Here is a 144179-nt window from a genome sequence, read left to right on the forward strand (position 1 = left end):
TGAGAGGCCGCTCGCAAGATTTGCAATGAGTCTCATGAGATGTCACGATCTGGATCTCGCCAACTCACTGGGCAAGACTCAGATCAGCATATTTAAATGAGCCATTAAGCTCATTTCAACATGTGTTTGTGGGATTCTCCCGTCATCCAGGATCAAATGGTTGCGCCTGGGAGACCTTGCCAGGGCGCTGTTTAGCACTGGTTTCTACAATCGTGGGCCAGTCGAAATGGCACCTGCGGGGGATTGGGGCAGGGGGAGGTCTCCCAGGCCATTAAAGACCCCGGGTGATCGGGGCAGGGCAGGGTAGAACCCTTGCACTCCCTCTGGCATTCTGGCACCTCGGTACTGACAGTCTGGAAGTGCCACCTGGGAAGCCTGGAAGTGCCAGCTTGGCATTGCCAGAATGGCTGGATAGCATTGCCAGGCTGGCTGGGGCACTGCCAGGGTGCCAAGTTGGCACTGCCGGGGATATGACCCTTCAGGTAGAGGGGAGATGTGGGGGTGTTCTTGGGTGCCTCCCTGAGGTGGGGGAGGGGGTGCAGAAAACAGGGGTGTGGGGATGTGGTAAGATCGGTCAGCCAGACAAAATGGCGCCCCAAACTGCCCCTGGCAGGAAATGGCCCCAAGTGCAGCCTCAGTGTATAGAAACCCAGAGGCCAAAAAAGGGGACAAATAGCAAGATGTTTCGCGGCGATGCAGCCACCGAGAAACACCTCGCTAAAAGCGTCCATAACTGGACATAGATTTTTTTCTGGTTAAATCACACCCAAATTTAATGTTTCAAGCTTGATATGACTCTTCTTCAGACTTACACTTTGTGTTTTTATTTCTGATCTCCGGCATTGACAGTATTTTGCTTTTATTTACCTGCTATTGCAGTGTCCCTTCTTTAAACACTCTTGTGGCGCCATGCTTAGAGATGTTCAATTCACTCTATTGTGGCTGGAAACTTCAGGTCAGCCTGCTGTCCTATCTAGAGTGACCTGACCCCAGAGATAGGTACAGGCTAACTGTATAGAGTCCTTGGACACTACAGGTGTTGCAGGATCAGGTCACAATGAACAACTCCCAGCCTGAGCCAAGTTTCCATTGAACCACTTCACACAACTGATACAGGCAAGGAAGACTACTCGGCCCATCTAAGACCTTCCAACCACAAACTACATGATACTTGTAATATTTTAATGACTCTATGAAGGCTCCCCATAACAGAAATCTAATCCAATATATGGCAGGTAGGTCTTGCTTTTGTATTTTTAAAATTCATTCACGGAATGTGGGCGTCGCAGGCTAGGTCAGCATTTATTGCCCTTCCCTAGTTGCCCTTGAATTGAGTGGCTTCCCACGTAATTTCGGAGGGCAGTTGAGAGTCAACCACATTGCTGTTGGTCTGGAGCCACATGTAGGCCAGACCAGGTAAGCAGGGAAGATTTCCTTCCCTAAAGGACATTACTGAACCAGATGGTTTTCTATGACAATGAACATTAATTTCAAGGTCATCATTAGGGGTCGGTGCAGACCTGATGGGCCGAAGGGATTATATTCTATGAAATTAGACTTTTAATTCCAGATTTTTATTGAATTCAAATTTCACCATCTGCCAGGGTGGGATTTGAACCCAAGTCACCAGAGCATTACTCCTGGTCGGTAAGTTATTTGTTCAGTGACAACACACCGCCGTTTCCCCAAATTTGTACGGGAAATATAAAAATAAGGCAGAACTTTAGACAGAAGGTGTGTGTAGAATTATGTGGATTTTAATATGTTGCATGTTGATCTCATGTGGTATGGATCATGCATAGTCTTCAGGTGAAGTAGAATTAGACAATAGGAGATAATTGGGTCAAATATAATTCAGTCCCCAATTAAAGACTTATTTCTTATTTCTGTGCCTATTTCATCTCGAGTTCTCACTAAAATTATCTGGCTGTTGGGATTCTCTTTTCCTGCCTTTTTCTCTTTTTCTGTACTTGATTTCCTGTTGTCATGCTTATGTCACACGTTTGGGGTCAACATTTTCCTCACTTAATTACCACATCCACATTTACAATGGGTTTTGACTATATAAATACGCCACTCTGATTGTAGACTCTGATCGTCACATTCACACAAATCACTGAAAATGTTTCTGATTTTGTATTCATTGTCATTTCCTTTTGAGTAATTGAATCTCTGATGTCCAAAATAAGAGTTAAACAAAGATTTTGTTAAAAATAAAAACTGTATATTTGATTATAATACGATTAAACTCACCAATACAATTGCTTTATGCTTCTTTAAAAGTTTTGATTTTTTATACTTCTTTATAGATATAATACACTCTGTGACATACTGTGAATATATAGGACATCTTTCTACAAACAACAATGATAACCTTATATACTAATAAGTAATTTTACAAAATATATGTGTGAATCATTCCTTCTTGGTCACCTCCTCCTCTGATGATTGTACTGACTCACACTGGAATATAGTTTTCCGAACATGGAGAGGCCACTGATAACTCCCCAGGATTAATGTGATTCAAGATAGTAAAAGGCTGTTTCTCTCCCCACCTCCTTGCCTGGGCTCTACAGGCACCCAGATGTGTGGAACGGGGTTTCTGCTTTCAGGTCAGCAGGTTCTAACATTTTTGTTTTTATTTAAAATAATTTGAAGGGGCAGCAAGGCGGCGCAGTGGTTAGCACTGCTGCTTCATGGCACCGAGGTCCCAGTTTCGATCCCGGCCCTGGGTCACTGTCCATGTACTGTTTGCACATTCTCCCCATGTTTGCGTGGGTTTCACCCCCACAACCCAAAGATATGCAGGGCAGGTGGATTGACCACACTAAATTGCTCCTTAATTGGAAAAGAAAGAATTGGGCACTGTAAATTTATAAATAAAAAAAAAAAAAATAATAATTTGAAGTAATTTGCAAAAAAAGGCAAACGGGATACGAGAATAATCTTTTCCACACAGTGAGTGGTCAAGGTCTGGAATGCACTACCTGAGAATGTGGTGGAAACAGGTTCCATCAAGGCTTTTAAAAGGGAATTAAACTGTTATTTGAAGAGGACGGATGTGCAGGGTTATGGGAGAAGGAACTAAGTGAACTGCTCAATCAGAGAGCTAGTCCAGACATGAAGGGCTGAATGGCCTGCTTCTGCTCTGTAGTAATTCTGTGATTCTATGAATCTCAGCTCAGTGTGTCCCGAGATCCAGGTAATGATGTAGGCTTAAGAACCAGCAGCCATTAGCCGCAGCCCCTCAATTACCACTCCAAACGACAACAGTAAACTCAGGATGGGCTGAATCTTGATCGATGACTTTCCTTGTTTGTGCAATTCAAGGCGGAGCTTGAGGTAAGTTTGTTTTTGTTCCTGGTGTTTTTTTTAAATGCACCCTAGAAAAGTAAAGTTCCTGGGAGTCATTAAAAGAATAATGTGCATGTCAATGGCGCTTCATCACCGTTCTTAAAAGGCTCGGGGATGATGAAAGACGATAAAGGGCAGCGATTGTTTTATAGGCCAAAGCTGCAGCCAATTTAGCAGATTTAAGATCCCAGTGATGAGATGTTTGAGTGATTATGCTACTTTATGCTGATGTTGATTGAGAAAGAGATGTTGGTCCCAACAACACAAAACAAAGTGCTTTTTCTTCTAAATAACATCGAAGAATCTCCCCCCTATCCCCTTTCTGGAAGCTAACTCAACAGGCAGTTTAAGGTCATCCTCTGGAGGACAATAAAAGGACACAGATCAGAGAATGGCACAATGGCACTTGCTGGGATAGTCTGGAGCGTAGACATTGTTTTCTGTGCCATATACAAAGTAGCTGTGCTCTTGTCCTTTCCACTGGAAGTACACTTTGGTCACGGGGATCAGTTCAATTGTTTGCCGCTGCAATAAATGAGAGATAGATTGATTAATGGTGTGCCCTGCATAAGGAAACGATGAATAATTCAAGCTCTCCCGAGTAAAACACAATACATACTAGGTCTTGTAGAATTACAGGCAATGAATTCCCTCATTCAGCTCTCTGCTTCACTCCCAAAGAAACATAGAAAGACTTCTTTTTGAATCTCCCCCCCCCCCCCCCCCCCCCCAATTAAGAGGCAATTTAGCATGGCCAATACACCTACATTTTTGGGTTGTGGGGATGAGACCCAAACGCAGGTGGACATTGGCAAGGCACTGCAGAGCGTGACTCGGTTACAGGGGTATCACTGAGGGTATTAGGTTGGATTTGTTTATCGTCACATGTAAAGAGGTCCAGTGAAAACTATTGATCCGCATACAGTTGACAGATCATTCCGTACATGAAAAGAAAATACACAGGGCAAATATAAAATACACAATGTAAATACATAGACACAGGAACTAGGTGAAGCATACAGGAGTGTAATACTATTCAGTAGAGAAGATGTGTGAAGAGATCCGATCAGTCCTTAAGAGGGGACGTTTAGGAGTCTGGTAACAGCGGTGAAGAAGCTGTTTTTGAATCTGTTAGTTCATGTTCTAAGACATTTATATCTCCTGCCTAATGGAGAGAATAAGCAGGGTGGGAGGGGTTGTTGTTTATGTTGCCCGCTTTCCCAAGGCAGCGGGGAGGTGTAGACAGAGGTATCAACATCACAGATACAAAGAAAATAGGAGCAGGAGGAGGTCTTTTGGCCCTTGGAGATGCTCCACCATTTATCACGGTCATGGCTGATCATCCAACTCAATAGCCTAATCCTGCTTTCTCCCATAGCCTTTGATCCCATTCACCCCAAGTGCTATATCTAGCAGCCTCTTGAATATATTCAATGTTTTAGCTTCAACTACTTCCTGTGGTAATGAATTCCCCAGGCTCACCACTCTTTGGGTGAAGAAATGTCTCCTCATCTCTTCCCAAAATGGTTTACTCTGAATCCTCAGGCTGTGACCCCTGGTTCTGGACACACCCACCATTAAGAAAATCTTCCCTGCATCTACCCTGTCTAGTCCTGTTAGAATTTTATAAGTCTCTTTGAAATACTCCCTCATTCTTCTGAACTCCAGCGAGAACAATCCTAACCTGGTCAATCTCTCCTCATATGACAGTCCTACCATCCCTGGAATCAGTCTGGTAAACCTTCGCTGCACTCCTTCGAGAGCAAGAACATCCTTCCTCAGAAAAGGAGACCAAAACATCACATAATATTCTAGGTATGGCCTCACCAAGGCCTGGTATAATTGCAGCAACACATCCCTGCTTCTGAACTCGAAACCTCGCGCAATGAAGGCCAACATACCATTAGCCTTCTTTACCACCTGCGGTACCTGCAGGCTTACCTTCAACAACAGGTGCATAAGGATACCCAGGTCCCGCTGCACACTCTCCTCTCCCAATTTACAACCAGTTAGTAATCTGCCTTCCTGTTTTTGTTTCCAAAGTGAATAACCTCACACTTATCCAAATTATACTGCATCTGCCATTTATTTGCCTGCTCGCCCAACCTGTCCAGATCATGCTGTAGGATCCCTGCATTCTCGGCACAGCTCACCCTCCCATCTAACTTATAATCATCTGCAATCTTTGAGATGTTACATTTTGTTCCCTCATCCAAATCATTAATATATAGTGTGAATAGCAGGGGTCCCAGCACCGATCCCTGTGGCACTCCACTAGTTACTGCCTGCCAATTTGAAAAGGACCCATTAATTCCTACTCTTTGTTTCCTCTCTGCCAACCAGTTTTCTATCCATCTCAATACATTTCCCCCAATCTCTTCCGTTTTGCACAATAATCTCTTATGCGGAACTTTGTCAAACATCTTCTGAAAGTCCCAGTATACCACATCGACTGGCTCCCCCTTGTCAACTGTACTGGTTACATCTCCAAAGAATTCCAACAGGTTTGTCAAGCATGATTTCCCCTTCATAAATATATGCTGACTAACTAATCCTGCCACTGATTTCTAAATGTTCCGCTATAATGTCCTTGATAATGGATTCAAGAATATTCCCCACTACCGATTAGGCTTACTGGTCTATAATTCCCTGTTTTCTCTCTACCTCCCTTTCTGAATATTGGAGTGACATGAACCACCCGCTAATTTGCAGGGACTGTTCAGAGTCTGTAGAATCCCAGAAGATGACCACCAATGCATCCACTATTTCCAGAGCCACCTCCTTAAGCACTCTGGGATGCAGATTATCAGGCCCTGGGGATTTATCCGCCTTCAATCCCATCAATTTCCCCAGCACCATTTCTCTACTAATATTGATCTCCCTCAGTTCTTCCCTCTCACTAAACCTTAACATTTCTGGTATCTGATTTATGTCCTCTTTTGTGAAGACAGAACCAATGTATGTATTCAATTGCTTAGCCATTTCTTTGTCCCTTATTATTCCCCTGTTTGTTTCTGTCTGTAGGGGCCTCTATTTGTCTTTACCAATCTCTTTCTCTTCACATATCTATAGAAACTCTTAGTGTCAGTCTTTATGGTCCCTGCAAGCTTTCTTTCGTACTGTATTTTCCCCTTCTTAATCAATCCCTTGGTCCTTCTTTGTCGAATTCTAAACTGCTCCCAATCCTCAGATCTATTATTTTTCTTGGCCAATCTGTATGCTTCTTCCTTGGACAGGATACTATTTCTAATTTCCTTTGTAAACCATGGATTGGCCCTCTTACCCATTTTGCTTTTGTGCCAGACAGGAATGAACAGTTGCTGCAATTCCCCCATGCTTTCCTTGAATATTTGCCATTGCCTATCCACTGTCATCCCTTTAAGTAACTCTTCCCCAATCTATCAAGACCAACTCAAGCCTCATATCTTCATAGTTTTCTTCATTAAGATTCAGCATCCTAGTCTCCGAATAAACTACTTCACTCTCCATCTTTTTTTTAAAATTTAGAGTACCCAATTCATTTTTTCCAATTAAAGGGCAATTTAGCATGGCCAAAAAAATTAATTGGGTACTCTAATTTATTTTTAAAAACTACACGGGGAGAATGTGCAAACTCCACACGGACAGTGATCCAGAGCCAGGATCGAACCTGGGACCTCGGTGCCGTGAGGCTGCAGTGCTAGCCACTGCACCACCTTGCTGCCCCATCACCCTCCATCTTGACTAAAAATTCTATCATGTTATGGTTGCTCATCCCCAAGGGGTCTCGCACAGCCAGATTGGCAATCATTCCCTTCTCATTACACAGTACCCAGTCTCAGATGGCCTGCTCTCTCGTTGGTTCCTCCACATATTGGTCAAGAAAACAATCCCGTATACACTCCAGGAATTCCTCCTCTACGGCATTGTGGCTAATTTGATTTGCCCAATCTATGTGAAGATTAAAATCACCCATGATCACTGATATTGCCTTATTACATGCAACTCTAATTTCATGTTTAATGCCATTCCCAACATCACCACTGCAGTTTGGGGGTCTATATATGACATTCACTAATGTTTTTTGCCCCTTGGTATTTCTCAACTCTACCCATACAGACTCCACATTATCAGAGCTAATATCCTTTCTCACTATTGTGTTAATTTCCTCTTTAACCAGCAGTGCCACGCTACCACCTTTTCTTTTATGCCTGTCCTCCTAAATATGGAATACCCTGGCACATTCAGTTCCCATCCCTGGTCTCCCCGCAGCCATGTCTCTGTAATTCCAATTATATCGTACCCATTTATATCTATCTGCGCAATTAATTTATCTATGCATCTAAATTCCGCCTCAGGTGTCATTCTGGTAAATTTAGAATTGGCTTGTGGTGCTTCAAGCTTTCAGTATTAGATCACAGACACATATGTTGGGTTGTATTGTCTCTGGTTTTCTGGCCCATTCTCACCTGTTGAAGAATACCCGCTGTTCTTCCAAACTTTTCCTGGTGTTCTTGAACCCCTTGTTGGGAAATCTGATCAATTAGAGGGTCTGGAAAACCAACTATCGTATAGACCTGAGGAAAGGAAACAACATAGGGATAAAGAAGTTATACTATTTGAACTAAGTCCGCCAATTCAAAGCTTTCCTTCCATGATGTTTGTGTTTGTTTTTAAGAGTGTGAATGCGCTCATCAATGCGAAGACAGTGAATACTGGGAGACAAAACATCTTTGATGATTTTATCACCCAGAGTTAACATCCAGAATTTCCAAGTCAGATATTTCCTTTCATTGGGAATGGCCAGTGTTGAATGGAATAAGACATGAGTGACGATAAATTGGAATCAGTAGTTGGGAGACATGCATGACAACTCAATATTTGAAGTTGATCATTTTTGGAATCACATCAGATTGTTAGCAATATTTGAAAAAGATTTACTTTGGTTGGACGATTGGCGGGTGTCAACCAATCAGAGCAGATTGCTTTGGAACACAGTGGTTAGTGCTGTTGCCTCACTACACCAAGTCCCAGGTTCAAATCCCGGTCCCGGGTCACTGTCCGTGTGCAGTTTGCACATTCTCCCTGTGCTTGTGTGGGTTTCACCCCCACAACCCAACAAGATGCGCTGGGTTGGTGTAAAGGCCACGTTAAATTGCCCCTTCATTGGAAAAAAATTTAATTGGGTTCTCTAAATTTAAAAAAAAAGGTTGTTTTGGAGCCAGTCAGAACCAATTAGTCACAGAATTGATAAGAAGAGAAGCATGCATTTATATAACGTCTTTCACAACCATGGGGTGTCCTAAAGTGTTTTGCAGCCAGTTAAGGCTTTGAAATGTGATCACTGTTGCAATGTAGAAAATGTAGCAACCAATTTGTGTACACAACGAGATAATGACCAGATATTCTGATTTAGTGATGTTGATTGAGGGCTAAATATTGATCTGGGTGCCAGGGAGAATTTCCCTGATCTTCTTCAAAATAGTACAATTGGGACGTTTACATCCACCAGAGAGAGACGACAGGGTCTCGATTGTTTAAAACATCTCATCCGATAGACAGCATCTCCAACAGTGTTGCACACCCTCAGTATTGTCTGGGAGTGTCAGTCTGATTATTCTGCTCAAGTCTTCAGGCTGGGACTCAAACCCATAGTCTTCTGACCCAGGGCACACTTGCTACCATCTGGACTCCAGCTGACAGAGAAAGTACCAACACACATCAACAATCACTCAAAATAATCCCCCTGTGAGGAAATCTTTGCTGCAATCTTCCATGATCATTTGGCTGATCATGTTATATTATGTCATGAAGATTTTGGTAGAACTATACATTACAGACCTAGGCTCAGGACCCAATTTGAGAGCTGGTTTCTTGGGTATTGCTAATACAGCTGGCAAGAGACCCTTGACCTCAACAGGGTGGCAATGTAACAGTGAGCAGGCTTTACAGAAACAGCTCTTCCTTACCAGATAGCTTTCATCAGCAAATACATTCTGCCCAGTCACTGCACTGAAGAGTGTCACAGGGAGTCCAATTTTCTGGTCAGCCACTTGTTCAAAGACATTATTGGTCCTAGTCAAACACAACAACAGACTCATTGATGGTTGACAACAGTGTGCAGGTGTATTTTGAGTGATACTAGTGTACATCACCAAACACATTTAATATTTGTGGTAACTTCCGGTGTACAAATTGACTGCTACATTTTCTACATTACAACAGAACCTGCATTTCAAAGTACTTCATTGGCTATGAAGATCCCCCTCAGACTAGCCCCATGCTGGAGATCATGGGCAAGATTCTCTGTTTGGGAGACTGTTCTCCCACTGGAGGAGAATTACAACTGGTTTACTTTCCCCCTGGGAGCGCAAATCAGGAAGCCCTCTCTCTCTCTCCCCTTCACACTCCCCCTTTCTCTTTTTTCCGGTGGTATGGTAGCACAATGGTTAGCACTGTTGCTTCACAGCACCAGGGTCCCAGATTCGATTCCCGGCTTGGGTCACTTTCTGTGCGGAGTCTGCACGTTCTCCCCCAGTTTCCTCACACAAGTCCCGAAAGACATGCTGTTAGGTGAATTGGACATTCTGAATTCTCCCTGTGTACCCGAACAGGCATCAGAGTGTGGCGACTTGGGGCTTTTCACAGTAACTTCATTGTAGCGTTAATGTAAGCCAACTTGTGACAATAAAGATTATTATTCCATTGACACTCCCCCCTCTCTCTCACTCTCTCCTATTAACGCTCCCCCTCTCTCTGAGTCACGCTCCCCCTCTCTCTGAGTCACGCTCCCCCTCTCTCTGAGTCACGCTCCCTGTCTCTCCAAGTCACGCTCCCCGTCTCTCCTTTAGTCACGCTCCCCGTCTCTCCTTTAGTCACGCACCCCCTCTCCTTTAGTCACGCTCCCGTCTCTCCTTTAGTCACGCACCCCCTCTCCTTTAGTCACGCTCCCCGTCTCTCCTTTAGTCACGCACCCCCTCTCCTTTAGTCACGCTCCCCCTCTCCGTTAGTCACACTCCTCCTCTCTGTTAGTCACGCCCCCCCTCACACTCTCTTTCTCTCTATGCCCCTCACACTCCCTGCATAGAATCATAGAATCCCTACAGTGCATAAGGAGGCCATTCGGCCCATCGAGTCTACACCGGCCTTTGGAAAGAACACCCTAATTAAACCCATGCCTCCACCCTATACCCGTAACACAGTAACCCCACCTAACCTTTTGGACACCAAGGGGCAATTTAACATATCCAATCCATCTAACCTACACATCCCTCTCTCTCTCCCCCCCTCATACACCCGCTCTCTCTCCCCCCTCACACTCCCGCTCTCGCTCTCTCTCCCTCCGGCACTCAGGGCACCTGCGCTCTCTGGGCCCCAAACTCATCACTGGTTGTGGTAAACCACTGTTGCACCTGTATTAGGTGATGTAAGGTAGGACCTGTACTACAGGTTCGCCGGTAGCCCCTGCCTGCTGGCTCCGCCCAATAGGAGGAGCGTGTCCTCTATTCAGCAGCCATTTCGCCAGCTGCTGTGGGAGGCCACACATCTTACTGTAATAAAGCCACAGTTGTATCCAATCTTAGTCTTTGTACAATTGATCGTGCATCAATTTATTGCAGTAAGCTTTTCTAAAAGATGGACCTCCGAATCAAACCACATCGCCTGCAGCTGGATCCGCAATCAAACGACGCCAAAAAGGACTTTAATCACTGGCTAGCTTGCTTCGAGGCCTATATCAACTCAGCGACCAATCCTCTGACAGAGGTTCAGAAACAGAGATCCTGTACTCAAGGTTGAGCTCCAACGTGTTTCCGCTGATCCAGGATGCCCCGAACTACGCAGATGCCATGGCGCTCCTCAAAGAAACCTACGCACAGAAAACGAACACACTCTTTACCAGGCACGTACTCGCCACTCGCTCTCAACTCCCTGGTGAGTCCATAGAAGACTTCTGGCGGGCCCTAATCCCATTCGTCCAGGACTGTGACTGTCAGGCCGTTACGGCCACCGAACGTTCCAACCTTCTTATGTATGATGCGTTTGTAACGGGGACTGGGTCGGACCTCATACGCCAAAGACTGTCAGAAGGGGCCATGCTCGACCGAGCGCAGACTAAAAAGCTAGCACTCTCCCTGACGGTCGCCTCACGTAATGCTCAGGCCTACCCCTCCGGCTGCTCGGCCAACCCTTGTGGATCCCACAGACGGCCGTCCCTGCCGGGGCTTCACCCAGCCAGTACGCCTGCGCCACACGCCAACCCACGCATCCCGGGGGTCCAGCAGAAGCACCCCCACCAACGCTGCCTGGCCTGCACTGCCATTTGCAAGGCTTGCGGCAAAAAGGGGCACTTCGCCGCAGTGTGCCAGGCCCGCGCAGTCACCGCTATCGCCCCCTGACCTACACACAATGGGCGCCGCCATCTTCCTCCCGGACCGTGCGCGGCCAGTGGGCGTCGCCATCTTCACCTCCCCAGACCACGCGTGGCCAGTGGGCGCCACCATCTTCACCTCCCGGGGCCACGCACCGCCATTTCCCCCCCCTCAGTCCACGTGCTGCCCATGGGCGCCACCATCTTGTCCAGCCCCCACACCGTTCGGCCCATGGGCGCCGTCATCTTGTCCAGCCCCCGCAACGTGCGGACCATGGGCGCCGCCATTTTGTCCCCCGCAGGATCTTCAGGCGCTGCCATCTTGTCTTCCCCACGGGGCATGGATGCCGAAATCATTCCACGACCTGGGCCCCCCACGCTCTCCGTCTTCTGACACCAGCGATGACCGACCGCAGCTCGCCTCAGTGACGAACGATCAGTCTTGTCCGCACAACCTGGCCACCGCTTCGACCAGTGTGAGAATCAACGGTCACGTGACCTCTTGCCTGCTGGACTCTGGGAGCACCGAAAGCTTCATCCACCCAGATACGGTAAGGCACTGCTCCCTCGTGGTCCACCCCGCCAATCAAAGAATCTCCTAGGCCTCCTAATCCCATTCCGTCGTGATCCGGGGGTTCTGCATGGTCACTCTCACGGTCCAGGGTGTAGAATTCAACGGCTTCCACCTCTACATCCTTCCTAATCTCTGCACTGCACTACTACTAGGCCTGGACTTCCAGTGTAATCTCCAGAGCCTTACCCTCAAATTCGGCGGGCCCCTACTACCCCTCACTGTGTGCGGCCTCGCGACCCTAAAGGTCGACCCACCCTCCCTCTTTGCCAATCTAACTCCGGATTGCAAACCCGTTGCCACCAGGAGCAGACGGTACAGCACCCAGGACAGGACCGTCATCAAGTCCGAGGTCCAGCAGTTGCTTCGGGAAGGCATCATCGAGGCCAGCAACAGCCCCTGGAGAGCCCAAGTGGTAGTCGTTAAAACTGGGGAGAAACACAGAATGGTAGTGGACTACAGCCAGACCATCAATCGGTACACGCAGCTCGATGCGTACCCCCTCCCACGCATATCTGCTATGGTCAATCAGATTGCGCAGTACCGGGTCTTCTCAACAATAGACCTCAAATCCGCCCACCACCAGCTCCCCACTCGTAAATCGGACCATCCATACATAGCTTTCGAGGCGGACGGTCGTCTCTATCACTTCCTCAGGGTTCCCTTCGGTGTCACTAACGGGGTATCAGTCTTCCAAAGGGAGATGGACTGAATGGTCGACCGGTACGGTTTGCGGTACCTTCCCGTACCTAGACAACATCACTATCTGCGGCCACGATCAGCAGGACCATGACGCCAACCTTGCCAAATTTCTCCACACCACCACTCTCCTCAACCTCACCTACAACAAGGAGAAGTGCGTGTTCAGCACAACCCGCTTAGCCATCCTCGGCTATGTGGTCCAGAGCAGAGTTCTGGAGCCTGATCCCGACCGCATGCGCCCTCACATGGAGCTTCCCCTCCCCCACTGCCACAAGGCCCTCAAACGCTGCCTGGGATTCTTCTCCTACTACGCCCAGTGGGTCCCAAACTATGCGGACAAGGCCCGCCCACTCATTCAGTCCATCCACTTTTCCCTTACGGCCGAGGCACAACAGGCCTTCGCCCGTATCAGAGCTGATATAGCCAAGGCTGGGATGCACGCAGTAGACAAGACACTGCCCTTCCAAGTAGAAAGCGACGCATTAGACGTCGCACTTGCCGCCACCCTCAATCAGGCAGGCAGACCCGTGGCATTCTTTTCCTGCACCCTTCATGCCTCAGAAATTCGGCACTCGTCCGTCGAAAATGAGGCCCAAGCTATCGTTGAAGCTGTGCGGCATTGGAGGCATTACCTGGCCGGCAGGAGATTCACTCTCCTCACTGACCAACGGTCGGTAGCCTTCATGTTTAACAACACGCAGCGGGGCAAGATCAAAAACGATAAAATTAAGCGGTGGAGAATCGAGCTCTTCACCTATAATTACGAGATTTTGTATCGCCCCGGCAAACTCAACCCCCAGAGCCCCCAGACGCCCTATCCCCAGGTACATGTGCCAGCGCGCAAGTAGACCGACTCCGGGCCCTACACGATAACCTTTGTTACCTGGGGGTCACACGATTGTACCATCTTGTCAAGGTTCGCAATCTGCCCGACTCCGTCGAGGAAGTACGGACAGTCACCAGGGACTGCCAGGTCTGTGCGGAGTGCAAGCCGCACTTCTACCAGCCGGACCGTATGCGCCTGGTGAAGGCCTCCCGCCCCTTTGAACGCCTCAGCGTGGATTTCAAAGGGCCCCTCCCCTCCACCGACCGAAACACGTATATTCTGTGTGGTCGATGAATACTCCAGATTCCCCTTCGCCATCCCATGCCCCGATGACGTCTGCCACCGTCATCAAAGCCCTAAACACAATCTTCGCTCTGTTCGGTTTCCCTGCCTACATCCATAGTGACAGAAGGATCCTCATTCATGAGTGATGAGCTGCGTCAGTTCCTGCTCAGCAGGGGTATCACCTCCAGCAGGACAACCAGCTCTAATCCCCAGGGAAACTGGCAGGTAGAGAGCGAGAACAGGACGGTATGGAGGGCCGTCCAACTGGTCCCACGGTCCAGGAACCTCCCAGCCTCTCGCTGGCAGGAGGTAATCCCTGATGCACTACACTCCATCCAGTCACTACTGTGCACCACTACGAATAACACCCCATGAACATCTTTTTGCCTTCCCCAGGAAATCCACATCTGGGGTGTCGCTCCCCACTTGGCTCGCAGCTCCAGGACCAGTCCTGTTTCATAGGCACGTCCGACTCCACAAGGTGGACCCGTTGGTTGATAGGGTGCACTTGCTCCATGCCAACCTCCAGTATGCCTATGTGGCATACCCCGACGACCGCCAAGATACTGTCTCCCTCAGGGACCTGGCACCAGCAGGTTCCACCCATACACACTTCTCAGGCCCGGCGCCACCCTATCCTCCCCCGGCGCTCCCAACATTAACCCCACCAGGACCATCCCTCCTTCCCCTGCCCACGCCAGAGGATGAAGAGGATTTTGGCACACTCCCGGAGTCATCCAACATCAGGCCAGCATCGACATCGCCAGCATCGACATCGCCGCCACCACTACATCGCTTCCAGTGGAACGTCAAGGCACCAGACCAGTTGAATCTCGAACTGGCACCGGACTTTCAAAGAACATTTTTTTTTCTTTTCCCTGATAAAACACTGTACATAAATTCACTACTGTATATAGTTCTCCACCACCCCCGCCGGACTCATTTTTAACAGGGGGTGAATGTGGTAAACCACTGTTACACCTGTATTAAGTGATGTAAGGTAGGACCTGAACTACAGGTTCGCCGGTAGCCCCTGCCTGCTGGTTCCGCCCAGTAGGAGGAACGGGTCCTCTATTCAGCAGCCATTTCGCCAGCTGCTGTGGGAGGCCACACATCTCCCGTACCAGCCTCCCCAGACAGGTGCCGGAATGTGGCGACTAGGGGCTTTTCACAGTAACTTCATTGAAGCCTACTCGTGACAATAAGTGATTTTCATTTCATTTCATTTAATCTTACTGCAATAAAGCCACAGTTGTATCCAACCTTAGTCTTTGTACAATTCATCGTGCATCACTGGTGGTGTTTGCTACTCCTCGAATCACAGATTGTTTCTCGCCTATATTTTCTGCTGTTAGGAGGTGATCGGAGGAGCAGCTCTCTCCTAATTATTCCATTCAAACTCGCCTTTTCAACCAGCATTTGAAAACTGCCTTTGGGGGCCGCATAGTGGGGTTTTAAGGTTGCATTCGGCCTTTAGGCCGCACATTGGACAAGTCTGCTTTAATACCTCCAGTTAAGGACAATACGTACGCAGTATACGATATAAACCTGGCACTTACCATTTTACTGTCAGTTGAATATAGAATAGCAACTGGCCACTGGTTTTGCAGATATGGCAAGTCCGAGTTCCTCGGCCTAGGCAAGGGCCGCACCTGAGTAGAACATAACACTGATGTTACCTGGAACAAACAATTCCTTCTACAAACACTTTGATAATCAGGATGTTATCTATTAGACAAGCTGCACTGCATCTATACATAGTACTTGATGTGCTTTGGGGCCAATAGGCCTTGTTTATTTCCTGGGGCTAGATTTAGGAAGAACCAGCAGTAAATGGCTGACGACAGTCGCACAAAATACAATTGTTAATGTTGAATGTTAACATGTCCCTGAGCGAGACTGGTGCACAGCAGGCAGATTCATGGTGCTACACACAGGAGATTATTTGGCCCATCATATAAGTATACTGGCTCTTACAAAGAGCTATCTAATTAGACCCACTCCCTGCTCTTTCCTCAGTGCCCTTCATATACATTGTTTTAAGAATACTGGAACCGGAGTAGACCATTCAGTCACTTGCTCCACTATTTAATCAGATCATAGTTGATTTGTATCTGAATTCCATTTATCCACCAATTTTCATAACCCTTCTGCTTTCTGGGGCAGGGAGTTTCAGATTTTCACTATCATTTGGCTGATGCTGTGTTTTCTGACCTTTAGCCTAGCTCCAATTTTAAGATTTTGTCCTAGCTGGCTGGTAAAGTTTGGCTGAGCTCTCAGTTACTGCTCGAGGGCGAGCCCAGAGCAGTGTGATTTGATGAGCTGCTCAACAGCGAGTGCCATCGCACACATGTCCAGTTTCCTCCCCAAATCCACAAAGCAGCATTTTCCATAGACCACAGTGGATTGAGATAATATGTGGGGTTGGGACCCTGCCCGAACCTTCTCTTTAAGCCGGAGATTCTGCAGCCAATAGGACCAGGCCCTTATGCCCACACTACAAACCACTATCACAAAATGACTCTGTGGTGAATGTATTCACCTAAGTATGAACTGTCTGGATAGTGCTGTGACCTATGACCTTGTACTGGAACCCCGGTGTGCTCCGCCTCTGGCTCCGCCCTCCTCAGGGCGATATATAGTCCGGCCACCTGTGGGTGGCACTCATTTGTACAGCAGACACAGCCAGGCGAGTTCCTGGATAATAAAGCCTTATATTCACTCGTTCTCACAGTCTCACAATTAATTGACGGTATAACAGACTCCTTTGTTCAGTTGGTCAGAAAGCAAAGGTTGAGCGGGAGTGGGATAGCTTGATCTTGGTTTCGGACAAGGCTCAGCACAACATTGAGGGCTGAAGGGCCTGTTCTGTGCTGTACTGTTCTATGTTCTAATAACGGAATTCTTTGTGGCACTGTTTGTATTTACCTTCTCATTCCTCTCCCTCCACACTGGATGCACCTCTTATTTCCGTGTACTATCCCTCGACTTCCACACGACAGGCATTTTAGCTGCATTCAAAATAAAACACTTGTGCTCGACAAGTCCATCAAAATAATTTATCTGACAGAGAGCCCTCCCAAGTTATCCAGAGAATGGATGTGGCTCCAATACACCCCTACTCAACAATCAACTCACTCTCTGTCGCAGTGGGGGGGGGGGGGGGGGGGGGGGGGGAGGAGGGCAGGGTGGAGAAGGGGTTTGGGGTGGGGAGATTGGTCATTATAACCGAACCTGCCCATCAGAAAACTGAAACCAATGAGTTGAAGTCGGTGAAGAGTAATACTGAACAGCCCACCCAACCCTGTTGGTGCCCTGCCTGGTGAATGTGGTTAAAATGACCCCAGGTTGATGCAAAAGCCCCATGGCACAATTTGAGAAACAGTGGTTAGCACTGCTGCTTCACTGCACAAGGAACCCGAGTTAGATGCCAGCCTTGGGTGAATGCGTAGAGTTTACATGTTCTCCCCGTGTCTGCGTGGGTTTCCTTCGGGTGCTCCGGTTTCCTCCCATAATCCAAAGATGTGCAGGTTAGGTGGATTGACCATGATCAATGTGTGGGGAGTGGAGGACAAATATGAGCAGTGCCAGAGGGGCCCGGCCAACCACACCCACATGTTCTGGGCTTGTCCCAAACTTGCTGGGTTCTGGGCAGCCTTTTCCGAGGCAATGCCCAAGGGGTTTCCTCCCACAGTCCAAAGACGTTTAGGTTAGGTGGATTGGACATGATAAATTGCCCTTAGTGACCAAAAAAGTTAGGAGGGGTTATTGGGTTATGGGGATAGGATGAAAGTGAGGGCTTAAGTGGGTCAGTGCAGACTTGATGGGCCGAATGGCCTCCTTCTGCACTGTATGTTCTATGTTATGTTATGTTGTAGGGGTGAGGGTGAAGCCATGCCTGATAGTGGCAATCTTCGGGGTATCGGAGCAGCCAGAGCTACACAAGGGGAAGGGGGCAACACCCTTGCTTCCCTAATCGCACGCTGGAGAATCCTGCTCGGCTGGCGATTGGCAGCACCACCCAAAGCTGCAGACTGGCCCGCTGACCTTTTGGAATTTCTCCACCTGGAGAAGATTAAGTACGCCATCCGAGGGTCAGAGGAAGTCTTCCTGGATACTTGGGGGCAGTTTATCGGTCTGTTCCGAAACCTGTTCGAGGCCAGCAACAAGGAGGGGGGGGGGGGGGGGGGGAAGACGAGAGGGAGACAGAAGGAAAGTGGGGAAACGACAAGGGGGGGGTGTCTATCCCCCCCTTTTTTTCTTAATTTGTTCTGGAAAATAAAAGAAAAACACAGCCAAAGCCGGGATATGGGGGAGGGGTGGGGGGGGGGGGGGGGGGGACCATAGACTGATCCAGAGGGCAGTGAAATATACATAGGATCAGTTAAATGAAGCACAAAATAAACCTCTCCGTATAATACAGGAAATTAGCGCAGGCAAGAAGAATGTGATGTATATATACACACACAACTGTTTATAAATATGAAAAATGGCAATAAAAAGATTTAAAAAAAAATAAATGTATGGGGTTACGGGGATGGGGCGGGGCAGTGGGCCTAGGTAGAGTGCTCTTTCGGAGGGTCGTTGCAAACTCGATGGGCCGAATGGCCTCCTTCTGCACTATAGGCATTCTACAGATATTTATCCTTCAGCCAAGATCACAAAAATTGATGATCACATTGCTGCTTCTGGGATCTTGCTGTGCATGAATGTGCTGCTGGGTTCCTGACAGACAACATTTCAAAAACTGGCTGTTAAGTGCTTTGAGATAATCCGAGGTCATGAGCTGCCTTATGAATTCAAGTGTGAGCTGCTTTTAAAGTCCAGCTTTATCCAATATTGAATCCCCCACTCATATTTATATATCCCCGTCAGGAACTTGGCTCTGCATACTGCGTGTACCCATGTCTGCCAAGCCCCCCTCTACACCAGCCAGTTAGTACTCTCATTTACTTTTCAAATCACTCTCCATTTGTCAAACACTTATGTTACAACAGAAATACTCTTAAGAAGTTGGCTCTTCGCGACAAGTGAAATTCTGCATTGATCAAAACAACTTGTTGTTTTCATTCCAAGAATGTATCTGTTAGCAGAGCCAGCTTCTAGTGCCCACCACATGAGTGCTGTTAAGGGTTAACAGCTGCAGGACTGAGGCACATGTAGCCAGACTGGCCAAGGACGGAAGATTTCATTCCCTAAAGGATATTAGCTCACAAGTTGGGTCGTTACGACAGTTCACATCTTCACAGTCTTACACTGACACCAGCTTTTGATCTCCAGAATTGTTAAAATGAATTTAAATTCCCAAACTGCGACAGCAAGATTAGAACTTCTGTGCTAACTGGATTATTAACTCAAAACTCTGGATTACCAGCCCAGTTGCATAACCACTACACTTCAAAATGGAGGACATGTCTTGGACTACACCAATAGCTTGGACAAGCCCATAACAGAGAAAGCTTGGTCTCCACACAAAGCCTGAAAGGACTTTCCCAATGTGGTGTTGAGATATTGTAATGAATGGTTATGTTTTATATTTGTTTCAGTTCATGTTATTTAAGAAAACCTGGTTCAAAATGAGTGCAGCCAGCATGTCTTAAAAGTGAGGTAATCTTTGATTTTGAGGGAGAGTGTTCTGCTAACCAAATCATGGGACATCTTGTGGGAGGAGACAGAAGAATGCCTTAGGCTTTGGGTACAGATGATGTAATTAAGGGGAGGAGCCAGGTCTATCTGTAGTTTCAGTTTGTCATAGGATTTTAGTCTGACAAGAAGTGTCTTTCGGTTTGCTCCTGAAAGGTTTTCTCCAAGGGCTCTGCATAGAGAAAACAAAGTAAACCTGACTGATGACTTTATTTATAAGTGGTATTTGAACTATATTGGTTTGCTTAATTGGAATATACAGTAGCAAGTGTAGGGAATACGTTAAAGATTTTTGCTTTTACTTAAGAACAGTTGTAACTGTTAACTGTAAAGCTGTTTTTTGTTGCTAATGTGTTTAATTATGTGCTTAAATTAAAGTTTGTTTTAACATAAAAGATACCCATGGTCAGTGTTATCACTCTTGCGGTGCAGTAACATTTCCTCACATTTTTACAAATTGAAAATAGTTGAGTTCTCATCCGGGATCCTGACAAAATGAAATGTGCCAGATTTAGTTAATCTGAACAAGGATGGCCTCACCCCATCTCTGAGCTACAAAGGTGGGGTGGGGGTTGTGGTGAGGATAGGGGTAATCTCCAAGTAATCCTAATTTTACATTGTCATCCATCAGCTCTTTGTTGATAGGATGACAGAATCAAGCTAATTTGTGATGGCCACTGCAGCCAAATAGTCTGCCAACAGCAAAACAGGTAAACTGCAATGTGCTGGCACCAGTAGAACTGTAGCCCAACCCCAGAATTAGAACCTTCAGATGTGATGGGGAGAAAAGGAATAAAAAAAATTGAAGATAGTCAGTGCTATCACACAGGCATGCTGCAGGATTAAACCATACAATCCATGACCCACCTTTCCTTTTCCACCGCAGTGTGAACACCGGTATTTCCCTCTGCCCTTGCACTTGTGGCAACGCTGAAACAAAACATAATTAATCAAATGAACCTAATCTCACAGAGAGAAAATCTCCACAAACCCAACATCAACTTTATTCTCATTCTTTGATTAGTCTGTTCCCCTATTCAGGGTTGATTAGAACTGCACAGTCTGGACTTCCGGTGGCGGCTATGAGGGAGTAGGTCGCACATTTGGTGGCTCCCATTTCGGTCGGACTTTTGGACCTTTTCCCCCGACTCTTTTTGCGCTTTTGAGCGCTGAACTGGAAAGCAATAGTACTCAGGCACAGGACCCATACAGAATTGTATGGACCTAAAAAGCCAGAGGGATCGTAAACAGTAGAAAAAGTGGTCGAGTAAGGGCACAGTGGAGGCTGTGAGAGAGACCAGCATGACTGGTGTTCAGAGCAAGGAGCCGACAGCCCAGCCCACAATGGAGCAGCTGCTGCAGACTATGCAGAAGGGCTTTTTGGCTTTGAAGCCTGACAACTTGGAGCCTCTACAGAAGTCGATTGATCGGTTGGGAAAAAGGCTGGATGATCAGGCTGAGAAGCTCCAGCAGTTGGAGAAGTCAGTGGAGGAGCAGGCTGATTTTCAAACGGTGGCGGATGTGGAGATTCGGAGATTGAGGGACCAGCAAAAAGTGCTTCTGGAAAGGCTGGAGGACCTGGACAACAGATCTCGCGGGCAGAACGTGAGAATCGTGGGCCTCCCGGAGGGGGCAGAGGGGCTAGACGCTGCCGCAGCTCCAGGGTCCTAGGTTCGATTCCCAGCTGGGTCACTGTCTGTGCGGAGTCTGCACGTCCTCCCCGTGTGCGTGGGTTTCCTCCGGGTGCTCCGGTTTCCTCCCACAGTCCAAAGATGTGCGGGTTAGGTGGATTGGCCATGCTAAATTGCCCGTAGTGTCCTAAAAAGTAAGGTTAAGGGGGAGTTGTTGGGTTACGGGTATAGGGTGGATACGTGGGTTTGAGTAGGGTGATCATGGCTCGGCACAACATCGAGGGCCGAAGGGCCTGTTCTGTGCTGTACTGTTCTATGTTCTATATGTGGAGGGTATGCTTCAGAAGTTGCTGGGGAACGAGGTGTTCCCGTGCCTGCCGGTAGTAGACAGGGCACACAGAGTGCAGGTGAGGCAGCCGCGACAAGGGGGTCCCCCACGAGCGATGGTGGTACACTTTCACAGGTACCTGGACAAGGAACTGGTGCTGCAATGGGCAAAGAGCATCAAAGCTGTATTTGGGACAATACCACCCTGCGTGTTTACCAAGATTTGAGCGCGGAGGTGGCCAGGAGGAGGGGAGGCTACAGGCAGGTGAAGGAGATACTGTGTAAAAACAAGGTGAAATTCAGGCTGCTTTTTCCGGCGTGACTGTGGGTTACGTATAAGGGTCAGCACCATTATTTCGAGGAACCCGAAGAGGCGATGGACTTCGTTAAGAAGCAAGGGCTGGCCCTGAGCTGAGGGCGTTTGGACTCATGTTAGAGCTTTTAAGTATATGGGGTGTCTCTCTCGTTTTGGGATGTTTCTTTTTTTTTTGTTTGTTGTCTTTGCGTGGTTTACCCAAGTGTTTCCTGTTTCGGCTCTTTGCTTAGTTGGAGTTTGGCTGGGGGGGAATTAATAAAGAAAACAGTTAAAAGGGTTGGGTTAAAATGGAAGCTTCAGGGGAACTTTGTGCAATCTTTTTCTGTGTCTGTATGGGAAGGACTGAAGAGTGTCTGTTATTTCTCATCTCTTTTTTTCTTGTTTAACTTGAATTGTGCTATTGTGGGGGTTGTTTATGACTTGTGTAGAGTGTTTGCTTAAGTAGGGCTGATCTGGGGAAATGGTGTGGATGGGTGGGGGAAGGGGTGACTGGGAACAATGGGTGGGAGATGGGCTGGCGCCGAGGCTGGTAGCCCAGGCTAGCTGAGTGCAGCTAGTCAACGGGAGCCGAGGTGGGGGTGTCCATATAGTTAGATTAGAGCAGGAGTTAGGTGATAGGATGGTGTTGCTGGGGGGGGGGGGGGGGGGGGGGAGGGGGGGGGGAGTGCCCCCGAACCAGGCTGATCACCTGGAATGTTAGAGGGTTAAACGGGCCAGTGAAGAGGGTGCATGTATTTGCACATCTGTGGGTTCTGAAGGCGGACATAGTCTTATTGCAGGAGACGCACCTGAAAGTGGCAGACCAAGTTAGGTTAAGGAAGGGCTGGGTCAGTCAGGTCTTTCATTCGCGGCTTGATTCTAAGACGAGGGGGGTTGCGATCCTGATTAATAAAAGGGTACAATTTGAGGCGGAAGGCACAGTCGTGGATGGGGGTGGCAGGTTGGTTATGGTGAGGGGTAAGCTCGAAGGGGTGAGAGTCGTCCTGGTCAGTGTGTATGCCCCTAATTGGGATCATGTGGATTTTATTAGGAGGATGTTAGGGAAGATCCCCAACCTGGACTCGCATAAGTTGATCATGGGCGAGGAGTTTAATACAGTCCTGGACTCGAGCCTGGACCGGTCATGTTCAAGAACGGGCAGGTTGCCAGTGATGGCAAAGGAACTGAGAGGGTTCATGGAGCAAATGGGAGGAGCAGATCCGTGGAGATTTAGCCGGCCGACGGCGAGGGAGCTCTCGTACTACTCCCACGTCCACAAGGTGTATTCCCGAATTGACTACTTTGAGGTGAGTAGGGACCTGCTGGCCGGAATGGTGGGGGCAGAATACTCGGAAATTGCCATGTCGGACGATGCTCTGCACTGGGTAGATCTGCAGTTTTGTACGGACAGCTTTCAGCGCCCACCATGGAGGCTGGAAGTTGGACTAGTCACGGACGAGGCGGTGTGTGAGAGGCTGAGGAAATGCATGCAGAATTACCTGCAGGTGAACGATACTGGAGAAGTCTCGGCAGCGGTGCTCTGGGAGGCACTGAAGGCAGTGGTGAGAGGGGAGCTGATTTCAATCCGGCATACAGGGACAGGACAGATAGGGCAGAGACGGACCGACTGATTAAGGAAATTCTACGGACGGACAGGACTTACGCGGAATCCCTGAGGCCAGAGTTACTCAGGAAACGACTGAGGCTGCAGGCCGAATTTGGGGTGCTGACTACAGGCAAGGCTGTAGAGCAGCTTAGAAAGGTAAAAGGCGCGATTTATGAGCATGGGGAGAAGACCAGTAGAATGCTTGCGCAGCAACTGAGAAAGAGGGAAGCGGCCAGGGAAATAGGGAGGGTAGTGGATGGGGAAGGTAATCTAGTGGGTGATCCAGCAGGGGTGAACAAGGTCTTTCGGGAGTTTTATAGGAAGCTGTACACTTTGGAACCCCCCGGGGGAGATGAGGTGATTCCTGGACGGTCTGACCTTCCCAAGAGTGGGGAGGGGGTTGGTGGACGGACCTGGTCAGGATCGAAGAGGTATTGGGGGGCCTGAAGGTCATACAGTCGGGTAAAGCCCCGGGGCCGGACGGATTTACGGTGAAGTTTTACAACAAATTTGCCGGGATAGTGTGGCCGGTGCTGGTCAGGGTCTTTAACAAGGCAAGAGACAGAGGGAGTTCACCCCCGACGATGTCGCAGGCCACCATCTCGCTCATTCTGAAATGGGATAAGGACCCGGAGGTGTGGGTCATACAGCCCGATCTCTTTGATCAACGTAGACGCCAAGTTACTGTCCAAGATTTTGGCGACCAGAATCGAGGACTGTGTGCCGGATGTAATTGTGGAGGACCAAACCGGGTTTGTAAAGGGGAGGCAGCTGGTGGCCAACATAAGAAGGCTGCTCAATGTGATTATGATGCCCCCGGAGAGTAGGGAGGTAGAGATAGTGGTAGCCATGAATGCTGAAAAGGCTTTTGACCGGGTCAAGTGGGATTATCTGTGGGACGTACTAGAATGGTTCGGGGCGGGGTTCATCGACTGGGTTAGGCTATTGTATCAGGCCCCGGAGGCAAGTGTAAGGACGAACAGGACGACATTGGACTACTTTAGACTGCACCGTGGGACAAGACAGGGCTGCCCTCTCTCCCCACTGCTGTTTGCGCTGGCCATAGAGCCACTGGCAATTGCACTGAGAGCTTCTAGGGGCTGGAAAGGGCTGGTCCGGGGGGGAGTGGAACATAGAGTCTTGTTATCTGCGGATGATCTGCTGTTTTATGTATCAGACCCAATAGTGGGGATGGACGGTATTATGGCAACCGAGGGAATTTGGCCGGTTCTCCGGATACAAACTGAACATGGCTAAGAGCGAGTTGTTTATAATTCAGGCGAGGGGGCAGGAGAGTAGGCTGAAGGGGTTGCCGTTCAGGCTAGTGGGGAAGAGTTTCCGATATTTGGGGCAAAGGAAAAGGCTGCAGCAGCTCCCCAGAAAAAGCGGGGGAAGGAGGACAAAATGGCGGCCGGCGGAGCACCTGAGGATTGGTGGAAGTGGGCGCAGGAGCAGCAAGCTGCTCTTCTGCGCTGTTTTGCGGAGCTGAAGGCTGAGTTGCTGGACTCCCTGAATGCGACTACCAACAAGCTGCTTGAGACCCAGACAGCCCAGGGGTCGGCCATCCAGGAGTTGTAGCGGCAGGTCGCTGAGCGGGAGGAGGAGACTGTGGTCTTCGTGGGGAAGATGGAGATGCACGAGGCACTTCACAAAAAATGGCAAGATCGCTTAGAGGAAGTGGACTTTTGCACGAGGCGAAAGAATTTGAGGATCCTGGGCCTGGAGGAGGGGCTGGAGGGGTCGGATCTTCCGTCCTATGTTGTCACGATGCTGAATTCGTTGATGGGGGCGGGTCCTTCCATTTGCCCCTGGAGCTTGAGGGAGCCCACAGAGTGCTGGCCAGGAGGCCCAAGACGAATGAACCCCCGCTGGCGGTGCTGGTGCGGTTCCATCGGTTCAGTGACTGGGAGTGTGTGCTGCGCTGGGCCAAGAAGGAGAGGAGCAGCAAGTGGGAGAATTCTGTAGTGCAAATCTACCAGGACTGGAGTGCGGAGGAGGCTAAGCGGCGGGCCGGGTTTAACCGGACGAAGGCGGTGCTGCATGTCAAGCAGGTCAAATTTGGAATGCTGCAGCCTGCGCGTCTGTGGGTAACATATAACTTTGAGTCCCCGGAGGAGGCGTGGGCCTTTGTACAGGCGGAGAAGCTGGACTCGAACTAGGGTCTGGGGGCTGAGGGGTCCTGTGTACTACGGTCGTTGCTGTTTTTGCTTTTGCTGTTTTTGTAATTTTGACATGTGTTTTTTATGCTGGTTTTTGCTCTGTTTCCGGGTGGTTCTGTTGGGTATGGTTTTGTGTTATGTGGGGAATGTTGGAGGTCTGCTTTTTCTCCTGTACGGGGCTGGGGGATGGGGTGGAGCTGGAGTTTGGGAGCTGCGTCAAAGGTGGGGTGGGGCAGTGTGAAAGCGCGGGCTTTCCTCTGGCTTCCCGCGCTGCGGGGCAGCAGGGGTGGAGCTGGCGGTGGGGGCGTGGCCTCTACTGGTTTTTTCCCGCGCTGAAGCGGTGCCAAGGAGGGGGGATGACCCCATGTCGGGAGGGGTCGGGTTTTGGCGGGAGTTGCCGGGGTCAGCAGAAGTCAGCTGACTCACGGAAGTACCATGGAGGGTGCGTCGCGGCTAGGAGGGGTGGCTGCTGGAATGGCCAGGAAGGAGCTGGTGTGGGCCGGGGGGTAGAGGAGAGGCGGTATCGTCATGGGGAACGGGTCGGGCGGGGTGTGCTGGCCTGGGGCGAGCAGTCGATGAGCTATGGCTAGTCGGCGGGGGAGGGGGACGGGGTGTCCTCTGATCCGGCTGATCACCTGGATCGTGAGGGGGCTGAATGGGCCGGTTAAGTGGGCTCGGGTATTTTCTCATTTGAAGGGGCTGAAGGCAGACGTGGCTATGCTCCAGGACACCCACTTGAAGGTGGCGGACCAGGTTCGTCTGAGGAAGGGGTGGGTGGGGCAGGTTTTCCACTCAGGATTAGATGCAAAGAACCGGGGGGTGGCGATTCTGGTGGGGAAGAGGGTGGCCTTCGAGGCATCTGAGGTGGTGGCGGACAAGGAGGGCAGATTTGTTATGGTGAAGGGTAGGTTGCAGGGAGAGAAGGTGGTGCTGGTAAACGTGTATGCCCCGAATTGGGATGACACTGGCTTACTGAGGCGCATGTTGGGCCGCATTCCGGACCTGGAGGCAGGGGGCCTGATCATGGGGGGAGACTTTAACACGGTGCTGGATCCCCCACTAGATCGGTCCAGTTCAAGGACGGGTAGGAGGCCGGTGGCGACCAAGGTGCTGAGGGGGTTTATGGACCAGATGGGAGGGGTGGATCCCTGGAGGTTTGGGAGGCCGAGGGCGCAAGAGTACTTCTTTTTCTCCCATGTCCATAGGGTTTACTCCCGAATAGATTTTTTCGTCCTGAGCAGGGGATTGATCCCGAGGGTGCAGGATGCCGAGTATTCGGCCATAGCAATTTCAGACCATGCTCCGCACTGGGTCGATTTGGAGATGGGGGAGGCGCGGGACCAACGCCCGCTGTGGCGTCTGGATGTGGGGTTGCTGGCTGATGAGGAGGTGTGTAGGAGGGTCCGGGGAAATATTGAGGGGTATCTTGAGACCAACGACGCGGGGGAGGTCCGGGTGGGGACGGTTTGGGAGGCTCTGAAGGCAGTGATCCGGGGGGAGCTGATTTCCATCCGGGCCCATAGGGAAAGGAGGGAGAGGAGGGAGAGGGAGAGACTGGTGGGGGAACTCCTGGATGTGGATAGGAGGTACGCGGAGGCCCCGGAGGAGGGATTGCTGGGGGAAATGGCGTAGCTTGCAGGCCAAGTTCGACTTGCTGACCACCAGAAAGGCGGAGACACAGTGGAGGAAGGCGCAAGGCGCGGTTTATGAGTATGGGGAGAACGCGAGCAGGATGCTGGCAGAAGTGAACGGGGTCTTTAGGGACTGGTACGAGGAGCTGTACCGGTTGGAGCCACCGGTGGGGGGGGGGGGGGGGGGGGGGGGGGGGGGGGGGGGGGGGGGGGGGAGGGTGGGGGGGGGGGGGGGGGGGGAATGGAGAGCTTGATGAACAGGCTACGTTTCCCAAAGGTGCAGGAGGGGCTGGGGGCACCTATAGAGTTGGAGGAGCTAGTCAGGGGGATTGGTCAAATGCAGTCAGGTAAGGCGCCGGGGCCGGATGGGTTCCCGGTGGAATTCTATAAAAAGTATGCGGACCTGGTGGGTCCCCTGTTGGTGCAAGCCTACAATGAGGCATGGGAGGGGGCAGCTTTGCCCCCGACGATGTCACAGGCGCTGATTTCTTTGATCCTGAAGCGGGATAAGGACCCCTTGCAGTGTGGATCAGACAGGCCAATCTCGCTCCTCAATGTGGATGCTAAGTTGCTGGCGAAGATCCTGCCACCAGGATAGAGGACTGTGTGCCAAGGGGTGATACACGAGGATCAGACAGGATTTGTCAAGGGACGGCAGCTCAACACGAATGTGCGGAGATTGTTAAAATGTTATTCTGATGCCGCGGTGGAGGGGGAGGCGGATATAGTGGTGGCGCTAGATGCAGAGAAGGCGTTTGATAGAGTTGAGTGGGGTACCTGTGGAGTGGCTGGAGCGGTTTGGATTTGGGAGGGTTCATCAAATGGGTGAGGTTGCTCTACGAGGCCCCGATGGCGAGTGTAGTTACTAATGGAAGGAGATCAGAGTACTTCAGGCTCTACCCTGGGACCAGTCAGGGGTGCCCCCTGTCCCCCTTGCTTTTTGTACTGCCGATTGAACCTCTGGCTTTGGCGTTGAGGGAGTCGGGGAGGTGGAGGGGTCTGGTGCGGGGTGGGGAGGAACATCGGGTATCGCTGTATGCGGACGACCTGCTGCTGTATGTGGCGGACCCAGAGGGGGGTATGCCGGGGGTGATGGAGCTGTTGGCTGAGTTTGGGAGCTTCTCGGGCTATAAGCTGAATCTGGGCAAGAGCGAGGTATTTGTAGTGCACCCGGGTGATCAGGAGGAGGGAATTGGGAGGCTCCCGTTTAAGAGGGCAGTGAAGAGTTTTAGGTACCTGGAGTTCAGGTGGCCAGGAGTTGGGGGACTCTCCCACAAGCTTAATTTTACCAGGCTTGTGGAACAGATGGAGGAGGAATTCAAAAGGTGGGACATGGTGCTGCTATCGCTGGCGGGTAGAGTGCAGTCCGTCAAAATGACGGTACTCCCGAGGTTCTTGTTCCTTTTTCAGTGTTTGCCCATCTTTATCCCTAGGGCCTTTTTTAGGAGGGTGACTAGCAGCATCATGAGCTTTGTTGGGCGCATGGGACCCCGAGGGTGAAGATGGTCTTCTTGGAGCGGGGTAGAGATGGGGGGGGGCTGGCATTACCCAATCTCTCGGGGTATTATTGGGCGGCCAATGTGTCGATGGTGCGCAAGTGAGTGGTTGAGGGGGAGGGGGCAGCATGGAAACGGTTGGAGATGGCGTCTTGTGGAGGCACAAGCCTGGGGGCCCTGGTAACGGCGCCGTTGCCGCTCCCTCCTACGAAGTATACCACGGGTCCAGTGGTGGTGGCTACCCTCAAGATTTGGGGGCAGTGGAGGCGACATAGGGGGGGATGTGGGGGGCTCGATGGAGGCTCCGCTAAGGGGGAACCATCGGTTCGTCCCGGGGAACATTGATGGGGGGTTCCAGGGTTGGCACAGAGCGGGCATCAGACAGCTGAGGGACCTGTTCATTGATGGGAGGTTTGCGAGCCTGGGGGAGTTGGAGGAGAAATTGTTCTCGGGGAACATGTTCAGGTACCTACAGGTAAAGTCATTTGCTAGGCGGCATGTGGAGGGATTCCCTTTGCTTCCCGCGATGGGGGTGAGTGACAGGGTGCTTTCGGGGGTCTTGGTCGGGGATGGGAAGATATCTGATATCTACAAGGTAATGCAGGAGGTGGAGGAGGCATCAGTAGAGGAGCTAAAGGCTAAGTGGGAGGGGGAACTGGGGGAACAGATCGAGGATGGGACATGGGCTGATGTCCTGGAGAGGGATAACTCTTCCTCCTCATGTGCGCGGCCTAGCCTCATCCAATTCAAGGTGCTGCACCGGGCCCACATGTCCGGGTCTAGGATGAGTTGGTTCTTTGGGGGCGAAGACAGGTGTGTCAGGTGTTCGGGGAGTCCAGCGAACCATGCCCATATGTTCTGGGCATGCCCGGCACTGGAGGAGTTCTGGAAGGGGGTGGCGAGGACGGTGTCGTGGGTGGTAGGATCCAGGGTCAAGCCAGGCTGGGGACTCGCGAGTTTTGGGGTTGCGGTGCAGCCGGGAGTGCAGGAGGCGAGAGAGGCCGGTGTTTTGGCCTTTGCGTCCCTAGTAGCCCGGCGGAGGATCTTGCTACAGTGGAAGGATGCGAGATGGAGACCTGGATCAATGACATGGCGGGATTTATTAAGCTGGAGAAGGTCAAATTGCCCTGAGAGGATCGGTACAAGGGTTCTTTAGGCGGGTGGCAACCTTTCCTCGACTTTCTGGCTCAGCGATAGGGTACTGGGTCAGCAGCAGCAGCAACCCGGGGGTGGAGGGGGGGGGGAAAGGTGGGGAGGCGTTGACTATGTTTATTAATTTAAATTTATTTTTAAGTTCTCTTGTTGTTTACCTCGGTTTGGGGGATGGCGGGGGGGGGGTGATACAGGCGTTGCTACAGTCTTGGGGTGCTATACTTAGTATGTTGTTTTATTGTTGCTTGTTATTGTTTGATGTTATATTTTCTGTAAAAAATTTCAATAAAAATTATTTTTTTAAAAAAAAGTATCGGTGTGGACCCCAATCTGCGGCAACCACCGATTTGCCCTGGGGAACATGGACGGGAGGCACGTCTCCCGCCAAAGAGGAGGCAGGACAGGGTAGTTTCTAGGGGAGAGGTGGGAGAGGGTAGAGTTTCAGACGTCTACAAGGAACTAATGGGAGCTGAGGATACACAGACCGAGGACCTGAAGCTTAAGTCGGAGGAGGAGCTCAGGGGGGAGCTGGAGGACGGTATTTGGGCAGAAGCCCTGAGCAGAGTAAACACAACCGCAACATGCGCCAGGCTCAGCCTAATCCAGTTTAAGGTCGTGCACTGGGCCCACATGACGGTGGCCCGGTTGAGCAGATTCCTCGGGCTGGAGGACAAGTGTGCTCGATGCGCCGGAGGGCCGGCTAACCATGTACACATGTTCTGGTCATGCCCTAAACTCAGGAGGTATTGACAGGGATTCGCAGATGTCATGTCCTGGGTATTGAAATGAAATGAAAATGAAAATCGCTTATTGTCACAAGTAGGCTTCAATTAAGTTACTGTGAAAAGCCCCTAGTCGCCACATTCCGGCGCCTGTTCGGGGAGGCTGTTACGGGAATCGAACCCTGCTGCTGGCCTGCCTTGGTCTGCTTTCAAAGCCAGCGATTTAGCCCAGTGCGCTAAACAGCCCCTGTTGAAAACTGGGGTGGGAACGAGCCCGGAGGTGGCAATCTTTGGGGTTTCGGAGGACCCGGGAGTCCAGGAAGAGAGGGAGGCCGATGTTCTGGCCTTTGCTTCCCTGGCAGCCAGGCGACGAATACTGTTCGCATGGAGGGACTCAAAGCCTTCGAGGGCTGAGGTATGGCTATCGGACATGGCGAGCTTTCTTGGCCTCGAGAAAGTCAAGTTCGCCTTGAGAGGTTCGCCACTAGGGTTCGCCCGAAGGTGGCAGCTATTTATTGACTTCTTCGCAGAGGAGCAAGCGTCAGCGGGGGGTGGGGGCTAGGGTAGAGTAGAGTAGAGTAGGGGGATATTGAGGCAGGTCCGTGCGTGAACACAGCCGTGGTTTGCACGATGTTTAATTTGTAATTTGTGTCTTGACTTTTTTGTTTTTGTACTGTAAAATGTCACTTTTTCTATATGCCTAAAATACCTCAATAAAATTGTTTGTTAAAAGAACTGCACAGTCTGGACCAGAACTGGACAGATTGGATCGTATGGACCTGAAGTGGTCAGACTGGACAGTTTGGGCCAGAGCTGGACAGACTGGACCAGAACAGGATAGTGTAAGGAACTTGTTACTTCCTTGTCTCTTTCGTGTTTCTCTTTTTAACCCCTGCAACATTGCTGTTTGCTTTACAACCTGCAGACTCTGATCAAACAGAAAACAGCCCTGGTCTAATGTACTGGCCAGATCACCCCTTGTTGCTCTGTGGCATAGCCGTGATGTCATTCTGATGGACTTGGCAAACAGCCAATGGGTGCCTCTGAGAATGTGGAAATCTTCTGTTCTCGTTTGTGATTGGAGGAGCTTGTCAGGGAGTTGCTGGAAGATTCTGGAAAATCCAGACCAGTTCCATTTTTGTTCTTAGTTTTGTGAAATCTTAGGAAGCAGCACACACTCAGCTTTGGGAAGTAACGTCTGCCTTAAGTGTATACAGCCAGGTCGGTAAAAGTGTAAAAACTCTGTTTGAAAGGCCTGAGATTTAAATGCCACCAGCTAGCTGTGAAACATAGAAAATAGGAATAGGAGGAGCCTATGAGAGGAGCTGTGGGCAAGTGGGCATTACTATCCTGATTAAGAACTGTGAAGCCGGTGCTACAAATCCTCTCTCCTCTGTTGGATTCTTTCTGAGGGTTCAGAACAAGGCCCACTCAAAACCCTCATGCTGAGAATAATAATACTAATAAGTATAATAATCTTTATTGGTGTCACAAGTAGGCTTACATTAACACTGCAATGAAGTTACTGTGAAAATCCCCGAGTCGCCACACTCCAGCGCCTGTTCGGGTACACAGAGGGAGAATTCTTTTGCGACTGTAGTTTTAATTCAGTGAGGCTGATAGTTCATCTGGTGGCTGCAGGCTAGAATAGCACAGACCTCAGAGGGGGAATTCTCAGTGTGAAGACCCTGATTGTTAAAAGTGAAAGTGACTTTTCAGAGAGAACCCTACAGCTTGCAGGTTCTGGTTGAAGACCAGATCACAATTAGAAGATTTGTTTGATAATTAGATTTTCCAATCCACCTGCCCTGCACATCTTTTGGGTTGTGGGGTGAGACCCACACAGACACAGGGAGACTGTGCAAACTTCAAACGGACGGTGGCCGAGGGCTAGGATTGAACTCGGGTCCGTGGTCCCGTGAGGCAGCAGTGTTGACCACCCTAAATCATACCTTTAATCCCGGTTATTTGAACCCTCTCTCTTTCCTCCCCCCTCCCCCTCCCCGTTCACCGTGTGTCTGTCCTGTGTGTGTATGTCTGGATAGAGGGTGGGACGGGATTTTGGGAATAGTTAGACTAGTAAATTGCTGCTCCATTATTTTGAGTAAAATGTTCATTTTTTACTCTTGTTATAAATAAAGGGCGCAATTTTCCGCACTCACGACGGTGCGGAGAATAGCATGGCTCGTAATATTTTACGGCCACGCTAGTCCGACGCCCTCCCTCTATTCTCCCCCCCACGCCCGACTCCCGATACGAATCGCTGCCGCCGTTTTTTTACGGCCAGCAGCGATTCTCAGCTGTCCGATGGGCCGAGTTCCCAGCCCTTTACGGCTGTTTTTACGAACGGCAGACACACCTGGTCTGGCCGTTCGTAAAAACGGCCGTAAAGTCCCAATTTTTAAAACCATGGCACCGATTGGCATGGCAGTACCACGGCCGTGCCAAGGGTGCCATGGGCCCGCGATCGGTGGGCACCGATCGCGGGCAGCAGGTCCGATGCCCGCGCACTCTTTGTCCCTCCGCCGCCCCGCTGTATCACTTCGCGGGGCGGCTGAGGGGCATCCCGGCCCGCACATGCGCGGGTTTCGCGCAAATGCGCGATGACGTCTTCCGCGCATGCGCGGGTTTGAGTCTTCCAATCCGCGCATGCGCGGCTGACGTCATATGACGCGTCAGCCGGCGCAAACTCTGGCAAGCAGGCTTAACGAAATTCGTTAAGCCCGCGATGCCGGAGTTTACGGCGGCGGCATGCTAGCCCCGACCGGGGACCAGAATCGGTTCCCGGTCGGGGAGAGGGGGGCTGGCGTCAAACCCACCCGGATTTGACGCCAGCCTTACGATTTCTCCCCCTCTGGGAGAATCGCGCCCCAAGTGTTTTAATGTTTTACTCATAGATCTGGCGCCTGTAGCTCATTGGAGCAGTCAAGGGTTAAGGATCTCAGGAAAATACACAAAGTGCTGGTTAATTCACTCATGTTGGATTGGTGGGGCTGGACTTGACTGCGCACTCCCCCAGGGTGTCAGAACAATAGTCTGGACCAGAACTGGATAGTGTGGACTGGAACTGGACAAATGGGACCAGGGCTGGGCAGACTGGGTAGCCTGGTCTAGGACTGGGCAGACTGGTGTCAAACGAGAGACTGAAAAGGTTTGGGATCAGTTGAATAATATAGTCTACCATAGTGTAAAGATAACTTTAATACAAAGTATGCTGTTTCTACAGTAAAGTCATTACAAAATAGTGAAGGAGAAATTTGAATAAGGTGGAAGAGAACCAAATACATCAGGATAGGATAGATTCAGACAGGCATAGTAAAACTGGGCTAGATTAGGTTAAAATGGGGCAAACAAGAGCACTTAGGTTATACCGGATAGGATAGAATAGGTGGGGAGGAGGACACCGAGTGTAAGAAAATAACTTTCTAATATAAATTATTTCTTTTATAATTGTGATTCACATTTATCACTGTAATCTTGGTGTTTGTTTCAACATCAGAGAGAAAACTGATAATCCCAGAAGGATTGCCTGGATTTACTGGCAATCTTTGGGCAAATCCGTAACAATTACCTTGACTGCTGCCGTGTGAGGAACCGGAACTTTCTTTATAGAATCCTGAAACATTGGTGGTATCTGAACAACAACATCCCAGGGAAGGGGAGGGTATCCACAGGCGACACTGTCAACAGGCTGACCTGCAAAGGAAACATTTTACAACTCTTAATCACACGTCAAAAACGAGCAAAAGTGTGAGGTTAATCATTCATAAAATGGCTCAGGGTCTCTTTATCTCCACCTGCCCCCTGTTGTCTGGGCCTACAGTGTCAGTCTGGGCTCATTGGTAGCAATGTTACCTCAGAATGGCGGATGTTCTTGCTTTAGAGGGAGTGCAGTGCAGATTGACTCTGGGATGGCGGGATGCATGTATGGGGAGAGATTGAGGCGGTTAGGATTAAATTTGTTGGACTACAGGAGAGTGAAGGGGAATCTATAAAATTCTAACAGGACTAAGCAGGGTAGATGTAAGAAGGATGTTCCTGATGTTGGGGGTGTCCAGAACCAGGGGGTCACAGCTTGAGGATACGGGTAGATCATTTATGACAGAGATCAGGAAACATTTCTCCACCCAGAGAGTTGTGAGCCTGTGGAATTCATTACCACAAGAAATATTGAGGCCAAAACAATGTATGTTTTCAAGAAGTAGTTAGATATAGCACTTGGGGCAAAGGGGATCAAAGGATATGTGTGGGGAAGGCGGGATTAGGCAACTGAATTGGATAATCAGCCATAATTATAATGAATAGCAGAGCAGGCTCGAAGGGTTGAATGGCATCCTCCTATTCCTATTTTCTATGTTTCAATGAATATGTTGAAGCTTGTGCGCATAATCTAAGCCAACAGCTTTCAGTACTGCCGGAGTGCAACATTGTCTTTTGGTGAGGCAATCTTAGGCAAAGCTTAGGCCTGACTGTGAGAGCATCCCTCCCCGTGTCCCAACTAGAATGCCTGCCTAAATCATCCCCCACCTTCTTCCCACCCTTCAGACAGGGGTAATCCTGTTCCCTCCCGTAGGCCAGACAATGCTTCCTGAGAATTGGAGGCAGGAGACTGGCATCCAGTTGAATAGGAAGAATATAGATTGCTCCCAACCTAAAATGTCACCAAACCAGCCTCCAAACCTATGGCGTGGCCACCATCACTGGACTCACTGAAAACTTCCCTGGAGCCAATGGGAGCGGCGCCATTGCCAGCGCCTGCAATCCCAACTCCCTGGGTGTGATCCTCCGGAAAGATTTTTAAATGTGGTACCGAGCAGGAATTGTTGGGAGCTTTCCAGCGCTCGGCCCCGCGAGGCTGGCAAGGCTATTCAACGATAATTGGCCCACTTAATGAGACCCCACGGGCTTCTTGCTGCAAATGAAGGCTCACCAACTGATTTGCGAGGAACAAGCTTGCCAGCACTCCGATAACAAGGTCGGAGCAGCATTTAAGCAGCACTTGCTTCGCCAACCCCAGTTAGCTCGCAATAATGGCTTGAAGAGGGATGGCCTGTTTCCCCGACGGTACCGGAACGTCAGCCACAGGGAAGCCAGTGCTGCCTGGGGCGAGGGGGCGGTGGCTGTGAGTGGCCGGAGTGTGATCAGGAGGACTGGCCTCCAGTGATGAAAAAAAGTCAACATCGGGCAGTACCGGTGAGTAGTCAGTGACCTTTCCGCCCCCACCGAGCACATTCACCAGCCCCCAAATATTCATTCTCTCTTTCCCCGCCCCCGCCCCAATCCACCATCACTGTTACGCCAGGTCCCACCCCATCCTTTTGTTAACGTCAACCCCCCCCCTCCCAGAGTCCCCCATCTACTTCCTCTTGCAAACACCTCACCCAGTAGTATTGATCCCCCCCCACCATTCACACCTCCCAGGCCCGTCAACACCTGCTGAACCAGGCTCCAATGACTGCGACCCCTCCCTCTACCACATCCCCATTCACTAACCAAGCTTTGTCTGCAAGCACGGTGATAATTTTCGTGAATAATCGCACCTTTAATGCACTAAACATCCCAAAGCACTTCACAAAGGGGGTAATCAGACAAACTTTGACACTAAGTACATAAGGATTCAGGAGAGGTAAGGTAGGTTTTAAGGTGCATCTTAAATGAGGGAAAAAAGGAAGAGAATTTTAGTGAGGGGCTTTCAGAGAGCAAGGCCTAGACAGCTGAAGGCATGGACATGAATGGTTGAGTGAAGGAAGTGAAGGACGTATTCGAGGCCAGATTTGGAAGAACCTTCAAATAGCACAATCTGTGTAGCTGCTTTTCATCAACTCCCTGAGGAACACAACACTGTCACCGAGGCCCAGCGTTAAAACCAAGAGAGGATCTAACCACCGCCCCTTGCCATTCAGTGGCCACAGTCAACATCCTGGGGGTTACCATTGATCAGAAACTGAACTGGACTAGTCACATTAGTACTGTGGCTACCAGGGCAGGCCAAAGGCTAGGAATCCTACAGTGAGTAACTCACCTCCTAACCATCCAAAGCCTGTCCACCATCTACAAGGCACAAGTCAGGAGTGTAATGGAATACTCTTCACTTGCCTGGATGAATGCAGCTCCAACAACACTCCAGAAGCTCAACACCATCCAGGACAAAGCAGCCCGCTTGATTGCTCCCCCTTCCACAAACATTCAAACCCTCCACCACTGACGAACAGTGGCAGCCTTGTGTACCATCTACAAGATGCACTGCAGTAACTCACCAAAGTTATCAGACAGCACCTTCCAAACCCACAATTAATACCACCTCGAAGGACAACAGCAGCAGATACCTGGGAACCCCACCACCTGGAGGTTCCCCTCCAAGTCACTCACCGGCCTGACTTGGAATTATACTGCAGCTTCTTCAGTCGCTGGGTCAAAATCCTGGAACTCCCTCCCTAACAGCACTGTGTACCTACACCACAAGGACTGCAGCAGTTCAAAACAGCAACTCACCACCACCTTCTGAAGGGCAGCTAGGGGTGGGCAATAAATGCTGGCCTCACCAGCGATGCCCACATCCCGTAAATGAATAAAGACCTGCAAAGGGTGTGGCACAAATTGGATTGTGGCTGATATGGTTTACACTGATTTCGGTTGAAATGCCTTTGGGAATATTGATCATAGAATTATAGAATCCCCACAGTATAGAAAGAGGCCATTTGGCTCATTGAGTCTGCCCCAACCCCTTGAAAGGCCATCCCACTAGGCCCAATCTCCTGCCCTGGAACCTTGCCCTAAGGGGCAATTTAGCACGTCCTTTAGACTGTGGGAGGAAACCGCAGCACCTGGAGGAAACCACGCAGACACGGGGAGGAAGTTTGATTCTGGTTTTTAATTTGCCAGGAACATATTTTGTAGGTTGTCACTGTGAAAAGTTTAAGTCAAAAGTTTTGTTAAATACTCTCACCACTAAACGGCTCGTGTGTCCATTCAGTTTGCCGGGATTCAATGAAAGTTTCAAGACGATACTGAAAAAGAAAAAGAAAATGTAGATATTTAAGGGGGATAATGTTACTGGATTAGTATCCAGAGGCCGAGGCCAATGTTCTGGCGAGATTGGTTCAAATCCTATCATGGCAGCTGGTGAAATTTCAAATTCAATGAATAAATCTGGAATATAAAGCTAGTCTCAGTAAAACTATCATCGATTCTTGTAAAAATCCATCTCATTCACCAAGGTACTTTAGGGAAGGAAATCTACCCTCCTTACCTAGTCTGGCCTACTTGTGGCTCCAGACACACAGCAATGTGGTTGGCTCTTAACTGCCCTCAATTGCAAGCCAGCAAGCCACTTAGCTCAAGGGAAAATAGGGATAGACAACAATTGTTGACCCTGCCAGCAATGCCACATCCAAGGAAGGGATAAAAAAAAAATTGAGAACACGTTGCGCGGGATTCTCCGCTACCCGACGCGGATATCGTAATCAGCGGTCAGCCCTTCTGATGCCCAAATCGGGGGAGGTGGCAGTTTGACAAAGATTTTCAAGTCTCCGCCCCTTCTGAAATGGCATCATAGATGTTTACAGCATGAAACCAGGCCCTTCGGCCTAACTTGTCATGTCACCCAGTTTTTAACCACTAAGCTAGTTACAAATGCCCGTATTTGGCCCATACCCCTCTATACCCATAACTATCTAAATGCTTTTTAAAAGATAAAATTGTACCCGCCTCTACTATTGCCTCTGGCAGCTCATTCCAGACACTCACCACCCTCTTGTGAGAAAATATTGCCCTTCTGGACCCTTTTGTATCTCTCCCGCCTCACCTTAAACCTTTGCCCTCTAGTTTTAGCTGCGCGGCGTTGGAACAGAGTTGCCGCGACAGTGGATAGCACTGTTGCCTCTCGGCGCCGATGTCCCAGGTTCGTTCCTGATTCTGGGTCACTGCCCATGTGGAGTTTGCACATTCTCCCAGTGTTTGCATGGGTTTCACCCCACAACCCAAAGATGTGCAGGGTAGGTGGATTGGCCACACTAAATTGCCCCGCAATTGGGGAATAAAATAATTGGGTACTCTAAATTTAAAAAAATAAATAAATAAAGAATTATCATCGAACTTGGAAGCTTTGAGAGCCTTGTTGGAAACAAAATGGCAGAGGCTGCTGCAGTATCAGAGTCTACCCCGCTAACTGCTGAGATGCTTATAGGCATCTTAGTGGTGGAGCTTCAGAAACTACGGCGGGAGGTCTCAGAGGACCATGAGAAAGCGAATAAGGATGCGATATCCTCGATTCGAGCGGCCTTGGCTAAGGTAGACGAGTTGGTGAAGGTGTAGGGCGAGAAACTGAAAGGGGTAGCTCTGCCTAGGCAGAGTCATTAAAACAGCTCCCTGGAGGTGGAGTTGGCTCATGTGATAGCCAATAACAAAATATTAAGGACCAAGGTGGACAACTTGGGAAATTGGTCTAGAAGACAGAACTTGAGGGTGGTTGGGGGCCGGAGGGTCTGGAGAGCCCAAGCCCAACAAAGTTCATGTTGCAGTTATTTTGGAAGATGGGTGGGGTAGCGGGACATGGTGACCCCTCCTGAGCTGGATCGAACCCACAGGTTGTTAAGGCAGAAGCCCCGTGCAGAGGAGCCACCATTGATGAGCGATCATTGTGCTCTTCCACACCTTCCAGGATAAAGAAAGAGTTTTGCGGTGGGCAAAGGATCATTGCGACTTTAGATGGGAAGTCATGCAGTGAGACTTTATCAAGGTGGAGTGGACCTGGCCAAGAGAACTGCAGCATTTAACAAGGCCAAGGCAAAGTTCACAAACTGTTGAGAAAGATTTGTATTCTTCATAATCATATTGGCTTAGCAATCACTTATTGACTTAATTGTAGTTTGAATGTCAACAGGTTGTTATCAGTGATTTAGCTGCCTTGTTCTTTTAGTTAAAGGCTTTAGATAAAGAGTTCAACTATGTATCGTAATAAGGTTCGATTTGGTGTGGTTTACCCCGTGCACCTCTGTGTTACTTACGAAAATAGAGACGATTTCTTTGAGACTCAAGAAGCTGAAGCCTTCGTGCAAAGAAATGGACTGGGGTTGAGATAATTGTGTTTTGTATTGGTTGGGTGATGCTTGTATGGAGGCGATGGGCGATTTATTTGATGGTGTGTTTATTGGGTGGGTTTGTAGCTTTGTGAAATTTTATTTTGGGGGTTGGAGGGAGGGGTGTTGTTTATTCTTCATGCTTCTCACTTTTTTCCCCCTCTCTCTTCTGGAACTAATAAAGTTGGTTGGTGTTTTGGTGTCATGTATATTACTGTGTGGGGGCCACCCTGCTAGATAAAATAATTAATGGAAGGGAACAAATGGGGATATCTGCAGCTCATACCTTTGGGAGGGTGGGTGGTTAAGTATGAACAAAGAACAAAGAAAATTACAGCACAGGAACAGGCCCTTCGGCCCTCCCAGCCTGCGCCGATCCAGATCCTTTATCTAAACCTGTCTCCTATTTTCCAAGGTCTACTTCCCTCTGTTGCCGCCCGTTCATGCCTCTTAAATGATGCTATTGTGCCCGCCTCTACCACCTCCGCTGGTAAAGCGTTCCAGACACCCACCACCCTCTGCGTAAAAAACTTTCCATGCACATCTCCCTTAAACTTTCCCCCTCTCACCTTGAAATCGTGACCCCTTGTAACTGACACCCCCACTCTTGGAAAAAGCTTGTTGCTATCCACCCTGTCCATACCTCTCATAATTTTGTATACCTCAATCAGGTCCCCCCTCAACCTCCGTCTTTCCAACGAAAACAGTCCTAATCTATTCAACCTTTCTTCATAGCTAGCACCCTCCATACCAGGCAACATCCTGGTGAACCTCCTCTGCACCCTCTCTAAAGCATCCACATCCTTCTGGTAATGTGGCGACAGGAACTGCACGCAGTATTCCAAATGTGGCCTAACCAAAGTCCTATACAACTGTAACATGACCTGCCTACTCTTGTACTCAATACCCCGTCCGATGAAGGCAAGCATGCTGTATGCCTTCTTGACCACTCGATGAACCTGCGTTGCCACCTTCAGGGTACAATGGACCTGAACTCCCAGATCTCTCTGTACATCAATTTTCCCCAGGACCCTTCCATTGACCATGGGCGCGATTTCCGCTGCCCACGACGGGTCGGAGAATAGCGGGAGGGCGTCCGCGACATTTTTCACGCCCTCCCGCTATTCTCCCCCCCCCCCCCCCCCCCACGGCCGCCCCACAACACGAATCGCTGCTCGCCATTTTTTACGGCAAACAGCGATTCTCCCCAGGCCGAGGGGCCGAGTTCCCAGGCCTTTACGGCCGTTTTTACGGCAGCAAACACACCTGCTTGCTGCCGTCGTAAAAACGGGCGCAACATGCCCGTTCTGGGCATCCAGGGCCCCGATTGGCACGGCCGTGCCAAGGGGGGCATGGGCCTGCGATCGGTGCCCACCGATTGCGGGCAGTGTTCCTCCCTCCGCCGCCCCGCAGGATCAGTCCGCGGGGAGGCCGAGGGAGATGACAACCCCGCGCATGCGCGGGTTGGAGCCGTCCAACCCGCGCATGCGCGGCTGACGTCATTGTGCGCATCAGCCGGCGTGACGCTTGGCGCGCGGACTTGGCGACAGTCGCTAAGGCCGCGATGCCATGTTTCACGGGGCCCCGCTGCTAGCCCTGCCCGGGGGGGGGGGGGGGAGAATCGGGTCCCGGGAGGGGGCGCGGAGGCTGCCGTGAAACACGGCCAGTTTCACGGCAGCCTTTACGATTCACCGCATTTGCAGAGAATCGCGCCCCCTATAGTCCGCTCTTGAATTTGATCTTCCAAAATGTATCACCTCGCATTTGCCTGGATTGAATTCCATCTGCCATTTATCCGCCCAACTCTCCAATCTATCTATATTTTGTTGTATTCTCTGACAGTCCTCCTCGCTATCTGCAACTCCACCAATTTTAGTATCATCTGCAAACTTGCTAATCAGACCACCTATACCATCCTCCAGGTCATGTATGTAGATCACAAACAACAGTGGTCCGAGCACGGATCCCTGTGGAACACCACTAGTCACCCTTCTCCATTTTGAGACACTCCCTTCCACCACTACTCTCTGTCTCCTGTTGCCCAGCCAGTTCTTTATCCATCTAGCTAGTACACCCTGAACCCCATACGACTTCACTTTTGCATCAACCTGCCATGGGAAGCCTTACTAAAGTCCATGTATATGACATCTACAGCCCTTCCCTCATCAATTAACTTCGTCACTTCCTCAAAGAATTCTATTAGGTTTGTAAGACATGTCCTTCCCTGCACAAAACCATGCTGCCTGATGTGACCATCAATTCACAAGACACATGGTTGGAAGTGAACAGTAGTTTTAATAATCTCACAACGGAGCCTGCCTACGACGAGATGAACTGGCAGGCAGGCTCAGACTGCCAAGCTTTATACAACCAGTTGGTGGGAGGAGCCATGGGCGGAGCCAAGGGTGTAGCCCAGTACAAACTCCCGTACACTCCCAGTACATCTCCCCCTAGGGGCAGAGCCGCGCAGCTGCTCGTGTGCTGAGCTTACACAGACATACTGTAGTACATCATATGTAATAACAGTGTGAATTATGCTACTGTGATTCACCACACTGCCTATCACTGATAAGTCTATTTTCTTCCAGATGTGAATAGATCCTATCCCTCAGTATCTTCTCCAACAGTTTGCCTACCACTGACGTCAAGCTCACAGGTCTGTAATTCCCTGGATTTTCCTTGCTACCCTTCTTAAACAAAGGGACAACATTAGCAATTCTCCAGTCCTCCGGGACCTCGCCCGTGCTCAAGAGTTTTGTTTGCATGTTGGCGGGGTGGGGAAGGTTTTGGGTGCCTGGTCTCTGCATGCAGGGCTGGTGTCTGTGGGAGGAGAGGAGGGTTAGTTTCCGGACAGTGCTGGTGTAATAAGTCCACGGAGGCAGAAGCCCCTTCACCAGAATCCCTTTTATTTACAAAAGCAACATCAGTACGACCAGGTGCATTCAGCTTGCTGTCTACACTGGGAGTGTGGAGGACCTGACACTCCCTGTTATATACAGAGAAAGGGGTTCCCTGATTGGGCTGCTAATCAGGGAACTTGTATACTAATTGACCAATCTCAAAGGACTGGCCTAAGTCATTTACACCCCCCCCCCCCCCCCCCCCCCCCCCCCCCAGTCTGAGGAGCCCCCGTGGTCCTCGTGACTCACGCGTCTCCTGCTTAGTTTCTGCTGCACCGGGTCCGGACCCTCCAATTCAGCCTCCGACAGGGGGGGGGGATAACGGCTGGAGCCTGTCTTTTCCAATGTGAGCACCTGAAGGGCGGTTCGCCCCCTTCCTCCGGCACCGGGGTACAGCTGCGGTATCATCCATGGTGTCCATATCAGAGTCCGATGTCCTCACCAGTGGTGCCAGAGGGGCGTGAATAGTCTGTCAGGGAGGGCTCTCCACGGCCCTCGGTATGCTGGTCTGAGTCCGAGGCCCCAAGGGGAGTGAATAGTCTGTCAGGGAGGGCTCTCCACGGCCCTCGGTATGCTGGTCTGAGTCCGAGGCCCCAAGGGGAGTGAATAGTCTGTGAGGGAGGGCTCTCCACGGCCCTCGGTATGCTGGTCTGAGTCCGAGGCCCCAAGGGGAGTGAATAGTCTGTGAGGGAGGGCTCTCCACGGCCCTCGGTATGCTGGTCTGAGTCCGAGGCCCCAAGGGGAGTGAATAGTCTGTGAGGGAGGGCTCTCCACGGCCCTCGGTATGCTGGTCTGAGTCTGAGGCCCGCAGGGGTGTGAACAGTCTGTGAGGGAGGGCTCTCCACGGCCCTCGGTATGCTGGTCTGAGTCCGAGGCCCCAAGGGGAGTGAATAGTCTGTGAGGGAGGACTCTCCACGGCCCTCGGTATGCTGGTCTGAGTCTGAGGCCCGCAGGGGTGTGAACAGTCTGTGAGGGAGGGCTCTCCACGGCCCTCGGTATGCTGGTCTGAGTCCGAGGCCCCAAGGGGAGTGAATAGTCTGTGAGGGAGGGCTCTCCACGGCCCTCGGTATGCTGGTCTGAGTCTGAGGCCCGCAGGAGCGTGAATAGTCTGTCGGGGAGGGCTCTCCACGGCCCTCGGTATGCTGGTCTGAGTCCGAGGCCCCAAGGGGAGTGAATAGTCTGTCGGGGAGGGCTCTCCACGGCCCTCGGTATGCTGGTCTGAGTCTGAGGCCCCAAGGGGAGTGAATAGTCTGTGAGGGAGGGCTCTCCACGGCCCTCGGTATGCTGGTCTGAGTCCGAGGCCCCAAGGGGAGTGAATAGTCTGTGAGGGAGGGCTCTCCACGGCCCTCGGTATGCTGGTCTGAGTCCGAGGCCCCAAGGGGAGTGAATAGTCTGTGAGGGAGGACTCTCCACGGCCCTCGGTATGCTGGTCTGAGTCCGAGGCCCGCACCTGGTCCAGGTGTTTCTTTATTACATGTTTTCCCCACACGTATCTCATACAACACAGGTCCTGTCCTGGCCTTGATCATTCCTGCCACTCATGTGGGGCCATTCGCATAATTTCTGACCCATACCTTTTCACCCGTGTTGAACTGCCTTTCTCGGCGAGTGTTGTCGTTGCCCCTGCATTGGGTCTCTTGGTGTTTTTCTATTCTTCCGCCCAAACTTGGGCATATAGTAGCTCCACCGGTGTTATTCCCGTTGTGGCGTGTGGGGTTGTCCTACAGTCAAATAGCCCGTGCGACCGTTTAGTGTTGACTGATGCTGCTGACTGTTATTTGAATCCAGGGTCTGGACGGCTCTCTCCGCCAACCCATTCGATGCCGGGTGGTATGGTGCCGTCCTTATGTGCCGAATGCCATTTGCCTTCATGAATTTTGTGAACTCCTGGCTGGTGAAAACGATCTATTGTCTGAAACGAACACCTCCGGGATACCATGTGTTGGAAACGAGGTGCAAAGTTTTGAGACAGTTGCTGTTGTATTTTCTGAGTTCATTTTGTAAATATCCAGCCATTTGGAATGGGCATCTACTATTACAAAAAACATTGAACCCATAAATGGGCCTGCAAGTTGTGACCATGGTCTACCAGGCCATTCCCATGGGTGCAGCGAGGCTGCCAATGGCACCTTCTGCCCTTGTTGGCATTCTTGGCTGCTATGTCAGTGCCCAGGCCTGGCCGCCAGATATACCTCCTGGCCAGCATCTTCATTTGAGACTCGAGGGTGCCCATGATGTAGTTCGGTTACTATGGCTCGACGGCCTTGACTTGGAACTATTACTCGTGCTCCCCATAGCAGTATCCCATCTCCCACAGCAATCTGCTCTCTTCTGTTCCAGTAGGGGTGGAATTCCGCCTGGACCGGTCTTTCCATCTCCCCCGTTAGCACGTGTTTTATTTTGCTAAAACTGGGCCCCTTTGTGTCCACAAACAAATGTTTTGTGGCCACCGGAAGGGTGTCATCACAGTTTCTTCTTTTCTGGGTACCAATGGCGGGGTGTCCGGTAATGGCAGCCTGCTTAGTGCGTTAGCGTTTGCCATCCGGGTTCCTGGCTGGTGCTCCAGTTGCTATTAGTTCGCTGCCAGTAGTGGGATCCAGCGTTGGATCCAGGCTGAAGCTATTGGTGGCACCGCTTTTGTCGTCTTTCAGCAAGTCCAGCAATGGCTTGTGGTCTGTGATTATCGTGAATTTCCGCCCATACAAGTACTGGTGAAATTTCTTCACCGCAAAGATTACAGCCGCCTTTTTCAATTTGGGCGTACTTTCGTTCTGCTGTTGCCAAGGTCCTGGAAGCAAACGCTATGGCCGTTCCTATCCATTTTGCCCTCTGTGCCAGAACTGTCCCAACGCCATATGGAAACGCGTCACAAGTGAGCACTAACTCTTTCCTGGAGTAATAGTGTGCCAAGACGTTTTCTGAGGAGAGCTGTTGTTTAATCTTATTGAAAGCTCTGTCTTGGCGGGCAGACCATTCCCCGGCTTGCCCATTTAAAAAAAAATTAGAGTTCATAATTCATTTTTTCCAATTAAGGGGCAATTTAGCATGGCAAATCCACCGACCCTCCACATCTTTGGGTTGTGGGGGTGAAACCCACGCAAACACGGGGAGAATGTGCAAACTCCACATGGACAGTGACCCAGAGCCAGGGTCGAACCTGGGACCTCTTCGCCGTGAGGCAGCAGGGCTAACCCACTGCGCCACCCTGCTGCCCTGGCTTGCCCCTTTTTCAGTAATTGGCGTAGGGGGTCAAGGGCGGAAGCCCTGTTCTGTATGAATTTTCCGTAGTTCGTCACCAGTCCTAAAAATGATCTACTCCCACCAGCCCCAGTATGCCCCAAACTAGGATAATGTGGAGTTTATGAGACGGGCGCTGGAGAAGATCCTGGACCTGGACTCGCACCTGTTGATCATGGGGATGGATTTTAACACGGTCATTGTGCCAAATGTGGACTGGTCTAACCCGAGGTCGGGGAGGGTGTCAACGGTGGTGAAGGAGCTGGAGAGGTATATGGAGCGGATGGGGGCGTGACCCGTGGAGGTTTTGGAGACTGATGTTGATGAGATTTTGTACTTTTCCCATGTGCACTGGCTGTATCCCCGGATTGATTTCTTTGTGGTGGACAAAGCGATTGTGGTTTCAGACCATGCACCGCACTGGGTGGATTTGTGAGTGGACCGGAAAGGGGACCAGCGCCCCCCGCAGGGGAGGCGGGATATGAGGTTGTTAGGAGGTGTGCAAGCGGGTGCGGGCTGCCATCTGGGGTATGTGGAACTCAACGATACGGGGCAGTCGCGGCCACAATGCTGTGGGAGGCACTCAAGGCAGTGGTTAGTTTATTTCGATTCGGGCACAGAGGGAAAGGGTGAAACAAGCAGAGATAGCAAAGGGAAGTTGCGGAGGGCCAGTGGGGCAATGTACGAGTACGGGGCGAATGTGAGCAGGATGCTGGCCCAATAACGTAGGAAACAGGAGGCGGCGAGTGAAATTGGTAGAGTGAAGGATGGGTCGGGAAAGGTGGTACTGGACCCCATGGGGGTAAATGGGGTGTTTGAGGAGTTTTATAGGAGGTTATATGAGTTAGAGCCCCCGGCAGGGGGAGAAGGAATGTGATGGTTCCTTAACAGTGCCCTCAAACTCGCCCCCTACACAAGGTCGCCTCCATCTGCCCCCACCTCCATCACCCATTTCCTGACCATTGCTGTTTTCCACCTAATAATAATTCATCAAACTTGGCAGCGCCAGCATTCCCCCTCAACCCCTCTCTTATAACACCCTCCTCACCCGCAGGGTCTTCCCCAACCATACAATCCTCAAAATTATCCCGTACACCATCCTAAAAAATGACTTGGAACAGAAATGGGGAGGTTCTGAAATACAAACAAGAACCTGGCCGGCACCATCATTTTAACCGTCTGCATGTGCCCCGCCAGTCAGCGGCAACACATCCCACCTCTTGAAATCCACCATCATTCCCTCCACCAGTCGTGCCAAGTTCACTTTATGTAGCTGTGCCCAACTCCATGCCACCTAGATTCCTAGATACCGAAAACTCGCCCCCACCACCCGAACTGCAACTCCCCTAACCTCCTCTTCTGCCCCCTAGCATTAATCGGGAACATCTTGCTCTTCCCCATGTTCAATTTGTATCCCGGAAACTCCCTCAAGATCTCCATGATCCTTGCGAAGCTGCCCACCGGGTCTGAAATATATAACAACAGATCGTTGGCATACAGCGAGACTCTGTGCTCAGCACCCCCGCTCAATCCCTTTCCAACTCCTCGCCGCCATCGGCAGCTGCTCTACAGCCAAGGCAAAAAGAAACGGGGAGAGTGGGCACCCTCGCCTCGTGTGCCCCCCCCCCCCCCCCCCCCCCCCCCCCCCCCAGTGTAGCCCGAAGTACTCTGAACTCGTCCTGTTTGTCCAGAACTCACCATCGGCGCCCTGTACAGCGGCCGAACACACTCCACAAACCCCTGGCCAAACCCGAACTGACCTGGCACCTCCAACAAATACGCCCACTCCACCCAATCAAAGGCCTTCTCTGCACCCATTGCCCCTCACTACTTCTAGCTCCTGCCCCTCCGAGGGCATCATAATAACATTAAGCAACCTGCGCACATTTGCCATCAACTCTCGCCCCTTCACAAATCCCGTCTGGCCCTCCCCTATCACCCCTGGCACACAACCCTCTATCCATGACACTAACGACTTCGCAACAACTTTGTATCAACATTAATAATAATAATTGCTTATTGTCACAAGTAGGCTTCAGTGAAGTTACTGTGAAAAGCCCCTAGCCGACACATTCCAGCGCCTGTTTGTGGAGGCTGGTATGGGAATTGAACCCACGCTGCTGGCATTGTTCTGCATTGCAAGCCAGCTATTTAGCCCACTATGCTAAACCAGCCCCATTAACCAAGATATCGGGCGGTGCGACCCACACTGCTTCAGATCCTTATCATCTTCAAAATCAGGGAATTAGACGTCAGCAACAATGTGAGGAGGAGCTCCCCCCTACCCCTCACTTCACTGTACATCCTCACTAGCACAGGCCCTAACTCCGCACCGAACTTCCTGAACAACTCCACTGGGAACCCGAACAGCCCTGAGGCCTACCCTGCCTGCATCGCACCAATGCCATCCATCACCTCCCTCAACCCGATCGGAGCCCCCAATCCCTGCACCCTCTGCTCCTCCACCCGAGGGAACTCCAACCCATCCAGGAACTGTCTCATCTTCTTCTTCCCAAGCGGAGGCTCTGACACGTACAGCCTTCTGCAGAAGGTCTCAAATAACCCGTTCACCCCCTCTGGGTCCAACACCACCTTGCCCTTCTCATCCCTCACCCTACCAATCTCCCTCACTGCCTGCTTCCTCACCTGGTGGGCCAGCACCTTACTCGCCTTTTCCCTGTACTCATACACCGCCTCCCTCTGGCCTTCTGCAGCTGCCCTACCGCCTTCCCCATGGACACTAACCTGAACTCCATCTGGAGTCTCTGCCTCTCCTTTAACAACCCCTCCTCTGGTGCCACCGAGTACTTCTGATCCACCCTCAGAATCTCATTCACCAGCCTCGCCCTCTGTTCTCGTTCCACCCTCTCCCTATGCACCTTGATCGATATAAATTCACCCCTAACTACTGCCTTAAGTGCCTCCCACTGCGTGGCAGCAACCATAATCCCTGAATACGTCCAGACGGTGACCCCCGCCAGCAGCACCTTATCCATCACAAAGAAATCGATCCGGGAGTACACCTGGTGCACATGTGAGAAGTACGAAAACTCCTTGCCCTCGGGCTCCCAAACCTCCACTGGTCCACCCCCCCCCCCCCCCCCCCCCCCCGCCCCCCACTCCCCTCAGACAACCCATGGAGCCCCTCTGCTCTCTAGCCACCGCCAACACCTTCGACAACTTAGGACTTAACCGCCCATCCACGGTTCCAGAGCCGCGTTAAAATCGCCTCCCCATTACCAGCCAATCCATGTCCAGGTCTGGGATCTACCCTAACAGCAGCCTCACAAAGTCCCAATTTTGGGCGTAAATATTTACAAGGATTACCAGCATCCCCTCCAGCTTCCCACTGACTACTACATATCTACCCCCCTGGATCGGCCACAATGTTCCCCACCTCAAATGTCACTTTTTTATTAACCAACACCGCCAGCCCCCACGTCTTCAGTCTAACTCCGGGTGGAATACATGCCCCACCCATCCCTTCCTCAGCCTCGTCTGGTCTCCCACCTTCAGGTGTGTCTCCTGTGAAAACACTACGTCCACCCAGGACACTCACTGTCACTGCTTCTCCGTCGTAACCTGCTCCAATCTACCCACCCAATATGCCCCACATTTACACAGAACCCCTCTCCAAAGTTCAATGTCCTCACACTCCCAGTCCATGGTCTCTCATAAAGTCCATCACCTCCTCCGGCGAGTCAAAATTAAATTCTTGCTTTCGGTGCGGGTTACAAAGCCAGAACTTCACCCATTTATCCATTTACACCCGGCCCACCCCTTGGCCAGCTCTGCACCCAGGTCCTTAAAATCCGCAGCTCAGTCCCCGCCCAGTTACATTTCTTGGTTCCCCCACATGCGGCCTCCTCCTCAGCACCTTGTGCACCCAATCCATCTTGAGGGGCAGGTCAGAGGCCCACTCCCCCATCGACTTGTCCAACATGCTCACCACAAGCTTAGCAGCCTCCACACCTTCCATGCATTTGGACATCCCCACGATCCTCAGATTCTGCCTCCTGGAGCGGTTCTCAACGTCCTCCAGCTTCTCAATCAGTCTTTTCTGGCTGCTCATCACCATCCCCATATCTGCCTCCAGCGAGGTCAGCTGATCCTCTTGTTCCACCACCGACTCTGCCACTTTCTGGTTCGCCAGACCCTGAGCCTCCTGCTTCTGCTCCACCCACTCGATCGCCGCCCTAAGCGGCTCCACCACCTTGGCCAAATCCCCCAAGGCCTCCTTCTGCTGCTGGAATTTGCCGTAAAGGAATTCCACCAGCTGCTCTGTCAACCACTGTGCTGGCAGTGTGCCCCCTGGCTCTCCGCCATCTTCACCTGTGCCGCACCACAAACAGATTCTTACTCCAGCTGCTCTCTCTTCCTCGTGGCACATTTGCCCGATGAGCAATACACTAGGGGCTTTTCACAGTAACTTCATTGCAGTGTTAATGTAAGCCTACTTACATTAACAATAAAGATTATTATTATTACCAGTCGCACCAGAGGAGTATCACATTCCCTGGGAACTCATGCATATTTTGCCCTCAAATCCACCTCGAGAGGGAGCCACCCAATGTGCGACCACTCGCTCCATAGCCGCCATCGGAAATCCCATATGCCGCCTTAACCACCTTATCCATCTGTCCTGCTGTCTAAAGTGATCTATGGACATGCACACGAAGGTCCCTCTGAACCTCTTCTTTGCAGAGTCCTGCCATTCATTGTATATTCCCTTGTCTTGTTAGCCCTCCCACGCCTTTCAGGGTTAAACTCCATTTGCCACTGTTTTGCCCATCAAACTAGCCCATCTATGTCGTACTGTAATCTAAGGCTTTTCTTCTCACTATTTACCACCTCACCAATTTTCTTGTCACCTGTGAACTTACTGATCATACCTCCTACAACACATAGCATTCCAAACATTTCTAACCCTTCAGACGTGTCCCTGGCTTCAAGGGGCCTCTTGAATATCAAAGGGCAGATGGAACTTGCCTCACACAAGCACTGATGGGTATCCATGAGGAGGAGGGGCAGAAGAGAGAGGCCAAGAAACAAATGGAAGATAGAGTGACTGGGTTGGGGTAGGGACGATGAAAGGATTGACTTTAAGATGGGTGACTTACCCTGTACATGTTGAATGGTGTGAGATCACGAAAGTCCATGTCGCGGGCAGGGCTGCTGCTGTAGCAGCAGTGAGCATCAGCAAACTGTGTTAATGCCTCTCTCGCCGCTTCTTCAGTGATGGATGGAATTCTAGAAGGAAGTAGATAAAACGTCAAGTCTGAATCCCGGGAAATGCTGTATTCCCAGCTTCATTCTTTTTGGATGGATGGTGGGGAACCTATCCCGATGGGTGGCACGATGGTCAGACTCGATGGGCAGCACAGCGGCTAGCACTGCTACCTCACAACGCCAGGGACCTGGTTTCGATTCTGACCTCAGGTGACTGTCGGTGTGGAGTTTGCACATTCTCCCCGTGTCTGTGTGGGTTTCCTCGGAGTGCTCTGGTTTTGTTCCACAGGCCAAAGATGTGCAGGTTAGGTGGGGTTACGGGGATAGGGCAGGGTAGTGGACCTAGGTAAGACGCCCTTTCGGAGAGTGGGTGCAGACTCGATAAGCCAAATGGCCTCCTTCTGCACCACAGGAATTCTATGATTCTCCAGCATCCTGGCCCAACATCTGCCCCTCAATTATAAACAGATGGCTATTATCTCACTGCCCATTTCCACCGCCCATGTAGTGTGAGCTGAGAACAAGAAAAAACCTATCTGCCTGGAGTGTCTTCTTGGTGCTGGATTTATTACTGTAATAGTGGGGCTTCTCTCAGTGTCAGCATGTGAGCTGGTGACAAGCAACACCCATCAGCCAGAGAGAGTTTACAGCAGAATAGCAACATAGGAGCAGGAAGAGGCCATTCAGCCTGTCGAGCCAGCTCTGCCATTCAATACGAGCATGGAATAGGCCACAGGAAGAATTTCCAATGATGAAAAGCAGCTTTAAATCATCGTAATCATTCAGCAATGACTCAGGCACTTTAACATTGATGATGTGTCTCCTACACCAAGAAAGGAATTATATTTGTGATCAAAGAGTAATTTTAAGACTGAGGTAGGTTGAAATTAGTGATATTTTGAAACCAGATGGAGGGAGTTCCCTCCAGTATGCTAATAGTATGACTGAGGCCTGATGGTCCAGGACCCCTGAGAAGACAGTGTACCTCCACTCTAGCTGGGGCTGTGCTCGCTCCTTCTTATCAGATGAGTAGACTGGTGGAGGTATGTAGTTTCCACCTGTAACCAAGAAAAAATATTCAATTCTTCAAGCACCCATCATTTACACTGAAATAAATATCCAGAATGAGGGATGTGTTGCCGGGGTTACCTCAAAGGGGTCTCGGGGTCTCTGTGGGAACAATTAACTTCCCCACAAACCTCGCAGAATACAAGCTCCCACGTTAAGGGAGTGGGGACCTCTAAACAATGTATAGTTGTATCGTATATACAGAGGGTGGCACGGTGGCACAGTGGTTAGCACTGCTGCCTCACAGCACCATGGACTCGGGTTCAATTCCACCCTTGGGTGATCTGTCTGTGTAAAGTTTTCACATTCTCCCTTTGTCTGCGTGTGTTTCCTCCGGGTGCTCCGGTTTCCTCCCACAGTCCAAAGATGTGCAGGTTAGGTAGACTGGCCATGCTAAATTGCCCCTTTGTGCCCAAAGATTAGCTGGGGTTACGGAATATTGGGCCTTGGTAGGGTGTTCTTTCGGATGGTTGGTACAGACTCAATGGGCTGAATGGCCTCCTTCTGCACTGTAGGGATTCTATGATATAAAGTCGACCAGTTTGGCATCGGCAAGGCAGACCCAATTGGGATCTACTGTGTGGTGTACATAATAGTTACTGTAAATAAACACAGTTTCTTGAACTACTCGGTGTAGACTCTTTCAACGCCTTATAAAAGCATCAAAAACTGAAGTTTACTAATGCTGATGAACGTTTGTATTATTTGAGGTGAATTCCTGCCTTCCCCCTCCACCCCTGAGTCCATGGCCCTGACCTGTGATCAGGCAATGGGTTCTGCCAGCCAATTCTTGACTCATGGAGGCCATTCTTCACATGTGAATTCAAGTGGTGAGCATTGGCAGGCTCTTCAGCCCTGAGGGACTTCGCACTGATCCTGTCCTCCCTTGGAATTTCCAGTGGGAATCTGCAGAAAGTGCTCAGGAGCAGGGACCCACCGTGGCACATGGGGCATCGCAGACAGTACACTGAGTGACTGAGACATCCCGGAAAGCTGTCTCTGGGATAAAATACCCCTACAGCTTTTCAAAATACTCCTTTTAATTCATGGAAAGTTCATCTTCTGAGAATCAGCAAGAGGATAAGCACACTCTGCTATCAACTCACTATAATTCATTCCAAACTTACCACCACCTGCGACAGTTCCCTCGTAGCCTCTCACATTGTCCAGCATTTCAATAGGAGGCGCTGTTGGGCCTTCCTCATCCTCCAAATCCTCTGGTCCATCTGCATGAGATCAGGACAGTTAGAAGTGTGTTGGTTACCGTTTAATTTCTGACTGATGTAAGGGTCCTCCTGTTTAAACTTGGTTTCCCTTGTGTATTCCCTTTTTTGTCTGTTATTCTTTGCTTTTATAATTTTTGCACCTGGGCAGCTGCTGGGATTTATGCCTTTCAGGTGGACTGCACTTTTAATTTTAAGACAAAACGGGACCCCCCCCCCCCCCCCCCCCCGCCGGCATGTGTGCTATTCCCCCTGTGAGATGTGATACTTGGTTTGGACGAGTGGTGACACATTTTGATGGACTTGGCTGGCAACCGACTATTTATTTTTAATTCTCAGGACTTAACAGATTCTCGACGTTGATTGGTGCTGACTGTTCCAGAATGTCTCTGACCTTGTGAGACTGGGTGTTTTTGCTTTCAGTTTTGATTTGAACTCAGAGCTGAATAGAACTCTCCTAGAAAAGGTAGAACTCTCTCTCTAATAACTCAGCTGGGGCTCACTCCAGGCAAACAGAGCAACCAGTTGGTGAATGTTTAAAGCCTGAAGACAGAGCTGGGAGGAAACTTTCCAGATTCCTCACCCTGTAAGGTTACCCGATCACTCTAAGCCCTCATGGAAGTTGCCCCTTTGATACTCTATTTATTTGAGACAGGCTCTTCGTCAGTCTGCTGAAACTGCCAACAAATAAGAAATTGAATAGACCTGTAGTGCATCTTCCATGTGAAGACCCAGGTTATCACAAGTTAAAGTGACTCCCGAGAGGGGAATCCCACAGCCTGAGAGTCCAGCCTAAATGTTCCAGCCAGAAGATCCAAACCAACTAGTGGTTTCAGAATTCCACGTCCTGGGAAGATAGCTGGCTGCAACAATCTCAATATCAGCAACAAGGATACTTATCTCTATTTTTTCAATTGTAATCCCTGTCATTTTTACCATTCCCTTTCCCTCTGTGTGCGTCTGTCTTGTGTGTGTTTGGGTAGAGGGAACGATAAAGGGGGGGGGGGGGGGTTAAGTAATAGATTAGCTGGCCAATATTCTATGATGATCATTGCATGACTGATTTCTGTTGAATTTACAAATAAACAGTTTAATTGTGTTTCACAAATCTGGTGCCTGTAAGTTTTGGAGCAGTCAAAGGTCAAAGATCTCAGAAACTACACAGGATTTATTGGTCAATTCATTTATGTTGGGACTCCGGGGACTGTGTGTGTGTGTGGGGGGGGGGGGGGGGGGTGTCATAAGGCCACAGTGAGCTGGTCCGATTGAGTACTTAATAGAGAGGCACTTCAAATGGAAATGTGTTATGGGCCATATCTCTAAATGGATAGAGATGTGGGAACTTCCTATTATCCACACAGCTTGGTATTCTGTGCCTTGAATGAATGAATGGTGTGGCATGACAGCACCGTGGTTAGCACTGCTGCCTCACAAAGCCAGGGACCTGGGTTCGATTCCAGCCTTGGGTGACTATCTGTGCGGAATCTGCATATTTTCCCCGTGTCTGCGTGGGATTCTTCCGGGTGCTCCAGTTTACTCCCAAAGTCCAAAGATGTGCAGGTTAGTTGGATTGGCCATTCTAAATTGTCCCTTAGTCCAAAGATGTGCAGGATAGGCAGGGTTAAGGGTATAGTGTGGGGGTGTCAGCCTAGGTAGGGTGCTCTTTCAGAGGGTCGGTGTAAACTTGATGGGCTGAATGGCCTCCTTTTGCACTGTCGTGATTCTATGGTTCTATGAAAGGATGTAAGGAGAGAAAGATTTGCATTTCATTAGGCCCCTTCTTAGCTTCAAGGTGCCTCATGGTGCTGTACAGCTAATTAAGCACTTCTGTAGTCATTGCGGTAATGGAGGAAATGCAACAACCAACTTGCATGCAGCAAACCCCCAGATACAACAAGGTGGCAATAATAATAATCACTTATTGTCACAAGTAGGCTTCAATGAAGTTACTGTGAAAAGACCCTAGTCACCACATTCTGGCGCCTGTTCGGGGAGGCCGGAACGGGAATTCAACCCGCGCTGCTGGCAGTGTTTGGCATTACAAGCCAGCTGTTTAGCCCACTGTGCTAAACCAGCCCCTAAGATCAGACAATCCTTTTATTAGCAATCCTGATCGTGGGGTCATTACTGGGCAAGACACGGGAGAGAATTCTGCTGCTGCCTTCAGAGAACAATTTGTGGGTTCTTTTAGACCCAGCTGGAAAACCACATGGGGCCTCGGTGATAACGCTGCCCTGGGAGGTGTCAAGTGTCTGCCATGGGAATTGAACCTACAAATTTTGACTCAGCAATGAAATGGTTACCACTGAGTAACAGCTGACACATTTACCATGGTGGATGTGAAGAGGACGTTTCTTCTTGTAGGAGAATCTAGAACCAGGGGCCACTGTCTAAAAATAAGGGGTTGCCCATTGTCATGTGAGAGTACCTTTAGAAATGGGTGTTTATAAATGGGTGTGTATATAAATATCTGTAGTGAGAGTACCTTTAGGAAATGGGTGTTTATTACTGCAGTGATGTCAGAGTGGGTGGAGCTGGGCTGTCTTGTCAGCTTTTTACTTTCGTTTTTGAGCAGACTGCAGGGTGTGTTTTAGTTTTGTTTTCAGTGTTGGAGCTGAAGGCAGACAGACCAGGTGTACTGCTGTTCGCTCTGCCATCAAAAGACTATCTCTTGATCATTTGGTGAATTCAGAATTATAAATGTTCTCAGTAGTGAATGTAAACCTAATGTGCTTCTGTTAAAAGGTATTTCTTTTGTCTTCTGGATGTTGTTTGGGAAGTTATTAAGGATTACTCAGTGTTGTATTCTTTGGGGGTTGTATTTGAATTGATGGTTGCTAAGATGTTCATTGTATGTTTTAAAAAGGTTAACTTGAGTTTATAGAATAAACATTGTTTTGCTTTTAAAAAATACTTTTCCGTTTCTTCTGTACCACACCTGTAGAGTGGGCCGTGTGCTCCCCTTACCACAATCTATTAAAAGTTGTGGGTCAGGTGAACTCCATGATACACTTTGGGGTTCTCTAAACTCTGGCCCATAACACCATTTCAGACAGAGATGGGAAGTTGCTTTTTCTCTCAGTGAGTTGTGAGATTGGAATTTTCTTCCTCAAAACATGATTGGGGCAGTCTTTGAATATTTTTAAGGCAGAGGTAGATAGATTCTTCATAAGTGAGGGGGTGAAAGGTTATCGGGGGTCAGCAGGAATATGAAGTTGAGGTTAAACCTGGATCCGCCATGATCTTATTGAATGGCGGAGCAGGCTCGAGGGGCCGAGTGGCCTACCCCTGCTCCTAATTCATATGTTTGTAAGTTTCAATGCAATGGAAGTGAACATTAGACAGGGAGTATTAGAGGTAGCTGAGTCGATACCACTTACTTTGGGGCAGCACGGTCGCACAATGGTTAGCACTGCTGCCTCACAGCTCCAGGGACCCGGGTTCAATTTCTCTTAGGTGACTGCATGTTCACCCATGTCTGCGTGGCTTTCCCCGGGTGCTCCAGTTTCATCCCATAATCTAAAGATGTGCAGTTTAGGTGGTGTTACAGGGATGAGGTGGGGAGAGAGCCTAGATAGAGTGCTCTTTCAGAGGGTCGGTGCAGACTCAATGGGCTGAATGGTCTCTGTCTGCACTGTGGGGATTCTATTGATTCTATGAATTTGAGACTAAGGTGAATTTCTACCTCACTAAATAGTTAAGTGTTTGCAAAGGAGAATATGATCGCTGTGGGTGTATTTTAGACTCTGTCAGTAGTGGTTCTGGGTAGGGTGTGTATATTGTATCCACAAGTTTTGTGGGGCAACATCTTTTCTTGTTTATGATTATATTCATATTTAAACTGCCATTGCTGCTGATTCAACATGTGATGTCTAGCATGAGCCTTTCCTTTATTCATTCATAAGATAGAAATGTCACTGTCAAAGCCAGCATATTTTAAATGTTTATTTTGGCATTTTCCAATTTTTACAGTTTAACAGATAGTGCACCTAATAGTCACATGGTATGACATTTCTTATTTGCAAATTTTACACACATTCCTTCCGTCGGCCCTCCCCACATTCCTGCTCACCTACTCCCGCTGATGGTCGGGCCCCCTCCTGGCATCACCTTTCGCCCTGAGTGTTGTATTGCTGTAGAGCTCCTCTCTTATGTGGTTCCTGTTGTTGTCTTTGTGGGATCGCTTGGGAGCGGCTCCTCCCCTCCCTATTTCCTCATGCCTCTCTGCACTACTCCCCTGGGTTCCACCCTTGCCTTCCTTGCCCTGCTCCTCTCCGCTTTGTGTCCTCCTGTCTGCCCTCCTTGGCCGCCTCCCACCCCCATTACTTCCTAATCACTATTGGCCTCAAACAGGTCTTGGAACAGGCTGATAAATTGCCCCCAGGCTATGTGGAAGCCAACGTCCGGCCCTCGGATGGTGTTCTTGATCTTCTCCAGGTGGAGAAATTCCGACAGGTCTGCCAGCCAGTCTGCAGCTGTGGGTGGTGCTGCTGACTGCCAGCTGAGCAGGATTCACCGATGTGCGATTAAGGAAGCAGAAGCCAGGGCGCCAGCCCTCTTCCCCATATGCAATGCTGGCTGGTCCAAAACCCCGAAGACAGCCAATCTCGGGCAGGGCTCCACCATCACCCCCACAACCTTGGGCATTGCTTCAAAGAAGGCTGTCCAGAACCCGACAAGTCTGGGGCAGGCCCAGAACATGTGGGCGTAGTTGGCCGGGCCTTCCTGGCATCGTTCACATTTATCCTTCACCTCCAGGAAGAACCTGTTCATTCGAGTTCTAGTTAGTGTTATATTACGTATAGTAATATCTTCCTCATTTGCTTACTTCCAGAACAGTCGGATGGTTGATGTTCAGTAACACTCAACGTCTTCAAATTAAGCAAATACTGTTTATTGAGTAACGATTATAAATAACTACGTGTACGTTCACTCTTCTACAACTATAACTGAAGATTAGATAAATAAGATTAATTATATATAATGTTTAACTACACCTGCTCACTAAGCTATATCTCTAACACTCTGTTCACTAGTCACTCCTGATACAAAGAGGCGGGAGCCCCTTCTGAGTGTAGCTTATATACATATATCTGGTGCTGCCATCTAGTGGTTGTCTAGCACTTACTTACAAATGTTAACCTCTTACATAGCAACAGATATACAGATCACTACAGTTCGGTGAGCTCTTTGCACCACTTTAAACTGCATGAGACTTAGCCTTGCGCAGGAGGAGGGGGAGTTGGCCCTGATAGTGCTTCGCTCCAGAGTCCCCAACTCACCTCTTCTCTCCTCCAGTAGTGTGTCTCTCGGGGCCCGAGGTACCTCGCCATCTCCTTGCGGGGAAATTGTTTGATTTGAAGGTGCCGGAGCTCCTGTCCTGTCGGTAGCTCCAGTTCCTCCGTTAGTTTGTTTGATTTCTGACAATCAATGATAGTTATCATGGTCACCATTACAGAGATCAATTCCAGATTTTGTTCATTGAATTTAAATTTCATCACCTGCCATGAACCCGTGTCCCCGAAGCATTAGCCTGGGCCTCAGCCTGGGACTCTGGATTACTAGTCAGGTGACATTACCACGAGGTAACCATCTCTCCCAATAAGACTGAGCCCTTACGGAGCAGCTAGTCCAAGTTGGGGGTTAGCTGGACTCAGTTCGGATAACAGGCCGGAGGGCTGGTAACATCAGCCTTAGTCTCTCCCTGTGGTAAAGGAGTGGGTAAAATAAATCAACTAGGGCTCCAGGAATGTAAGCATTTGGTCAGGGCATGATTTGGGGTCAGTATGATAATTGTCTCAGTGGGAAAAGCCTGCTTGGTGATGCAGTGCTGAAGGACAGTTATTGCCTTAGAAAGAGTACATCAAGTGTGACTGAGGAGGACCGGGACTGCAATGGCAATGGAGTTACATGCGGTTTCAATGAAGATGCTGTCCAGGCCACTACAGCTTGCTGTCTGGCCTGGATGCAGTAACATTACTTACAATATACATGATGTGGAGATGTCGACGTTGGTTTCGAATCACTAGCTTTCGGAGCATAGCTCCTTCCTCACCTGAGGGGCAATTTAGCGTGGCTAATCCACCTACCCTACACATCTTTGGGTGTGGGGGCGAAACCTACTTAAACACGAGGAGAATGTGCAAACACCACGTGGACAGTGACCCAGAGCCGGGATCGAACCTGGGACCTCGGCAACGTGAGGCAGCAATGTTAACCACTGCACCACCATGCTGCCTGCAGTAACATTACTCGGTGTACAATAACGTTACTCACAATAAGTAATAACGCTACTCACAATATGCAGTAACATTACTCACTGAGTGAACCCTCGAAAAGCAACACGTCCTGACGGAATCCCGGGTCGTGCACTCAAATGTAGGGTGTGTTCGTGGACATCTTCAACCTCTCCCTACTACGTTCTCATGTTCCCATCTGCTTCAAGAAGACCACTATCATACCGGTGCCAAAGAAGAACCAGGCATTGTGCCTCAACGACTACCGTCTGGTGGACCTGACATTCCTGGAGCATCTCGACAACAAGAACTCTACGTCAGACTTCTATTCATTGACTGCAGCTCCATCCTCAACACCATAACTCCAGCCAAGCTCATATCAAAACTCCAAAACCTAGGACTTGGCTCCTCTCTCTGCAACTGGATTCTTGACTTTCTGACCCATAGACCACAATCAGTAAGGATAAATAACACCACCTCCACTATAGTCCTTAATACTGGGGCCCCACAAGGCTGTGTACTTAGTCCCTACAAACACGACTGTGTGGCAAAATTTGGTTCCAAATCCATCTACAAGTTTGCTGATGACACAACCGTAGTGGGTCGGATCTCAAACAACGATGATTCAGAGTACAGGAGGGAGATAGACAACATGGTAGTGTGGTGTAATGACAACAATCTCTCCCTCAATGTCAGCAAAACTAAAGAGCTAGTCACTGACTTCAGGAAGCAAAGTATCGTGCACGCCCCTGGCTGCATCAATGGTTCCAAGGTGGAGATGGTTGACAGCTTCACATTTTTAGGTGTGCACATCACCAACAATCTGTCCTGGTCCACCCACATTTTCGCTACGACCAAGAAAGCGCAACAGTGCCTATACTTCCACAGGAAAGTAAGGAAATTCGGCATGTCCACATTGACTCTTACCAATTTTTACAGATGCACTATAGAAAGCATCCTATCGGCTGCATCACAGGCTGGTAATACAACTGCTCAGCCCAAGACAGTAAAAAAACTACAGAGAGTTGTGAACACATCACAAACTCGCCTCCCATCCATTGACTCTGCCTTGGGAAAACGGGCAGCATAATCAAAGACTCCTCCCACCCATCTTATTCTCTCTTCCAACCTCTTACATTGTGTGGGAGATACAAAACTCTGAGAACACGCACGAACAGATTCAAAAACAGCTTCTTTCCCACTGTTAACCAGACTCCTAAATGGCTCTCTTATGGACTGAACTGGGGCGAGATTCACCAACCCCTCGCCGGGTCGGAGAATTCCGGGGGGGGGGGGCGTGATTCAGCTGACGCCGCTCCAATGCCAGTCCACCGATACTCTGGTGACCGGAGAATCGGTGGCAGTCTGGAGCTGCTCAACACAACCACCCCCCGGGCGATTTTCCCCACGCGATGGGCCGAGTGCCCGCCGAGTGCCCGCCAAGTTAGGCAGGGAACTCACCGTTCATGTTGCGGGCGACGGCCTGGGGGGGGGGGGGGGGGGGGGGGGGGGGGCGTGGATCCGAACCCAGGGGGAGCCTCCACTGTGGCCTGGCCCGCGATTGGGGCCTACTGATCGGCGGGCGGGCTTACCCTGATGGGGGCCGCTATGTTCCTCCACGCTGGGCACCTGTAGCTCTCCGCCATGTTGCATTGGGGCCGGCATGGAGAAGGCAACCCACGCGCATGCGCCAACTCACGCGGGCCGTAGCGCACATGCATGAACTCGCGCCGGCCGTAGCGCGCATCTGCAGACCCCCGGCGCCCGTTCTGATGCCTGGATCGGTAGATGGAGCAGCGTGAGGCTCTCCAGTGCCGTGTTGACCCCCTGTGCGGCGCAGGATCGCTGATCCTCAAAGCTAGATGACGGCAGTGTAAAACGCTCCGCCGTTTATGATGCCGTCAACACTTAGCCCCAGGATCAGAGAATCCCGCCCCTGATCTCTCCACACATCTTCTCTATTGAATAGTACTACACTCCATATGCTTCACCCAATGTCTGTGACTATGTATTTACTTTGTGTATGTGTCATACGTCCTATGTTTTTCATGTATGAAACGATCTGTCCGGACCGAACACAGGACAATACTTCTCACTGTCCCTCAGTAAACGTGACAATAAACCCAAACTCAAATCCAATCCACTGTATACAGTAACAGTAACATTACTCATGGTATACAGTAACATTACTCAGGATATAGTAACATTATTCACTGTATTCAGTAACATTACTCAGGCTATAATAACCTTACTCAGTGTACAATAATGTCACTTGCTGTATATAGTAACATTACTCACTGTATAAAGTGATACACGGTACACAGTAACATTACTATATACAATGATGTTACTCACAGTATACAATAACATTACTCCGGATACAGTAACATTACTCAGGATATAGTAACATTACTCAGGGTACAATAACGTTACTCAATGTATACAGTAACATTACAATATACAGCAACATTCCTCAGGATACATTAACATTAGTCAGGATACAGTAATATTACTTAGGATACAACAAAATTGCTCAGGATGTAGTAACATTATTCAGGATACAGTAACATTTCTCAGGGGATAGCAGCGGAAGCCAAGTCCATGACACCATGGGTGGCTCTGCTGTGTAAGAGGGGAGGAAGAGGAATGGCAGAGCTACAGCAATAGGGAATTCAATAGTAAGGGGTGAAAGTGGGCAGGTGGTTTTTTTTGACCCAGCTGGTTAAAAAGTGGGAAGGAAATGGTGACATTGTGGCACAGTGGTTAGCACTGCTGCCTCACCGCCGGGGCCCAGGTTCAATTCCATTCTTGGGTGGAGTGTTCACATTCTTCCCGTGTCTGCGTGGGTTTCCTCCGGATGCTCTGATTTCCTCCCACAGTCCAAAGATGTGCAGGTTAGGTTAAGGTTTGAGGAAGTAGACTTGGGTGGAGTGCTCTTTCAGAGGATCCGTGCAGCCTCAACAGGCCGAATTGCCTCCTTCTGCACTGTAGGGATTCTATGAAGTGGGGTGTGGGTTACATCCTTTGCGGAGATCTCTTCTTGCCCTCAAAGCCTGGAACTTATCTTAGTCCAAGATCCACTACTCTTCCCAGAGCTGACCAGCCACACCCACTATTCCATTTTGGCTCTGCTGGGACCACTAGAGCTCAGATTGGCCACTGAGGCCCACTCTCTGCTCATTAAGGCTGCTGGGCATATGTTACCGCTGTGGAGTGACTTTTTGGTTTCATTGGGTTGATTTGCAACAAGTAGGTCGGAGTGGGGGAGGGTGCGGGTGGCAGTGCGTTGAGCACTAGGCCCCCCCACCTCTGTCACTAAGCATGTCAAAATGCCTCTGGGACACTCCACTGTCTCCTACCACAGATTCAGGCCCATGCACAGGGACTGATATCCTGCACACGGATCACACGGTAAACTGAGAAAGAACTTTTCAGCAGTCATTCTTTGTACAATGTGTGCAGGAGGGTTTCCTGACACAATATGTTGACAGGCCAACAAGAGGCGAGGCCACATTGGATTTGGTTTTGGGTAATGAACCAGGCCAGGTGTTAGATCTGGAGGTAGGTGAGCACTTTGGAAACAGTGACCACAATTCGGTGACCTTTACGTTAGTGATGGAAAGGGATAAGTATACCCCGCAGGGCAAGAGTTATAGCTGGGGGAAGGGCAATTATGATGCCATTAGACATGACTTAGGATGTGTTGGTTGGAGAAGTAGGCTGCAAGGGTTGGGCACACTGGATATGTGGAGCTTGTTCAAGGAACAGCTATTGCATGTTCTTGATAAGTACGTACCAGTCAGGCACGGAGGAAGGGGTCGAGCGAGGGAACCGTGGTTTACCAAAGAAGTGGAATCTCTTGTTAAGAGGAAGAAGGAGGCCTATGTGAAGATGAGGCGTGAAGTTTCAGTTGGGGCGCTTGATATTTACAAGGAAGCGAGGAAGGATCTAAAGAGAGAGCTGAGACGAGCAAGGAGGGGACATGAGAAGTCTTTGGCAGGTAGGATCAAGGAAAACCCAAAAGCTTTCTATAGGTATGTCAGGAATAAAAGAATGACTAGGGTAAGAGTAGGGCCAGTCAAGGACAGTGGTGGGAAGTTGTGTGTGGAGGCTGAGGAGATAAGCGAGATACTAAATGAATACTTTTCGTCAGTATTCACTCAAGAAAAAGATAATATTGTGGAGGAGAATGCTGAGACCCAGGCTATTAGAATAGATGGCATTGAGGTGCGTAGGGAAGAAGTGTTGGCAATTCTGGACAAGGTGAAAATAGATAAGTCCCCGGGGCCGGATGGGATTTATCCTAGGATTCTCTGGGAAGCCAGGGAAGAGATTGCTGAGCCTTTGGCTTTGATTTTTAGGTCATCATTGGCTACAGGAATAGTGCCAGAGGACTGGAGGATAGCAAATGTGGTCCCTTTGTTCAAGAAGGGGAGTAGAGATAACCCCGGTAACTATAGGCCCGTGAGCCTAACGTCTGTGGTGGGTAAAGTCTTGGAGAGGATTATAAAAGATACGATTTATAATCATCTAGATAGGAATAATATGATTAGGGACAGTCAGCATGGTTTTGTGAAGGGTAGGTCATGCCTCACAAACCTTATCGAGTTCTTTGAGAAGGTGACTGAACAGGTAGACGAGGGTAGAGCAGTTGATGTGGTGTATATGGATTTCAGTAAAGCGTTTGATAAGGTTCCCCACGGTCGTCTATTGCAGAAAATACGGAGGCTGGGGATTGAGGGTGATTTAGAGATGTGGATCAGAAATTGGCTAGTTGAAAGAAGACAGAGAGTGGTAGTTGATGGGAAATGTTCAGAATGGAGTTCAGTTACGAGTGGCGTACCACAAGGATCTGTTCTGGGGCCGTTGCTGTTTGTCATTTTTATAAATGACCTAGAGGAGGGCGCAGAAGGAGGGGTGAGTAAATTTGCAGACGACACTAAAGTCGGTGGAGTTGTAGACAGTGCGGAAGGATGTTGCAGGTTACAGAGGGACATAGATAAGCTGCAGAGCTGGGCTGAGAGGTGGCAAATGGAGTTTAATGTGGAGAAGTGTGAGGTGATTCACTTTGGAAAGAATAACAGAAATGCGGAATATTTGGCTAATGGTAAAATTCTTGGTAGTGTGGATGAGCAGAGGGATCTCGGTGTCCATGTACATAGATCCCTGAAAGTTGCCACCCAGGTTGATAGGGTTGTGAAGAAGGCCTATGGTGTGTTGGCCTTTATTGGTAGAGGGATTGAGTTCCGGAGCCATGAGGTCATGTTGCAGTTGTACAAAACTCTAGTACGGCCGCATTTGGAGTATTGCGTACAGTTCTGGTCGCCTCATTATAGGAAGGACGTGGAAGCTTTGGAACGGGTGCAGAGGAGATTTACCAGGATGTTGCCTGGTATGGAGGGAAAATCTTATGAGGAAAGGCTGATGGACTTGAGGTTGTTTTCGTTAGAGAGAAGAAGGTTAAGAGGTGACTTAATAGAGGCATACAAAATGATCAGAGGGTTAGATAGGGTGGACAGCGAGAGCCTTCTCCCGCGGATGGAGGTGGCTAGCACGAGGGGACATAGCCTTAAATTGAGGGGTAATAGATATAGGACAGAGGTCAGAGGTGGGTTTTTACGCAAAGAGTGGTGAGGCCGTGGAATGCCCTACCTGCAACAGTAGTGAACACGCCAACATTGAGGGCATTTAAAAGTTTATTGGATAAGCATATGGATGATAAGGGCATAGTGTAGGTTAGATGGCCTTTAGATTTTTTCCATGTCGGTGCAACATCGAGGGCCGAAGGGCCTGTACTGCGCTGTATCGTTCTATGTTCTATGTTCAGTGAGATACCCTCAATTACGACATAGGAGAGAAGATTGGTAATTCAAAAGCTTTAATCATCAGAGAACTGAACAGCTGCCGAGAAGTGTGCTCACCACATGCTGCCGAGTGAGCCTCATCTTATATACCGTTTCCTGGGGGCGGAGTCCCCCAGGGTTCCAAGCCCAGTCTTAAAGGGTCAATGTATTAAAGACAAAGTACAGTTACAGCAGTTACTGATACCATTCATCACAAGAAGTGAACCCACAATTCACCTGCCTCTGCTGCAGTGTATGTTTGAGAAATTGTGTCACAGCAAAAACAGAAGGCAGACAAGTCAATAAGCCAAAATATATCAAGAGCACAATCATTCTGTTTTCGAGCTGCTTTCTCGTTCTCTTTTTGGATTGGATTTGTTTATTGTCACGTGTACCGAGGTACAGTGAAAAGTATTTTTCTGCGAGCAGCTCAACAGATCAAGTACATGTCATCTGTTCATCTCAGTCTGTAAGTCTTTTATGTCAGATCTCCCCTTCTCGCTCTAGCACCCTTTCTGATCATTTCTTGTTCTGTCTGTCCGGCTGTCACTCTCTCTCACTCACCTTGTCTGCCTCTCACACGCTCTCCTCACTGCCTGTCTCATACTCTCTCCTTCACACACTGCCCCTTCCATACACTCTCAGAATCACTGCCTCACCCACACTCACTCTCATGTTCCCCCTCACAACCTTTCACTCTCTCTCATAGCCTTCTCTCTCTCACCGTCTCCCTCTCTCACACACAGAATTTCTCTCTCTGCCACTCACACACTCGGTCTCACTGCCTCTCACCTCTCACAGATAATCCCTCCTCTCACTGCCTCGCTCTCTCTTCCACTGCCTCTCATACATGCTGTCATAACCCCCTTGGGGGACCAAGGATTGATTCATTCGATTTCCCCCTTACACAGCTGAGTACGAACTCCCCCGGTAATTGTAAGGGAAAACTGCACAGTATAAAACCCCTGCACGCTGGTCATGGAGGGTGGCCCTTCGGAGAGAAACGTAGTCTTTTATAGTTTTGTGTACAATGTAATAAACCAATCGTTCATTTCCATCCTACCATATATTCCTGTTGTCTCTCCCATTTGGGATTTACACTGGTGACGAGGGTGAAGTGGAGATACTGCAGCCGTTGTGTGTTATTCCGCCGACCTGCTTCATTCAGGCTCACGGGGGCCTTCACTCCAGATGGGGAGATTCTGCACATCGAGAAACTCAGCCAGTTTCATGCAGGTACCAATGACACACCCAATACATCGAACGGGTGCAGTAATGATTTGGTCGAACAAACTCGGAAGGCAGACCGTTATCCTGCTGGCGGCAGTCGGGGGACCCACCTATGTAGCCGTTAAGTGCCTCACGCATCCAGACAGACCGGACTCCCAAGACTTTCGCCACGTTGGTGTCCCTGGTCGAGGCACACCTGAACCTGCAGTCCCCGATAATGGTCCACCAGTTCCTGTTCCACACCACCTCAAAGGCCCAGTGAGAATCAAATGGCAAGTTTTTGGCACGCTTGAAGAAGCTCGCCACTGCATGTGAATTTGGGGCTGCATTGTCCGAAACCTTGCACGACCGTTTCTTCTGTGGGTTCCAAGACGCCGATACACAAAGACAACTCCTAACGGAGGCTGACTTAACCCTCCAGAGGGCGGTGGACATTGTCATATCCCGACAGCGCTTAGAACGCGGGGTCCAAGAGTTGCAAGGCTTGGCGGTCCTGAACCTCGGCCACCGGAGCAACCACCAACTCCCGGGCCAAGAAGACGGGAGCTACTGCAAAGCTAGAGTGACCACATGACCCAAGGCTGTCACCATCGGTGCACACGGGCACGATCGGGAGGATTCCCTCAAAACAGAACACCAAGATGGTGGCCACTGGCTGTGGGTTGGGCGCCGCAAAGAGGGCCGGGACTCCGGAGAAGCCACGGAGGCCCCCTATTCCTCACCAGAACCCCAGGCATTACCACCCCCCTAGAGGCCAGGCGTTCTATCTGGCGGACCAGGAGGAAGAATACCAGCAATTACACTGCATTATTGCCCCCAGGATCCACCCGAATTGTGTTAAAAATGAATGGACGTCCCATTGATATGGAGCTTGATACTGGAGCAATGATCTCAGTGATCAGCCGCTGGACGTTCAAGTCCGGTCTCCAGACCTTGGACCTTTGGGACACGGATTGGCAATGTACACTGGAGAGCCATTGGCCATTGAGAGAACCACTCTCGTGACCCAGGCATACGGGGACTAGAACATAGAACATAGAACATAGAACAGTACAGCACAGAACAGGCCCTTCGGCCCTCAATGTTGTGCCGAGCCATGATCACCCTACTCAAACCCACGTATCCACCCTATACCCGTAACCCAACAACCCCCCCTTAACCTTACTTTTTTTATTAGGACACTACGGGCAATTTAGCATGGCCAATCCACCTAACCCGCACATCTTTGGACTGTGGGAGGAAACCGGAGCACCCGGAGGAAACCCACGCACACAGGGGGAGGACGTGTAGACTCCACACAGACAGTGACCCAGCCGGGAATCGAACCTGGGACCCTGGAGCTGTGAAGCATTTATGCTAACCACCATGCTACCCTGCTGCCCTAGTTGGCATGTTTGTCCTCGGTGGTAGTTCATGGAGGAGGACCCAAGTTACTGGGCTGCAATTGGGTACACCACCTAAATTTGGACTGGCTACGTGTCTGCCATGGCCCATAAGGAGTGTTGGCAAAAGTTCTAGGTGTATTCGTGGAAGGCTCGGGACGATAAATGCGCAATGGCCAGAATCAGGACACGCAGTCCGTTATTTCTGCGCCCGCCTGGCACCATATGCGCTGCGGCCAAAGGTTGACGCTGAGCTAGACCGTCTGGAATGCTTGGGCATCATCCACCCCGCCTATTTTGCTGATTGGGCTGATCCAGTGGTCCTGGTGCTAAAACCCGAAGGATCTACACATCTCTGCAGAGACTACAAAACAAAGGTGAACTGGGTATCTCGCCTGGACCATTACCCAGTCCTGCGCATTGAAGGCCTGTACACAGAACCCAGCGGTGGTACCACATACACAAAGCTCAACATGAGCCACATGTACCTGCAGCTGATCTTGGACCTGGACTCTCGGAAGTACGTGATGGTAAACACCCACAGAGGGTTGTATGAATACATCTGACTGTCTTTTGGGGTTTAATCAGCCTGTGCGATTTTCCAATGAGTGATGAGAAACATCCTACAGGGCCCACCCAGGGTGGCCATATACCTGGACAATGTCCTCATCACCGGGGCCTCGGAAAAGAAACATTTGGAGAACCTGGCCGAAGTCCTCCGGCCTTTTGAACAGACCGGTATCCGCCTCTGCAGGAGGAAATGTGTTTTTGGAGTACCCAATTCTTTTTTATTCCAATTAAAGGGTAATTTAGCATGGCCAAGCCACCTACCCTGCACATCGTTTTGGGTTGTGGGGGTGAGACCCATGCAGACACAGGGAGAATGTGCAAACTCCACATGGACAGTGACCCTGGGCCAGGATCGAATCCGGTCCTCAGCGTTATGAGGCAGCAGTGCTAACCACTGCGTCACCGTGCTGGGAAATGTGCTTTTAACGCCCCTGAGGTTACCTATCTGGGATACCGGGTTGGCAGAAAGGGGCTTCACCAGGTGGAAGACAAGGTCCAGACCATCCATCAGTCTCCAATCAATAGAGACCCAAACGAACTCTGTTCCTTTTTGGGACTCATAAGCTACTTTGGGAAATTCATCCCCAACTTGGCCACACTGCTTAGTCCGCTCCACAACCTATTAAAAAAGGGCACCAGTGGGAATGGAACCCCCTGCACCAGGGAGCATTCGAAGAGGTAAAAAGGCAGTTGTCCTTTGAGAAGCTGTTGATGGACTTCAACCGGCAAATCCGCTTCTCCTGATGTGTGACACTTCCTTCTAGGGCGTAGGAGCCGTTCCCACACACCGGATGCCTGATGGCTCATTTATGGCCGCAAACGGAATTTGACATGTACAGACCTCCCTGCACCACTCAAAAGACTGATAGCTTTTGCGTCGCGCACACTGCCGCTGTCGAGCGGAACTATGCCCAAATTGAGAAGGAGGGCCTGGCTTGTATTTGGTGTCTGGAATTTCCACCAGTATGTATATGGCCATGAATCTACGGTCTGTACAGACCACAAACTGTTACTTGGATAATTCAAGGAGGATCCAGTGATTCCCCCAATCGCATCTGCCAGAGTCCAGCAATGGGCATTGTTCCTGGCAACATACGGGCACATGCTGGAACACTGCCCAAGCACAAGGATCCCACAAGCCGTTGCGTCAAGCTGCCTGCCTCAGTCCACAAGACCGCCAGTTCTGGCCTCCACTGCAGAAGTAGTAGCAGCCTTCCACTTTTATGGATTCATTGCAAGTCACAGGGGCTCATGTAAAAGAATGGACCCGCAGCTACCGAGGGTCCAACATATGGACAAGTGAGGGAGCCACCACGGAGCTTTGCCCGACGATCTGCGGGTCTATACGTTAAAGCTCCCGGAGCTGAGGAGGGAGGACGATGTCCTACTGTGGGGGACACAGGTAGTCATCCCAGAACACGGTTGGGCGCCTTTGTTGCAAGACCTCCACAAAGGAGTCGAAGATGAAGATGCTCACCCGCAGCTATGTCTGATGGCCCGGGATCGACTCAGTCATCAAGAAGGTGGCTCAGCGCTGCGGCCCATGTCGAGAGAACCAGAAGACCCTGCCAGCTGCACCAATACACCCTTGGGAATGGCTGGGAAAAGAGTGGGCCCGCGTTCACTTAAGACTTCGCCAGCCCATTACAGTGAGCGGCATTCCTTGTGATGGTGGACACTAACTCGAAGTGGCTCAAGGTTCATAAGGTGCAGACTGTGACCTCGAAGACAACAGTAGGAAGGCTGTGACTCACATTCATCACCCATAGCATATCCAAAGTGCTGGTTTTGGATAGCGGGGCTGCGTTCACCAGCAAGGAGTTCAAAGCATTTATGGCTGCAAACGGAATTTGACATGTACAGACCTCCCTGCATCACCCAACATGGAATGGTTTGGCCGAGAAGGTGGTCCAAACTTTCAAGAGGGCGATGAAAAAACTGACTACAGGGTCTTGGGGGGTGCGACTGGCCCAGTTTCTGTTTGGCTACCGGACGGCCCCCCCCATGCCACCATGGGCGTGGCACCATGAGACGTCAGCTCCAGACCTGCCTCAGCCTGGTCATCCCGGACATCGGTGCTCGGGTTCACCAGCGGCAGCACCGCTCCAATACATAGAACATACAGTGCAGGAGGCCATTCGGCCCATCGAGTCTGCACCGACCCACTTAAGCCCTCACTTCCACCCTATCCCCCTAACCCAATAACCTCTACTAACCTTTTTGGACACTAAGGGCAATTTATCATGGCCAATCCACCTAATCTGCACGTTTTGGACTGTGGGAGGAAACCCACACAGACACAGGGAGAACGTGAAGTCTCCACACAGTGACCCAGCAGGGAATGAAACCTGGGACCCTGGAGTTGTAAAGCCACAGTGCTAACCACTATACTAGTATGCTGCCCTGATACGGATGCAGGTCGATGTTTGCAGCAACGTGAGTTCAAACCGGAGGACGCAATATACATGCACAATTTTGGCGCCGGCACCACATGGGTTTCGGGCGTGGTCCTCCAGGCCACAGGTCTAGTTTTGTACTCGGTCCGGGCACAAGGACCTGAAGCAAGCTGCCACCTGGACCACATCTTCCGCCACACGCGGGAGCTTCCAGGACTCTGAATATGCCAGTCCAGGTCCACCCGCGGTCCCCGTCGCCGCCTGGAGCACCGTCACCTCCATTCATCGAAGCCCGATAAGCTGAGATGCCTGACGCCTCATCAGAAGACTCCGCGCCGGACATGGACATTGTCCAGCTCGCTATGGTCATCCAGCCATCTGCTACACCGACACCATCACCGGCCACTCCACACCTGCCTTGACAATCCACTCGCAAATATCAGTCTCTGGTACGTTACACACCCCCCAGACTCGTCTTGTCAACACCGGACCGTTGTCCACTTCCAAAGCGGACAAGAGGATCTCAGCCCGAGGACGTGGACATTTCTTCAGACTCGGAGGGGGGAGGGGGTGGAGAGGTGTTATAGCCCCCTTAGGGGCCGAGGACCGTGCTCCATTCGATTTTCCCCTTACACGGCTATAAATCAAACTCCCCCAGTAATTGGGGGTGGGATTTCCCCTTAACAAGGGAAGACCACAAGAGAATAAAAACCCTGACCTGGGTGCAGTCAGCGAGATGGGGCCCTTTGGGGAGAGGAGTTTAGTCTTTCATAGTTTTGTGCACATAGTAATAAACCATGCAAGTTTTTTTTCATGTCTACCCTCCCGTGTGTTCCTGTTGTCTCTCCTGTTCTGATTCTACACATACAGTGTCTCACTCTCTCTTTTTCACCGCCTCTCTCTCTCTCACTCACTGCCTCTCTCTCTCACTCTCTCTTTCTCACCGCCTCTCTCTCTCGTCACTGCATCTCTCACACACACACACTCTCTCTCTCACTGCCTCTCACTTTCCCTCTTTCTTTCTCACTGCCCCTCCCTCACTCTCTCTCTCTCTCACTGCCACTCTCACACTGTCACTGCTCTCTCTCTCTCACACGCAATGTCACACACTGCCTCTTTCACACACACCCTCTCTCACTGCCCTCTTTCACTGACTTTCTCTCACTGCCTCTCTGACACTCTCTTTCTCTCTCTTTTTCACTGTCTCTCTCTCTCTGCCATTACTGGTTGAGGAACAGAGATGTCAGCTGAAGAAATATCTGCTTTCCTGTTGGTTCCTTTGAAGGGTCCCTGCCCAATCCACCCCAATTTACTCTCACCATCAACTTGTCCCCCTTGTGGAGTTGGACCCCATTAAGAAAGCAAGAGAGTTAACTTACCAGCTTCTGACTGACTGGGATCCATTGGGAAAGTCTGACAGGACTAATCATGCACGAGGCTGACCTCAGTCAGCGGAAGTTGTGTTGAGCCAACAGAAATCTCTGCTTTAATTGACGAGCTGTGGATTTCTGCCAAGTGCTCTACTGTTTACACAAGTTTCTATTCCAAGATATAAAATCGCATGCCCTAGCTTGTTGAATCTGTAACAGGCTCTGCAACATCATGAATGCTTTCCTGGAACTGAGGTTCAACACAATGGGATTAAATACATTTTTAGTATAAATAGGAGCATGCCAATTTGGAGGTGGCTCCGAGTTATTGAACTGAGGCAGTTAAAGGGACACCGTCTTCCAGGAAAAGCCTTTGACAACTTTTTGTTTCATGCACAGTGGGAGGGAGAGGAACAACAAGGACAGTTTGTGCTAAACTAAAACAGGTGAAACGAGGGAGAATTTTATCTCTTTAGCACCAAGTAGAAAAGGGACGAAAAGCCAAGTGGGGTATAAATCAGATCAGTGCAATAAAGCCAGATGTAAAATGGATTACGTATGTCACGGAGGGGTGTAAATTGGAGTGAATGCAAACCAAGGCAGGTATTAAACAGAAATTTGTTTCGGGTCAAAATCAGGGTGGCGAACATCAGGTCTGGGTGGGGATCGGGTCTGGCTGGGGATCGGGTCCGGGTGGGTATTGAGTCTGGGTGGGGACCGGGTTGGGGTGGGGGGGGGGGGGGGGGTGGGGGGGGAGAGGCAATCGGGTCTGGGTGGGAATCGGGTCAGGCTGGGGGTCGGGTCTGCATGGGGATCGGATCTGGGTGGGGATCTGGTCTGGGTGAGGACCGGGTCTGGGTGGGGATTGGGTCTGGGTGGGGATTGGGTCTGGGTGGGGATTGGGTCTGGGTGGGGATCGGGTCTGGCTGGGGACAGGGACCGGGTCTGGGTGGGGATTGGGTCTGGGTGGGGATCGGGTCTGGCTGGGGACAGGGACCGGGTCTGGGTGGGGATTGGGTCTGGGTGGGGATTGGGTCTGGGTGGGGATTGGGTCTGGGTGGGGATTGGGTCTGGGTGGGGATTGGGTCTGGGTGGGGATCGGGTCTGGCTGGGGACAGGGACCGGGTCTGGGTGGGGATTGGGTCTGGGTGGGGATTGGGTCTGGGTGGGGATTGGGTCTGGGTGGGGATTGGGTCTGGGTGGGGATTGGGTCTGGGTGAGGATTGGGTCTGGGTGAGGATCGGGTCTGGGTGGGGATTGGGTCTGGGTGGGGATCGGGTCTGGCTGGGGACAGGGATCGGGTCTGGCTGGGGATCGGGTCTGGGTGGGGATCGGGTCTGGCTGGGGACAGGGATCGGGTCTGGCTGGGGATCGGGTCAGGGTGGGGATCGGGTCAGAGTGGGGATCGGGTCTGGGTGGGGAACGGGTCTGGCTGGGGATCGGGTCAGGGTGGGGATCGGGTCTGGGTGGGGATCGGGTCTGGGTGGGGATCGGGTCTGGGTGAGGATCGGGTCTGGCTGGGGATCGGTTCAGGGTGGGGATCGGGCCTGGGTGGGGATCGGGTCTGGGTGGGGATCGGGTCTGGGTGGGGATCGGGTCTGGGTGGGGATCGGGTCTGGGTGGGGATTGGGTCTGGGTGGGGATCGGGTCTGGCTGGGGACAGGGACCGGGTCTGGGTGGGGATTGGGTCTGGGTGGGGGTCGGGTCTGGCTGGGGACAGGGACCGGGTCTGGGTGGGGATTGGGTCTGGGTGGGGATTGGGTCTGGGTGGGGATTGGGTCTGGGTGGGGATTGGGTCTGGGTGGGGATTGGGTCTGGGTGGGGATCGGGTCTGGCTGGGGACAGGGACCGGGTCTGGGTGGGGATTGGGTCTGGGTGGGGATTGGGTCTGGGTGGGGATTGGGTCTGGGTGGGGATTGGGTCTGGGTGGGGATTGGGTCTGGGTGGGGATTGGGTCTGGGTGAGGATCGGGTCTGGGTGGGGATTGGGTCTGGGTGGGGATCGGGTCTGGCTGGGGACAGGGATCGGGTCTGGCTGGGGATCGGGTCTGGGTGGGGATCGGGTCTGGCTGGGGACAGGGATCGGGTCTGGCTGGGGATCGGGTCAGGGTGGGGATCGGGTCAGGGTGGGGATCGGGTCTGGGTGGGGATCGGGTCTGGCTGGGGATCGGGTCAGGGTGGGGATCGGGTCTGGGTGGGGATCGGGTCTGGGTGGGGATCGGGTCTGGGTGAGGATCGGGTCTGGCTGGGGATCGGTTCAGGGTGGGGGTCGGGTCTGCATGGGGATCGGATCTGGGTGGGGATCTGGTCTGGGTGAGGACCGGGTCTGGGTGGGGATTGGGTCTGGGTGGGGATTGGGTCTGGGTGGGGATTGGGTCTGGGTGGGGATCGGGTCTGGCTGGGGACAGGGACCGGGTCTGGGTGGGGATTGGGTCTGGGTGGGGATCGGGTCTGGCTGGGGACAGGGACCGGGTCTGGGTGGGGATTGGGTCTGGGTGGGGATTGGGTCTGGGTGGGGATTGGGTCTGGGTGGGGATTGGGTCTGGGTGGGGATTGGGTCTGGGTGGGGATCGGGTCTGGCTGGGGACAGGGACCGGGTCTGGGTGGGGATTGGGTCTGGGTGGGGATTGGGTCTGGGTGGGGATTGGGTCTGGGTGGGGATTGGGTCTGGGTGGGGATTGGGTCTGGGTGGGGATTGGGTCTGGGTGAGGATCGGGTCTGGGTGGGGATTGGGTCTGGGTGGGGATCGGGTCTGGCTGGGGACAGGGATCGGGTCTGGCTGGGGATCGGGTCTGGGTGTGGATCGGGTCTGGCTGGGGACAGGGATCGGGTCTGGCTGGGGATCGGGTCAGGGTGGGGATCGGGTCAGAGTGGGGATCGGGTCTGGGTGGGGATCGGGTCTGGCTGGGGATCGGGTCAGGGTGGGGATCGGGTCTGGGTGGGGATCGGGTCTGGGTGGGGATCGGGTCTGGGTGAGGATCGGGTCTGGCTGGGGATCGGTTCAGGGTGGGGATCGGGCCTGGGTGGGGATCGGGCCTGGGTGGGGATCGGGTCTGGGTGGGGATCGGGTCTGGGTGGGGATCGGGTCTGGGTGGGGATTGGGTCTGGGTGGGGATCGGGTCTGGCTGGGGACAGGGACCGGGTCTGGGTGGGGATTGGGTCTGGGTGGGGATCGGGTCTGGCTGGGGACAGGGACCGGGTCTGGGTGGGGATTGGGTCTGGGTGGGGATTGGGTCTGGGTGGGGATTGGGTCTGGGTGGGGATTGGGTCTGGGTGGGGATTGGGTCTGGGTGGGGATCGGGTCTGGCTGGGGACAGGGACCGGGTCTGGGTGGGGATTGGGTCTGGGTGGGGATTGGGTCTGGGTGGGGATTGGGTCTGGGTGGGGATTGGGTCTGGGTGGGGATTGGGTCTGGGTGGGGATTGGGTCTGGGTGAGGATCGGGTCTGGGTGGGGATTGGGTCTGGGTGGGGATCGGGTCTGGCTGGGGACAGGGATCGGGTCTGGCTGGGGATCGGGTCTGGGTGGGGATCGGGTCTGGCTGGGGACAGGGATCGGGTCTGGCTGGGGATCGGGTCAGGGTGGGGATCGGGTCAGGGTGGGGATCGGGTCTGGGTGGGGATCGGGTCTGGCTGGGGATCGGGTCAGGGTGGGGATCGGGTCTGGGTGGGGATCGGGTCTGGGTGGGGATCGGGTCTGGGTGAGGATCGGGTCTGGCTGGGGATCGGTTCAGGGTGGGGATCGGGACTGGGTGGGGATCGGGCCTGGGTGGGGATCGGGTCTGGGTGGGGATCGGGTCTGGGTGGGGATCGGGTCTGGTTGGGGATCGGGTCTGGGTTGGGATCGGGTCTGGGTGTGGATCGGGCCTGGGTGGGGATCGGGTCTGGGTGGGGATCGGGTCAGGGTGGGGATCGGGTCTGGGTGGGGATCGGGTCTGGCTGGGGATCGGGTCTGGCTGGGGATCGGATCTGGGTGGGGATCGGGTCTGGGTGGGGATCGGGTCTGGGTGGGGATCGGGTCTGGGTGGGGATCGGGTCAGGGTGGGGATCGGATCTGGGTGGGGATCGGGTCTGGGTGGGGATCGGGTCTGGGTGGGGATCGGGTCTGGGTGGGGATCGGGTCTGGGTGGGGATCGGGTCTGGCTGGGGATCAGGTCAGGCTGGGGATCGGGTCTGGGTGGGGATCGGGTCTGGGTGGGGATCGGGTCTGGGTGGGGATCGGGTCTGGGTGGGTACCGGGTCAGGCTGGGGATCGGGTCTGGGTGGGGATCGGGTCTGGGTGGGGATCGGGTCTGGGTGGGGATCGGGTCTGGGCGGGGGGGGGGTCGGATCTGGGTGGAGATCGGATCTGGGTGGGGATCGGGTCTGGGTGGGGATCGGGTCTGGGTGGGGATCGGGTCTGGGTGAGGATCGGGTCTGGGTGAGGATCGGGTCTGGGTGGGGATCGGGTCTGGGTGGGGATCGGGTCTGGGTGGGGATCGGGTCTGGGTGGGGATCGGATCTGGGTGGGGATCGGGTCTGGGTGGGGATCCGATCTGGGTGGGGATCGGGTCTGGGTGGGGATCGGGTCTGGGTGGGGATCGGGATTGGGTCTGGGTGGGATTGGGATTGGGTCTGGGGGGTGTGATTGAGTCTGGGTGGGACTGGGATTGGGATTGGGTCTGAGTGGGATTGGGATTGGGTCTGGTGGGATTGGGATTGGGTCTGGGTGGGACTGGGATTGGATCTGGGTGGGATTGAGTATGGGTAGGATTTGGATTGGGATTGGGTCTGAGTGGGATTGGGATTGGGTCTGGGTGGGATTGGGATTGGGTCTAGGTGGGATTGGGTCTGAGTGGGACTGGGAATAGGTCTGGGTGGGACTGGGATTGGGTCTGGGTAGGACTGGGATTGGATCTGGGTGGGATTGGGATAGGATCTGAGTGGGATTGGGTCTGATTGGGATTGGGTCTGGGTGGGACTGGGATTGGGTCTGGTTGGGACTGGGATTGGGTCTGGGTGGAACTGGGATTAGATCTGGCTGGGACTGGGATTGGATCTGGCTGGGATTGGGTCTGAGTGGGATTGTATCTGGGTGGACTGGGATTGGGTCTGGGTGGGACTGGGATTGGATCTGGGTGGGACTGGGATTGGGTCTGGGTGGGACTGGGATTGGATCTGGGTGGGACTGTGATTGGGTCTGAGTGGGATTGGGATTGTGTCTGGATGGGACTGTGATTGGGTCTGGGTGGGGCTGGGAATGTGTCTGGGTGGGACTGGGATTGGGTCTGGGTGAGACTGGGATTGGATCTGGCTGGGACTGGGATTGCATCTGGGTGGGATTGGGTCTGAGTGGGTCTGGGATTGGGTCTAGGTGGGACTGGGATTGGGTCTGGGTAGGACTAGGATTGGATCTGGGTGGGACTGGGATAGGATCTGGGTGGGATTGGGTCTGAGTGGGATTGGGATTGTGTCTGGATGGGATTGGGTCTGGGTGGGACTGGGATTGGGTCTGGGTGGGACTGGGATTGGGTCTGGGTGGAACTGGGATTGGATCTTGCTGGGACTGGGAGTGGATCTGGGTGGGATTGGGTCTGAGTGGGACTGGGATTGGGTCTGGGTGGGACTGGGATTGGGTCTGGGTGGGATAGGGATTGGGTCTGGGTGGGACTGGGATTGGGTCTGGGTGGAACTGGGATAGGATCTGGGTGGGATTGGGTCTGAGTGGGATTGGGATTGGGTCTGAGTGGGATTGGGATTGGGTCTGGATGGGGATTAGGTTTGGCAGGTGATCGCGTCTGGATGAGGTTCGGGTCTGGATTGATATTGGGGGAATTGAGCCTGAATGGGGATCAGGTCTGGGTGGGGCCAGGTCTGAATAGAGATTGAGACAATATGGAGATCTAATCTGGATGGAGATCAGGTATGGGTGGATATCCTGTCTGAATGGGAATTCAGTATGGATGGGTCTCTGGTTTGGATGGAGATTGGGTCTGGATAGATATTGAGTCTTGATGGAGACTGGGTTTCAAGAGGATCAGATCAGGGTGGAGATCAAGTCTGGAGGTGGATCAAATCTGGATGTGGATGGAGTGTGTGTGGGGATTTAGACTGGATGGGGAATGAGTCTGGACAGAGATCAGGCCTGTACGAGGATCAGGTATGTGTCAGATATGTCTCGGCGATGATCGAGTCTGGCTGTGGATCGAATTTAGAGGTGGATCAAGTCTGAAGTTTGGGTCTCAAAGGCGATCAGATCTGGGTGGGTTCGAGTCTGGACGTGGTTCGAGTCTGGACGTGGATCGAGTATGGACGTGGATCGAGTATGGACGTGGATCGAGTCTGGATGTGAATCGAATCTAGATGTGGATAGGGCCTGGAAGTGGATTGAGTATGGATGTGGATCGAGTCTGGAAGTGGATTGAGTCTGGACATGGATCGAGCATGGATGTGGATCGAGTCTGGACGTGGATCAAGCATGGACATGGATCGAGTCTGGAAGTGGATCAAGTCTGGAAGTGGATCGAGCATGGACATGGATCGAGCATGGAAGTGGACCGAGTCTGGAAGTGGATCGAGTCTGAATGTGGATCGAGTCTGGATGTGGATCGAGACTGGCTGTGGATCGAGTCTGGATGTGGATAGAGTCTCGGTGGGGATCAGATCTGGGTGGGGATCGACTCTGGTTGTGGATCAGGCTGGATGGAGATTATAGTCTGGGTGGGGATTAAGTCTGGATGGGAATCAAAACTGACTGGTTATTGGATCTGAACAGTGATTGGGTCAGGACGAAGATTGGGTCTGGGTGAAGATTGGGTCTGGGTGAAGATTGGGTCTGGGTGGAGATTGGGTCTGGGTGGAGATTGGGTCTGGACGGAGTTGGGTCTGGACGGAGTTGAGTCTGGGTGGTGATTGAGCCTGGGCAGTGATTGGGCCTGGGCGGTGATTGGGCCTGGGCGGTGATTGGGTCTGGGTGGAGATTGGGTCTGGGTGGAGATTGGGTCTGGGTGGAGATTGGGTCTGGGTGGAGATTGGGTCTGGACGGAGTTGGGTCTGGATGGTGATTGAGCCTGGGCAGTGATTGGGCCTGGGCGGTGATTGGGCCTGGGCAGTGATTGGGCCTGGGCGGTGATTGGGCCTGGGCGGTGATTGGGCCTGGATTGGGAGCTGGCCTGGATGGCAAACGGATCTTGTTGAGCATCGGGTCTAAATGGGGATTGGGTCTGGGTCTGCGCATGGGATTGGGTCAGGAGAGGGATTGGGTCCGGATGAGGATCGGGTCTGGATGGGGATCGGGTCTGGATGGGGATCGGGTCAGGATGGGGATCGGGTCTGGATGAGGATCGGGTCTGGATGACGATCGGGTCTGGATGGGGATCGGGTCAGGATGGGGATCGCGTATGGATGGGGATCGGGTCCGGATGGGGATCGGGTCAGGATGGGGATTGGGTCTGGATGGGGGTCGGGTCTGGATGGGGATCGGGTCTGGATGGGGATTGGGTCAGGATGGGGATTAAGTCTGAATTGGGATTAGGTCTCAATGGGGGTCAGATATCATAGAATCCCTGCAGTGCAGAAGGAGGCCGTTCGGCCCACAAGTTTGCACTGATCCTCTGTAAGAACACGCTAACTAGGCCCATTCCCCCACCCTATCTCCATAACTCCAGTTAATCTGCACATTTTTGGACACAAAGGGGCAATTTATCATGGCCAATCCACCTAAACTGCGCATCTTTGGACTGTGGGAGGAAACAGAGCACCCGGAGGAAACCCACGCAGACACGGGGAGAAAGTGCAAACTCCACACAGTCACTCAAGGCTGGAATCGAACCTGGGTCCCTGGCATGTGGGGCAGCAGTGTTGTGCCACCATGCTGCCCTAATGGGTGGAAATTAGGATTGTTTGTAGATTGAGTCTGGAGGGGCATCGGATATGGATGGAGATCAAGATGGATGTGGATCGCCACGGGGGATACAGGATAGAGTAGTCCAGGGGTGGGCAAACTTTTCCGTGCAAGGGCCACATTCAGAAATTCACAATTTTAAAGGGCCGCATAGTATATTAATTAATAGTCCCGGTTGTAACCAATTAGCGTGCGGCATATACCTCAGCGCTTCCCCCGGCGGCATCCTGCCTTTAGCCCTCTTTTTCTCTACTTTTCAAAAATGGCGCTTCACCCGGTTATGATTCTGGGCGCCTCATATAGAACATAGAACAGTACAGCACAGAACAGGCCCTTCGGCCCTCGATGTTGTGCCGAGCAATGATCACCCTACTCAAGTCAACGTATCCACCCTATACCAGTAACCCAACAGCCCCCCCCCCCAATTAACATTATTTAAAAAAAAAAAAAAAAATTTTTTTAATTTTATTTTTTAAAAATTAAAAATTTTTTTTTTTTATGACTTGATCTTGGTGGGCCGCATAGAGACCTTTGGCGGGCCGTAGTTTGCCCACCCCTGGAGTAGTCTCTGGTACCTGGGTGGGGGAGGGGAAGGTGTCAGATGTCTATCAGGAGTTGTTGGAGGCGGAGGAAATCCCAGTGAGGAACTGAAGGGCAAGTGGGAGGAGGAGGTAGGTGGAGAGTTAGAGGCTGGTCTGTGGGCGGACTAAGCAGGGTTAATTCCTCCTCATCATGTGCTAGGTTCAGTCTAATACAGTTTAAAGTGGTACACCGGGCACACATGACAGCGGCGAGGATGAGCAAGTTTTTCGGGGTAGAAGATAGATGTGCGAGGTGTGCGGGAAGCCCAGCAAACCATGTCCATATGTTTTGGGCATTCCCGAAGCTTAGAGGGTTTTGGCAGGGTTTTACTAAAGCAATGTTTGGGGTGCTAGATACGCCAAGTCCGGAGGTAGCGATCTTTGGAGTGTCAGAAGATCCAGGAGTTCAGGGGGTGAAAGAGGCCGACGTTCTGGCCTTTGCCTCCCTGGGAGCCCAGAGATGGATCCTTTTAATGTGGAGGGACTCGAAGCCCCCGAGTGTGGAGACTTGGGTCAGTGTCATGGCTGGGTTTCTCAGCCTCGAGAAAATAATGTTTGCCATAAGAGGATCAATGCTGGAGGTGGCAGCCGTTCGTCGACTTTCTCGGGGAAAATTAAAATGTCGGCAGAAGCAGCATTCCGAAGGGAGGGGGCGGGTAGGTGCAATGTGGTTGAGGGATGTCCAGAAGGGGTTGGGTGGGAAATGTCTATTTTACCATGTTGATGTTTATGTTCTTATTATTGCTTTTGTTATTGTTATAAAAATTTTGCAAATACTTCAATAAAAATATTTTAAAAATAAGATGGATGTGGATCGAGTCTGGTTGTGGATTGTGTATGCAGCAAGATCGAGTTTGGATGGGGATTGAGTCTGGATGGATATCGGATCTCAATGTAGATCAGATCTGACTGGAGATCAAGTCTAGATGTGGATCGAGTCTGGATGGGAATTAGGTCTGAATGGGGATTGTGGTGTAGGGGGTAACAAATTTGCATGGATAGAGGATTGGGTATATTATACAGGATATAAATACGTTAGAAGTAGTTCAGAGAAAGTTCACTCGTTTGATACCTGGGAAGGGGGGGGGGGTATCTGATGAAGAAAGGTTAGAAAAGCAATTAGAGTTTTGAAGAACGAGAGATGATCTTATTAAAATATGTAAGTTCCGGAGGGGACTTGACAGAGTGGGTCTGAGAGGATGTTTCCCCTTGTGAAAGAAACTAGAACTAAGGGATACCATTAAAAAATAAGGGATCTTCTATTTAAGATAGAGATGAGAATATGTTTTTTTAAGTCTCAGGGTTCCTCAGGAAGTGATGCAGGCATAGTTATTGAATATTTTGACGGTAGAGGTAGATAAATTCTTGACTCACAAGGGAGTCAAAGGTCACTGGGGGCAGGCGCAATGTGAAGTTGAGGCCACGTTCAGATCAGCCATGATCTATTGAATGGCAGAACAGGCTCAAAGGACCTAATCCTGTTCCTAATTCATGTTTTTTATGAAGTACCACCCAGACCACTTTAGGAGCTGAGTTATTCACACACAATCAAGAATGGTATCTCATATCAGCAGACCATTACTTAAATTTTCCTTTTCTCTGGAGGATGAATGACCTGAGAGCCACAGTGATCATCTCAGCAGTACCAGCTCTGTTTGTTGAGCAAGGAATTCCGGAAAGATTACTATGTGACAGTGGCACTCAGTTCACATCCAGGGAGGTTAAGGAAGTTGCTGACAGTGTGGGTTCAACACCATCACATTACCCAAGGTGACACTGGTTTATTGAAAGACACCTCCAGACGGTAAAAAGAACCCTTGTGAAATGCTGAGAGATACAGGAAGATGCAAACCTTTCCTCAATACCACTCTGATCCACCTCTCAAAGCTGAAACCACCTGCAGAGTGCCAAATGCAAGAAAATATCTCTGCCAATCAAAATACATCCTCCAAGGAGTAGCATAGGGGTTAGCACAGCTGCTTCACAGCTCCAGCGTCCCAGGTTTGATTCCTGGCTTGGGTCACTGTGTGGAGTCTGCACGTTCTCCCCGTGTCTGCGTAGGTTTCCTCCGGGTGCTCCGGTTTCCTCCCACAGTCCAAAGATGTGCAGGTTAAGTGGATTGGCCAAGCTAAATTGCCCTTAGTGTCCAAAAAGGTTGGGTGGAGTTACTGGTTTACGGGGAATAGAGTGATGGTGTGAGCTGGGGTAGGGTGCTCTTTCCAATGGCTGGTGCAGACTCGATGGGCTGAATGGCCTCCTTCTGCACTGTAAATTGTATGAGATTGTATGACATAAGTGACAAAGTGGGACAACTCACTGAAACACAGGAAAGAGGAGGTCAGCAGTCCCAAAAAACAGTCCAACCTGAGCTGTTGAAAGGACATTATACACGCACATGGCCCAATCATTAAAGACTGGAGCCCAGCAAAAGTTATTGTTGAAGCCGAGACACTAAGGTCGTACATCACCGAAACCCAAACCAGTCAGTGACTGAGAAGAAACAGAGTCCATATTCACTCAACACCAGCACTGGAGAAACAGAAAAGACCATCAATAACACTGGAAATGTTAATATTTAGGCAGACAACATTAGCAAAATCACACCACATTAGCAAGAGCAAGCACAACTCCTACAACATCAGGGACAATGTACACAAAATTACTTGTACAGGGCGCCAACTCACCACTAACAGCAACAAATACCAAATCTACAAGATGGAGATGCAACACCTTACCATCACAACAATTAAATTAATCAAGGCAATCGAGGATGGACAACGAATACTGGCTTGTCAGTGGGGCCCAAGAACAAAATCTTATAAAGAGACCAAATAAAGTTTAAAGTTTGAACCATTTGTGAGTGAGCAAGCAGCTGATGTAGCCACCCACAGTGAGGAAAACAGAAAAGACTGGGGCGAAATTTTACACAGATCTGTCTTGTCTGTGAAGCAGATGATCTCTTGTGACATTTGCTGCTGGCTAAACATTCGCCAATGTCCCCCTCACATCCTCTGGTCTCTGCTTGACTCCTGACGCATATTTTGGATATGAATGTTTTAATATTGTATGCTCACTCTGTAAAACACCTCTTAAATATTATCAACTTTAGTACTTAAATATCTGAAACATTTTTGGATTAAAGGTAAGAATCAGTTGCATTTTGGTGGAGTTTATTATTTTAATGATTGGAAGTGATAAATGTAGAATGGTTACAAGACAGGAGGAGGCCATTCAACCCATTGCGCCATGTCAGCTCTCCCCAACAACCTATAATCATTGTCACACTACTGCCCTGAATCCTGTGCCACCACTGGATCCTTTATTGCCCCCAGAAATTCCATATCGAGAACACGTTTGAGAGGGAGGACTTGTATTAATGAGATTAAAACCGACTTCCGGTGGCGGCTATGAGGGAGTAAGTCACACATTTGGTGGCTCTCCGTCCGGTCTGACTTTAAGACCTTTTCCCTGACTTTTTTGAACTTTTGAACGCTGGAGTGAAAAACAATAGCACTCTAGATCTGAATCCATACAGAGTTGTATGGACTTAAGGAGCAGAAGGGAGTGAAAACAGGCGAAGAAGGGGCTGAACAAAGGTGGTGTGGAAGCTCTAGTGGGAGGAAAGATGGCCGATGAACGGAGTATGGAAAGGACGGTCCAGACAGCACTGGACATCATGCTGCAGGTCATGAAAGAGAGCTTTGCAGCACTGAAGCGGGACAATTTGGAACCGCTCCAGAAAGCGGTGGAGCAACTTGACCAGAGGCTGGATGCTCAGGATAAGAAGGTCCAGGCACTGGACAAGACAGTGGAAGAGCAGGCGGATTTCCAAACGGTAGCGGACATGGAAATTAGTAAGTTGAAGGAGCAGCAAGCAAGGCTGATGGACAAGCTGGAGGACCTGGAAAATAGATCTCGCCGGCAGAATCTGAGAATCATTGGGCTCCCGAAGGGGGCCGAGGGAGTGGATGCCACGGCATATGTGGCAGACATGCTGCAGAAGCTGGTGGGGGATGATTTCTTCCTGCGTCCGTTGGAGCTGGACAGGGCACACAGAATGCAGGCGAGGGAACTGAACCAGGTAACAGGGAAGAGGTCGGGGGTGGGAGCTGCCAAGAGGCGGACCAGGGGAGGCGCGGCACATGGGTAGGGGGTGGGCCCAAGAAGGGGGGTGGCTGATCGGCGTAGGGGGGGGGGCAAGGTGCCCTCCAACCAGGCTGATCACCTGGAATATTAGAGGATTAAACGGGCCGGTCAAGAGGACACGTGTGTTCGCGCACTTACGGGCTCTGAAGGCGGATGTAATGTTGCTGCAGGAGACACATTTGAAAGTGGCGTACCAGATTAGATTATGGAAGGGCTGGGTTAGCCAGATCTTCCATTCGGGGCTTGACGCTAAGACCAGAGGGGTCGCGATCATGATTAACAAACGGGTTAAATTTGAGGCGGACAGCACAGTTGCGGGTGGGGGTGGTAGATTTCTCATGGTCCGGGGCAAGCTTGAGGGGGTGAGGGTGGTCCTAGTGAATGTTTACACTCCAAACTGGGACGATGTAGATTTCATCAAAAAGCTGCTGGGGAAAATCCCTGACTTGGATTCGCACAAGTTGATTATGGGTGGGGACTTTAATACAGTCCTCGACCCCGAACTGGACCGGTCGTGCTCCAGAACGGGCAGGGTCCCGGCAATGGCAAGAGAACTGAGAGGGTTCATGGAACAAATGGGGGGGGGGTAGACCCCTGAAGAATCAGCCGGCCGACGGGGAAGGAGTTCTCATTCTATTCACATGTTCACAGGGTTTATTCTTGTATTGACTTCTTTATTATGAGTAGGGACTTTTTGGAGGGGTGAGGGATACAGAATACTCGGCGATCACTATTTCGGACCATGCTCCACATTGGGTCGACCTGCTGGTCTGCAAAGAAAGTTACCAGCGCCCACGATGGAGGTTAGAGGTGGGATTGTTGGCAGATAAGAGGGTGTGTGAGAGAGAGTGGGGAAATGCATGCAGGACTACCTGCAGGTCAACGATACTGGGGAAGTCTCAGCAGCGGTGCTCTGGGAGGCGCTGAAGGCGGTGGTGAGAGGGGAACTGATCTCAATCCAAGCCCATAGGGACAGAACGGATAGGGCAGAGATGGACACGGACGGATAGGGAATATGCGGACTCCCCGAGGGCAGAGCTACTTAGGGAACGACGGTGACTGCAGGCAGAGCTGGGAGCGCTATCCACTGGGAAGGCCGTAGAGCAACTCAGAAAGGCCAGGGGTGCGATGTATGAGTATGGGGAGAAAGCCAGCAGAATGTTTGCACAGCAACTTAGGAAGAGGGAGGCGGCCTGGGAGATAGGGACGGTAGTGGACGGGGCAGGGAACCGGGTGGGAGACCCGGTAGGACTGAACAGGGTATTCGGGGACTTTTACAGTAAGCTGTATACTTCGGAACCCCCCACGGGGCAGGAGGGGATGAGGCCTTCTTAGATGGGCTGACCTTCCCAAAGGTGGGCAGGGCTGAAGAGGTAATGGGGGACCTGAAGGCCATGCAGTCGGGTAAAGCCCCGGGCCGGATGGGTATCCAGTGGAGTTCTACAAAAAGTTTGCGGGTATACTGGGGCCGGTGCTGGTTAGGGTGTTTAACGAGGCGAGGGACAATGGGGTGACAATGGATGATGTTGCAAGCCACCACCTCGCTGATATTAAAACGGGATAAGGATCCGGAGGTCTGTGGGTCCTATAGGCCAATCCCCCTGATTAATGTAGACCAGGGGTGGGCAAACTTTTCCGTGCAAGGGCCATATTCAGAAATTCACAATTTTAAAGGGCCGCATAGTATATTAAGTAAAATAATTAATATTTAAAATAGCCAAAATAAAAGGTTTTTAAAGAAAAAAAAGCAATTAATTTTTATTAATTAATATTTTAAAGTAGAAACTTTACATGAAACACATTTATTTGAAAAACAAAGTAACTCCATTTAAAGAAAAAATGCAATTAATTTTAATTAATTAATATTTTAAAGTAGAAACTTCACATGAAACACATGTTGTGCCGAACAAAGATCACCCTACTCAAGTCAACGTATCCACCCTATACCAGTAACCCAACAGCCCCCCCCCCCCCCCATTAACCTTAAAATTAAAAAAAAAAAATTATTTAAAAAAAAAAAATTTTTTTTTTTAAAAATTACTTGATCTTGGTGGGCCGCATAAAGACCTTTGGCGGGCCGCATGCGGCCCACGGGCCGTAGTTTGCCCACCCCTGATGTAGACGCTAAACTTCTGGCCAAGATCCTGGTGTCCAGAATCGAAGACTGCGTACCGGACGTGATTGTGGAGGACCAAACGGGGTTTGTTAAGGGAAGGCAGCTGGTAGCCAATCTAAGAAGGTTACTCAATGTGATTATGATGCCCCCGGAGGGCAGAGAGGTGGAGGTAGTGGTGGCAATGGATGCCGAAAAGGCTTTTGACCGGGTGGAGTGGGACTATTTATGGGAGGTGCTGGGACGGTTTGGGTTTGGAGAAGGCTTTGTGGACTGGGTTAAACTGCAATATCAGGCCCCGGAGGCTAGTGTAAGGGTGAACAGGACGACATCTGAGTATTTTAGACTACACCGCGGGACAAGACAGGGATGCTCCCTCTCTCCACTGCTGTTTGCGTTGGCCATAGAACCGCTGGCAATTGCTCTGAGAGTGGCAAGGGGATGGAAGGGAATGGTCAGGGGGGAGGATAGAACACAAGGTCTCGCTCTACGCGGATGACCTGCTTTTGTACGCGTCGGATCCAGCGGCAGGGATGGATGGAATTATAGAAATCCTAGGGGAATTTGGCCGGTTTTCGGGCTACAAGTTGAACATGGCAAAGAGCGAGATGTTTGTGGTGCAGGTGAGGGGTCAGGAGAATAGGCTGAGGGAGCTGCCATTTAGGCTGGTTGGGGAAAGTTTTAGGTATCTAGGGATACAAGTGGCGTGCGACTGGGGTAAGATGCATAAGTTGAACTTGTCCAGGCGGGTGGAGCAAATGAGGAGCGAGTTTCGGAGGTGGGATGCGCTCCCGCTGTCACTAGCGGGGAGAGTACAGACGGTGAAGATGACGATCCTCTCGAGATTCCTGTTTATTTTTCAGTGTCTCCCTATTTTCATTCCGCGGTCCTTCTTTAAAAGAATCAATAAAATCATCCTGGAATTTGTTTGGGCGGGGAAGTCCCCGCGGGTAAAGAGGGGGATGCTGGAACGGAACCGTAGCGAGGGGGGGCTGGCGTTGCCGAACCTCAGCAACTACTACTGGGCGGCTAACATAGCCATGGTAAGGAAATGGATGGTGGGTATGGGGTCGGTTTGGGAGCGGGTGGAGGCTGCTTCGTGCAGGGGCACCAGCTTGGCAGCCCTGGTCACGGCTCCCCTGCCGCTCCGCCGGCCAGGTACTCCACCAGCCCTGTAGTGGTGGCGGCTTTGCGGATTTGGGGCCAATGGAGGAAGCATGCGGGGGAAGTGGGAACGTCGGTCTGGTCCCCAATATGTGACAACCACCGATTTGTCCCGGGAAAGATGGATGGCAGGTTTCGAGCGTGGCAGAGGGCGGGGATGGGAAGGATGGGTGACTTGTTCCTGGAAGGGAGCTTCATGAACATGAGGGCGCTGAAGGAGAAGTTCGGGCTGGCGAGGGGGAATGACTTTCGGTACTTGCAGGTGCGGGATTTCGTACGCAGACAGGTTCCGTCCTTTCCCCGCCTTCCACCAAGGGGGATCCAGGACAGGGTAGTTTCCAGGGGTGAGGTAGGAGAGGGGAGAGTCCCAGATATTTATAAGGAGCTTATGGGAGCGGAAGACACAGGGACAGAGGAACTGAAACTTAAGTGGGAGGAGGAGCTTGGTGGGGAGTTGGAGGGAGGCGTATGGGCAGACGCTCTGAGGAGGGTAAATGCAACCGCAACATGTGCCAGGCACGGCCTGATTCAGTTCAAGGTGGTTCACCGGGCCCACATGACGGTGGCCCGGATGAGCAAATTCTTTGGGCTGGAGGACAAGTGTGCTAGATGTGGGGGAGGACCAGCGAACTATGTCCACATGTTCTGGGCGTGTCCAAAACTCAGGGGATACTGGCAGGGATTTGCGGACGTCATATCCCGGGTACTGAAAACAAGGGTGGCGATGAGTCCAGAGGTGGCGATTTTTGGGGTGTCGGAGGACCCGGGAGTCCAGGAGGGGATAGAGGCCGACGTTGTGGCCTTTGCTTCCCTGATAGCCCGGCGACGAATACTGTTGGCCTGGAGGGACTCAAAGCCCCCAAGGACCGAAGTATGGCTGTCGGACATGGCAAGCTTTCTCGGCTTGGAAAAACTCAAGTTCACCTTACAAGGATCACTATCGGGGTTCACCCGGAGGTGGCAACCATTCATCGACTTCTTCCCGGGGAACTAATCGTCAGCGGGGGGTAGCGGAGGGGGGGGGGGGGGGGGGGGGGGGGGGGGTAGAATAGTGTAGAGTAGGGGAGAAGAATAGGCGGGTCTATTTGCGAGAGTGGTACTGTTATTTGCACTATGTTTTTTGTAATTGGTATCTGCACACTAATGTATATTGTTACTGTTTACAATGCCAAATATACCTCAATAAAATTGTCTGTAAAAAAAAATGAGATTAAAACCTGCCCATTGGGCTAGACTATTTAAACATTTGAAAACATAAATTGTGAGCTAAGGAATTACAAAACATTAGGATCAATATAGATTGTTAGAACATAAATACACAAAACCACAATTAACGCAAAACATTGAATTACTATATATTCAAAGAAATCTTCTTTGGCGATCAGGCGCGAATGACTATGATTGTCCACCTAAGTCACTCTGTGTCACGGGTCCTGGGTTCTGTGGTTCTTGCGTGGCTGATGAGCCCAATCCTAGAGCCCCATCTCTGACCATGCACTTGTCAAGTATTTCTGGGAGGTGGGATTGGTCCTTGGATTTGATTCGCTGGGATTCCTTTCTCAGGCTCCTGTTCCAGGTCTCCTCTTGCTGTCGGGTGACCTTGAAGAATTGTGTCCCTTCAAAGTAACTAAATTTATAAAAATAATCCCTCCTCCGTTGAAAATTCAAACCTATTATGTAAGTATCAGTTTAAGGTTTCACTTCCACATGGGCATATTAATGGCCCTCTATGTATGCACCCCTTCTCCCTACTTTGGGTCCCAGCGAAGGAATGCAGAAGCCATACCTCACCAACAACACTCAATGGTGGATAGACCTTAGTTCCTCTTGTGCCCTTTAACAAAAAGAATTGAAAGGGGGAAAATAGTAATTATCCAAGATGGATACAATGGCACGTGAATTACCTTTTACAAAGTCAGTGTCCAATAATGTATGTTCGAAGATTTGTGTAACTAAACAAGATGTTTTATACTTTATGTGTGCGAGTGTGTGGGGTTTTTGTGACGGGGCTCTCTGTCACACTCCCCACTTTCTTCCCATAGTGCTGCAATTTTTTTCATTCAATTCTCTTTGGAAAGAGTCAACCGAATCTGCCTCCACCACACTATGTCCATGCATTCCTCATCCTAAATACTCGCTGTCCAAAAACATTTTCCTCACGTTGTCATTAGTTCTTGTGTCAATCACCTTAAATCGAAGTCCTCTGGTTCTCAATCCTTCCCACACAGGGAACAGTTTCTCTCTATCAACTGTGTACTCACTGAGTGTCTCCACTGGAAAGAAGAAGATCATGTGTGCTGTGTCCTTTATATATGGGTTGGTGTAATGCCCCCCTGTGGTAGTGTCACCTCTGTGTGTATCGTGAATGCCCATTGGTCATGTCCTATCTTACTGATCTATTGGTTGAGTGTCTGTGTGTCATGTCTCTGGTGCTCCCTCTAGTGTCTAGCTAGTCTACATGTATTTACACTAACCCCTTGTGTATCTACAGTGATGCATATCACCACAAGACCCAATCTACAAATCCCTGCCCAAACTGCCCCAACACCGACAGCAAATACTCTCAATTCAACCAATCAAGTGCCTTCTCCGCGTCCATCACCACCACTAGCTCCAGCTCCACCATCGCATTGAGCAACCTCCTCATGTTCGACATCAACTGCCTCTCCTTCACAAAACCTGTTTGATCCTCGCCTATCACCCCTGGGACGCAGTCGTCAATTCGCGAAGCCAACACCGTTGCCAATATCTTGCCATCCATGTTCTTAATAACATTGGGTGTACCACCAACACTGCTCCAGATCCTTATCCTTCTCTAAAATCAGAGCGGCCCCAGGTCTGCCCCGACTTTTTATAGAACTCTACCGGGAACCCATCCGCCTGCATCATTCCCATACTCTCCATCATCTCCCCAGCCAAATTGGGGCTCCCAGACCCTGAACCAGCCTCTCCCCTACTTTGGGAAACCCCAACCCATCCAGGAACGTCCAGCAATCTGGCCCTCTCCTCCTGCTCTGTTTTCTCCCTATGTGCTCGGATCGATATGAACTCCCTCCTGACTACAGCCTTAAGTGCCTCCCGCAGTTTGGTGGCCATGATCTCCCCGATGTCGTTTAGCTCCATGTATCCCCGAATGGCAGCCCAAACCCGCTCACACACCTCCTCATCAACCTCACATCCAACCTCCACAGCGTGTGCTGCGACATGAATTGGAAAAGGTGGAGCTGTTCTCTTTGAAGGTGATTAAGAGGAAATTTGATAGAGATGTTCAGAATCATTTTTAAAAAATAAATTTAGAGTACCCAATTCATATTTTCCAATTAAGGGGCAATTTAATGTGGCCAATCGACCTAGCTTGCACATCTTTTGGCCTGTGGGGGCGAGACCCACGCAAACACTGGGAGAATGTGCAAACTCCACACGGACAGTGACCCAGAGCCGGGATCGAACCTGGGACCTCGGCGCCGTGAGGCAGCAGGGCTAACCACTGCGCTACCGTGCTGTCCATCATCTGGGATCTTGACTGTCACAGTTTGTATACATTTTCTGTCTAATTAGTTACTGCCTTGTATTTAAACTGTTGCTTCTTAATCAACCTAAGAAACCATCTTAAAATTTCTTATGGCTAGTCAACTGCCTATTCAGGTATCCCCCCCCCCCCCCCCCCCCCCCCCCCCCCCAACAAAACTTTTAAAATGTTATAGGCTCCTGTTAGGGATTGCTCCAGACACCTCACAATTTGCCAATGGCTGAGCAGCCCACACCTGTGAGAGGAGGCTGCCTACTTTACAGAGGCAGCCTCCCTGTGGCTGTCTGGAAGGCCTTTGGAGCCTGGAGTCTCCATGGCCCATGGATGGAGCCTGGAGTCTCCATGGCCCATGGATGGAGCCTGGAGTCTCCATGGTCCATGGATGGAGCCTGGAGTCTCCATGGCCCATGGATGGAGCCTGGAGTCTCCATGGCCCATGGATGGAGCCTGGAGTCTCCATGGTCCATGGATGGAGCCTGGAGTCTCCATGGTCCATGGATGGAGCCTGGAGTCTCCATGGCCCATGGATGGAGCCATGGGCAGGGTAAACCCCTGTGGCTCCTGATGCACTATCTATTACGACAAGACCAGAGTAGAATGTAATCGAGGCTTTATTACACAGAGATGTGTGGCCTCCTACAGCAGCTGGCGAAATGGCTGCTGTTCGGAGAACACACATATTTATACTCCGCCTACTGGGCGGAGCCAGCAGGCAGGGATCTCCCCCCATACCTGTACTACAGGGGTCTCACCGTAATACCCATATGTACAATATAATACAACAGTGGTGACTACCACATTCACCCCCCTGTTAAAAATGAGGCCAGTGGGGGTGGTGGAAAACTATATACATACAGATTGGTTTTAAAATTACAGAGAAGGTTACAAATTTAGACGATTGGGCGCCTTGATCTGTCGTTGAGAGCGCCGCAGTGCTGGTGGCGACTCAGGCGTCGGCTTGGTCTTCGGTGACTCTGGGAGCGTGTCGAAATCCTCTTCATCCCCGGGTGGGAGCGATGGGAGGACGGATTGTCCTGGAGCGGGGGCTGTGATGGGGTGCGCCAGGGGAAAGGAAGGTGGCGCTGGGGCAGTGAGGGGGGGGGGGGGGGGGTCCCAGCTGGTGCCAAATCCCTGAGGGAGACTGTGTCTTGGCGGCCGTCGGGGTACGCTACGTAGGCGTACTGCGGGTTTGCGTGGAGTAGCTGTACCCTCTCAACCAATGGGTCCGCCTTGTGGAGCCGCACATGCTTGCGGAGGAGAGCGGGTCCTGGAACTGCCAGCCATGTTGGGAGCGAAACCCCGGAGGTGGACTTCCTGGGGAAGGCAAAGAGATGTTCATGGGGGATTTTGTTAGTCGCGATGCACAGGGGCGACCAAATGGAGTGATGTGCGTCGGGGAGGACCTCCTGCCAGCGGGAGGCCGGGTGATTTCTCGACCATAGGGCCAGCTGAACGGCCCTCCAGACCGTCCCATTCTCCCACTCCACCTGCCCGGTTCCCCTGGCGTTGTAGCTGGTCGTCCTGCTCGACGCAATGCCCGTTGAGCAGGCACTGGCGCAGCTCATCGCTCATAAATGAGGATCCTCGGTCACTGTGGACGTAGGCAGGGAGGCCACACATCTCTGTAATAAATTGATGCACAATCAATTACGACGAGATGAGAGTAGAATGTAATTGAGGCTTTATTACACAGAGATGTGTGGCCTCCTACAGCAGCTGGCGAAATGGCTGCTGTACGGGGAGCACACACATTTATACTCCGCCTACTGGGCAGAGCCAGCAGGCAGGGATCTACCCCGGTACCTGTACTACGGGGGCCTTACTGTAATACCCATATATACAATATAATACAACAGTGGTGACTACCACAGCTCCATCAAGAATGGCCTGCCTGCTTGGCCTCTCTGATGGTTAATTGTATATTTACCTCTCTGAGGCCACCTCCATGCGGAGGCGCGCTGTCGATCACCAACCTGCCTCAGCAGTGTCAACTCTCCGGGTGGGGCTGCCAAGACTCTGGAGCTGCTGGCCTTCTGATTGGGTCAGCAACATGATTAGCCCATCCACCATCCTTAACTCCAGTAAAACCGCCGAGCCAGTCCCGCTGCTGGCAAGTGCAGGCTTGGGGCCTACCACGCTCATTTCACCCCAACATCCCAGTCCTGAAAGTCACGACAAAACCCTGCCCATGGGATTCACTGAGATGTTCAAAAAGGAGTCTGACATTTACAACAACTTGAATTAAGATAACACAGAGTTACAAATGATATGGAGTACAGCACAGAAACAGGCTGTTCGGTCCAACGAGTCTGTGCCAGTATTTATGCTAAACACAAGCCTCTTCCCATTCTTCTGTCTGAACCTATCAGTAATATTCTCCTTTCTTCCTTAGAGTCATAGAGCACAGAAACAGGCCCTTTGGCCCACCTTGCCTATGCTGACAATCAAATACCAATCAATACTAATCCCATTTACCACACTTGTGCCCTCTTAATTTCATCTTAATGGATCTATGCGATTTACCTCAAATACTCCCTGCGGTAGTGAGTTCCATATTCGTGATTTTTTGGGGGGAAAAACACATGAAACCTCCCAAGGCCCTTCACAGGAGTTTAATCAGGCAAACTGACAGGGTTGCCAACCTTCCAGGATTGGCCTGGAGACTATAGGCATTGAAGATCAGTCTCCAGGACACTGGTGTGTGCAACCCTGGACAACAATCATTGGGACATAAAAAAAGATTGTTTTTTTTGTCATTTTCTTTGAACATTTCTCTTTACTAAATATAAAAATATAGAAGATTAGCGACAGGTGTTGGAGAGGCTTTGACATTATGATAGGAAATGTTTTTAACATTTGTTCTTGATGGTTTTGATATTTGTGGGAATGGGTTAGATATTAATGTGAATACTCATGAAATGGTAACAGAGCTGTAGGGGCGGCACAGAGGCTCAGAGGTTAGCACTGCTGCCTCACAGCACCAGGGACCCAGGTTTTATTCCAGCCTCGGGTAACTGTCTATGTGGAATTTGCATGTTCTCCCTGTGTGTGCGTGGGTTTCCTCCGGGTGTTCCGGTTTCCTCCCACAGTCCAAAGATGTGCAGGTTAGGTGGATTGGCAATGCTAAAATTGCCTCTTAGTTTCCACAGACGTGTCTTTGGTTTATATGACTCTCATTACAAAGGTGGGGTAACATGAGATGATCCACAGCCTAATCTAATGCAAGATGTGAATTTGGACTATTTCCAAATAGGGAGGAGGAATAATGAGAATTGGAGCTAAAAGTTGGAAAATTGTAATCTTTGTTGGCACAATGTTACCATGGCATCTGGGGTACATCTCTTCTGGACACAGTTCAAAGTCACTTCAAGGACAAAGAAGAGCGAGACATTGATTGTGTTGGCAATGCTCAAGGACTCCTAGGACCTTGACAGATGAGCAACTTTCATGTTGTCTTCACCACTTTGTGTAAAATCTTATTTAATACATTTCATTTGATTCATAAATTCTAGTTATTTGTACCTCGTTACAAATGAAGTAGGTGAAGCAGAACTGTGGACCTTAAGTGTTAGAAATTAAGAATTTAGCCCGTGGAGTTTTTTATGAGAAGCCTTTTCACACGTTGAAAGCCAGATATCTTACAATAGGCAATTTAGTTAGATATGAGGGTATTAAGGGATGTGGAAAGAGGCTGTCATGGGGAGGACAAAGCAGACTTTGTCTACTTCATGGTCTACTTCAGATCTATTGAAACATTGTCACACAAATGGGTGCTCCGGGCTCCAAATCGCAAGGTGGCGTGATGTAAGAAAGCAAAACAGAAAGTTGCTCGCTCTGTAAGGGGAAGAAAAAAAATGAGACAGTAAAATGTCTGACAGATTCCTGACTGAGGGCTGGGAACTCAAATTAAAATAAACATGGTCAATGTTTATAAAGAACAGATCCTTAACTGTACTGACAAGATCAGCAATGGTGTCAAACAGTTGAGTCTGGGTTCTGCTTGGCTGGACATATCCAAGCGCATCCAGATCACACAGCAGAATGATAAAAATAGTCACCAGAAGATTAACAATCGTTGGATCATCCTCGGATGCTGACAACAAAAACAAATCATTAAAAATAATACAATGTCAGAAATAATGACAGCAAATCTGATTGGCAGGGCTGAGTGGCTGGTCAGTGGTTGTAAAACTGACTCTAGAGGACAGTAGGGTAGCACAGTGGTTAGCCCTGTTGCTTCACGGCTCCGAGGTCCCAGGTTCAATTCCCAGCCTGGGTCACTGTCTGTGCAGAGTCTGCACGTTCTCCCCGTGTCTGCGTGGGTTTCCTCCGGGTGCTCCGGGTTCCTCCCACAAGTCCCGAAAGATGTTCTGTTAGGTAATTTGGACATTCTGAATTCTCCCTCAGTGAACCCAAACAGGCGCCGGAATGTGGCGAGTAGGGGCTTTTCACAGTAACATCATTGCAGTGTTAATGTAAGCCTACTTACAACAATAAAAAATTATTATTATTTTTATATTTGGGATCAGTTTATGAATAGTCACAAACCGAGATAATCTATGCAAATTCAGTGAATTCACAGAACCCCACAGTGCAGAAGGAGGCCATTCGGCCCATCGTGTCTGCACCGGCCCTCAGAGGTGACAATTTCCGAGTATTCAGTAAATACACTGAAGGGAGGAGGGACTTATCAACATTAAAAAAAATTAATTTGGGAATAGGCATGGTGAACATGTGGAAAAAAAGAAATCAAAATTATTTTACTGTTTGGCTGCTGAAAATGCCACAGATCGACCCCCCCCCAATCTGTTCCATGAATGAGATCAGTGTCCTGGACATCCCAGATGGGATCAGAGATTTTGGCATGGAACAGTCCAATTTAGGGTCCAAAGTCAGGGAAGAAGGTCACCAGAGAGTTTATAAAACTCGGATCCTCCCAGTTGGGATATAAATATTTACTGAAATAACCAACTTGTTTTCCAGTGAACAATAATGTAACAGCCATTGGGGTCCTCCACAATCCAAGAGGGAGTAAATTGTATTTTTTTATGGATTAGTATTGCCGTACCCCTAGCCCTTATGTTAAAGCCTGAATTTTTGCAAAGCCTTATCTGGTCCTGCACCTGTAGAAATACGACACCCTAGTTTAGACCCTTAAGGTGAGTAAAAACCCTTGCCCATTTCACTGGCCTATTTAGACCCCAAACATTCCAAGTTATAAGCAAAGCGGAGAACCCCCATTGCCTCTCCCTCTGGGGTCAGCCACTACCTCCGAAGATTAACAAGTAAGGAATCTTAACAAGCCAAGGTGAGGAAATCTCACCAGGACAGTATCCATGCCCAGTCCAATAACCAGACAAACACAGAGTAGTGGACAATGTCAAACAACTAACTTTAATGCCCTCTCCGCCACCCCATCCCTCCCTAGCCTATGGCCATCTAAAATGGCCGTCCGCAAAGGTCGATAGGAAATTTGGTCAAGCCCGAGCACAGGCAGGCTGCAGCTTGCAAATATACAAAAGCTGCAGCCCAGACTTATGCAGAAATTAACACAGGAGAAAGGCCTCCTGGGACAATGGGCTCCAGGTAGAAACTGACAATAAGTGGCATACGCAGCGTCGCTTGCTTTCCTTATTTGGGAAGGCCTACATGCCTTGGACACTAACGGCCATCCCAACCGGGACCCACCCAGCCATCAAGGTGTCCGCCCCCAATTGGTCAGGATCAATCAGGGTGATCGAGACCCTATCGATCCATTGGACCTTCACCTGGGACCGCCCAAAAGGGTGCAAAAGCTAGAATGATAAAGGATGCTGCGTAGCCCACCACTCGCTCTCTTGACTGCAGCCTTAGGCAGCCAACAACAATGGTGATACCTCCACCAGCCAAAAAGAAGACCATCCACGCCATCCACAGAGGGACCAGAGCTGAGGACACAGATGACCAGCAACAGAACTCCAGCACTGCCAGACGACCAGATCACACATATCTGCAAGTTAAGTTGAGCTTGTTTTAAGTGTATTAGTTTATAGTCCAATGTGCATGAACGTGTGATTTAACTTAGTGTGTATTAATAAATAATTATTGTATTGAACAACTTGTGTGATCATTTGTCCACATGCTGTGGTTTAGATAAAGACACAACATTTCTGGCGACTCTGGTGGGGTTCAATTAGAAATAACTTTGTTGCACCGAAGGATCCCACAAAATCTATTCATGAGGTTAAAATCAAAAACCACAGGTGTGAACTCCGTAATGGACAAATCATTGAATTTCGGAAGTGAGCACTAACCGAATGCGTACCTAACAGGGAAGGATAGGGGAAATTCTACAAATTTGCATGCAAATTCAGAGACTAGGGCCGGAAAATAGCCACAAGCTGTACCCGCTGTCCAATCGACATCCCATCCCCTTGTTCCAAAAAAGTAAAGAAAGGAATTGGCAGCTCAATAGAGAAAAAAATGAACCCTCAGCAGACAGAGAAAGAGGTAGCAACAGTAATGGAGAAGTGTCCTATATGGGAAAATGTTCTGAGAAAGTATCTTAAAGGGAAAGGCTGGTCCCTGTGGTCAGATTTCTGTGCAAATGCCAAGTCAGGTCCTGGGGAGATAGGATACACTTGGTGGGAAGAATTAAACAAAGTGTATGGGAAATGTGCGCTGAAGTACAAGAAGCCAGTGGCCATAGTGTGCTGCTTGGCGCAATTGCCAGGAACTGAGGAGGTCCTAGAGACCATCCATGGACAATTAACAGAGGAAAATAAGGTAACAAGGAAATTAAAGGAGGAACCTGGGTAAACTAGCTGATAAGGACAGGGAAATTGCTGATCTTGGGTCACTGTCTGTGCGGAGTCTGCACATTCTTCCCGTGTCTGCGTGGGTTTCCTCCAGGTGCTCCGGTTTCCTCCCAGAAGTCCCAAAAGATGAGCTGTTAGGTTAATTGGACATTCTAAATTCTCCCCCTCTGTACCTGAACAGGCGCCAGAGTGTGGTGACTAGGGGATTTTCACAGTAACTTCATTGTAGCGTTAATGTAAGCCTACTTGTTTGTTTGTTTGTTTTTGTTTATTGTCACGTGTACCAAGGTACAGTGAACAGTATATTTCTGCAAGCAGCTCAACAGATCATTAAGTACATGAAAAGAAAAGAAAATACATGATAGGGCACCACAAGTTATGTAGTTACAATGTAACCACATAACACCGATATCGGGTGAAGCAATCAGGGGTGTAGTGTTAATGAGGTCAGTCCATAAGAGGGGCAATTTGGAGTCTGGTAACGGGGGGAAGAAGCTGTTTTTGAGTCTGTATGTGCGTGTTCTAAGACTTTTGTAACTCCTGCCCGATGGAAGAAGTTGGAAGAGTGAGTGAGCCGGGTGGGAGGGTCTTTGATTATGCTTCCCGCTTTCCCTGGGCAGCAGGGGGTGTAGATGGAGTCAATGGATGGGAGGCAGGTTCGAGTGATGGACTGGGCTGTGTTCACTACTCTATGAAGATTCTTGCGGGCTTGGTCCGAGCAGTTGCCATACCAGGCTGTGATGCAGCCAGATAGGATGCTTTCTATGGTGCATCTGTAAAAGTTGGTCAGAGTTAATGTGGACATGCTGAATTTCCTTAGTTTCCTGAGGAAGTATAGGCGCTGTTGTGCTTTCTTGGTGGTAGCGTCGACGTGGGTGGACCAGGACAGATTTTTGGTGATGTGCACCCCTAGGAATTTGAAACTGCTCACCATCTCCACCTCGGCCCAGTTGATGCTGACAGGGGTGTGTACAGTACTATGCTTCCTGAAGTCAATGACCAGCTCTTTAGTTTTGCTGGCATTGAGGGATAGATTGTTGTTGTTGCACCACTCCACTAGGTTCTCTATCTCCCTCCTGTATTCTGACTCGTCGTTATTCGAGATCCGGCCCACTATGGTCGTTTCATCAGCAAACTTGTAGATGGAGTTGGAACCAAATTTTGCTACGCAGTCATGTACAGTGAGTATAGTAAGGGGCCATGTATGCAGCCTTATGTGGCTGCGGTATTGAGGACTACTGTGGAGGAGGTGTTGTTGTTTTTCCTTACTGATTGTGGTCTGTGGCTTAGAAAGTCGAGGATCCAGTTGCAGAGTGAGGAGCTAAGTCCTAGGTTTTGGAGCTTTGATATTAGCTTGGCTGAGATTATGGTGTTGAAGGCGGAGCTGTAGTCAATAAATAGGAGTCTGATATAGGAGGCCTTGTTATCGAGATGCTCTAGGGATGAGTGTAGGGCCAGGAAGATCGCATCTGCTGTGGACCGGTTGTGGTGGTATGCGAATTGCAGAGGATCAAGGTGTTCTGGGAGTATGGTGATGCTTTTCGTGACCAACCCCTCAAAGCACTTCATTACGACTGAAGTCAGGGCCACCGGACGGTAGTCATTGAGGCACCGGTATGATGGTGGTCTTCTTGAAGCAGGTGGAGACCTCGGAGTGGAGCAGGGACAGGTTAAAGATGTCCGCAAACACATCTCTGAGCTGGTCCGCGCAGGCTCTGAGTGCACGACCAGGGATTCAGTCCAGACCCGTTGCCTTCCGAGGGTTCACTTTCAGGAAAGCCAATCTGACTTTGGAAGCTGTGATGGTGGGTATGGGTGTGTTATGGGCTGCTGGGGAACTCGACAGTGGGTTGTTGGTTTCCTGCTCGAACCAAGCATAGAATGCATTGAGTTCATCGCTGCTGCTGGAGATACTGCTCGGAATCGCTTTGTAGCCCGTTATGCTGTTTAGGCCTTGCCACAACTGCCGAGAGTCTGTAACACTAGTCTGTGACTCTAGCTTGGTCTGATATTCTCTCTTGGCATCTCGATGGCTTTGTGGAGGTCGTACCTGGATTTCTTGTATAGGTCAGGGGCGCCTGACTTGAATGCCTCAGACCTGTTCTTCAGTAGGGAGTCAATCTACTTGTGACACTAATAAAGATTATTATTATTATACATTCATTGCTGTCAGTTATACTTTTTTTGGTAAATTTAGAGTACCCAATTACTTTTTTTCCAATTAAGGAGCAATTTAGCATGGCCAATTCACCTAACCTGCACATCTTTGGGTTGTGGGGGTGAAACCCACGCAGACATGGGGCGAATGTGCAAACTCCACACGGACAGTGACCCCGGGCCGGGAATCAAACCCGGGTCCTCAGCGCCGCAGTCCCAGTGCTAACGTCTGCGCCACATGCCACCTCAGTCAGTTATACTTAAGTCTATAGGTGAACCAGGCTCATTTTTTTCTGTATTGTTTCTACTGTGTGAGATTCTAAGAAAATCCCTAAGCAATGGTTTGTCCCAATTGTAGATTTCAGCAGCCTCCACACATAATTTTCTATTTCATCATGTGAGTGGAATAAATAGAAAGTACCAGTTCATTCCAGAATACAGTCCCATATTGTCGTCAGTGCTTCAATACCTCAGCCAAACAGCCTTTTCTCACATATAGTAAGTTACGGTCAAATTAGCTCAGTGTTATTGGACTACTGATTATCACCTATCAGCTGCATTATGATTTAGGGGGAGATGGTAAAGTAGCGTCAACGTTACTGAATAAGTAATACAGAGGCCCAGCCTAATGCTCGGGGGGCCTGGGTTCAAATCCCATCACTGCAGCTGATGGAATTTAAATTCAATTAATATTTCTACAAGTATGAAAAGCTAATCTCAGTAACAGTGACCATGAAACTATCATCAGTTGTCATAAAAACCCATCTGGTTCACTCATGTCCTTCAGGGAAGGAAATCTGCCGTCCTTACCTAGTCTGGCCTACATGTGACTCCATGTTCAGTTCAAGGGCAATTAGGGATGGGCAACAAATGCTGGCTTTACCAGTGACACCACATACCATGAAAGAATAAAGAAAAATGAACACCACCTAGGTGGATAACATTGAAACGTGAGCTAAAGGAGGCTTGAAGGCCAGAGAAGCCCCAACTGATGATATGATGAAGACAATTAAACCAGGGATCAGTGGATAGTAATGAGGAGCAGAAACTCAAACAAAATTTCCAATCTAGTGACACAAAGGCCGATTGCTAGAGCCCCATTCACCAACACACTCAGTACAAAACTAGAGCTTAAATCTTTGATCTCTGATCTTCCATCAATTCATTAAGATCAGCAGCTCTCAAATCATTTTGAACAGGATGCTAGTTTCTTGCAAAAATGTGCAGCAGTACGGTGTAATACAATGCCAAAGGACTGATCAGATGTAAGACTTCTATGTAGCTGCTATAATTAGATATTCCCCACTGCATTTCACCAAATGCACAATTGATATCTAAACATAGCAAATCAGTCCTTTAAAAAAAAATAAATTTAGAGCACCCAATTATTTTCTCCAATTAAGGGGGCAATTTAGAGTAGCCAATCTACCTATCCTGCACATCTTTGGGTTGTGGGGGCGAAACCCACGCAGACACGGGGAGAATGTGCAAACTCCACACGGACAGTGACCCAGGGCCGGGATTTGAACCCAGGTCCTCAGCGCCGTAGGCAGCAATGCTAACCACTGTGCCACCGTGCTGCCCAGCAAATCTGTCCTAATCATCAGTGACCACTTTAATTGAGAAACATCAAACCCATCAAATCAGAATATACTGATTTATTTATTTCATATTCCCTTGCCTTAGTTTGCACAATGATGGATGCCATTTGCAGAGCAGCCAAATGCTTCTCCCGATCTGCCTATATTGATGAATTTAAATGATTTTGACATTTCTCAGCAATGTCTTTCTGTCCCACTTCAGTTTCTAATGAGGTTGTTTGTATTCAAGACCAGTTTCAAATCCGTCTTTTTTATTTCCTCCATCCAGCCTGCTCATTTTTTGCTCTCCCTCTCCACTTACTTCAAGTGTTTTTCTTGTACTCTGACATCTGTCTACACTTTCTCTCTGAACCTCAGTAACATCTCTCTGTGTGCAGTGCCGTTTCTCCATCTCGTCTTTCCTTGCTATAAACTGCTTTCTAATTGGCCTATGACTTGTTGGTCTTCCCATATCCTGCCAACCTCTCCTGGATTCAACTGTTCCTTCTTCTCTCAGACACATGTCTGCTTTCACCTGAATGCTTCACTAACTCATCCCTCTTGCCTCTTGCATTTCTCTCTTGCTTTGCCTCAGTTCTGGACCCAAATCTTGGCTTGACTTGAGCAGAGAGTGGCTTATCATTTATCCTTTTTCCTGAGGAGCTGCTACTGACTGAAAATTGTGTGGACTCAGCACTCTATAGGTGATCTGATCCAGGAATTTGGAAAACTTTAATTTCTCCTCTATGATCCCTGCACCTGGCCCTTGGTCCCTATCCCGTGTTAACTGAATTGTGGTGATAGTTTGCCTTGTGGGGAGGCTCTTATATCTTTCTGTCTTGATATTTACTGAGAAGGAAAGATTGACTGCTTTGTTGTATTTTGGGCTAAGTTTCATCAGACTTGGCCTTACATAGACTTTCAACTTTAATTCCTGGCATGTTGGTCTGTTTGAGAATTCCTTTGCGAGGTAGCTGAATCTGAGAAATATCCAGCAGGCTCTTTGAAGACTAAACTGCGGCCCTGTCTCCTGGTTTTTACTAGCTGTCTGAAATTTTCATCCTCACTTATGAAATGAAAATCGCTTATTGTCACGAGTAGGCTTCAAATGAAGTTACTGCGAAAATCCCCTAGTCGCCACATTCCGGCGCCTGTTCGGGGAGGCTGTTACGGGAATCGAACCGTGCTGCTGGCCTGCTTGGTCTGCTTTCAAAGCCAGCAATTTAGCGTTGTGCTAAACAGCCCCTGCAGTTATAGACGTCACGGGTGTTTTCGCAGTTTTACTCACAGACCTGGTGAAGCTCTGTACTGCTGAGCTCAGATCACCTTCACCTGACTGTTTTCAGAAGCCTAGAGGAGACACTTTCCTAATATCAAGCCTATTTGGGGAAGGGACATCCTCTCTTTCACTGCTCGAATCCTGAGAGCAGAGAGGAGAAAAAGGAGCATTTGATGCTTCGGAATTTTTCACCCTCTGCAGCACTCCTACATCTGCCCTGCCAATTGTATCCGTGTGACTGAATCAGTTGTGCTGCAATCGAGGCACACGGCTGTTTGTTACCTGACTCAGCTCAGATGGTATGTCTGTCCTGTCTAGCTCAGCCCTAAAACTGGTGGCTCACGTTGATCCTCCCGGTGCTGAGGTGATGCCTTCCTGTATGGCTTTCCTGTTATCGGCGTGTTGCTGATGTTCAGACTCTCTACGTTTCACTCCCCAGCGCAAAGCCTAATAAACCAAAAGCAAAGGGGTTACAAACATGTCACTGTCTGAAAGCAGTTGGAAAATTACAGTGCTTTAAGTCGATTTCACCCCTGCCTACATTTACAGTAAGTTTACCTGCTTGACTGACTAAATGATGATGGAAGTAATCGTTAGAGTCCGTTGCTGCAGGAAGGAAAATGAGAAGTGCTGTTGACATAAATAATTAGCAAAAGGACAGCGATTCATGTGTATCGCCAGTGCAGATGGAAGTAACACAACAACCCCTTTCAGCTAGAAATGGAACAATTGCCATCAAAACAGAGAATTGATTTCATTGGTCAGACTGTCTGTACTGCCAAGATCAGGAGTCAGTAAATGTGATTTAAGCCACCAGAGTCAGTAGTCAACCTTTTTCCTGTATCATGTATTTATCCATCAATGCCAAGGGCAGAGGTGTAGGTCCATTTTCCAAATTCAGCCTTCAGTGCACAAAGATCACTTTTATCAATTGAGCTCCAATAAATTTTACTTCAAGGTACATTATTTGATGTTTTGTTCTGAAACAATTAAAGGTAAACTCAAGCTGCATACTAATATCACATTTCCCATTTCCCATGTGAGCAACAACAAAGGTGGAATATGAACCCCAGTCAAAGATCACCCCAAATCAATTAGTGAGTTGGTTCAAGATACACAGCCACACCAAGATTGCCAGATTACTGTGATCAATTCAAATTCAACCAGCAGAGGGCAGCAGAGCAGAGCTACTGATCAGCTGTTCTGGGGAAATTTGCATACGTGCAGTGCGGTCAGCCTAAGTTGAAGGTGGTTTGTGGAGGGGCTGTTGGCAAGTGACAGTTAAACCCGAAACACTTTGTGAGTGTTTCCCACCCTACCTCCTCCTCTAACCAACCCCCCCACCCCACGGTGGTTGGGAAGCGGGAGCAGGGGCCTGTCGTGAAGGTGAGTGAGTGCCTTTAAATTTGCTTACCTTTCAGCGGGATCAGGGTTTGAGGTAATATCAGGTAAGCTCTTCCTTTCTTTTTCTTTTCTTGTTTTTTTTTTAATCTAGAGGGGATGTCAGGGAAGGCAGTACAATGCTCCTCCTGCAGAATGTTTGAGGTGAGGGACGCCGTCAGTGTCCCTGCTGATTTCATCTGTGGGAAGTGCACCCAACTCCAGCTCCTCAAAAACCGTGTTAGGGACCTGGAGCTTGAGCTGGATGAACTTCGGATCATTCGGGAGGCAGAGGGGGTCATAGATAGGAGCTTCAGGGAAGTAGTTACACCAAAGACTGGAGATAGATGGGTAACTGTAAGAGGGACTGGGAAGAAGCAGTCAGTGCAGGGACCCCCTGCGGTCGTTCCCCTGAGTAACAAGTATACCGTTTTGGATACTTGTGGGGGGGACGACTTACCAGGGGTAAGCCATGGGGTACGGGCCTCTGGCACGGAGTCTGTCCCTGTTGCTCAGAAGGGAAGGGGGGAAAGGAGTAGAACATTAGTAATTGGGGACTCAATAGTCAGGGGCACAGATAGGAGATTTTGTGGGAGCGAGAGAGACTCACGTTTGGTATGTTGCCTCCCAGGTGCAAGGGTACGTGATGTCTCGGATCGTGTTTTCCGGGTCCTTAAGGGGGAGGGGGAGCAGCCCCAAGTCGTAGTCCACATTGGCACTAACGACATAGGTAGGAAAGGGGACAAGGATGTCAGGCAGGCCTTTAGGGAGCTAGGATGGAAGCTCAGAGCGAGAACAAACAGAGTTGTTATCTCTGGGTTGTTGCCCGTGCCACGTGATAGTGAGATGAGGAATAGGGAGAGAGAGCAATTAACACGTGGCTACAGGGATGGTGCAGGAGGGAGGGATTCAGATTTCTGGATAACTGGGGCTCTTTCTGGGGAAGGTGGGACCTCTATAGACAGGATGGTCTACATCTGAACCTGAGGGGCACCAATATCCTGGGGGGGAGATTTGTTAGTACTCTTTGGGGGGGTTTAAACTAATTCAGCAGGGGCATGGGAACCTGGATTGTAGTTTTGGGGTGCGAGAGATTGAGAGTAGAGAGGTCAGGAGCACAGTTTTGACTTCGCAGGAGGGCGGCAGTGTTCAGGTCTGTGGTTTGAAGTGTGTCTATTTCAATGCCAGGAGTATACGAAATAAGGTAGGGGAACTGGCAGCATGGGTTGGTACCTGGGACTTCGATGTTGTGGCCATTTCAGAGACATGGATAGAGCAGGGACAGGAATGGTTGTTGCAGGTTCCGGGGTTTAGGTGCTTTAGTAAGGTCAGAGAAGGGGGCAAAAGAGGGGGAGGTGTGGCGCTGCTAGTCAAGGACAGTATTACGGTGGTAGAAAGGATGCAAGATGGGGACTCTTCTTCCGAGGTAGTATGGGCTGAGGTTAGAAACAGGAAAGGAGAGGTCACCCTGTTGGGAGTTTTCTATAGGCCACCTAATAGTTCTAGGGATGTAGAGGAAAGGATGGCGAAGATGATTCTGGAAAAGAGCGAAAGTAACAGGGTAGTTGTTATGGGAGACTTTAACTTTCCAAATATTGACTGGAAAATATATAGTTCGAGTACATTAGATGGGTCGTTCTTTGTACAATGTGTGCAGGAGGGTTTCCTGACACAATATGTTGACAGGCCAACAAGAGGCGAGGCCACATTGGATTTGGTTTTGGGTAATGAACCAGGCCAGGTGTTAGATCTGGAGGTAGGTGAGCACTTTGGAAACAGTGACCACAATTCGGTGACCTTTACGTTAGTGATGGAAAGGGAGAAGTATACCCCGCAGGGCAAGAGTTATAGCTGGGGGAAGGGCAATTATGATGCCATTAGACATAACTTAGGGTGTGTAGGTTGGAGAAGTAGGCTGCAAGGGTTGGGCACACTGGATATGTGGAGCTTGTTCAAGGAACAGCTATTGCATGTTCTTGATAAGTACGTACCAGTCAGGCAGGGAGGAAGGGGTCGAGCGAGGGAACCGTGGTTTACCAAAGAAGTGGAATCTCTTGTTAAGAGGAAGAAGGAGGCCTATGTGAAGATGAGGCGTGAAGTTTCAGTTGGGGCGCTTGATAGTTACAAGGAAGCGAGGAAGGATCTAAAGAGAGAGCTGAGACGAGCAAGGAGGGGACATGAGAAGTCTTTGGCAGGTAGGATCAAGGAAAACCCAAAAGCTTTCTATAGGTATGTCAGGAATAAAAGAATGACTAGGGTAAGAGTAGGGCCAGTCAAGGACAGTGGTGGGAAGTTGTGTGTAGAGGCTGAGGAGATAAGCGAGATACTAAATGAATACTTTTCGTCAGTATTCACTCAAGAAAAAGATAATATTGAGGAGGAGAATGCTGAGACCCAGGCTATTAGAATAGATGGCATTGAGGTGCGTAGGGAAGAAGTGTTGGCAATTCTGGACAAGGTGAAAATAGATAAGTCCCCGGGGCCGGATGGGATTTATCCTAGGATTCTCTGGGAAGCCAGGGAAGAGATTGCTGAGCCTTTGGCTTTGATTTTTAGGTCATCATTGGCTACAGGAATAGTGCCAGAGGACTGGAGGATAGCAAATGTGGTCCCTTTGTTCAAGAAGGGGAGTAGAGATAACCCCGGTAACTATAGGCCGGTGAGCCTCACGTCTGTGGTGGGTAAAGTCTTGGAGAGGATTATAAAAGATACGATTTATAATCATCTAGATAGGAATAATATGATTAGGGATAGTCAGCATGGTTTTGTGAAGGGTAGGTCATGCCTCACAAACCTTATCGAGTTCTTTGAGAAGGTGACTGAACAGGTAGACGAGGGTAGAGCAGTTGATGTGGTGTATATGGATTTCAGTAAAGCGTTTGATAAGGTTCCCCACGGTCGGCTATTGCAGAAAATACGGAGGCTGGGGATTGAGGGTGATTTAGAGATGTGGATCAGAAATTGGCTAGTTGAAAGAAGACAGAGAGTGGTAGTTGATGGGAAATGTTCAGAATGGAGTTCAGTTACGAGTGGTGTACCACAAGGATCTGTTCTGGGGCCGTTGCTGTTTGTCATTTTTATAAATGACCTAGAGGAGGGCGCAGAAGGATGGGTGAGTAAATTTGCAGACGACACTAAAGTCGGTGGAGTTGTAGACAGTGCGGAAGGATGTTGCAGGTTACAGAGGGACATAGATAAGCTGCAGAGCTGGGCTGAGAGGTGGCAAATGGAGTTTAATGTGGAGAAGTGTGAGGTGATTCACTTTGGAAAGAATAACAGGAATGCGGAATATTTGGCTAATGGTAAAATTCTTGGTAGTGTGGATGAGCAGAGGGATCTCGGTGTCCATGTACATAGATCCCTGAAAGTTGCCACCCAGGTTGATAGGGTTGTGAAGAAGGCCTATGGTGTGTTGGCCTTTATTGGTAGAGGGATTGAGTTCCGGAGCCATGAGGTCATGATGCAGCTGTACCAAACTCTGGTACGGCCGCATTTGGAGTATTGCGTACAGTTCTGGTCGCCTCATTATAGGAAGGACGTGGAAGCTTTGGAACGGGTGCAGAGGAGATTTACCAGGATGTTGCCTGGTATGGAGGGAAAATCTTATGAGGAAAGGCTGATGGACTTGAGGTTGTTTTCGTTAGAGAGAAGAAGGTTAAGAGGTGACTTAATAGAGGCATACAAAATGATCAGAGGGTTAGATAGGGTGGACAGCGAGAGCCTTCTCCCGCGGATGGAGGTGGCTAGCACGAGGGGACATAGCCTTAAATTGAGGGGTAATAGATATAGGACAGAGGTCAGAGGTGGGTTTTTTACGCAAAGAGTGGTGAGGCCGTGGAATGCCCTACCTGCAACAGTAGTGAACTCGCCAACATTGAGGGCATTTAAAAATTTATTGGATAAGCATATGGATGATAAGGGCATAGTGTAGGTTAGATGGCCTTTAGTTTTTTTTTTCTCCATGTCGGTGCAACATCGAGGGCCGAAGGGCCTGTACTGCGCTGTATCGTTCTATGTTCTATGTTCTATGTTCATTTTAACTAGGAATCACTGCCAAGGACAGCATTTATTCCCCATCCCTCAACTTACTAGGTCACTTCATAAGACAAGTCATCCGTTTTCCTGGAATACTGAAGTCAAATATAAGATCGGCTAGGTAGGGCGGCAGAGATTATTCCCTGAATAAAATTGAAGAAAAATAAAAGCAAAATACTGTGGATGCTGGAATTCTGAAATAAAAACAGAAAATGCTGGAAAAATTCCCTAGATTCAGGGAAAGTTCTATTAGATTAGAAGATAGCAAATGTAACTCCTTCCTTCAAAAAGGGAAGGAGACAGAAGGCAAAAAATTACAGGCCAGTTATCCTAACATTTGTCATCGGGCAAATGTTAGAAGTCATTATTGGGTGGCACGGTGATGTAGTGGTTAGTACTGCTGCCTATGGTGCTGAGGACCTGGGTTTGACCCCGACCCCGGGTCACTGTCTGAATGGAGTTTGCACATTCTCGGCGTGTCTGCGTGGGTCTCACCCCCACAACCCAATGATGTGCAGGGTGGGTGGATTGGCCATGCTAAATTGTCCCTTAATTATAGCAGGGCACCAGGAAAAGTTCAAGGCAATCAGGCCGAGTCAACATGGTTATGTGGAAGGGAAATCATGTTTTCCCAATTTCCTCGAGTTCTTTGAAGGACTCACATATGCTGTGGATAATGATGGGTGTACTGCACTTAGATTTTAAGAAGATATTTGATAAGGTGCTATGTTAAAGGATATTGCAGGGAATAAAAGCTTGTGGTTGTAGTGATATTGTGGTTGTGTTGTAATTCACAGCTGATCACTAGGAGTCTCACTCATGTATAAGTGATTGCTAAAGTCAGCTGACCTCAGACTGGCTGGAGGAAGCTGGAGAGGTTGCTTGCACATGATTTTACTGTTATTCATCTGTTGTCTTGTATATAACCCACAGTTAATGTTAATAAATCGTTTATAGCTTTAGCTACAAGCGTTCTTGTAATAAATTAGGCCATCCGACAAGAACATTACAGTGGTGTAGGCTAGGGGTAATATATTGGCACGGATTGAAGATTGGCTAGCTAACAGGAAACAAAGAGTTGACATAAATAGATATTTTTCTGGTTGGCAGGATGGCAGGAGGTGATGGGTGATGTGCCTCAAGAATCAGTGCTGGGAACGGGAATTTCCTTGGAGCTGTTCTGGCTGCAGTGTTGTACATGGCTTCACTGGATGTGTGGCTCAGATGTGTAAACTGGTGATTGGTGGCCCTGTCTGGACCTATTCCTGACAGGATCATTACGTGACGCTTCTCCTTGATTCAGTTCGCCCAGTCAAGCAGCACATCTCCAACGATTTCTACAGCAAAAATGGTTGTAACCAATATTTCCTCAGCAGATTAATCTTTATTCTTTGAGATTCCAAGCCAAATCTGAAAGACTAGCAATACGAGAATCAAGGGGTTTGCACTGAGTTTCCAGTTACACCAGCAGAGTGAGATACTCTGAGGCAACATTGAAGTGGGAAAAAAATAGTACCCAACTTTCCAAAATGTTTAGCGTGTAGCTATTAAAAGGAAAAATGCAGTTGATGGCAGATAAACACACACCAGACACATGTACAGAGTTCCTGTGTATCAAACCCACCTTCTCATTTCCTCTCCCTCCATTGTACAGAATTATTGGTCTATTTTGATGTTTTCCTGTTTGTCTGCTTTCTATTTTCAGCACGCTGGCACAGAGCCTGAAATTGGTCTGAGTCTCAATAAAATAGCACCAACTGAGGTGCTAAAATAGGACGATTTACACACAGGATCCCAGGGTTTAAAATCAGCTCCACAGCTTTCAGGTGAAGAGCCGTCAACTTGATCATAAGAGGGCTTTGTCCCTCTGCCGAGATCTTACACGGTTTCACTGCCTCCATGTTCAGCATCGGTTTTTCATGAAGTTTGGAATTCATTTCATAGAATCTAATAAACCATCATCAGGTTTTACTGCTGACGCATTGGAACAGGTGTCACGGTGGCACAGTGGTTAGCACTGCTGCCTCACAGCACCAGGGACCCAGGTTCAACTCTGGCATTAGGTGACTGTGTGGAGTCTGCATGTTTTCCCCGTGTCAGCGTGGGTTTGCTCCCGTTTCCTCCCACAGTCCAAAGATGTGCAGGTTAGGTGGATTGGCTATACTAAATTTTCCCTTAGTGTCCAAAGGTTAGGTGGAGTTGAGGGGAAGTGGGCATAGGTAGGGTACTCTTTCAGAGGTTCGGTCAGACTCGATGGGACGAATGGCCTCCTTTTGCATTGCTAGGGGTTCTATGGTTCTAACCACCTTGGACTCTGTGAGACTGGAGATAGGTCATTAAAAATGGCAGCACAAATCCTCCTTAAAAAGCAAGTCACTGAGTAAGCCCTTGTAAGGGTTACAGAGTACAGTTTGCCGTGGCAGAGAAGATCCCTCAAGAAGGAGGGCTGTCTCTGATAAAGCTTCTACCTAAACCTTGGTGTCTAGCAGACGAATAACCAGAACCGAAATGAGGTGAGAATTTCCTATTCTCCTTGATCATCCACGTCAGAAATAGTATAGTCAAGCCTACAGGCTTCAGAGATAGCAAGTGTCAGATTCAGGCCTCAAACATGGCAGTAGTCAGGCTACAGCCCTCAAAGTTGCAGGCTTCAGGCCTCTGTGACACTACAAACCCATTTTTGTAAAAAGAAATCTGAAATCCAAGTTATTTACTAAATGGATGAAACCACAAGATTCCACAGTTTAAAACAGAAGGGGCTGAATTCTCGGCCAGCTGGATGCTCCGTTTTGCCGGCAGCCCAGGGGTCTCCTGATGGCGTGGGGCTGCCCCACAATGGGAAACCTCATTGACCAGCCAGCGAAACGGAGATTCCCGATGACGTGCTGAACCAGAAATCTGGTGCGGCGGGAGGGAGAAGAAGTTTTTCTCTACGCAAGACTCAAACAAAGCAAATATTATATTAGCTAAACGATGCTCTTAGCATCTGGGATCAATATTAGTTAAACACTAATTGACAGGCAAATTGCGGTCGATGATAAACTATAGATTACACTTTAAATGGCAGTTACAACCAAGACAGACCTCAGGAATTGGCTCATCAATCTTCATTACAAAGGTCCTTCAAAGCTCTGTCTTCCTCATGGAGTTTCAGTTCCTCACAGGGTTGTAGTTGACATGTTGTGTAGATGGACTATTGTTTGTCCAAGCTTTGTGTGATTTTCACTCTCTGTTCCTATCCAGATTTCATACGAACATTCTCGGTCCCTCAAGCTTGCTCCGCCATTCAATAAGATAATGGCTGTTCTGATTGTAACCTCAACCCCACATTCCTGCTGACCCCCAATAACTTTTCACTCCCTTGTCAATTAAGAATCTATCTAATCTATCTAGCTCAGCCCTAAAAATATTCAAAGATTCTGCTTCCACTGCCTTTTCAGGAAGAGAGTTCCAGAGACTCATGGTCCTCTGAGAGAAAAGATATCTCCTCATCCCTTTCTTAAATAATAATAATCTTTATTGTCAGGAAGAACGTGCAAACTCCACACAGACAGTGAACCAAGCTGGGAATCGAACCTGCGACCCTGGAGCTGTGAAGAAACAGTGCTACCCACTGTGCTAATGTGCCGCCAGCAAATAAACAACCCCGTATTTTTAAACAATGACCCCCTAGTTCTAGATTGTGGTCTCACTAATGTCCTATACAACTGAAGCATAATCTCCCTACTTTTGTAATCAATTCCCCACACAATAAATTATAGCATTCTATCGATTTTCCTAATTATTTGCATACCAGTATTTTGTGCTTATGCACTAAGACACCCAGATCTCTCTGCACCTCATAGCTCTGCAACCTTTCACCATTTAGATAACTAGCTTCTTTTTTATTCTACCTGCCAAAATTAACAATTTCACATCTGCCTGATTTTCGCTCACTTAACCTACCGACGTCCCTTTGTAACCAATTTTTTTGAGGTATTTGAGGAAGTAACATGTGCTGTGGATATAGGGGAACCAGTGGATGTACTGTATTGGGATTTCCAAAAGACATGTTACTTCCTCAAAGAAAAAAATTGGTTAAACATGATTTTCTTTTCACAAAATCATGTTGACTGTCTGATTACCTTGAATTTTTCTGAGTGCCCTGCTATCACATTTTTACTAATAGCTTCTAACATTTTCTCTATGATAGATGTCAGGCTAACTGGCATTGTTATTGATTATATTTGTGATGTCAGTAAGGTTGTTATGTACATGTTCCTTCTGATAACCCCAATGTTGACTTCCGGTGGCGGCATTGTAGATGGAGGTCACACATTAGGTGGCTCCTGCCAGAGTCTCTGGTTTTGGACTTTTATACCTGGTTTCAGGGGTAGTTTGTGAATGAGTTGGTGTAGTAAGTCATAAGGAAGGTGTGAAATGTTGATGACGCAGAAGGGCGGCTCTGGAAAGAAGGGGGCGAGTGAAAGTGCGCCGTTGTGCGAGATGGTGGGGGCTTAGCCGCTGGGTGGGGCTGCTCCCCTCACAGTGGAATCACTGACCAAGGTGATGTCGGGGGAGTTCGCGGACAGTTTGCCAAGCACATGGAGGTACAATGGAGGGAGATGATGAGTGGGTGGAGGAGGCGATTGCCCCGGTAAAGGCGACAGTATTGATGATGTCGATTGAGGCGTGGGAGCAAGGAGAGAAGTTGAAGGGGGAAGATGAGGCACTGTCGCAGCACAGCACCCTCGATGGGCGAGGAGCTGTGGAGAGTGGCGGAGGTCAACAAGTGGCACAGAGATAAGTTGGAGGACCTGGAGGACAGGTCAAGGAGATAAAATCTGCTAATCATGGGACTGTCTGAAGGGGTGGAGGGCCCGAGGCTGACCGAGTACTTTGCAAAGGTGCTGGCGGAGTTGATGGGTGATGAGGAAGAACCCTCCCACTACGAGTTGGACAGGGCACATCGGTCGCTCTGACCGAAGCTGAAAGCAAACAAGCCACCAAGGGCGGTCATAATCTGTTTTTATAAATTCCACGTAAAGGAGAAGGTCTTGAGTTGGGTGAAGCAGAGACGAAAGGGGAAGTAGGAAGGCGTTGGTATACGAATATACCAAGACCTTGATGGCGGAGTTAGTGAGAAGGCGGGCAGCCTTCGGACAGGTGAAGGTGACACTACACTGAAACGGCATGAGTATTGGAGTGGCTACTCTGCGAAGTTGAGAGGTACGCACAACTCGAGGGATTTCTATTTCATAACCGTGGAGGCAGCGGAGATGTTGTGAAATCTGAAGGACTGGAATGGAAATGAGAGTTGGCTCTTGGACTTGGTTTGAGCAGGTGGGGATTATGTTTTTTCTTATGGAAGGTTTTTCTATTTGATGGGGTTTTTGTTTTTCTATCTTTTTAATGGGGGAGGTGTGGTTTACCTTTTTTTATATCTGTTCACATATGTATTGGGTTTGGGTTTATGCTATTTTCTGTGGGCGCAGCTTTGCACTGTTCTTTAATATGAGGGAGGTGGGGATTGTTGGGGTATGTGGGGCTGGGATACTGGGAAGGGAGATGGAAGGAGAGGGGGGGACGTTGGCAGGGTCACCACACTAGAAAGCGAAGGTTGGCTAGTGAACGGGAGTGTGGTGGGGGGGAGGGGCCGTGGTCAATGGAGCATGGTTGAACAGGTTTTGATGGGCCTGGGAGGTGGGGGGCTGGGCTCATGGGGGAGATGGGAGGAGCAGACTCCGAGGATTTTTCTCCCCGGTACACAAGGAGTTTTTGAGGATTGACTTTTTTGTGGTGGGGAAGGCGCTGTTGGTTAGGGTTAAGAGGTCGGAGTTCTCAGCAATTCTGATCTCAGATCATGCTCCACATTGTTTGGATGTGGTTTGGAGAAGAGGATAGCCCAGAAGCCGGGGTGGAGAATGGATGTGGGTTGTTAGCGGACCGGAGCTTTTGTGACAAGATTGGGAAGGTGATTGAGGAGTATGTGGGGTTTAATTGCTCAGGTGAGAGCATGCAGTGCAGTTAGTGATGTGGGAGGCTCTGAAGGTAGTGGCAAAGGGGAGGTGATCTCTTTTAAGGCTAAGGTGGATAGGGAGGAGAGGGAGGAACGCTAAAGACTGATAGAGGATATTTTGGGAGGTACGCAGGGGACCTGAGCCCAGGGCTCCTGGGAAAAAAGAATGAGTTGCAGGCAAGGTTCGACCTATTGTCCACAGGGAAAGTGGTGCATCAGCTGAGAGGGGCACGTGGAGCTGTCGATGAGTATGGGAGAAGGAAAAGCTTATGTTGGCAGGTCAGCTCCGGAGGGAGGCCACAGCAAGGGAGATAGTTCAGGGGCGGGACAAGGCAGGGGAGGTGGTGGTGGTTCCGGATCAGATTAATAAAGTCTTCGAGGAATTTTATAGGTCGGTGCCACCGGAGGAGGAGTGGGGGTTGAGGGAATATCTAGGTGGGCTGGAGTGTCCAAGGTTGGGAGAGGCAGAGTGGGCGGGATTGGAGGAGCTGGTGGGGGAGCAGGAGGTGAAGGTGGCGATTGGGAGGTTGCAGGCAGGGAAGGGGGCAGGGCCGAGATGTGCTCCCAGTCGCATTTTCTAAAAAAAATTAAGGTCAAGCTGGTGCCATTGATAGTGGGAATGTTTGAAACTGCAAGGCGGAGGGGTGACTTGTTGCAAATGATGGGGCAAACATCCATCTCATTGTTGTTAAAGGAGGAACCGGTGGAGTGTGGATCGTATGGACCCATATCTCTGCTAAATATAGATGCCAAGATACTGGCAAAGGTGTTGGTGTTAAGGTGGAAAGGGTGTCTCCCGAAGGTGTGGGGAGAATCAGACGGGGTTCGCAAATGGAAGACAGTTGTTCTCGAATGTGAGGAGGTTGTTGAATATGGTCTTTCTCCGGCAGAATTGAAGGAGACAGAGGTGGTGGGGGATGTGGAGAAAGCATTTGATTGGGTGGAGTGGAGTTATTTGATGGCGGTACTGGAGAAATTCGGAAATGGGTCGAAGGTTGTGGTGTGAATGCAGCTGCTACATAGAGAGCCAGCGGCGAGAGTGCACACAAACGGTATGAATTCAGGATATTTTGCATTACGTCGGGGTACAAGACAGGGATGACCCATGTCCCCCTTCTGTTCGCATTGGCTATAGAGCCCTTGGCCATTGCATTGAAGAGCTCAAGGGTTGTGGAAGGGGTAGTGAGGGAGCGGGGGGTGGGGTGAACATAGGGTGTCCCTATATGCAGATGATCTACTGCTGTATATTTTGGTACCAGCACCGCTCCCATTGACCCCAGGGACATACACAGTGAGTCCCCTGGTGGTGGCCACCTGGAAGGTATGGAGCCAGTTTAGGCAGCTACGCTGGGGGCCAGGTTGGGGGTTGCTGATTAGGGGGAATCATGGGTTTGAGCCAGGGAGGATGGATGGGAAGTTTTGGGGATGACAAGAGAGGGGGAATTAAAGAAACAAAGGATCAGTTTTAGGTATGCGCAGGTGAAGGACTTTGCGAGGAAGGGTTTCCTGACCTTCCCAATAGCGCCTGCCACTTCATTGTTGGAGGCGGTGCTGTCAATGAGGGGGGGCGGGGGGGGGGGGGTGGAGGTTGGAGAGGGGGTTAGAGACAGGGTTGGAGAGAGAGGGCCATTTCAACAATTAATGGATGGAATTTGGAGGAGGATGGGCGTCTATGGAGGGGGTTAAGGCTAATTGGGAGGAAGAGTTGGGAGTGGTGCTGGAGGAGGGATTGTGGTGTGAGGTGCTGCGGAGGGTGAATGCCTTGACTTTGTGTGCAAGGCTGGGGCTGATGCAGCTGAATGTGGTGCACAGGGCGCACCTCACAAAATCAAGGATGAGTTGGCTATTTGAGGGGGCTGAGGAGGTCTGTGAGAGATGTGGGAGGGGCCCCACAAACCATGTTGATATGTTTTGGTCCAGCCTGAAGCTGTAAAGATTTTGGAGGGCAGTGTTCAGCAGAATCTCGGGGGTCTTACACGTCGATGTGGAACCCGGACCCCTCGACGCCATATTCGGGGTGTCGGACTGGCCTGAGCTGCATGCGGGAGCAGGGGCAGATGTTTTAACCTTCGCCTTGCTGATCGCTCGTAGGGTTGGAGGTCAGCTTCTTCACCCTGTGCCTTAGCGTGGCCTGCTGAATTTCTTGAAACTGGAAAAGGTGAAGTTCACACTGGGGGTGGTGGGGGGGGGAATGTAGTACTCAGCTTAATGTGGTCGGGTTACATTTGGTTTCACACTTGTGTGTAATTGGATAGTCTTATATGAGGCTACACAGGACACATTTGGAGATAGTGTTGTAATATTTCTTTAATGCATTGCTGAAAAAAAATGACATGCTGTCAAATTTTTTCATCTTGCACTCATCAGGTCAGAATTGCAAGAATACCAAATCTCAATGGGAACAGCAATTTATACTGCATAAGAGAGTGCTGATTGTTTGGCAAGTGGATTCTGATCGGTAGAGGCATTGCCATGGAGAATGCACCAGGGAACAGTTAGCCACCAAACCCTTTGTTTAAATTCAAACCAGGCAAGTCGATTCTGATTGTTCATAGCATTGCAATGGAGAAGCTACAATTTCCTTAATGCATCAAGGCGTTTGTTTTCCACACATCTGGGGATGCTTCACTTTTCTATCAACCTTTGATTTTCTTGTGCTTCCTCCACTGACCAGGATCACTACAGCTGGGCACATTACGTGCAACTTCACTGGAGCCACTTCCACCCTAATCCAGACATTTTCAAAGTGGAGATTGCGACCCGCAGGTGTCAGGAGGGTCGCGAAGCCATCCACCATGGCGTTCCCGATTGTGGGAATTCACGCACAACAGCCGGCTTTAAACAATACCGGCTGTGAGCGGCTTTAAAAATGATGGCCGCGACCAGCAAAAACAAAAGCGGCCGCACTGTGCATGCATACCCGCTCATCAGTGCGGATGTACTAAGCCCAGCGAGAAGCAATGCCTCCTCCTGATGTCAGCGCGCTGACCGAGGAGAAGATTTAAAAAAAATTCTATGCAATCTTCCTGCCTGAAGCAAGGCAGAGAGCGGGTCACGCGCCCGGAACACTGATGTCACATGCTTTGGGCGCGATTGCGAATCCTCCGCTTTGTCAGCAGTAAACATGTAAATAAGGACCAAGCAGGCTCACCTCTGGCATTACAGGCAAGAGAAAATGGTTGGTCGCGAATGTCGGCCGGCATGAGTTGCGAAGGTCAGCTGGCGTGAGTCCCGAAGGTTGGCCAGTTGGTAAAAATTTGAAAAACACTGGTCTAATCAATTAACTGTGTTCACAGGCAATTCCAATTGCTTCACTAAATCTTCCAGATGTATAGTCATACTTGATTCATTTGGCATTTCAAGATGCTGATTAGAGGGGACTCTTGCAGTTATCTTAAGTTGTGATTTAAGATCTTTGATCTTGCTATTGAAGGCAGCTGTAACATTTTATAAGTTCTTTAATGGGATGGGGACATCGCTGGCACATCAACATTTGTTGCTCATTCTTAAATGCCCTCGAGGTGGTGATGGTAAGCGGTTCTCAAACCGCCACAGTCCATCTGCTGCTTTGGAGGCTGTGATGATTCTTTGGCATCAAGTTTTTCTTTTCTTCTGGAGATCAGCATGATTATTGATAATTGCTGTGTTTTCCAAGGAAGTTCCTGGGCATTTTTAGGGTATTTAACTGATAAAAAGATTTGTTTCAGCAGCGTTGGGGATGAGTTGTGGGCAGTGTTATATTTTTTATATAGAACATAGAACATAGAACAGTACAGCACAGAACAGGCCCTTCGGCCCTCGATGTTGTGCCGAGCAATGATCACCCTACTCAAACCCACTTATCCACCCTGTACCCGTAACCCAACAATCCCCCCATTAACCTTACACTACGGGCAATTTAGCATGGCCAATCCACCTAACCCGCACATCTTTGGACCGCATATCTCGGATCTATGCAGAGATGACACTAGTTTTTAAACATGTGCAACAAGTTTTTGTTTTTAAAACAGTGGGTGGTGTTACTGAGTTATGGGGAGATATATATATATATATATTAAAAAAAACATTTCCTTCTTTCATCTCACAAACAAGAAAGAGGCTGTGATTGCAAATCATAGAATTGATCATAGAATTTACAATGCAGGTGGCCATTCGGCCCATCGAGTCTACACCGGCTCTTGGAAAGAGCACCCTACCCAAGGTCTTCACCTCCACCCTATCCCCATAACCCAGTAACCCCACCCAACACTAAGGGCAATTTTGGACACTAAGAGCAATTTATCATGGCCAATCCACCTAACCTGCACATCTTTGGACTGTGGAAGGAAACCGGAGCACCCGGAGGAAACCCACACACACACGGGGAGAACGTGCAGACTCTGCACAGACAGTGACCCAAGACGGAATTGAACCTGGGACCCTGGAGCTGTGAAGCAATTGTGCTATCCACAATGCTACCATGGTCTGATTCTGATCGGGAGAGTCACCAGGAAGTGTGATGGAATCATCGCTAAGGAAGCATAGTGTTCGGAGATTAAAAAGTTAATGTTGCTCCTCCGGGTGTTGAGCTGGAGAAAGTAGTGACTCATCCAAGACTTAAATGTCAGGGCAGGGAATGTCAGGAAGAAAAGTAACAGAGGGTTAGCACTGGGTATCGACAAAACATCTCCTGTCCACCAAGTGCAAAATACTCGATACCTGTGAGCGTTAGGAGAAAAAGCCAAGGCTTTATGAAGTAGACAGCTGTCCAAGGGGGAGATTGTGCCAAGTAGAAAGTTTGTGGTTATAGGGTTAGGGACAGAGATAACATTCATTATATTAAAAAAAACTACAGATGCCAGAATTCTGAATACAAACTGAGAATGGTGCAGATACCTAACATGTCAGGCAGCATCTTTGCCAGAGAAAGGGTTAATGTTTCAGATATTACCTAAACCATATACAAATTGACATTAGGAGAAGAGATGAGAAAAGGGACTAAAGGAGGGATGGGACACTAGCACTGAGACAGGAAGGTATATTGTTGGGAGCAGCCTGCTGGATAAGAGACAGTGGAGAGGCCGAGAGAGGTTGTGTCGAGGTAGAATTGGGTGTTGCCAGTGTACACTTGGTAACTGAAGTTGGATTTTCGAATGAAGCCCATTCTCTGCATCTCAATGCCTACAATGCAGAAGGAGGCTATTCGGTCCATCGAGACAGCATCGGCCCTCTGAAAGAGCACTCTAACCAGTTTACCGCCCTACCCCTGCAACCTCATAACCCCACTTAACCCACACAGCCCTGGACACTAAGGGGCAATTTAGCATGGCCAAGCCACCTAACCTGCACAACTTTGGGCTGATCTCAATGGACCAAAGGTGGACCTTAAATCGAGGAAGTGCTTTATCAAATGCATGGATTCTCTCCTGCGCCTCCACCCTTCCCCTAAGTTTACACTCGTGGCTCTTTAGGCGAGTTCAAAGACCTGCAACAGGGTCTACCTTTATCCGTTCAAATGTTATTGTTTAACTGCCTGGGGTTAATGTTTAATCTTTAATGTCTGGGCAGAGGGGAAAGCCAGTTACACCATCTGAAAAAATTCTCCCTGTGCTCGAGCCATGTGGGAGTTAACGCCTAGTTGGCAAGGACAAACATTAACCTAGTTGAGATGCCCTCTGGTTTCTGGCTCCCCCTGGTGGCTAGGTGAAGCAGTGTCTTGTGAATCTTGTGAACAGGGATTTGCCTGTTGTGCTGTTTGTCTCTTTAGTGCAAGTGGCTTTCTCCACAGTTACAGGACGTACTTCTGCTTGATAGTATCTCCACTCTGGTGAACACTTCAAAAGGAATTTTGACCGGGAGTCTGGAGGCTCAGCAATGTATCTGCAAGCCATTTTTATCACCTGGTTCCACCTCAGCCACAGATTCACCAGCACCATTGGACTCAAGTTTTTGAAGCTTGGAATGTGGGTTTTACAAAAGTATAGTCACAGAAAGGGCATGTAGTATGTATCTACTATAGTTGTGAAGACATGAAGTCCTGGATAATTGCAGAATGAATGTCCACTTGCGCAATTAGCAAATTAATTTCAATACAGGCAAGAAAGAGTTGGTGAATTTGGTTAGGATGAGTAAGGAAGCCACAGACTTCTTATAAAATTACACGGGCTAAAACAGCAAAGGGATCTAGAGATAACAGATAAACAAATCACTAAAATTGACAAGGCAGCCTAATAACGTTATGTAATTTAATTGTCCTACATTTTTCCTGTGTTAACTGACTACACTTCAGAAGTACTTAATTAGCTGCAAACTCTTTGGGATATCCTGTGGTTGCAAGTTGAAAGTTGCAGAATCACCAAGTCTCAGTTGGTGGCGATGGTGAGCTATCTTCATTGGCAGCAGAACCAGCAATTCCCAGCTGTCCCTTTATCATTGGATAGCTTGCACCGATTGAACTTTCAAAAATTCAGATTCCAGGTTTGAATCACTCCAAAAGTAGATTTCTGACCTGTTTTCCTGATATCCAGCTCTGAATAAACAGCAAATTCCTTCAGTTAAACATGGACTGAAGCCATTTGGCTGGCAATAGTTTCAACCAGCACCTCACTATAAAATTGCCAAAATCACTTCACTAACAACCACCTCAGCTCCAGTTATCGAATTTGCAATCACCAACTAACCTCAAACCACCACCTCATTATCCACTTCACACTCTCCAAATGTTATCAAGTACGAGAGGAGCCGGGAGTTTGAAAGCGCGCGAGAGGAGTCGGATGAATACAAACACTGGTTCAGAAAGTGGCTTGGGACCAACCAAAACAGCTGATTGATGAGTAAGTTCAGGTGAGTATTTTCAATCTTTCAAAATAATCCATTGCTTAATACTAAGGTAGGGACTAAAATAAATAAAAAGGAGTATAGATTAGTGCTGTACAATTATAATGGAAGTGTTAAGAAAAAAAGTTTTTTTTCAGGGAGTAACCAGTTTAATTAAGAGGAACATCATGATAGGAGACCTCAGACCCGTGATATGCTACTCCTGCACAATGTGGGAAATGATGGACGCGGTGACCATGTGGGCAGGTGTGCCCAAATACAGCTTCTAGCTAACTGGATTTCGGAGCTGGAGCTACGGGTGGATTTACTGTGAATAATCGGTGCAGAGGAAATCGTGGATAGCATGTTTAGCGAGGTGGTCACACCGCAGGTGAGGATTGCACAGGCAGAAAGGTAATGGGAACAGTAAAAGACTCAGGAAGGTAGTGCAGGAGTTCCCTGTGGTCATCCCCTCTCAAACAGATATACCACTTTGGATACTGTTAGGGGGGGATGGCCACTCAGGGGAAAGCAGCAGGAGCCAATTCCAAGACATCATGGATGGCTCTGCTGCTCAGAGGGGTGGGAGAAAAACAAGTAGCAGGGCTATAGTGATAGAGGATTCGATAGTTAGGGGCACAGACAGACGTTTCTGTGGCCGCAAATGTGAATCAAGGATGGTATGTTGCCTCCCTGGTTCACATTGGTATCAATAACAATGGTAAACTAAGGTATGAGGACCTGCAAGCTGAGTACAGGAAGTTAGGAGATAAACGAAAATTCAAGACCTCAAGTGTAGTAATCTCAGGATTACTCCCAGTTCCATGCACTAGAGGGAGCAAGAATAAGAGGATAGATCAGATGAATGCGTGGTTGGAGAGATGGTGTAGCTGGAGGGATTCAGATTCTTGAGGCACTGGGACCGGTTCTGGGGCAGGTGGGACCTGTACAAACCAGACAGGTTGCACCCGGGCACAGCTGGGACCAATGTCCTTGCGGGGGATTTTGCCAGTTCTGTTGGGGAGTATTTAAACTAGTGTGGCAGGTGGATGGGATCCCAGGAGTAGGAACAGATAGATCAAATTCAGACCAGGAAAATGGAGGTAGAGCATTGGCTAGCGATGTAGAAGATGTAGTGATAGTTTGGAAGTACAGGAGAAGCAAGGGTTAAAAATTATCCAGCAAGGGAGACTGGTGGGGTTGAACTGTTTATAGTTCAATGCAAGGAGTGTTACAAACAAGGCAGACGAGGTAAGAGCACAGGTAGACACGTAGCTGCAGGATGTCATTGCTATAACGGAAATCTGGCTAAAAGAGGGGCAAAATTGGCAGCTCGATATCTCTGGATACAGAGTTTTCATGCAGGATAGAGTGGGAGATAAAATAGGAACGGAGTAGCACTAATGGCGAAAGAATCAACTTCAGCTGTGAGAAGGGATGATATACTAAACTAGTCAACAAACAAGGCTTATGGGGTTGAACTTCGAAATTAAAAAAAGGGCAGTCGCACTACTGGCAGTACACTACAGACCTCCAAATAGAAATAGAAGAGCAAATATGTAGGCAAATTTCTGCCTACAGGAACAAGTGGGCAATAATAGTAGGAGAATTTATTCCAGTATCAACTGGGATTCAAATAATCCCAGTACATCCAAATCTAGACCCCCCCCCCCCCCCCCCCCCCCACCCCCAGGTTGTCTAGAGGAATACAGGAGAAGATCAAACAGAAAAAATAGCGCACAATAGGCATGAAGAACTAAGCACTTCAGATAGCCTCAACAAGTATAGAAAGTGAAAGGATGAAGTCAAAAAGGAAATTGAAGAGATGGAATGAGAAAAAATTAGCAAATTAAGCTAAAGAAAACCCAAAGAGCTTTTCCCAATATATTACTGATAAAAGGTAGAAGTGGGACCTATTTTTTTTTTTTTAAATTTAGAGTACCCAATTATTTTTTCCAATTAAGGGGCAATTTAGCGTTGGCCAATCCACCTATCCTGCACATCTTTTGGGTTGTGGGGGTGAAACCCACGCAGACACGGGGAGAATGTGCAAACTCCTCACGGACAGTGACCCAGGGCCGGGATTCGAACCCGGGTCCTCAGCGCCGTAGGCAGCAATGCTAACCACTGTGCCACCGTGCTGCCCTAGAAGTGGGACCTATGAGAGATGGAGGGAATTTGCGTGTAGGTGCAGATGCTGTGGGAAGGGTTTTTAAATTAATATTTTGTCTCCATGTTTACAAAGGAAATGGATGATGCAGATATAGTAGTCCAAGAGGAACACGGAGATACTGGCTGGGATAATCATAAAGAGAGAGGAAGTGCTCGAAGGGTTGAAATCCTTGAAAGTTGATAGGACGCCAGGGCCAGATGGATTGTTTCCAAGGCTTACTGGAGGAGATGGCAGAAAAACTCTGAGGATGATTTTCCAAACCTCATTAGACACAGGGGAGTGCCGGAGGACTGGAGAAATGCAAAAGTAGTTCCATTATTTAAAAAAGGGCTTGAAGGAAATGCCAAACAATTATAGGCCAGTTAGTGGGCAAATTATTGAATCAATGCTGAGAGATAGGATTAACTGCCACATAGAAAGGCATGGACGAGTCAGGGATTGTCAGCAGATTTGTTAAAGGAAGGTCTTGCCGTAAAAATTTGATTCAATTATTTGAGGAAGTGACAAGGAGGGTTGATAAAGTTAGTGCAGTGGATGCTGTGTATGTGGATTTTAGCAAGGCGTTTGACAAGATTAGTCAAGAAAGTGAAAGCCCATGGGATACAGGGCAACATGGCAAACTGGATAAAAAGTTGGCTTAGTAACAGAAAACAAAGGATAATGGTCGATGGCTGCCCTTGCAATTGCAAAGTTGTTTCAAGTGGTGTTCCACAAGCTTGGTTTGGGATTGGTTTGATTTGGTTATAATTTAAAGATTGGCCAAGTGGTGGACAGTGTAGAGGACAACTATAATCTCCAAAATGATATAGATGGATTGGTGAAGTGGGCAATGAAGTGGCAGATGGAATTTAACACAGAAGTGAGAGGTCATGCATTTAGAGATGTCAAAAAGTTACAGGGAGTACACAAAAAAGGGGAATATACTGAGAGGAGTCGATGAAGTAAGAGATCTTGGTGTACAAGCACACAAAGTCCCTAAAGGAAGCAGTTCAAGCAGACAAGTTTGTAAAGAAAGCATATGGAATGCTCTCCTTCACTGGCAGAGGTATAGAATATAAAAGTAAGGATACAATGTTGGAATTGTATAAAACACTAGTGAGGCCACAACTGGAGTATTGAGTACAGCTCTAGTCACATTACAGGAAGGAAGTTATTGCTTTGGAATATTCTCTTGGAACAAAGGCGGCTGAGGGTGTCTTAATTGAGCTATACAAAATTCGGAGGGGTATAGGTAGAGTGGACAGGACAAGATTGTTTCCATTGGAGAATTCTAGAACCAGGGGACATTGATTCAAGATACGACATAAGGTGTAGAGGCAACCGGAAGAAGATTTTTACGCAGAGGATAGTGGGAGTCTGGAATTCGCTGCCCGAGTTGGTGGGATACCCTCAACTCTTTTAAAAGGTACCTGGATCTGCACCTTACATGCTGTAAGCTACAGGGCTATGGACCTGGTGCAGGAAGCTGGGACCATTAAGGGAACCTGGGTGTTCTCGGGCTGACATGATGGGCTGAATGGCCTCCTTCTGCGCTTAACTTTTCTATGATTCAATAATTCTCGATGTAGCCATTATTTCATTCACTTTTTCCGCCCTCCGATTATCTTAAATCCACAAGACCTTTCAGTGGAGATTTAGGATGAACGAGTATCGACAGGCTACAGAGCTGCAGCAATAAATATTACAGAAAGGGTTTAATAAGCCATTGTTATTAATTAGAGGAAGGCAGCACCACAAGAGACAGAAAACACCCTTAAAAATACACCCGAGGCAGCAGTTGCTAGGCATCAGCAAAGGCTCACCAGGGAGTCATTAAGATTACGGGATCAGAGCTGTCGGGGGGGGGGGGGGGCGCAATCAGCGTGCCATTTACCTTCTTTATCGCCTGCTGTACCTGCATGCTTACTGTGTGACTGGTGTACGAGGGCGCCCAGGTCTCGGTGCACATTATCCTCCCTCAATTTATAACCATTCAGATTTACATTGACACATGCAAATTAAACAAAATGGAGGCAGAGATCACAGTCTGAAAGTGTTGGACTCAAATGTCGAGTCTGGAATGCTGCAAAGTGCTCAGTCGAAAGATGAGGTTATTCCTTCACAGGCATTTGTTGCCCAACGTGCAGACTCCGCACAGACAGTGACCCAACAGGGAATCGATCCTGGGACTCTGGCGCTGTGAAGCCACTGTGCTAACATGCTACCCTTTGGATAGAAGGATTTTTGTCACGAAAGGAGCATAGGATATTCTTACAAGCCTTGTCTCCCAACAATCAGAACATTAGGGCAGGCGAGACGCCACAGTGGGCCGAAGGGAGTGGATATTCTCACAAGCCTCGTCTCCCAAAAATCAGCACATTAGAAAGTCTTCTTTCATTAGATTCTGTGATTCCCCGAATCAGACATACAGGATTAGGCTCTATCAAAAAATCCTCTCCAGTTTTCCGACCATACCTGGCCAATAGGATTGAACCTTCAGGTCCACAGATGATGTACATAGTCGCCCTCGGCAACCTGGCACTTTAGTCACATTGGGGATAATACAGGATCAAATCTGTGTCAAAGCCTAGGCGTAATATCAGTGCGGTGTAGTATACTGGGGTCACCTTCATCTTATTGCAAACTGAAATAATACCAGCATATACCCACATGTTACCCCATGAATCCTCATTAATCTTGATAGCCGAGTCCTTTTCCCATGCCTGCAGGGCACTCAGTCTGGAGTTCAAAACATCAGAGAATTTGCTAATCAATTATTTAAGCTCCACAGAATTCAGAATTCTTTCCACTGGGGAAATTGAGGAATCAAGACACAGTGAACACTTATTCAGGATAAAGTCTTGAAGCTGTAAATGCTTAAATCAGGATCATCTTGCAATGCCAAATTGCTGACATAGTTGCTCAAAGGATGACAAGGAAGCATCTCTGAACATGTCTCCCAACTTAAAACCACCCCCCCCCCCCGCGGCAGGACGGCCAGAGATGGCGGAAGGGGGCGCGCGCCAGACTAAAAAGCGGGCGGGACGCCACAGCGGGCCGAAGGGAGCGGGCGAGACGCAATGGCAGGAGGCAGGGCGCGGGCCAGACACAACGGCAGGCTGAAGGGAGCGGGCGAGACACAACGGCGGGCCGAAGGGAGCGGGCGAGACGCCAAAGGGGGCCGAAGGGAGCGGGCGACACACAACGGCGGGCCGAAGAGAGCGGGCGAGACGGTAAAAAGGGGCCGAAGGGAGCGGGCGAGACGCCAAAGGGGGCCGAAGGGAGCGGGCGAGACGCCAAAGGGGGCCGAAGGGAGCGGGCGAGACGCCACAGCGGGCCAAAGAGAGCGGGCGACACGCCGAAGGGAGCGGGCGAGACACCACAGCGGGCAGAGGAGCGGGCGAAACGCCACTGCGGGCCGAAGGGAGCGGGCGAGACACCACAGCGGGCCAAAGAGAGCGGGCGACACGCCGAAGGGAGCGGGCGAGACACCACAGCGGGCAGAGGAGCGGGCGAAACGCCACAGCGGGCCGAAGGGAGCGGGCGAGACACCACAGCGGGCAGAGGAGCGGGCGAAACGCCACTGCGGGCCGAAGGGAGCGGGCGAGACGCCACAGCGGGCCGAAGGGAGCGGGCCGAAGGGAGCGGGCGTGACGCCACAGCGGGCCGAAGGGAGCGGGCCGAAGGGAGCGGGCCGAAGGGAGCGGGCGTGACGCCACAGCGGGCCGAAGGGAGCGGGCCGAAGGGAGCGGGCGAGACGCCACAGCGGGCCGAAGGGAGCGGGCGAGACGCCACAGCGGGCCGAAGGGAGCGGGCGTGACGCCACAGCGGGCCGAAGGGAGCGGGCGAGACGCCACAGCGGGCCGAAGGGAGCGGGCCGAAGGGAGCGGGCGAGACGCCACAGCGGGCCGAAGGGAGCGGGCGAGACGCCACAGCGGGCCGAAGGGAGCGGGCGAGACGCCACAGCGGGCCGAAGGGAGCGGGCGAGACGCCACAGCGGGCCGAAGGGAGCGGGCGTGACGCCACAGCGGGCCGAAGGGAGCGGGCCGAAGGGAGCGGGCCGAAGGGAGCGGGCCGAAGGGAGCGGGCCGAAGGGAGCGGGCGAGACGCCACAGCGGGCCGAAGGGAGCGGGCCGAAGGGAGCGGGCCGAAGGGAGCGGGCCGAAGGGAGCGGGCGAGACGCCAGAGCGGGCCGAAGGGAGCGGGCGTGACGCCACAGCGGGCCGAAGGGAGCGGGCCGAAGGGAGCGGGCGAGACGCCACAGCGGGCCGAAGGGAGCGGGCGAGACGCCACAGCGGGCCGAAGGGAGCGGGCCGAAGGGAGCGGGCGAGACGCCACAGCGGGCCGAAGGGAGCGGGCCGAAGGGAGCGGGCGAGACGCCACAGCGGGCCGAAGGGAGCGGGCGTGAGGCCACTGCGGGCCGAAGGGAGCGGGCGAGACGCCACAGCGGGCCGAAGGGAGCGGGCGTGACGCCACAGCGGGCCGAAGGGAGCGGACGTGACGCCACAGCGGGCCGAAGGGAGCGGGCCAAAGGGAGCGGGCGAGACGCCACAGCGGGCCCGAAGGGAGCGGGCGAGACGCCACAGCGGGCCGAAGGGAGCGGGCGAGACGCCACAGCGGGCCGAAGGGAGCGGGCCGAAGGGAGCGGGCGAGACGCCACAGCGGGCCGAAGGGAGCGGGCCGAAGGGAGCGGGCAAGACGCCACAGCGGGCCGAAGGGAGCGGGCCGAAGGGAGCGGGCGAGACGCCACAGCGGGCCGAAGGGAGCGGGCCGAAGGGAGCGGGCGAGACGCCACAGCGGGCCGAAGGGAGCGGGCCGAAGGGAGCGGGCCGAAGGGAGCGGGCAAGACGCCACAGCGGGCCGAAGGGAGCGGGCCGAAGGGAGCGGGCGAGACGCCACAGCGGGCCGAAGGGAGCGGGCTGAAGGGAGCGGGCGAGACGCCACAGCGGGCCGAAGGGAGCGGGCGAGACGCCACAGCGGGCCGAAGGGAGCGGGCGAGACACCACAGCGGGCCGAAGGGAGCGGGCGTGAGGCCACTGCGGGCCGAAGGGAGCGGGCGAGACGCCACAGCGGGCCAAAGGGAGCGGGCGAGACGCCACAGCGGGCCAAAGGGAGCGGGCGAGACGCAACGGCAGGCCGAACGCAGCGGGCGAGACGCCAAAGCGGGCCGAAGGGAGCGGGCAAAACGTCAAAGCGGGCCGAAGTGAGCGGGCGAGACGCAACAGCGGGCCGAAGGGAGCGGGCAAGACATCAAAGCGAGCCAAAGGGAGCGGGCGGGTTGCAACAGCGGGATCGCAGGGAGCCGGCGAGACGCTAAAGCGGGCCGAAGGGAGTGGGCGTGACGCCACTGCGGGCCAAAGGGAGCGGGCGTGATGCCAAAGAGGCCCGAAGGGAGCGGGCGAGACGCCAAAGCGGGCCGAAGGGAGTGGGCGTGACGCCACTGTGGGCCAAAGGGAACGGGCAAGACGGCAAAGCGGGCCAAAGGGAGCGGGCGTGATGGCAAAGCGGGCCAAAGGGAGTGGGCAAGATGCAAATGCGGGCCGAAGGAAGTGGGCGAGACGCCAAAGCTGGACGAAGGGAGCGGGCGAGACGCCAAGGCGGGCCGAAGGGAACGGGCAAGACGGCAAAGCGGGCCGAAGGGAGCGGGCGAGACGGCAAAGCGGGCCGAAGGGAGCGGGCGAGACGGCAAAGCGGGCCGAAGGGAGCGGGCGAGACGGCAAAGCGGGCCGAAGGGAGCGGGCGAGACGGCAAAGCGGGCCGAAGGGAGCGGGCGAGACGGCAAAGCGGGCCGAAGGGAGCGGGCGAGACGGCAAAGCGGGCCGAAGGGAGCGGGCGAGACGGCAAAGCGGGTGAGACACAACGGCGGGCCGAAGAGAGTGGCGAGATGCCAAAGCGGGTGAGACACAACGGCGGGTCGAAGAGAGTGGGCGAGATGCCAAAGTGGGCCGAATGGAGTGGATATTCTCACAAGCATCGTCTCCCAACAATCAGAACATTAGATAGTCTTTTTTCATTAGATTCTGTGATTCCCCGAATCAGACATACAGGATTAGGCTCTATCAAAAAATCCTCTCCAGTTTTCCGACCACACCTGGCCAATAGGATTGAACCTTCAGGTCCACAGACGATGTACATAGTCGCCCTCGGCAACCTGGCACTTTAGTCACATTGGGGATAATACAGGATCAAATCTGTGTCAAAGCCTAGGCGTAATATCAGTGCGGTGTAGTATACTGGGGTCACCTTCATCTTATTGCAAACTGAAATAATACCAGCATATACCCACATGTTACCCCATGAATCCTCATTAATCATGATAGCCGAGTCGAAGGGAGCGGGCGAGACGCCACAGCGGGTCGAAGGGAGCGGGCGAGACTCCAAAGCGGGCCGAAGGGAACGAGCGAGACTCCAAAGCGGGCCGAAGGGAACGAGCGAGACTCCAAAGCGGGCCGAAGGGAGCGGGCGAGACTCCAAAGCGGGTCGAAGGGAGCGGGCGAGACTCCAAAGCGGGCCGAAGGGAACGAGCGAGACTCCAAAGCGGGCCGAAGGGAGCGGGCGAGACTCCAAAGCGGGCCGAAGGGAACGAGCGAGACTCCAAAGCGGGCCGAAGGGAGCGAGCGAGACTCCAAAGCGGGCCGAAGGGAGCGGGCGAGACGCCACAGCGGGCCGAAGGGAGCAGGCGAGACGCCAAAGCGGGCCGAAGGGAACGAGCGAGACTCCAAAGCGGGCCGAAGGGAGCAGGCGAGACGCAAAGTTGGGCCGAATGGAAGCGGGCAAGACGCCAAAGCGGGCCGAAGGGAGCAGGCGAGACGGCACAGCGGCCCAAAGGGAGTGGGCGAGACGCAAAAGCGGGCTGAAGGGAGCGGGCGACATGCCAAAGCGGGCCGAAGGGAGCGGGCGAGAGGCCAAAGCGGGCCGAAGGGAGCGGGCGAGAGGCCAAAGCGGGCGAGACACAACGGCGGGCCGAAGGGAGTGGGCGAGACGCCAAAGTGGGCCGAAGGGAGTGGGCGAGACGCCACAACGGGCCGAAGGGATCAGGCGAGACGCCACAGCGGGCCGAAGGGAGCGGGCGAGATGCCACAGCGGGCCGAAGGGAACGGGCGAGATGCCAAAGAGGCCTAAAGGGAGCGGGCGAGACGCAAAAGCAGGCTGAGGGGAGCGGGCGAGACGCCAAAGTGGGCCGAAGGGAGCGGGCGAGACACAACGGCGGGCCGAAGGGAGTGGGCGAGACGCCAAAGTGGGCCGAAGGGAGTGGATATTCTCACAAGCCTCGTCTCCCAACAATCAGAACATTAGATAGTCTTTTTTCATTAGAATCTGTGATTCCCCGAATCAGACATACAGGATTAGGCTCTATCAAAAAATCCTCTCCAGTTTTCCAACCACACCTGGCCAATAGGATTGAACCTTCAGGTCCACAGATGATGTACATAGTCGCCCTCGGCAACCTGGCACTTTAGGCACATTGGGGATAATACAGGATCAAATCTGTGTCAAAGCCTAGGCGTAATATCAGTGCGGTGTAGTATACTGGGGTCACCTTCATCTTATTGCAAACTGAAATAATACCAGCATATACCCACATGTTACCCCATGTATCCTCATTAATCTTGATAGCCGAGTCCTTTTCCCATGCCTGCAGGGCACTCAGTCTGGAGTTCAAAACATCAGAGAATTTGCTAATCAATTATTTAAGCTCCACAGAATTCAGGATTCTTTCCACTGGGGAAATTGAGGAATCAAGACACAGTGAACACTTATTCAGGATAAAGTCTTGAAGCTGTAAATGCTTAAATCAGGATCATCTTGCAATGCTAAATTGCTGACATAGTTGCTCAAAGGATGACAAGGAAGCATCTCTGAACATGTCTCCCAACTTAAAAACAACCCCGCGGCAGGACGGCCAGAGATGGCGGAAGGGGGCGCGCGCCAGACTCAAAAGTGGGTGGAAGGGCGCGGGCTGAAGGGAGCGGGCGGGACGCCAAAGAGGGTCGAAGGGAGCGGGCGAGACGCCATAGCGGGCCGAAGGGAGCGGGCGAGACGCCAAAGCGGGCCGAAGGGAGCGGGCGAGACGCCAAAGCGGGCCGAAGGGAGCGGGCGAGACGCCAAAGCGGGCCGAAGGGAGCGGGCGAGACGCCAAAGCGGGCCGAAGGGAGCGGGCGAGACGCCAAAGCGGGCCGAAGGGAGCGGGCGAGACGCCAAAGCGGGCCGAAGGGGAGCGGGCGAGACGCCAAAGCGGGCCGAAGGGAGCGGGCGAGACGCCAAAGCGGGCCGAAGGGAGCGGGCGAGACGCCAAAGCGGGCCGAAGGGAGCGGGCGAGACGCCAAAGCGGGCCGAAGGGAGCGGGCGAGACGCCAAAGCGGGCCGAAGGGAGCGGGCGAGACGCCAAAGCGGGCCGAAGGGAGCGGGCGAGACGCCAAAGCGGGCCGAAGGGAGCGGGCGAGACGCCAAAGCGGGCCGAAGGGAGCGGGCGAGACGCCAAAGCGGGCCGAAGGGAGCGGGCGAGACGCCAAAGCGGGCCGAAGGGAGCGGGCGAGACGCCAAAGCGGGCCGAAGGGAGCGGGCGAGACGCCAAAGCGGGCCGAAGGGAGCGGGCGAGACGCCAAAGCGGGCCGAAGGGAGCGGGCGAGACGCCAAAGCGGGCCGAAGGGAGCGGGCGAGACGCCAAAGCGGGCCGAAGGGAGCGGGCGAGACGCCAAAGCGGGCCGAAGGGAGCGGGCGAGACGCCAAAGCGGGCCGAAGGGAGCGGGCGAGACGCCAAAGCGGGCCGAAGGGAGCGGGCGAGACGCCAAAGCGGGCCGAAGGGAGCGGGCGAGACGCCAAAGCGGGCCGAAGGGAGCGGGCGAGACGCCAAAGCGGGCCGAAGGGAGCGGGCGAGACGCCAAAGCGGGCCGAAGGGAGCGGGCGAGACGCCAAAGCGGGCCGAAGGGAGCGGGCGAGACGCCAAAGCGGGCCGAAGGGAGCGGGCGAGACGCCAAAGCGGGCCGAAGGGAGCGGGCGAGACGCCAAAGCGGGCCGAAGGGAGCGGGCGAGACGCCAAAGCGGGCCGAAGGGAGCGGGCGAGACGCCAAAGCGGGCCGAAGGGAGCGGGCGAGACGCCAAAGCGGGCCGAAGGGAGCGGGCGAGACGCCAAAGCGGGCCGAAGGGAGCGGGCGAGACGCCAAAGCGGGCCGAAGGGAGCGGGCGAGACGCCAAAGCGGGCCGAAGGGAGCGGGCGAGACGCCAAAGCGGGCCGAAGGGAGCGGGCGAGACGCCAAAGCGGGCCGAAGGGAGCGGGCGAGACGCCAAAGCGGGCCGAAGGGAGCGGGCGAGACGCCAAAGCGGGCCGAAGGGAGCGGGCGAGACGCCAAAGCGGGCCGAAGGGAGCGGGCGAGACGCCAAAGCGGGCCGAAGGGAGCGGGCGAGACGCCAAAGCGGGCCGAAGGGAGCGGGCGAGACGCCAAAGCGGGCCGAAGGGAGCGGGCGAGACGCCAAAGCGGGCCGAAGGGAGCGGGCGAGACGCCAAAGCGGGCCGAAGGGAGCGGGCGAGACGCCAAAGCGGGCCGAAGGGAGCGGGCGAGACGCCAAAGCGGGCCGAAGGGAGCGGGCGAGACGCCAAAGCGGGCCGAAGGGAGCGGGCGAGACGCCAAAGCGGGCCAAGGGAGCGGGCGAGACGCCAAAGCGGGCCGAAGGGAGCGGGCGAGACGCCAAAGCGGGCCGAAGGGAGCGGGCGAGACGCCAAAGCGGGCCGAAGGGAGCGGGCGAGACGCCAAAGCGGGCCGAAGGGAGCGGGCGAGACGCCAAAGCGGGCCGAAGGGAGCGGGCGAGACGCCAAAGCGGGCCTAAGGGAGCGGGCGAGACTACACAGCGGGCCAAAGGGAGCGGGCGAGACGCCAAAGCGGGCCAAAGGGAGCGGGCGAGAAGCAACGGCGGGCCAAAGGGAGCGGGCGATACGCCACAGCGGGTCGAAGGGAGCGGGCGATACGCCACAGCGGGCAAAACGGAACGGTCGAGACGCCACAGCGGGCCGGACGGAACGGTCGAGACGCCAAAGCGGGCCAGACGCCAAAGCGGGCCGAAGGGAGCGGGCGAAACGCCAAAGCGGGCCGAAGGGAGCGGGCGAGACGCCACAGCGGGCCGAAGGGAGCGGGCGAGCCGCCAAAGCGGGTCGAAGGGAGCGGGCGAGACGCAAAGCGGGCCGAAGGGAGCGGGCTTGAGGCCACTGCGGGCCGAAGGGAGCGGGCGTGAGGCCACTGCGGGCCGAAGGGAGCGGGCGTGACGCCACTGCGGGCCGAAGGGAGCGGGCGTGACGCCACTGCGGGCCGAAGGGAGCGGGCGTGACGCCACTGCGGGCCGAAGGGAGCGGGCGTGACGCCACTGCGGGCCGAAGGGAGCGGGCGTGACGCCACTGCGGGCCGAAGGGAGCGGGCGTGACGCCACTGCGGGCCGAAGGGAGCGGGCGTGACGCCACTGCGGGCCGAAGGGAGCGGGCGTGACGCCACTGCGGGCCGAAGGGAGCGGGCGTGACGCCACTGCGGGCCGAAGGGAGCGGGCGTGACGCCACTGCGGGCCGAAGGGAGCGGGCGTGACGCCACTGCGGGCCGAAGGGAGCGGGCGTGACGCCACTGCGGGCCGAAGGGAGCGGGCGTGACGCCACTGCGGGCCGAAGGGAGCGGGCGTGAGGTCACTGCGGGCCGAAGGGAGCGGGCGTGAGGCCACAGCGGGCCGAAGGGAGCGGGCGTGACGCCACTGCGGGCCGAAGGGAGCGGGCGTGACGCCACTGCGGGCCGAAGGGAGCGGGCGTGAGGCCACTGCGGGCCGAAGGGAGCGGGCGTGAGGCCACAGCGGGCCGAAGGGAGCGGGCGTGACGCCACAGCGGGCCGAAGGGAGCGGGCGTGAGGCCACTGCGGGCCGAAGGGAGCGGGCGTGACGCCACTGCGGGCCGAAGGGAGCGGGCGTGACGCCACAGCGGGCCGAAGGGAGCCGGCGAGAAGCCAAAGCGGGCCGAAGGGAGCCGGCGAGAAGCCAAAGCGGGCCGAAGGGAGCCGGCGAGACGCCAAAGCGGGCCGAAGGGAGCGGGCGAGACGCCAAAGCGGGCCGAAGGGAGCGGGCGAGACGCCAAAGCGGGCCGAAGGGAGCGGGCGAGACGCCAAAGCGGGCCGAAGGGAGCGGGCGAGACGCCAAAGCGGGCCGAAGGGAGCGGGCGAGAAGCAACGGCGGGCCAAAGGGAGCGGGCGAGAAGCCACTGCGGGCCGAAGGGACCTGGCGAGACGCCACAGCGGGCAAAACGGAACGGTCGAGACGCCAAAGCGGGCCTAAGGGAGCGGGCGAGAAGCAACGGCGGACCAAAGGGAGCGGGCGATACGCCACAGCGGGCAAAACGGAACGGTCGAGACGCCAAAGCGGGCCGAACGGAACGGGCGAGACGCCACAGCGGGCCGGACGGAACGGTCGAGGCGCCAAAGCGGGCCAGACGCCAAAGCGGGCCGAAGGGAGCCGGCGAAACGCCAAAGCGGGCCGAAGGGAGCGGGCGAGACGCCACAGCGGGCCGAAGGGAGCGGGCGAGACGCCAAAGCGGGTCGAAGGGAGCGGGCGAGACGCCACTGCGGGCCGAAGGGAGCGGGCGTGACGCCACTGCGGGCCGAAGGGAGCGGGCGTGAGGCCACAGCGGGCCGAAGGGAGCGGGCGTGACGCCACTGCGGGCCGAAGGGAGCGGGCGTGACGCCACTGCGGGCCGAAGGGAGCGGGCGTGACGCCACTGCGGGCCGAAGGGAGCGGGCGTGACGCCACTGCGGGCCGAAGGGAGCGGGCGTGACGCCACTGCGGGCCGAAGGGAGCGGGCGTGACGCCACTGCGGGCCGAAGGGAGCGGGCGTGACGCCACTGCGGGCCGAAGGGAGCGGGCGTGACGCCACTGCGGGCCGAAGGGAGCGGGCGTGACGCCACTGCGGGCCGAAGGGAGCGGGCGTGACGCCACTGCGGGCCGAAGGGAGCGGGCGTGACGCCACTGCGGGCCGAAGGGAGCGGGCGTGACGCCACTGCGGGCCGAAGGGAGCGGGCGTGACGCCACTGCGGGCCGAAGGGAGCGGGCGTGACGCCACTGCGGGCCGAAGGGAGCGGGCGTGACGCCACTGCGGGCCGAAGGGAGCGGGCGTGACGCCACTGCGGGCCGAAGGGAGCGGGCGTGACGCCACAGCGGGCCGAAGGGAGCGGGCGTGAGGCCACTGCGGGCCGAAGGGAGCGGGTGTGAGGTCACTGCGGGCCGAAGGGAGCGGGCGTGACGCCACTGCGGGCCGAAGGGAGCGGGCGTGACGCCACTGCGGGCCGAAGGGAGCGGGCGAGACGCCACTGCGGGCCGAAGGGAGCGGGCGAGACGCCACTGCGGGCCGAAGGGAGCGGGCGAGACGCCACTGCGGGCCTAAGGGAGCGGGCGAGACGCCACTGCGGGCCGAAGGGAGCGGGCGAGACGCCACTGCGGGCCAAAGGGAGCGGGCGTGACGCCACTGCGGGCCAAAGGGAGCGGGCGTGAGGCCACTGCGGGCCGAAGGGAGCGGGCCGAAGGGAGCGGGCGAGACGCCACTGCGGGCCAAAGGGAGCGGGCGTGACGCCACTGCGGGCCAAAGGGAGCGGGCGTGACGCCACTGCGGGCCGAAGGGAGCGGGCGTGAGGCCACTGCGGGCCGAAGGGAGCGGGCGTGAGGCCACAGCGGGCCGAAGGGAGCGGGCGAGACGCCACTGCGGGCCGAAGGGAGCGGGCGTGAGGCCACTGCGGGCCGAAGGGAGCGGGCGTGAGGCCACTGCGGGCCGAAGGGAGCGGGCGTGAGGCCACTGCGGGCCGAAGGGAGCGGGCGTGAGGCCACAGCGGGCCGAAGGGAGCGGGCGTGAGGCCACTGCGGGCCGAAGGGAGCGGGCGTGAGGCCACTGCGGGCCGAAGGGAGCGGGCGTGAGGCCACTGCGGGCCGAAGGGAGCGGGCGTGACGCCACTGCGGGCCGAAGGGAGCGGGCGAGACGCTACTGCGGGCCGAAGGGAGCGGGCGTGACGCCACTGCGGGCCGAAGGGAGCGGGCGTGACGCCACAGCGGGCTGATGGGAGCGGGCGTGAGGCCACTGCGGGCCGAAGGGAGCGGGCGTGACGCCAAAGTGGGCCGAAGGGAGCGGGCGAGACACCAAAGCGGGCCGAAGGGAGCGGGCGTGACGCCACTGCGGGCCGAAGGGAGCGGGCGAGACGCCAAAGCGGGCCGAAGGGAGCCGGCGAGAAGCCAAAGCGGGCCGAAGGGAGCGGGCGAGACACCAAAGCGGGCCGAAGGGAGCGGGCGTGACGCCACTGCGGGCCGAAGGGAGCGGGCGAGACGCCAAAGCGGGCCGAAGGGAGCGGGCGAGAAGCCAAAGCGGGCCGAAGGGAGCGGGCGAGACACCAAAGCGGGCCGAAGGGAGCGGGCGAGACACCAAAGCGGGCCGAAGGGAGCGGGCGATGCGCAACGGCAGGCCGAAGGGAACGGGCGAGAAGCCAAAGCGGGCCGAAGGGAGCGGGCCAGACGCCAAGGCGGGCCGAAGGGAGCGGGCGAGACGCCAAGGCGGGCCGAAGGGAGCGGGCGAGACGCCAAGGCGGGCCGAAGGGAGCGGGCGAGACGCCAAGGCGGGCCGAAGGGAGCAGGGCGCGGGACGTCACGGGGGGAGGCAGGGCGCGGGACATCACGGGGGGAGGCAGGGCGCGGGACGTCACGGGGGGGAGGCAGGGCGCGGGACGTCACGGGGGGGAGGCAGGGCGCGGGACGTCACGGGGGGAGGCAGGGTGCGGGACGTCACGGGGGGAGGCAGGGTGCGGGACGTCACGGGGGGAGGCAGGGCGCGGGACGTCACGGGGGGAGGCAGGGCGCGGGACATCACGGGGGGGGAGGCAGGGCGCGGGACGTCACGGGGGGAGGCAGGGCGCGGGGCATCACGGCGGGAGGCAGGGCGCGGGACGTCACGGGGGGGAGGCAGGGCGCGGGACGTCACGGCGCGGGACGTCACGGCGGGAGGCAGGGCGCGGGACTTCACGGCGGGAGGAAGGGCGCGGGACTTCACGGCGGGAGGAAGGGCGCGGGACGTCACGGGGGGAGGCAGGGCGCGGGACGTCACGGGGGGAGGCAGGGCGCGGGACGTCACGGGGGGGGGAGGCAGGGCGCGGGACGTCACGGGGGGGAGGCAGGGCGCGGGACGTCACGGGGGGAGGCAGGGCGCGGGACGTCACGGGGCGGGGGGGAGGCAGGGCGCGGGACGTCACGGCGGGAGGAAGGGCGCGGGACGTCACGGGGGGGGGGGCAGGGCACGGGGCGTCACGGGGGGGAGGCAAGGCACGGGACGTCACGGGGGGAGGCAGGGCGCGGGACGTCACGGGGGGAGGCAGGGCGCGGGACTTCACGGGGGGGGAGGCAGGGCGCGGGACGTCACGGGGGGAGGCAGGGCGCGGGGCGTCACGGCGGGAGGCAGGGCGCGGGACGTCACGGGGGGGGAGGCAGGGCGCGGGACGTCACGGCGCGGGACGTCACGGCGGGAGGCAGGGCGCGGGACTTCACGGCGGGAGGAAGGGCGCGGGACTTCACGGCGGGAGGAAGGGCGCGGGACGTCACGGGGGGAGGCAGGGCGCGGGACGTCACGGGGGGAGGCAGGGCGCGGGACGTCACGGGGGGGGGGAGGCAGGGCGCGGGACGTCACGGGGGGGAGGCAGGGCGCGGGACGTCACGGGGGGAGGCAGGGCGCGGGACGTCACGGGGCGGGGGGGAGGCAGGGCGCGGGACGTCACGGCGGGAGGAAGGGCGCGGGACGTCACGGGGGGGGAGGCAGGGCACGGGGCGTCACGGGGGGGAGGCAAGGCACGGGGCGTCACGGGTGGAGGCAGGGCGCGGGACGTCACGGGGGGGGGAGGGAGGCAGGGTGCGGGACGTCACGGGGGGGGGAGGGAGGCAGGGTGCGGGACGTCACGGGGGGAGGCAGGGTGCGGGACGTCACGGGGGGAGGCAGGGCGCGGGACGTCACGGGGGGGAGGCAGGGCGCGGGACGTCACGGGGGGGGGAGGCAGGGTGCGGGACGTCACGGGGGGAGGCAGGGTGCGGGACGTCACGGGGGGAGGCAGGGCGCGGGACGTCACGGGGGGAGGCAGGGCGCGGGACATCACGGGGGGGGAGGCAGGGCGCGGGACGTCACGGGGGGAGGCAGGGCGCGGGGCGTCACGGCGGGAGGCAGGGCGCGGGACGTCACGGGGGGGGAGGCAGGGCGCGGGACGTCACGGCGCGGGACGTCACGGCGGGAGGCAGGGCGCGGGACTTCACGGCGGGAGGAAGGGCGCGGGACGTCACGGGGGGAGGCAGGGCGCGGGACGTCACGGGGGGAGGCAGGGCGCGGGACGTCACGGAGGGAGGCAGGGCGCGGGACGTCACGGCGGGAGGAAGGGCGCGGGACGTCACGGCGGGAGGAAGGGCGCGGGACGTCACGGCGGGAGGCAGGGCGCGGGACGTCACGGCGGGAGGCAGGGCGCGGGACGTCACGGCGGGAGGCAGGGCGCGGGACGTCACGGCGGGAGGCAGGGCGCGGGACGTCACGGCGGGAGGCAGGGCGCGGGACGTCACGGCGGGAGGCAGGGCGCGGGACGTCACGGCGGGAGGCAGGGCGCGAGACGTCACGGCGGGAGGCAGGGCGCGGGACGTCACGGCGGGAGGCAGGGCGCGGGACGTCACGGCGGGAGGCAGGGCGCGGGACGTCACGGCGGGAGGCAGGGCGCGGGACGTCACGGCGGGAGGCAGGGCGCGGGACGTCACGGGGGGGGGGAGGCAGGGAAGCGGGACGTCACGGGGGGAGGCAGGGCACGGGGCGTCACGGGGGGAGGCAGGGCGCGGGATGTCACGGCGGGAAGCATGGGCGCCGGGCGTCACGGGGGGAGGCAGGGCGCGGGACGTCACGGCGGGAGGCAGGGCGCGGGACGTCACAGTGGGAGGCAGGGCACAGGGCGTCACGGCGGGAGGCAGGGCGCGGGACGTCACGGCGGGAAGCATGGGCGCCGGGCGTCACGGGGGGAGGGAGGGCGCGGGACGTCACGGCGGGAGGCAGGGCGCGGGACATCACAGTGGGAGGCAGGGCACGGGGCGTCACGGCGGGAGGCAGGGCGCGGGACGTCACGGCGGGAGGCAGGGCGCGAGAAGGAAAAGGGAAGAGTGCACGAAGAGAAAAGCGGGAGGAAGAGAGCGCGCGAGATGGAGAAGCGGGAGGAAGAGAGCGTGCGAGATGGAGAAGCGGGAGGAAGAGAGCGCGCGAGATGGAGAAGCGGGAGGAAGAGAGCGCGCGAGATGGAGAAGCGGGAGGAAGAGAGCGCGCGAGATGGAGAAGCGGGAGGAAGAGAGCGCGCGAGATGGAGAAGCGGGAGGAAGAGAGCGCGCGAGATGGAGAAGCGGGAGGAAGAGAGCGCGCGAGATGGAGAAGCAGGAGGAAGAGAGCGCGCGAGATGGAGAAGCGGGAGGAAGAGAGCGCTCGAGATGGAGAAGCGGGAGGAAGAGAGCGGGAGGAAGAGAGCGCGCGAGATGGAGAAGCGGGAGGAAGAGAGCGCGCGAGATGGGGAAGCGGGAGGAAGAGAGCGCTCGAGATGGAGAAACGGGAGGAAGAGAGCGCGCGAGATGGAGAAGCGGGAGGAAGAGAGCGCGCGAGATGGAGAAGCGGGAGGAAGAGAGCGCGCGAGATGGAGAAGCGGGAGGAAGAGAGCGCGCGAGATGGAGAAGCGGGAGGAAGAGAGCGCGCGAGATGGAGAAGCGGCAGTCAGAAAAGTGCAATCAAGTGAGCGCGTGAAACCGAAAACACAAGCCTCACGCTCCATTTCCCGCTTTTCCGTCTCGCACCCGACTGTCTCGCGCCCGACCTCCCGCTCTCTAGATTTTCCGTCTTTCATCTCTCGCGCTCCTTTCCTTGTGCTTTCTGTCTTGCCAGGCTTTTAGCTCGTGCTTTCCTTCTTCGCTCACACTTTCCGTCAGATACTCCCTTGGTTGCACTTTGCTGTGTCTTGCGCTCCTTGCGCTTTTCCACCTCGTGCGTTCCTTTCTTAACGCTTTCCATTTCGAACACGCACAGCTTTGTGTTTTCCCTCCCATGCGCTCCTTTTCTTGTGCTATTCCGGCTTGCATGCTCCTTTACTCCTGTTTTTGGTGTCGTGCGCTCCTTTCCTCACGCTTTCTATGATGCAGGCGCGATGAAGGGAGCATGCGAGCCGGAAAAGCACAAGAAAAGGAGCGCATGGGAGGGAAAACACAAAGCTGTGCGTGTTCGAAATGGAAAGCGTTAAGAAAGGAACGCACGAGGTGGAAAAGCGCAAGGAGCGCAAGACACAGCAAAGTGCAACCAAGGGAGTATCTGACGGAAAGTGTGAGCGAAGAAGGAAAGCACGAGCTAAAAGCCTGGCAATTCAGAAAGCACAAGGAAAGGAGCGCGAGTGATGAAAAACGGAAAATCTAGAGGGCGGGAGGTCGGGCGAGAGACGGGGAGCGAGACGGTCCGGCGTGACACGGAAAAGCGGGAGGTCGGGCGCGAGACGGAAAAGCGAGACGGTCCGGCGCGAGATCGGGAGCGAGACGGTCCGGCGCGAGATCGGGAGTGAGACGGAAAAGCGGGAGGTCGGGTGCGAGATGGAAAAGCGTGAGGTCGGGCGCGAGATGGAAAAGCGATACGGTCCGGCGCGAGACGGAATAGCACGAGGTAGGGCGCGAGATGGAAAAGCACGAGACGGAGCGAGATGGAAAAGCACGAGACAGGGAGCGAGGCGGAAATCAGAGGACGATAGAGCGCAAGGCGGAATAATGAGGGGAAGAGAGCATGGGGCAGAAATGCAGGATAAGAGAGGGCGGTGGTGGAGAAGCAGGAGGAAGTGTTGTTGCAGGGCAGATATGCACGATGAAGAGTGCGCGCAAGACAGAAACATGCGAGCAAAGGAGCACGGGAAAAACTAGGAAGTGCGCATGCAAAATGAAAAGCGCGAGGAAAGGAGCGCACGACATGGAAAAGCACGAGGGAGTTTGCGTGCTGGAATTGCATGAGAATGGGAGCGTGTGACATGGAAAACACAAGGACTATCGAAATGGAAAGCGCGAGGATAGGAACGCATGAGGGGGAAAAGTGACACGAGTGCAAGAGCCGGCAAAACGCAATCAAGGGAGCATATATGGCGGAAAGCTCAAGCAAAGAAGCGCGGGAAGGAAATGCACGAGCGAAGAAGCGGGTGAGAAGGAAAGTAAAAGGAAAGGAGCGCCAGGGAGAAAAGTCCGAAGCTGAGCGCGAGACAGAGAAGCGGGAAGAAGAGAAGTCGCAGGCCAGAAAAGCTCAATGATGAGAGCACATGTGGCAGAAACATAGGTGCATGGGAGCGTGCGGGACGGAAAAGCAAAAGACAGACGGAAGAGGGAGCGCTGGATGGAAAAGCGGAAGAGCGCGCGCGAGATGGAGAAGCAGGAGCCAGAGAGCACGTGAGGTGGAAAGCAAAGGAAGTGCTCTTGCGAGATGGAAAGCGCGAGGCGGAATAGCGCAAGGGAGGCATGAGACAGCAAAGCACAACCAAGGGAGCGCAGGTGACGGAAAAGCGCTAGTGAAGCGCGCGGGGCGGAAAGTACAAGGAAACGCGCAGCTGAAAAGTGGTGGTAGGGCACAAGACGGAAAAGCGGGAGGACGTGAGGCAGAGAAACGGGAGGAAGAGCACACAAGACAGGAAAGTGCTAGGGAGCGCACACGACATGGAAATGCATGAGGGACGTGTGAGCTGGAAAATGCAAGGAAGGCAGCTTGCGACATAAAACATGAGGAAAGGAGCGCGGGGTGGAAAACAGAAGTGGGCGTGAGAAATGGAAAGCGCGAAGAAAGGAGCGGCGAGATGGAAAGCACAAGTGCTCGTGCAAGTTGGAAAGCATAAGGAAAAGAGTGTGAGGCAGATAAGCAGGGGGGGTGTAGGATGCAAGATGGAAAAACGAGAGGCATAGAGGGCACTAGACGGAAAAGCAAGAGTTAGAGGAAACGTGTGCCGGGCGGACAAGCGGGCGACAGGGCGCGAGGGGGGCGACAGGGCGCGAGGGGGGCGCGACAGGGCGCGAGGGGGGCGCGAGGGGAGGGCGACAGGGCGCGAGGGGGGGCGACAGGGCGCGAGGGGGGGCGACAGGGCGCGAGGGGGGGCGACAGGGCGGGAGGGCGGGGCGACAGGGCGGGAGGGGGGGGGCGACAGGGCGCGAGGGGGGGGCGACAGGGCGCGGGGGGGGGGCGACAGGGCGCGAGGGGGGGGCGACAGGGCGCGGCCAGGCGGGCGCCGGGGCGCCAGGCGGACGAGCGGGCGCCGGGGCGCCAGGCGGACGAGCGGGCGCCGGGGCGCCAGGCGGACGCCGGGGCGCCAGGCGGACGCCGGGGCGCCAGGCGGACGAGCGGGCGCCGGGGCGCCAGGCGGACCAGCGGGCGCCGGGGCGCCAGGCGGACCAGCGGGCGCCGGGGCGCCAGGCGGACCAGCGGGCGCCGGGGCGCCAGGCGGACGCCGGGGCGCCAGGCGGACGAGCGGGCGCCAGGCGGACCAGCGGGCGCCGGGGCGCCAGGCGGACCAGCGGGCGCCGGGGCGCCAGGCGGACCAGCGGGCGCCGGGGCGCCAGGCGGACCAGCGGGCGCCGGGGCGCCAGGCGGACCAGCGGGCGCCGGGGCGCCAGGTGGACCAGCGGGCGCCGGGGCGCCAGGCGGACCAGCGGGCGCCGGGGCGCCAGGCGGACCAGCGGGCGCCGGGGCGCCAGGCGGACCAGCGGGCGCCGGGGCGCCAGGCGGACCAGCGGGCGCCGGGGCGCCAGGCGCACCAGCGGGCGCCGGGGCGCCAGGCGGACCAGCGGGCGCCGGGGCGCCAGGCGGACCAGCGGGCGCCGGGGCGCCAGGCGGACCAGCGGGCGCCGGGGCGCCAGGCGGACCAGCGGGCGCCGGGGCGCCAGGCGGACCAGCGGGCGCCGGGGCGCCAGGCGGACCAGCGGGCGCCGGGGCGCCAGGCGGACCAGCGGGCGCCGGGGCGCCAGGCGGACCAGCGGGCGCCGGGGCGCCAGGCGGACCAGCGGGCGCCGGGGCGCCAGGCGGACCAGCGGG

The 144179-nt window shown here is 52.1% G+C and overlaps 1 protein-coding gene across 1 annotated transcript; it reads right to left on the minus strand.

Moving 5' to 3' along the window:
• Nucleotides 1-2837: 2837 nt before the first annotated feature.
• LOC119973175 (protein SSUH2 homolog) lies at nucleotides 2838-72586 on the minus strand. Its single transcript, XM_038810820.1, has 12 exons — nucleotides 72518-72586; nucleotides 53386-53484; nucleotides 52176-52248; nucleotides 51082-51211; nucleotides 37694-37754; nucleotides 34319-34443; nucleotides 20596-20658; nucleotides 17014-17096; nucleotides 15645-15737; nucleotides 9303-9408; nucleotides 7803-7910; nucleotides 2838-3879 (listed from the first exon to the last, which is right to left on the minus strand). The coding sequence occupies exons 1-12, from the start codon at nucleotides 72540-72542 to the stop codon at nucleotides 3739-3741; spliced, it is 1107 nt and encodes a 368-aa protein (XP_038666748.1). The 5' UTR covers nucleotides 72543-72586; the 3' UTR covers nucleotides 2838-3738.
• Nucleotides 72587-144179: the final 71593 nt, after the last annotated feature.

The sequence above is a fragment of the Scyliorhinus canicula genome, chromosome 11 (assembly GCF_902713615.1).
Source record: "Scyliorhinus canicula chromosome 11, sScyCan1.1, whole genome shotgun sequence".
NCBI classification, from domain to species: Eukaryota; Metazoa; Chordata; class Chondrichthyes; order Carcharhiniformes; family Scyliorhinidae; genus Scyliorhinus; species Scyliorhinus canicula.

Coding starts and splice junctions, on each gene's coding strand:
- LOC119973175 (XM_038810820.1), bottom strand. CDS start 72,542: ATGGATCCCAGTCAGTCAGAAGCTG. Junction 37,755..51,081: donor CACCATTCAACATGTACAGG/GTAAGTCACCCA, acceptor TTTCTTTTTCAG/TATCGTCTTGAAACTTTCAT. Junction 3,880..7,802: donor CAGCGGGTATTCTTCAACAG/GTGAGAATGGGC, acceptor CATTTATTGCAG/CGGCAAACAATTGAACTGAT.